The sequence below is a fragment of the Aquila chrysaetos genome, chromosome 7 (genome assembly GCF_900496995.4).
Source record: "Aquila chrysaetos chrysaetos chromosome 7, bAquChr1.4, whole genome shotgun sequence".
In the NCBI taxonomy this organism is placed as follows: domain Eukaryota; kingdom Metazoa; phylum Chordata; class Aves; order Accipitriformes; family Accipitridae; genus Aquila; species Aquila chrysaetos.
This window is the reverse complement of record NC_044010.1, coordinates 46,466,210-46,593,218: the sequence shown is the minus strand read 5'-3', so window position 1 is coordinate 46,593,218 and position 127,009 is coordinate 46,466,210. Positions and strand designations below refer to the sequence as shown.

General features: G+C 39.5%; 2 protein-coding genes and 1 long non-coding RNA gene across 12 annotated transcripts; 1 reads left to right on the top strand and 2 right to left on the bottom strand.

The window, feature by feature from the left end:
- Positions 1-5,606: 5,606 nt before the first annotated feature.
- EIF1AX (eukaryotic translation initiation factor 1A X-linked) lies at positions 5,607-14,654 on the bottom strand. Its single transcript, XM_030020773.2, has 7 exons — positions 14,518-14,654; positions 13,498-13,581; positions 11,599-11,702; positions 9,842-9,892; positions 8,815-8,896; positions 8,616-8,707; positions 5,607-6,979 (listed from the first exon to the last, which is right to left on the bottom strand). The coding sequence occupies exons 1-7, from the start codon at positions 14,531-14,533 to the stop codon at positions 6,974-6,976; spliced, it is 435 nt and encodes a 144-aa protein (XP_029876633.1). The 5' UTR covers positions 14,534-14,654; the 3' UTR covers positions 5,607-6,973.
- Positions 14,655-17,043: 2,389 nt separating this feature from the next.
- On the bottom strand, positions 17,044-95,147 carry RPS6KA3 (ribosomal protein S6 kinase A3). 8 transcript variants are annotated; one of them, XR_005932795.1, is made up of 24 exons: positions 94,869-95,146; positions 82,933-82,989; positions 59,239-59,355; positions 57,489-57,570; positions 53,904-53,984; positions 52,800-52,879; positions 50,238-50,344; positions 47,882-47,919; positions 47,338-47,480; positions 44,125-44,195; positions 39,517-39,605; positions 39,175-39,239; positions 38,971-39,073; positions 38,033-38,157; positions 35,894-36,019; positions 34,002-34,091; positions 29,540-29,698; positions 25,849-26,010; positions 25,575-25,651; positions 24,348-24,465; positions 22,020-22,160; positions 19,587-20,812; positions 18,489-18,551; positions 17,044-17,780 (listed from the first exon to the last, which is right to left on the bottom strand). XR_005932795.1 is itself a non-coding variant. In XM_041124770.1 (23 exons), exons 2-23 carry the CDS (start codon positions 93,747-93,749, stop codon positions 20,690-20,692), a joined length of 2,208 nt encoding a protein of 735 aa, XP_040980704.1. In that variant the 5' UTR covers positions 93,750-93,949; positions 94,869-95,147; the 3' UTR covers positions 17,044-20,689. The 8 variants fall into 8 exon arrangements, 4 of the variants coding, with proteins under 4 accessions (XP_040980704.1, XP_029875717.1, XP_029875716.1 ...); XR_005932794.1 differs by having other exon boundaries at positions 18,489-20,812; XR_005932793.1 differs by having other exon boundaries at positions 17,044-18,551.
- A 22-nt stretch (positions 95,148-95,169) lies between these two features.
- LOC115343645 lies at positions 95,170-99,872 on the top strand. Of its 3 annotated transcripts, none has more exons than XR_003924220.2 (2): positions 95,170-95,319; positions 95,836-99,872. It is a non-coding gene; the product is annotated as an uncharacterized LOC115343645 (long non-coding RNA). The 3 variants fall into 3 exon arrangements; XR_003924218.2 differs by having other exon boundaries at positions 95,170-95,341; XR_003924219.2 differs by having other exon boundaries at positions 95,170-95,341; positions 95,833-99,872.
- Positions 99,873-127,009: the final 27,137 nt, after the last annotated feature.

The window sequence follows — 127,009 nt, the reverse complement described above, 5'->3', positions numbered from 1 at the left end:
CGTAACGTGTGGATGGCAAAAAGTGAAGGTAAAGAAATGCACATGACCTCCTGACATTAACTGAGATATTATGAGTTCAAGGACTTTGTCCCAGAAGAATCAGGTTTTCAAAGGAAGATGAAGAGATATTTACTTATCCTTACTGTGCAATATGAATAAAGAATATAAACTAACATTTTCTACAGTCATATGTGCAAATGATGATTATGTGAGTACAGAAAAAAGAAAGAATGAAAAACCTATTCAGTCAAGAGTAAGTATTATTTTGAAAACCAGTAATAAGGAAATTAACTGTTTTTAAGGAGGGCTTGGGTATTAAAGGAGGAAACTACTAGGTGCCATACTCTCCTCCCTTCCTCCTTTTATTATTTTACTTGATTTAGAAGATGTCAATCTATGCAAGTAATCAGAAACAGTCATGCTGTCTTCTCAATGCAAAGTTATTGGCTACTTGGCACTCAAGCTCTTTCTTCTAAATGCTTCCCCTTGCCCTAAATCAGATACACATCTTCAGTGTTTTTTGATTCTCTAATATTTGCCTAAGTAACCATTGCTAGGTTAACCTAAGCTGCCTATAGTAACACGTATTCAGCTACTGGCTATATTCTTTTCTCTTTCCTAGTTACCATACATTATTTTCTGTATTATCCTACACTAAATACTACAGTTCACCTTGACTTTTGTAGTCCTAAACAGTAACTTTACAGCAGTTTAGTTTAAAACATTTCACAAAGCCCGAGATCACCCTTGCTACCTTTGTAGACAAAATGTACACCTAGCAGTGTGACAGCATCAATTCGGACTGGGGAGAGGAGGGAAAGAGGAGGCGGCTGTTGAGGATTACAGCGTAATTAAATACAGAGGAGCACTAGCTAATCCTGGCTTTTGCCACTCAGTTTTCAGCAACTGTTTCGTTAGTTGGCGGTTGTGTAACAACACACCAGTGACAGTGTTTGTTCCAATTATAGGTGGCATACTCACACTTTTAGTGAAACAATCCCTACGCTGTTGCACATTTCCAACACCTCTGTGAAACTGGCACCCTATTTTGGGAAGAGGTTTCTGCTCACTTGCCAATGCTCCAGTTAACAGTAGTGGTCCAGACACATTACTAGGTTGCAAGTGGTATAAGTTGCTATTAAGGGGATGGAGGTGACAACCACAGTGGGATACAGGGTGCCCATTACTTCTGACCCAGTCACTCCATACATATATACAGTATACAGTAATATATATATATACACACACAGAATACAGTAAGACTGGACAACCACACCAATGGGCCTTTGGGCGTCTTTTAAGATGTTTTCAGCTGACAGAACCATCTAACATCTTTATGAATACTAACATCAGTAGATGCACCCGTACTTTTTCTTTCCCAAAGCGGCTAGTGCTGTTTAGGTGCGAAGAACCAAGTGTTCCATTAAAAATTTCATAAGCCACAGGTTCACTGACAATAAGATCCTGCAGGTCCTTCTGATTAGGCTAACAGCTGCAAAAGTCTAAACACTATCTCTCCAGAGCTTGAGAAGCTATTTACCAAATCTAGGGGAAACCTATCCCTACACACACTCACCACTGATCTGCGAGTTCTTCCTTTTCATTTCTATTCAGGCTCCCATGCTGCAGTCAATTAGCAGCAGAGAACTGTGAGGTTATATCGCCGGTCTGAAGATCCGTCTCTACATGCTCCGTCACACCCTACGCAGTTACTTCGCACTGCCTCCTTCTGCCGTTTTCAGCAAAACTTGGGATCTAGCTGCTCAAGACACAAGGGTCCCTGTGACTGAGCTGTTGCAAGACTCCCTCTCATCAGCCACCTGCTCCATCAGTTGATAATTAACATCCCAGGTAGCTACTCCAGAGCAATTTGACAAGGCAAGTTGGGACAGTCGCTCTCCATAGGTTCAGGAGGTTTTCCACACCTTTCCAGGGTCTTGGGCTTCTCGGCGAGTCTCCAGGACTACAGCCGTAACCCCCGTACCTTCTGTACACCTCCCCAGTTTCAGCCATGAGCAGGGGAGATCCTTCCACTGGGTCAGGCGGCAAAAGACTAAAATTCTTCTCAGAAACCTCGTTACTGCATCTTTCGCCACCCCCCACCACTGTCGACTACAATTAGTTTTAAAGCCTCGTAAGTCAGAAGCCGTTTCCTCCAGCCCTGTGCAGCCCTCGGCTTTCCTCTCTAACCTCAGAGACTCCGCGCGGTAACGGCAGAGTCCCGCCACTGTCCGGAGGATTGTCACGAAGCCGAATCCTCCCCGACAGCCGGCACCACTGATGGTGGCACGTATCTAACCCACGCGGGTCTGGGCGTCCCACGGGGCACCTCGGCGTCCCTGAAACCCGGCGACAGAAACTCCTTCCACCGAGAAGTTGAGGCAACCTGCTTGCTCCCGTCTTTGGTTGTTTGTCTGCTCCCTCCAGAGGCCAAGCACGCAAAGGCGTTTTGCTGATGATCTTCCTCAATTGGGAATAAAATTCATTAATTTAACCATAAAGAAGAGTAGAGCTGATTAAGGAATCTAGGTGCTAGCGATGGCAGAAGAGGCTCCTACACCATCACAGCCCGGAGACACAAACAGGAGCCCCCCGCTTTTACAAGAGGGAAGAACGAGTGCCTACAGGATACCGTAAGAGCACTTCAAAAGAGAATTTACTGTTCGGGAAGTGATGCAGCAGTAGGCCCCTTACCTGTTACCAAATCTCTTTCAGCTTCCGATTAAGCTTCCCTTTCTCGAGCTGACAGCCTGGATGTAAATAAAACTGCTCTGCAAGTGTCCTCTCTGTCTACAAACACGTTGGAAAAAAACATGAAAAAAAGCTAACTCACAGGACAGACGACACAGTCTCATCTATGTATTTTTTTTTGAAGTCTTTTTGTCCCACTAAAGTCCGAAAACATCATTGGTGTAATGGAAACATCTGGATCCCAAGTGTGGATCAGGAGCAAACAAGCACTTGAAAGGAGAAACAAGTCTCTAGATGCTTCTGGTGGTACCTTGCTGCTAGTACCCACTTCCTAGATGGAATTACTACATGAAGGTACTCATGATTTTCAGCTTGCCCCTCTATTTGTTTGAGATTGTATTTTATAATCACCAAGTTGATCTTTGGCATTAAATTTGATGGGCAAGATATAGCACAAGCAACCTGAATTAATCAATAGGAACTCTGACTCATGCTTGCTATGATAAAAAAAAAAATAGATAAAGGAACAGCATCCTTCTTGCTCACCTCTTCTCCAAAGGGAAGGGCATACACAGCCCGAAAAAGAAGTTCTGAAGATTCATTGTTTTCTATCAAAATGGGAAAGCATTGCCAACAGCTGCCTTCACAGAAGGCAGCAACGGGCCTCAAGTTTAAAGGGACACATCAAGCTGCACTCAGACTACTCCAAGATTATTTCAGATCCCTCTTGCCACACATCTTCCAAAGGCTGCACTTCAACCTTCCAGTCCTCGCTTCTGTGAAGTGGTCAACCTACCTGTAGGACAGCGTGGCGTCCGCCGAAGAAAAGCTAGGCTCGAGTCCTCTCGGGAACCACACGACACAGGCAGTCAAGCCCCACGACGCTCATGTTCAAGACCGGCAAATAATTACGGCTTAGACCGGAGCTTGCTCAACAGCAGTCCCAGCCGACACCCCGACCCACCTGAAAAGAGGACGTCCCCCGCGACCAGAGGGTCTCGGGAGCAGCAGTCCCAGCCGTCGCTCGCAGCCCAGCCGTGCCGCGGGCCCCTCCGCGCGTCACGAAAACCTGCTGAGGAGTGCGGCCGGGGACCGCGCCGAGCATCCCGCCGCCCTCGGTCACCTGCTCGCTTCGTTCGTGACATCGCTCGGATTACGGAGCGACCCGTAATGCGCCAGCCTAACCCCCGCCAGGCTGATTACTGCACGCGTGTGCATATGTATGGTACCGTACATACGTATGGCACGTATCACATCGATGTACGGCACTACCACACAGCACCACATACGTGCATACGAGCACACACAGCGCACCATCGCATGACATAACCTATCAGTAGTAACAAGTAAACGGCACAGAGCTCGACAGTCCTGGGTCACCAGCTCCTCCTCCTCTCACACAAGGAGAAGAGACATTTTTGCCTTTTTTTTTTTTTTTTTTGCCACATACTTTTTTTCCAAGTGGTGTGCCTAGACTGTATCTGCTAAGGGTTAGGGTGGGAAAGCATTAGGGCTGTCCAACCACATGCACAGCTGCCCCTGTTATAAGGTGAAGATTTGGAACAATGAACAAAAATCACGTTTCAAAGTTTTAACCACAGAGAAGACCTCTAAGTGGGAAACATCTTAGAGAACACAAAGTTTCCACTTTAGCTGCAGGTGATTAATTTTTTGAATCCCTACTTTCAATTTTACGCTATGGGTAAAAAGCCAGCAGCAGTTCCCAAAGTTAAACAAGAATTATTAAAAATTTATCTAGAGAATACTCTTACAGATGGGGCGCCTTTCACAGCTTTACAGTCGGCAATCGTGCAGTCCTCTACCTGGCAGCTGCTGATCTGCCGCTGTTCTTTGCGGGGAGATACAGACAAGAGAGCTATTTCTGCAAGCCCTTTCCCCCCCAAAGAAAAGAGAAGCAAGAAGGGACGATATAAAGCTGCCTAGATTGGGCTATGAAAGGAGCTGTAGCAGCGGACAGAGACACAAGGGGATGAAGTGTATTCAAGGAAGGCAACGCAGCCTAGCACGTAAGTAGAAGCCAGATGGTGTCGAGCTGGAGGGTTAATAAGAAACTCGTATTTAAATAGGAAATTTCCTCAAAAACTCCACAGAGTTTGGGCTGAGCCAGACATGAGGCTGGGAGCAATAAAGATTGGAAGGAAGCTCAGGGCAAACCATAACCAATTCTGCCAGGAACGGAGTTTCGTCTTCATCCCACAGTTGAAGGCTCTGTTATACTGGAGAGCTCCGGTACAGCGAAGCAAGTTCCTTACAACAGCAGTGCGTTCATTTGTATTTCTCCTTACCCTTGACCGTGCACTTCACATTTTTCCCACATGCATGAGACTGGTTTTGGCAAGTATAATTTCCATAATACCTGCATCTCCAGCAAACATTCATTGTAATTTAATCATTAACCTTTCTGCTAGCACAGCTGAAAGAACAGACACCTCCTGCACTTGGACCTCAAGATCCGTTTTGAGAGCTTTCACCCTTTGCAGAGCTGCTCAAGGTCTGCTTAATATGCTGAGGAAACCAATGAGCTAGGGAACAGTTTATAAACCTTATCCTGAAACATTACAGCAATTATGGTGCTTCAAAATTGAACCTTATAGGCATACAGAAACAGTGAATTCATATACCTTAAGATCAGTGGAGTAAGAATGCTGTATTGGTAGTATCTTTTCCTGAGTTTTTACAACAAATATTTAAAACCCATGAAGCATTTGACACAATTACTTAGTATTAAGAAAACGTTATCCCTAGAATAAGATACCAGATCCATGTAAGGAAAATAGACACTATAATGACAGAAAAAAGTAAAAGGGAAGACATTTTCGCAAAAGCTCTGGAAGTTGAAATCTAGAACAGAACTCCTCCTTAAAAATCATGTAAAGCAATGAGGCCACTCCATATTTAAAGCCATTTTGTTTTTATCTATTGGGGTAGTCACTTTACATCATACCAAAAAGACTGTATAACCAATACAAGCGTCAAGAATCAGATTTTTATGGCACAAAAGGAAGTTTTCCATTAACCTGCTTTCAGAGTTGTTAAATACATAATTAAAGACAAAGAAACTAAGGCTACCACAAAATAATATTTGCATGGTGATGTTAGTCTTTATTCAGCTTCTTAACTGACTCCTCCAGTCTGAGGGTGGAAAAGAATCTTCCCATTAGTTTGTTTCAGTGATTTATTCTGGATGAAAAGATTCTTTCCCTACGTTTGACACAAATTTATTTTCTCATTTATATTGTTATTCAAAGTTCACATAAGCTTTAAAGTTGTACCTTACAATGTATGGAATTCAAGATTAAAATAAAACTCTACTCTTAACATAACCTTTGCTATAATGTAAAAATATTCTACATGTTTATCATATCAAGAATGTTAAGCATTCACTTTGGGGAAAACCTATTTTACGTATTTTTCAGTACAAACCCAACTGCTGCCGTTTTATATTCACGTATCCCTGTTAAGTTGGGTGCCACCCAGTGTTCCACTTCTGCAACTACAGCCTGACTACTGTACTTGCAACACACAAGCGCTATGCATACAAGACAGTTTTCAACAACTGCAAATTTGAGATGCTGCTTACTTTTTATCTTTACTTCTCCCCTACCCCTCCACTGTGGCAAATTTACATCTTTGCAATAATGAGTGTTTTTAATTATCAAAATCAGTATAAAAATAGCAGCATGCTACTAGACATGAAAAGCAGATTCATCATGCATTAGGAATTTCAATGCAGACTTCTGCCTTCCTTTTATATTATCAAAATCTTTTTAAAGTTAACATCAAGGCAAGGGGTATAATAAGGACAGACACTGCATAGTATGATTTGATACTAATCTGAACTGGGTATTTGTAGTTAATCAAAATCCATGATAATTACAGGGTAAACAATTTTTATTTCAAAATACAAGTTTAACTGGAATTGTAGTGATGAAAGCAGAAGAGGGAAAAATGCAGTCCTTTACAGCCCATGTCACTGTATCTCGCTTACATCCAGAGGTAAAAGCTCTAACTGGTGAAGAGACAAAATATTTGTGGCGTTTCATTGAACCTTTGTGATAATCCAGCATTATCCATTTCTAAAGAAATATAAATACTTTAAAACAAACATTGAAAATAAATCCTTTTGATGTAACAAACTACACTCTTTACCAGAATTTTCAGTCTTCTTAAAAGAAAGGGACTTCACCCAAAAAATAATCGAAATATCAATGTAGAACAATCCTTGGAGGAAAAAAGTCGGAATGTAAACCTCTGTTCCAAATTAGATCTGAAAAGCAAAAACACCACACTATGTATTTTTCATCAAGCAACTCTGTCTTGAAGCTATTTTTCAACAGGAGACTTCCTGAACTCAGTACAGATCCGTTAGTTTGCAAATTTTCTTATTTCAATATTCCTACAGCTACTTATCACTTTGACATCTTACAATAGCTTCATTATTAAAAGTATGCAGTACTAGAAACTGTTTCTAGCGCCAGTAACCTAAATCTTCAGTAAGCTCAACCACTGACAGGTCCAAAGTGCAATTTGCAAGAATCTGAAGAAAAATTCATCAAGATTTTGATATTTTTAAAATATTTGATCTAATGCATCGTATGTTGAGAACCTCAAAAAAGTCAAAATAAGGTAAGCATTTAAAGAGAACTAGTCATATTACCAACTCGGAGAGAGAGGACTAAGAAGATGAAGAATTAAAACATAATAATATACTTAGAACAGTCTATCCAATTAAGTTAACTCAGTAAGTTACTACTTATCCTCTCAGCCTGTTGACCCTGCACACATTGATCTCAACTGCAAAATAAAGCGCATCATCTTAAAAAACATGTCACAGCAGATTCTACTTCTGCAATTTACTATATAATTTGAATTACAACAGTTTTACTACAACAATTTAAGAGTGTGTACGATCAGTTACTATGGCTTTGTGGTAAGCAGTAACACAACGGATTGTGACAATCTGTAAATTCAGGATTACAGTTAACTTCAGTAACCACTATGATGTAGCTTTTTATGTAAACAAAAATGGAGACTTAAAGCCTTTGTTTTTTTAAAACCACAAAACCCTCTGTTATTTCTGTAGTTGTTATTAGATAGTGAGGTTGTTACAACTACAGAGGAATCAGAAAGGTGAAACCCACCCATGTTCATGCAATCTGCCAAAACACCTACACAACCTGTGACCTGTTCCAGCAGTTGGTCTCCAATATAGTTCGCATCAGCAGTTTACGGCTCGCCCTGCCTCCACCGAGCTGGCCACAGCTGCCCTACCTGGCACAGGAGCTCACCCACCCGTCTTTGTGCCTGCTCCCGAAAGGTCTTTCTGGCCTGTTGTGCAGGGGACGCAAGGAAATCCTGCTATCCTGCTACACCTTCCCGTGTCATCTACTTGGCTTTCCGTCACGAGCTTGTTGTAAGGAGCTTACGCTTCAGAGCGCCGTACTGAGGGCCACATTCAGTTCCTTCAATGTGAACAAACCCAGCTACATCCACCCTTGTAGCTGTCGATGTGAGTAACTGCAACTCCTCGCACACACATCAATACATACGCAATCGTTTGAAAGGACGCTGCTACGTAACTCTAGGTCTTTGGGGTCAAACGACTTTGATTTTCTTTTAGGCATCTTAAGGGTAAGGAGATGACTGCTCTCCATGTATGTTTTAATAGTATGACACTGAGCATGCTATTTGCTTAGAGGTCAACTAGAGGATGATTGTAGGACAGAAGAGAGAACAGAAAGCTGGCGTGTGTACGTCCACACTGCTCTGAAGCAGTCCCTGAGAATGCGAGCTATTCTGAACATCAATGTATTATTTTACTTGCTCTAAAACAAGGAAAACCAGCTTATTGCCAAAGATGACGGCTTCAAGCATACGATACAAAATGTAAGTTTACCACTTACGTCATCAATATCTTCATCATCATCTCCAATATCATCAAACTGGATTTCGTCATCGTCTCCAGGACCAAATGTGTCTGTTTCATTGATTTTAGCTAAAAAGGAATTTAGAGAAGTTAAGGAGTGCACCCACACCAAGCCAAGATAGATTGAATATTCTTGCCCAATATGAACTTCCAGTTTGAAGCGAAAATATTCTTACCATGTTCTGGAAGCTCCCCATACGCTTTCAGACTTCTGGCTTCATCTGCATTGTACTTTAGAATAACATCAGCCTTGTTATCCTAAATAAGAATTTATTAGAATTTATTAGTCATCTATGAAGAAAAAAAACCCCTCCCTATTAACCTTGGCAGACTAGTAACACCTGTATTATTTGTGGAAGAATAACACCTATATTATTTATAGAAGAGTATCTTGTTCCTCCTTCCCTCCTGTTCCTTTAAATGTGAAGTAAAAAATGCTCATTTGTAGAATATCTTCATTTCTTCTGGGTGATAACTTAATTTCCTCCTATTATAAGTAATTTGAAAAGTTCAGTTTCATGCCTTTGAAATTAATCTTTCTTCAGAGAATGCACATAGTGAGGTGTTTGGTGGTCAGTCAGAAGGTGCCAAAACTTCCTAGTTTTAAGGAGTTTAATATATACAGTAAATGACAGTATCTTAAGTGTTTTACAACTCTAATGTACATTTCAGAAGCAGAATCCATCTTCAAACAACTGATGACACAAGGCTAACATTCATGAAAAAGCATTTACCTAATGAAAATTTGACAACTGTTTTCCATTAACCTTTACATTAGGTAAAATTATGCTACTCCATTTTTAGAAATTTAAGTAGAAACTAATCACTGATCAATTGGCCTCTTAAGGTAAAAGCCTAAACATCAAGGCTCCAAAACTGATTACCAAATCTCCCTTATATCACAGGATCCAAGCATCAAACAGCTACACTTGGCAAAAAAAAGGTCAGGTGTGATGCCAATAAGCACCTTCACTCACAGAGTCTCAGGGTGCAATTTAGAAGAACAAGTTGAACCAGGATTTGTCATCTACTCATGACAATCTTTCTGTAATACAAGGAAACTAAAAGCCATGATTTAGCATAACTAAACACAAATTCAAAGAAAGTTAGATGGGAATTTCCTTATGATGCCTGGTGCAATTTAACACTAAAGAAAGCTGTTTGTAAGATATTCTTCACTGGCAAATTACACTTAATTTTTACCTGGTAGTCTCTTAAGCCAACCAATATAATATCAGATGTATTTATCCAAACCTGAAAGAGAAAACATATGTTATGTTGCAGGAATTCAACTTTTGCTGTATAACACAAGAGTCAAACAGCACATTTAGGTTTACTGAGAGACATGAAACATTTCACTACAGCCACCATTTTCACTTTCTAACCAGTAAACTGGAAACACCCAACTTCATACTTTAACAGCAAAACCAAGGTCATAAATACTCATATTATTTCACAAGTTACAGAGCTATTACTAAGGTAAATCAAACTTCTTTGCAGGTCTTCTAGCCAACAAGGTGGTTATTAAGTCACAACTTCTGAGAAAACAGAAATAATGCATCAAGCCACCAGCCTGTGAACTGAGCTCCACAAGGCCAAAAACCAAAAGAAAAACCTGATGAAGGGAGTGATGGACAAGCACAGTGAAGAGCACAAGAAAATGAATGGAGTTGTTTCTAGTTACTGGCTATGCTAATCTGTCAAGCCAAAGCCAGAAGCCTGCAAAGCAGGACTTGCTAATTTAAATGCACGAGATAATCCTACCCCACATCAGCTTGATTTTTTTGCAGATGAAATCTATTTCAGTTGAGATTTCCTTTCTTTTAGACACGAGCTATAGATAAGTGATGCTTTCTGTAGCAAGAAATTAATTCTGCAGCACCTAGCGTTTATCGATGTAGGTTCTCCATTACCTTCAACAGCTTATTGCGGTGTATTGCAGGCAGCTGGGCTCACACTGATACCAAGATACGTGCGTTCACTGGTCTCCAAAAAGAGACAGGCGGAACGATCCAGAGTGAACACAGTGAACATCTGTTTTTGTTGGGAGCAGACTACCTGAGAGGACCTCCTCCGTACTGTACACCAGCACAGGTTAGAAAGCTGTAACATCTGACAAGGGCAAGGGGGCACACCATCCAAAGACGGCAAAGTTAAGAATGCAAACACGTACAAGATGGCAAAGTTAAGAACGCAAACACGTACACCTGACTTCCCTGAAGGTACAAACTTGTGCAGATCAGCTTTGCACAAAAGTATCTTGGGCACCGATGAAGTGGACAATGAAATAATGGCATCTGAGGTGCCTGCGGGGACCTATAGAGAAACCCTCCCAAACCGCCCTTGTTGAACTATTCTCAGGTAAGTCACCCAGTGAGAAGATGATAATTATTCAGTTCCTCCCCAGATCAGGATAAGTGGGGTATCAAACCCTGACTCTTACTGGTTTCAGGAAATAGCATACAAAAAAAGGTAGCTTTGGACAACCCTTTTACACTTTTATTTTCCTATGCCAGCTGTCAATCTTGATGTTAAAAGAAGTTCTCCTGCTAAGCTAAGTACTGATCTAGTCCCAGATAGAACATGCTGATTTTCCAAATAGTCATCAAGTTCCCCATCTACAGTTAAGCAGCTTTTTAATATTTCATATATATATATATAAGTTTCTAGAATATGAAAAGTTAGTATTTCATAAGCAGCTAAAAAAAACCCCCCTCCCCTGAAATATACATGTCCAAAGGCAGCCCTTCAACTATGAGCTTCACGTAAAAGCCAAAGACCGCCTGTTTTTGTGCTGGCAATACGAACAGAAGAACAAATTAGTTTACTATCAAAAAAGAAGTTTAAGGTATTAAGTACAGTAGAAATATAAACTTTTGTAATGAGCTACATACGTAAATGTTTACAACTACATATCATACATAATGCCACTGTTCTCTATTGCAATGCTTCAGAATTACCTTTTTTCTTAGTTTCCCTCTAATATGACATAACCTCTTCACACCATCAAAACATAATGCCTCCAGTCTTCCATTGCCTAACATCTTGATCACCTGGGCATATTCTGAAAGAAAGGGTAACACATAGCAAAACTCCAAACAAATACAGCTTCATGAAGCAACCAGTAACTTTTGCCACTGTAACCAAAATTTGCTGTAACATTTTATCAAACAGGAACAGCTGAGAGAGCTTCCATCAGCCACAGGGGCTGCTGAAGGTATCACAGTTTTCGCATCATTGTTGATGTTAACATTTTCAAACCCTGCTTATTCTTGGCTGTAGCCACGCTTTGGTTCCCTCTGAAATGCTTACTACAGGTAATTTTTAGAGCTATCAAGTCACACTCAGAGTTTGAAAGTTTATGACAGCATCACAGCGCCTGCCCTAACTGACAAAATCTCACGCTATCACTGAAGGAAGAGGAGAAGGCGGCACATCCTGTACACCCCACTGATACTCTCAACCCCTTCTGCAGAGGCTCTGTGGAAAAAAAAAAAAAAAAAGCTGTTCTTGAAAGGACACGTTCTGGTGTTCTCAGAAACTGTCTGAAAGGCAAATACCAGGCTTCAGCTGAAAACTATGAAACTTCTCTCCAACACCCACCCTCAATCTCTCATCGTGTGTTTAATCCCCTTCCCTCACTGAGTTCCAGACATCACTACTGAAGTACTTCACACACACACACTATTAAAGTTTGCAGCATAACGTATTACCATTCAACTAAAAAAAATAAAGCTTGTTAAGAATTATAACATTATCTGACCCTCCCCCTACACTTGCCAGGAAAAAAAAAATTATTCTCAATTAGCCAGGTATTTCAATATTCTAGAAATCTTTCCTTGGCAGAAGTCAGTCCAACAAACCACATGAGACTATTAATAACTGAGAATAACGTTTCATTAAGTAGATTTTGCTTGGGGGTCAAAAAGAATTTTAGGTTTTATAGGTGCATCAAAATCAACTACTGTTTTTGCTTACAGCTGTCACGGAATACCAGAAAGAGGTTAAAAAAAATGAGTTCAGTGGTCACTTCTCTTCCAGCAACTTAAGTCAGTACTTCTCCTGTATTTCTAACAAACCAACTGATTAATTGGTCACTAGGCAAGTACTTGCACGTATGTGAGCAACCACAAGAGAGTGACACACAAGACAGGGTAAGGCAAAAGGGAGATAAGCTCACTTCTCCAAAAGGCAGGGGAGAGGGGAATCCTAGTCATCGCCCTCCAGTGCAGCCACTCTCGTGCCTTACTTTACCTGACAACGTCCAAGGAAGGACCGTATCTATTGCTCCTGTTCTAATAATTGTCAGACGCCCCAACCCAGGAGCCAGTTCAACCAAACCATCAGTGGATGGTGGAAGAACAGTGAGATGTACTGCTCTGCCAGGTCAGTGACTTCGGAGAGCTCGTCGAAGGATCCAAGAAATGTTACAGTTGGTATAGAACAGAAAGCGGGGCTGTGCATCCAAGAGACACCAAACAACTACAGGCAACGCTGAACTGTGCCAGCTACGCTAGCTGCTTACAGACCTGCACGCAGAGCTACTCAAGGGACTTCTAGGGAATGCTCAGATACATTCTGTATTACACACGGCATCACAATAAGGTCAAGGAGAGGCCAGCTTCATTCTGAAGTGGTGAAGCTATTTAAAATTTCCCTTCTCCTGCTGTCTTCCTCCTACACTCAATATGTCATTTAGAATTCAAATACGACCCTAGTAAGCATACCTCTTTATTCCACAATAACTTTGTATTTCTCAGACATCCAGATGTCTTTTTTGTGTATCAACTTCCAACACACGTCGCTTACAGTATCTGACTGAAAACAATGGTATTGCCATACTATAGTTAAAAACTTACCTTGCCCGTCTTCCTTGAACACCAGTTCTCTTTTTTCTGATTCATTCTCATTCTTACCTCGTCGCCTATTTTTACCTCCTTTGCCTAAATTAAAAGGGGGGGGGGGGGAGAGAGAGAGAAGAAGAGCGCATGTTACTATCGCTGAATACAGTGAACGAAATAATCAGACTTCTGGAGGTTTCAGTGCTTGTTTTCTATATGGCTGTTCTGAGTAGCCTATCCAGATCTAGAGTTTTTGCCGGCTTCTAACATTCTTAGCTCTAAATTTTTAACCAAGTAACGACGTAGTAATTAAAGGATTAGAGCCTCCGCTCTTCAAGACGTCCTGGTTGCTCTGGAGTGACAGCAGCCTCCAAGGAGGATTTGTGCAAGATCGCCATTTTCAGTTTTTGTGACCGCTGCCACCAAACACCTCATAAATAATGGTGGGATAGCCCGACGCGGGTAACCGTCGAGGAGCGGAAGAACAACTCGAGGGCTTCTGGAAGGTGCCGAAATCCCCGCGGTACTCAGAGAACAGCTTACGCCCCGAGCGAAGATGCCCTTTTTGAGAAGGCCCACACGTGGCAGCAGGATGAAGAGCTCTTCGTGAAAACCCACGAAGGCCGATCGTACCCCGCCGTCCCCCGTTAAAAGGCCGCCGTTCCCGTCCTCCCACTCCTCCCCTCAGCAGCGGGGCAGAGCAGCAGCACCCGCTCCCAGCCACCCACCCGGGCCCCAGAGGCCTCCCACACGCCGCTGCGCCGCGTACGACCGGGGCGAGGGGTGGAGGGCCGGGCCAGGCCGGGATCCGCGCCCGGGAAGGGCCGGGAGCGGGGAGGGGGAGCCGGCACGGCGGACCCACCGGCGGAACGGAACGAAGCGGGAAGGCTCCTCCGCCCCGCCCACGGGAACCAGGCCGCGCACGGCGGCGGGGCCTCCCGGGCCGGGCCGGGCCGCGCCCGGCCTACCTCACTCCCGCTCCGGCGAAAGGGCCGGGCCGGGCCCGGAGAAGGCCCGGGGGAGGGGAGGGCGCCTCACCTTTATTCTTGGGCATGGCGCCGGGGGCTCCGCCGCGGGGAGGGGGCTGCGGGGGGGGCTGCGGGCGGCTCCCGTCAGGCGGCGGCGGCGGCTCCTTCCTCGCACGGCGGGGGCCGGGGCTGCGGCTTCAGACTCGTGCGTTCCGGCCGCTGGCGCCCACAGCGCCCCCTAGCGCTCCGGCGGGCTTCGGAACGCCTTGCCGGCTTTTGCGCAGGCGCCTCGGCTCCCACCCCCCAAAACCCGCCCGCTGCCGGCGGCTCCGCCTCAGGTGGGCGGGGGGGGAAAAATTGAGCGGGCGCCGCGTCATTGGTCGGGACTCCGCGGTGGGCGGGTTAACGGCTGCCAATCGGAGGAGGGGCAGGGTGGGGCCTGCGGGAGGCGGTGGCTGCCGGCGGGCGCGTGCCGCCTTACGGGGCGCGTCGGGCTCACCCGGAGGCCAACGTCATCGCGGCCCTTTTTTGGGTCGTTTCTGGGTTTATTTACAACGGGGAGACGGCGGGAACCCCCCCACCCCGACCCTCCCCTTCCTCGTCCGCGGCAGACGCCGGGGACGAAGGAGGTTGCGAAAGGGCGGGCAGGGCTGAAGTGCGGAGACGCCGCCGGCAGCCATCTTAACGCCGACCCCCGCCAGAGCTTCTCATGGCGCACACGGGTCATCCCGCCTTCCCGAAGGGTCCGAGGTTTTTGGGGCAGGCGGGATGAGGCCTCGGGCGGTCCGCGGTGGGGCTTTTGCCCTCCCTTCGCTCTCTCCCGGGGCCTGGTTCTGTCTCCGGCCTGGGCTGCGGCAGCCTCCTCGCTGTGGGTGGTGTTGCAAATCTTCTGGTAAAGAAATCAAAATTTGATCACGTAGAAGAGTTAGGTTTGGTTAAGAAGTAAAATTGTGAAGCGTGATGTATAGGCTTGTTAAGTTTGAAATGTAGCTATAGAAACTTTAGGAACTGTGTTACGTGTGACTATAGGAACCTTAACAGTGTTGAAGTTTGAAATAGCTAACCCTAGAAACCTCACCAGGAAGTTACTGGTTTTTCCATGTTTTAGTTTCTTGAAACTAAGGAAGCCATCACAGACACCAGTTATGCTGCTTGGAAACCCCCTTACCCTTCCCATCTCGATTTGAGTATTGAAGATTCCAATCAGTAGAGCTAAGTGAAATTGACCAATGATTGTTTTTAAATAAGAACATTGATAAAGTTATATAATCAAAGGACCAATCATTATAAAGGTTAAATTTAAGAGAGAGCATAGTATGCATTTTTATGTAAAGAGCTTATGTAACAATGACCGACAGAAAAAGTCTATAAAAACTGATGGATTTTGATACTAAGTTGGACATGCCTTTGGAGGAGCGATCCCCCGTGTCCCCAGCACTGCAATAAACGAAGTGCCTGCTTCTTAACTTCTCATTGGTGTTAAGGAGTTTTATTCTGGATTTCGGTAACGGTGCACCCAGCAAGGCCTCGCTCGGGTTACGCTCCTCACCCGTCCTCCATCACAGCTACTGTCCTTTCCTTTCAGGGAGACTACACCAACCTGTAAAAACCTTCCATCTTCTCCAGGTTGCAAGGCTAAAAAGGATGGCTCTTGTAAGCCTCCGAGTTGTGTGAGCTGCTGAAACACGGGGGGGTGGTGCTTATGGAGTACTTGCATGTGTATTCTCATTTTTCAGATGTTTAAAGGTTCATCAGTTATCAAATATACCTCTGTTTTCAATGTCCAGAGAAATGCAGGCATTGCAACTATCATTTAGCAGCCCCCCTTTTGAGTTGTGCTTTACAGTCGACCGGAGTCTTTACAGGGTATTAAAATACAATATTCTTGCACTTTGGGCTTGCTGTGTCATATGTTGCGTCTAGAGCACCTACTGAATACACATGTTTTTCCTTCGGCTCCCTGTTTACCTTACTAATAGTGCTCTGACTAAATATGCTGTAATACAGTGCCATTTTAACCGACAAACACTTGCTTATTAAAAATTCTTTCTGGTTGGAAATGCACACTTGGTATGCTGCAAACGTAGTTCAGTGTTGGGGATGGACAAACAACAACTTTTATAACTGGGCAGAACAAATGATTAACCAAAAAAAGCACTTTTTTTTTTTTTTTTTTTTAAGATGTTTGAAAGTTTATTCATAGTAGAAATTTCAATTTCTTTTGAAGACTACAAAACCTGCCATTAGACAGGAGTACAAGCAATGATATCTTTCCAGAACTGTTCATAGTTACATCTGGAACAGTTCTAATTACACATTAATAGCATGATTGGAACATTTCCTAGATCAGACTCTGAATAAAACAATCATTTAAAGTATTCAGTACAATTTTTTTTTAACTAGCATTTCAGTTCTATGACAGCAGTGCCAAGCATCTAACAGATGCTCTTGTAATGGTCTAGAACAAGGTACAATACCACTGATTTCCTGGTACAGTACCTTAGACTCACTTACATGCCATGCTGAGAAAACTAGTATAAAGTATGATTGTACAGAATTGTAGAAAAATATTTTATCTGTGATTCTGTCATTTCTTAAAAACATTTTAAGTAGACTTCCCCCCCCCCCCCCCCAACTAGGTTGCAAAATAATTACATCCCTCATAAGTACACCTTCCCTTTGATTAGGTCGAGAGTATCAAGATAAAGCTAATCATTTACATCATTTTCATAAGTGAAAATTCATCTATTAACCATTGCTGCTTACTAAGGACCAGCATACTTTGAATCCTTTCCTTCCAATAATAGAAAAGCACAGCTTTAGTTGGTACACCACATTTACAAAAGCGAAACACACGCAAAAAAATCCCAGACACGTAAATCTGTTTTCTTATGCCCTTGTCTCTTTAGAAAAACAATTTAAATATTCTCTTGAAAAACCCCTTGTAAGTTTCATTCAACGTTACAGCAATTATGAACAAAGAGCTTTGCCCTTACTGGATACAGATGGCATTTAATGAGTATTGCAACTATGCTCTTCCCTCTGTTCTCTCATGCTCTCAAGCACAGTAAGTGATAATTTCACACTAAAAAAAACCCAACCAAACAACAAAACCCCATGGCCTACATATAGAAAATTCACCTGTATCTGCAGTTCTCCCTTTTTATCTTCTATGACTCTGTATCCTAGAGTCACCTGCTATGCTTTGCAGACCAAGCAGCAGCCTGGCAATGAATTTACACAGTGTGTCATATGTACTCACATTCTAATAGAAAGGTGCTGGGATTCAAAGAAGCATTGTGTGGATTTCCTTATAGCTTCTAACAACTGCAGCTACAAAAACATAAAAATAAATGTGAAAGTTGTGAACACGGATCCAAAAGAGGAGGTAAGGTACATAAACCCATGGAAGTCTAGCCTGTAAAATACACCTCCTGCACAGACGGGCCCTCTATACCTTGGTAGCCCTTTATGCCTTGGTTTAGAGAGTAACTTAAAAATACAGTGTATCTAGACTTCAACACATTCGAGTTAGCATGTGCTGAACTGCCCTGTTTCATTAGCATTTAAATGTTCATCCTGTGCTGCTACATACGTGACATAGTAGCAACGTCTGTAAAGTCTGGACTAAATGAGCAGCTTGAGAATGTAGATAAATAAAATGGAGGAGTTAACTTTGCTTCACTATTTGGCTAATGACCAGTGAGCTTGAGGGCCATCAAATACGGCTAAAATAAAACTACTGCAAGTGCTTTTGGTTTATTTTAACACGGATATTGCCAATAGTGAAGCAGCTTAACACGTCCTCCTTTTGGTCTGTTCTTTGGCAGGTACCTATACATACACACCGAGAACAGAGGGGAAATTCCTTCCTGAACTGAAATGCTGTTACTGACACACTAGCAAGTACTGCCGTCCCTTTATTTCAACAGTATCAGGTTTCAATCTTGTTTGTTGACTAAATACGACAATCTTCAGATTAACACATTTAAAAGCCACTCCAGAAGATATGGTTTCTACATTTTGATAAGCCTGACTTACAATCGCTCACAGAGCTGAAAATACGTTTTCTGAAAGGTAAGGTTTTACCAAGTTCCGCTGGAACTGCAGACACTGTCAAAGAAAAATTAAAATGGCCTTTTTCTGCCTCTGGTTAAAGATGTTTCTTGAAGGAAGGGTAGATGCATCTGTACAGCTAAAGGGAACTTCAATGCTAGAGCACCAAGTAAGGGAAAAACGCTAATTGCTTGGGAGAGCTGTGTGTTCAAATTTGAGATCTATGATAATTTAAGAATCCTTGTCCATAAAACCAGTTCCTTAACAATTATATCATGGATTAAAAATTTAACAGATTTTTTAAGGGCAATAAAAATGGGATCCTTTGCAAGTCTAAATAAGGAAGCTTCCCCAAGGAACCTGGAAAAACTTGTGGCAGAAGGAACACTCTCACATTCACTTAGAGCAAATCTGTGGTGTCATAAAGATGATTCTCCCTTTCAACAAACCTCTGATGGTTTCGGGGAAACTAGCAAATTAATCACCATAAAATAAATTTAATACCACTAAATCAAGAAAAAAACCTTCTTACGCAAAACACAAAATTGCACCTTTTAGTTTTTAAATTGTATTGTTCACATAGAGCTGTTCACCCAGATCCTTATTTATCAGAGCTGGAATTTCCAATAGACATTTTCGCATCTGGAATGAGCTGATGTAGCCTATCTGTTTGGTGGAGTGGGACACTCACTGAAATCAAACACACTCCACTGCACCTTCTCATGTGGGCAATTTGATCTTTCAAGATTAGCCATCAAGATGCGCCTTTAATTACTTAACGAACTGAGAGGCCGACAGTATTAGAAGTTTATATTAGTATTTAAAATGAGTCTTTTGCCCTCATTACAAGCTTGCTTCCATCTGGGGAAAAGTGAGAACACTCACTCTGAACAGCTTTGTCTTACCTCACTGGGACAATACTATTTTCATGGTAAATTATAATGACCCTTTTCTAACACCTGGCGGGTCTGGATGACTCTCCTCTTGTTTTGCTTTGGATGTCAATTAAAATTAACAGAAAATAACTGACAGAACATTAGATCCATCAGTTTTGCAACTGCAGTGAATGCAGTTTAAACCTACTTTTTGCAGGCTTCTGCTTATTAGCAGACAGTATGCTTTGCTTTATCTTCAATGTTGTCTTTCTTCTATAATGCCAACATTCACTGAACAAATCCTTTGCAGCTTAAACAAAAGTCACAGAATAGAGATAAAATATTAACAATGGATTATAAGAATAAACAATATAGAAATGTCCTCTATCAGAAAGTATTTAGCAATGATTCCTGAGTCCAGAGATTAGATGGGAGACAATAAAAGGGAGGGGAGGGGGAACAAAAGACAGAGAGATGGAGCAAATTATCTTTTCTCTGGGTTATGTTACCTATTGTATATATAGTATGGTGAGAGATCCACTGTTTAAATTTTGAATATCATAAACAGTATCCTGATTTTCATAACATGACATGCAGCGTCAAAAACATGGAAATGTAGAAAAGACATAGGCAAGGAGAAATACATATCCATAGTATTACATTCAATAGCTGTTTAACAGTCAGGCTTCTTTTAGAGCTGTCCAACAACACTGATTAATCCAGGCGAACTGTTTAATCAGACTTAATTGTCAAAATGATTAATAATATCTAAGTAAAACAAGGCATGTATACGTTAAAGAAAACAGCACGGAAATGTACTGCTTGTGAACTGTTTACAAAAACATACAAAATGTTGGATGGCACAAAGTATATAGTGCTAATATAAACAGATTGTTTAAGCTAAGTGCTTAACATAAACTGTCCATCTCTACCTGTAACAAAGAATATTTTAGGGGACAAAAAAAATATTCCTTATAAAAATAATGCTATGTGGTGCAGAGTGCTTTATTCAGTGTATTTTTGACGGAGGTGGCATTCGTAATTCTTCCGGTTTATTCAATCGTCAACATGATCGTTTTCATTGTGTTTCCACTTGTCACTCCATTTGAAGCTCCAGTAAGATCAGTAACTTGCCATCAACAGTTTAAAGCGAGAATAGATGAAAGCAGTAGCAGCAGCAGGAGCAGCAGCATTATAGGTACCAGCTGGGACAGAGTGTGCTTGCAGGTATCTGTCAAATATGTGCTACCTGTCGCCATGATTTGTGCTATCATCTTATGCCATGGTACCAAATATCTGGTTGAGGTCACTTCACAGGGCTGTTGAGGTAATTTTTTTTATACCTCTCCTCTGAGCAAGAGTAGAACGGCCAACTGGCTCCAAAACCGGTGACTGGTTACGATTCAAAGCAGAGTAAGTTGCTGCCATTGCACCCTGCGGGGCAGAGGGGAAAAAAACACCCAAACAAAAGTACATTGTGATCAACGCACATGCTAAAGATCACACAGTGCTAAGTGCCAGAGATTCTGACCGAGTTTTATCTTCCAGTCTACTTGTGTCTACAGACGAGAAACATACCACTGCATTACTCAAGTACCAAGTGTTAGGAGTGAGTGGTTTTTAGGGTAATAAATAGTTTTCAGATCAATCTAAAGCAATTCTACCTTGCTTAAAAAGCCGAACCCAGAAGGTATAAGACAGATTGCTAAATTAAATTCTCTCTCCATGCTTTTGTGAGATAGTTGGGGAATGAAATCCCATTGGTAGGCTGTCTCTGCTTATCACTTATGTAACTATTCCAGTTTTCAACAAAATACTTAAAAATTGCTCACTTTATTCAGCATGTGAAGATTTATTTAAAAAAAAAAGTCAGAAAGTTGTGAGCTGTGGGATCAGAACTTCCCCCTCTTTCCACTTGTGTTTTTGGATGCTAGAAATTTCTAATAGCTGGCTCAGAGTATTAATTATATTCTCCAGATCCCTTTTATGTTGCATGACAGAGATTCTTGGATGTAGGACTGAAGGCAGGGTGGAATACAGAGAAGTAGAATTCAATTATTTTTTATTTCTCTCTGCTTGTTCAAAGTGAAAAAGTTTACCAGGTTCAAAACCAGGCTGTATTTCAGACAGAGTGCAGAACAGTACGATACTGTATTAATTAACACTGCCTTTTTGAGTTCTTTTTAGCTTATACGGTGATCATGCAGTATACTGTTTTCTTTTAGTCACTGTCAATTAACCTCCTCTGAAACTGTGAAATAGCCAAACTATTTTTCAGCTCTGCTATAGTCACCTGACAACATTTTCCACTATCAGAAGAACGATTTCTTCTATGATGGTGTCTTAAGGCAGTTAAGCCTCCCAGTATAGGTAAGTCCAATAAATTTCACACCTAAGAAAATGTAAGTCTCTTTCAAATGTATTAGATTTATTCTCCATGAGTGGGTTCTTATGAAATCCTATTACATATTACAAGTTCATTTTATGGCTTAGTGCAACTCCCAGACATAACTTTTAAATAGTATTTAGAGGAAACCCATGCTACAGTAACTTTTTTTAAAAAAAAAAACAAAAACAAAACAACCCACTTTTGTTTACACTAATTTTGGCTAAACAGCAAACTGAATAAATATCTACTTACCTTCACTAAATGGGGAGCATCCTGCCTGTTCAGCTGGTATTGAGGCAATTGGTCACAGTGAACTATCCAGGGGTGACTAAGAACTTGGGCTGCAGTCAATCTTTGATGGGGGTCAACGTGAAGCATTTTTGAAACAAGGTCCTGTCAATAATATACAAAGAGTCAATGTAGATAACAGTAAAACTTCAGCTTTAAAACAGATTCTAGTTCAAAACTGAAGATTTTGGTGGTATAAAAATATGTTCAGTCAAAAAAATATGTTAAAAATAACATCAGTTTGAAACAGCTGAAAAACTGCCCAGCAATGCTAACACTGTACCTTTTAATTATGTGACTTAATGGATGTTTGGTAACGCAACAGGAAGGTAGCCAATTAAGTGAGGCAAAATCCACAAACATAAAAATATGCACGTTGGACTAAAGTGGAGCAGATGCCCCACTATACCAGTATTTTATTTTTAACAATGACAAATAGCAGATACATAGGAAATGAGTATTGAAAAAGGAACAATTAAGAAAATAGAGATGATCCTTCCCTTTGCATTACTTCCCAGTGTCTAACAATCAACAACTGTGCAAGTTGAAGGTTGAATTTTAGTATTCCTGCTGGCCATGTACGTACCCTTAGTGATTTTCCCCTCATCCCCTCCAAACTCATTTTGCTGCTTATACCTTTGTTTTTCCCTCCATTCTCATACACCTTTCACAGTTGTTTTACAATTTAGTTGTGAACAACATGAACAGATATTTAATTTTATTTGTTTTTTAACTTCTGCAGAATATATTAATTGAATGATTCCTGATTTCCCTAATAAAATCATCATATGAGAGAAAAGGAATTAGTCCTTCCTTCTTTGTATGATCAGTGAAATGATCTCATTTGTCTGTCATGTCAGTCAGCTCTGCTGAGATGAAACACCATATTCTCTTTACTCTCTTTACACGGAAGTGGCTCTTGACACCTGATCAGATTTTCACCTTCATTTTGGTACATCCTTTTCTACCACCTTTTCAACTTCTATTTTATCTTTTTCAAATTATGGTAGTGAGAATTGCATACCACACTCAAGATGTTGAACACAAATTTATACAGCAGCATAATATTTTATAGATTACTTTAGATGTCAGTCAGTAAGGGTAAAGCATGAATAACATTTCTACATTAAGCAATCACCTGTGGAGAAACACATTTAGTTGACTACAACTGGATTTAAGATAATCTAAGTCACATTAGCAATATGGGACATTTTCATATAAAAAATTCTTTGTTTTGTAATTCAAATTAAGAATTTGAACATAAAAATATTATTAAAAAGGAATCTAAGATTTTTTTCATAGCTGATAGGTTTTTGGTTCATTCTAGACTCCCAAATACAACCGAATAGAGTGACACTGAAGGAAAAAAGCTGATGCTACCAGATTAGTGGAAACATGTTATTCTAACAGGTTGATTTGTCAGTCAAATGAATGACATGATTTGTGGGAAAATGGTTGAGTTATGAGAACAGTACATTAGAAAGCACATCACAAATCAATTAGTAAGAAAGAGCACAACATATATAAACAATTTTGGGGGAAAAATTTAACACTTTACCATAGCTACACAGAAGGGGCATAAAGGATATTACACACGGAAGTTTAGAGTGTATTTGCTGTAAAAATTGTACTTCTCCAAAAAAAAATTTGTCTAAAATTCCTTTGTACAAACACAGTAAAAAGAAAGTATAATACTTCAGTGTCTTTTATTTTGTTTTTTAAGTAGATATGACATCCTTAAGGACCAAAAGTTCTTAAAGTACTTAAAATAATAAACTGCTCAAATCCGAATGAAAGACTATGAGAAATTGTCTTGGGTAACTCTGAAGAAATGACCCAAACAAAAATGTGAAAAACTCTTTCTTTTCCTAGCCTGAATCAGTGGAGCATACAGTAATTATTGCAATATTTTCATTATCCTGATTTAGACTATCTGTATGATTTTTGAATGTCATGCTTGTACATGAAGTTTTATTACAGCATTTCTCATCATGGATGATTGCTCGTGTGTGTGAATACTGATAAAATACGCTATGTTTCTAAGGACAGTTGTTAACTACGACAGTGTAAGGCATACCTGTTTTTCTTCCTACATGCAAGTGACTCTTGAAACACAACAGGATCATAAATAGGAAACAAACTTCTAGGCACATAAAGGATCAGATCAGTATTTTAAAATAACAGTGGGTGGAACTTACCCAATCATATATGATCTAACATATACATTACAAGCACCATGTTACAATTGCAATCCATTTCTCATTCCCCAAAGGACATAGCAAATATACTTGCCTTAGCTGTATCTGAAACGGTATTCCAATAACCACCGCTGAGAGAGAACTTTCCACTACCTATTCGGGCCAAAATCTCCTCTGGGGTATCATCAGGACCATTTGCAAAAGGAGTATAGCTAGTTAACCAAACAATTTCAATGTTAATAACTTCCATAACCTGGACCTCAATAGTTATTACAAATCTGATCATAACATTCAGTGAGTTCAACATAATTATAGGCAACAAGATAGTCAAATAGCTGTAAAAAGAAATTATTCTTAACACAGGAAAATGCACAGCACTGACTACAGATCTGTTCTTACTGTATGTATTCCCTCTATATTGGGTCTGAAAACCAGATTTTTCCTACAGCAGTCTAAGTACTGGTGGTTCCTGAATTACAGAAAATATTCCTTAAGCCTTCCTATTTTAGTGCAGTAATAAAACAAGCTGTTAGAAAATTAAATGTGAAGACTCTATGATGAGTCTGAAAAAGAATAAATGCTGTTTTGATACTAGAGGAAGGAAGGTGCAGCAATTTTCCTTGCTTCACTGTAAGCATTCTTGCTGCTACCAGAATATCCACAACCAAAAAAGAGTTATCTTTAAAAACAGGTACGTTTGTCACTTATTTATTTTAAAATGCCAAAATGTCTCTGATGATATTAACTCTTAACCAAAGTGGCAATCTGAATAATCCATCTTAAAAAGATAATCTATTTGGCAGGTGCAATAGCAACTATCTTTTGAACTTGTGGAACTATAGTTGAATTTATTAGTCATTGTCTTTTATAAAATTCATTTCTGTTGCATATAAAAATGCATTTCTATTGCACTTATTGTATCCTAACTGCATCACTTCAAACTATCCAGTGACTGAATTTTGCACACAATCATGCTCCAATGCATTGCAATTATATTTACAACATGGATTTCCTTCAATATATATGCTGCTTAATCAGCTAACTTTCACATGAAACAACCAATCCTCACTCCTAAATCACCAAAAAGCAGAAATTAAACACCTAAAATAAATAAGACATGAGAAGCCAAGAATTTTTCACATCAGTTCCTGCAAACTTGGATTCTACTAAAGGCAAAGCATATTCTACCCCCACTGAAGCCAAAGTTGAGATTAATCAGTGCCTTGATAGAAACATCTTCAACAGTGGGCCCACATTTATTATTCTTTTTGTTTATATTGGTTTGCCATTCTACAGCAAAGCAAACTAAAATTACCCTTACCCAGTAAGCATGGTATAAAGTAGAACACCAAGGCTCCATATGTCACATGCAGCATCATAACCTTGCCTCTTTAAAACCTGAGGGAGACAAATATATTTTCTGAAAAAAAAAATGCTTAGAAATGCTTTGATTATGCCATAAAAATACAGAGATTTCAAATTTTTACTGTTTATAAAGTGATTTCACTTGCTACACAAGAATGAAACAAATATCTAACTAGCAAAAAAAATCCCATAAAAACAAATCAAGGCATATAAGCTATCCTGGTATTTACCTCTGGTGCAACAAAATTTGCTGTGTAACATGGAGTCATCAGAAGACCATTTTCTGCTCGTAGTTGTTTTGCAAAACCAAAATCACAAATTCGAATTGATTCTGGATTACCAGATTCATCAACATAAAGAATATTGCTAGGCTTCAGGTCTCTATGAACAACCTAAAAAAATAAAACAAACCACTAAATACAATAGGCTAAACATATGAAAGGCTTTATGTTATAATTATCAACTCTGCTACTTAATTTCAAATCTCCCATCAGCAATCAGTTTCCAGATTTCCTGCTTCTAATAACAGCTGCAGCATTCTGATGCTCAGTGGTGTCTAGAGTACTACAATTCTAACTTGGAAATCCTAACTATAAAGCCCCCTCCAGACATCCCACTCCCCCCTAATTTATTTGTACAGACAGTTCCAGATGTCTTGTTCTAATGGGTGAATATAAGTATTTCCTATTTTAACATGCATACCTATAAGACTCTTTAAATCAGAACCTTTGGCTAGTAATATCTTTTGGACTCACAGATGTCCACAGCTGCTGACGTGCCACCGTGCTACGTAACCACATGCTAGTTACTGCTGGAGTAACCCTCTATATTCATTCTCTTCATTCAGATAATCTGAATTAATCTCAGTGCAAACATTTAAGGCCTGATTAAGGAGGAATTTTAATACAGTTCTGCCAAAAAATAACAAAACGTCAAAGAGGTATTCTCCTAATGGACTGGCATGTCAAAAACACCCCTGTACTGGTTCCCAAGTGGCTGTTTTGTAGGTGCTTGAGATGTAAAATGCTTGACAAAAACTGTAGAAGCTGCCAAAGTTCTGGCAGAATGAATCTGATCTTATTTGAAGCTATGTTATAACAAGCCTTAATAAAACCTGGAATGTGCAAGGACAGCCTTCAAAATCAGACAACCTGTCATATTTTCTTCACAAGACAAATTAGCCTAAAGCCTCTAGAGTCTTTGCTCCCTGTAAAGAAAAGGGTATATACTGCTGTAAGACAGTAGAGGATCTAAATTGCCTCTTTTAAATATTTAAATAGACCTGCTATAAAGGCCTTTATCTTCCTGATTGTGCTATGTATTTGATTAATATTAAACACAGATTTTCATGATTAAATTTGAATGGAAGAGACTGGTGAAATATTTCAAGAAGGTAATCACAATTGAATGAGAAGATACCCCAAAACTCCTGAAAGTAAATGATGTGCAGAATCAGAAGCTCTATGGACTGTTCCAGAAAGCTAGCAGTGTTTCAGGAGAGTAAGTAGCAGAAGACCAAGTAGGAAAAGACTGCAGAGGGTCTGCAGATTGTAAAGCCATTTAAACACAGTAATTCTATTTAGTAGAGGCTTTTCCAGCATGCAAATACTTTACAATTCTCAAATTTAACAAAACAAATACTTAAAATTATGGAAAGAAGCACCTTGTCAGCTGAAATATACAAATGATATGAAAGAATTTGAGCTGGCACAGTAGATGTTAAGGGGAACATCCTGGCTTGAGATGTCAGTGTATGAGAGAAGCAGCTCCTGATAGCCCTCAGTTTTTGTGGTTTAGATAGATTAGAATCCTTTTTCTCTGAGTAATGCATGAAACGTCCTTTACTGATCCAAAAGGCAGAAGAAAAAACCCACAGTTTTATTCTAGCTGGTGAGGTTTTTTGTGAAATAGATCCTAAAAGGGGTAGAAAGGAAGAGGTGGGCAACAGAAGCAGCACAGAGCTGGGGATTTGGCAGACTGTTTCCAGAACCAGTCTGCTTGAGTTGTACTTTTTTTTGGAAGAAGGGGAAGCAATTCTCAAGTAGGAGGAAGAGTAAGTGTAATAGTCTAGTTAAAATCCAAATGCTAATTCTTAAGCAATCAAAATGTTTATGTCAAAGAATAAATAAAATACCTCCTGTATTAAGCCGTTTTCTCAAAGGTGAATTTTAAAAATATGTCAGATTGTTTAGATTATATTGATATTTTGCACAGAAATAATGTTTTATTTTAGAGCAACAGAAGAGAGCAAAACAATATGCAGGACATTTCAGTTCTTTATTAGCATCATGTTTTTGATTAGCAATCTCAATCATCTACCAGCATGCAGAATTATTCTGCTCCAAGATGATGGGATACTTCTTGTTTATCCTTTTTATGATGTCTATTGTGCCAACCTTTAATTGTTGTATGCTGGCCCTAATACTTTTAGAATGGTTTGGGTGAGAGCTTGTAGTATTGCTTACCCTGAAGAGGAAGATTTCATTCCTTGCTTAGCTAATTTTTCAGTTCAAAAGTATCCTATGAATGCCCAGGAGGAAACTCCTTCTGGGAAGGGTTGTGGAGGCTGCACATGGATTCAGAGTCTGTCAAACAGATATTACTTAATACCATAGTCAAATGAGCTCCTTCAGTGTCCAAAGGAGCTACAAAAGAAAAATCCACTGAAGACAGGGAGGACTCTTCCAGACAAAAATTAGACTACTGAAGTGCTCACTATTTACATATATGGTCGTCTTTCATGCGGAAGTGTACTTAACATAAGGAGACCCCAAAATTTCCAAAATTAAAAGTTCCAAAGAGCATGTGATCTAATGCAAGTTAAAATGCCAATACTTACAGAGATCTACAGTAAAGAAACTAAAGGCCCCTAAAGTCCCTTACTTGATGCAAGGACACTGGGCCTTCTTTGGCCACGTGTAGTAAGAAGGAACCAAGTGATGATTTGTGTTATTCTATTATTTATACTTCCATACAGAAGGTATCGAGGTTTATTCATAATTCCCATGGATGCTGCTAGCCAAGGATTCTAGACCTGTGCACACAGGCTCAAATAAAAACCCACATGTGAGCAAGTGATTGAAGAAAGTGGTAAATCACAGAATAAGATACACCAGATAACTTCAATCCTAAGTTTTCTGGAATAATAGCTCCCAGAAATGACAGTGTGTGCTGAATTGTTATTTGTTTCTTAAAATAATTTGAGTACTATGTGTTCCAAAGCACCTTTTCCTGGGTAATAACATTAGGTGTTAGCAGCTTGACTTTTTCCCTGCACCCTTACTGTCTGCTTTTTCTCTATCCCCCTTTTCTTGTTTACTTAAAGTTGCAACAACTTGTCATTCTTGCCATGAGATTGTCACACTGGCCTTCTCTATCTTTGAACTACTTCCTCTGTCTCCAAATTAATTTCCTGAAGCATTAATTTTCTTTCTCCTAACAGTCCACTACAACTTCCTGACTCTATGGCACAGGAGTTACAAGTCATGAACTATGTTCTTCAAAACCAAGAAGTTGAAGAATTTACAAAGTGTGAGAGGCAGAAAACAAATTTTCAGGGTCTATCACAGGATGGGGTTGGAATTACAGCAGGTCCCATAGCTAAGCAACAGCACTGGTCCTAGCACTTCTTCCTGGCTTACTTCCTCTCATATCCTATTAGTCATTATCTGCATATTCCATGGAGCTGCTGACAGACTGCATGCAGGACAACAGAAACAGTTGTATGACCTCTGTTACCTGGACATCTACACAGCTGATGAGGAATGTTTTGATTTCAACACAAATTCCTCCTGCAATGTAATTATTTACCAAAAAATTATTTAATTACCGCACAGAAGAACATGTCAAAATATGAGTTTATACTTCTGAAAGAGAAGAATATTAACATCTGTAAGCATTTTGTCCAAGATGACAACTTACCCCTTGTGCATGGAGATATTCAACTGTTTTTGTTATTGTGAACAGAACAGCACTAGCTTCTCGTTCTGAGAAAAATTTTTGCCTAAGAATTTTATCCAGCAGTTCTCCTCCTTTCATAAGTTCTGTTACAACATATACATATTTTCCATCATCATACACCTGCAAAAAGTACATAAAGAGGTAAACTTCAAAATGTTTATTCTCTATCTTCCTGTGAAATGCACAGAGATAGTGCAGGTGTGTCCACAAGCTGTTCTGTTCAATTATTTTTCCCATATTTCTCACCCCACACACTATCCAAATATTGTTCATCTTCAGAAATGAACACAAAACCTTCTACAAAGAGGTAATGAAATAACATTAAAATACTGGCATGTAAATGTTTAAAGACAAAAAATGATGAATAACATGTAGCTTTCTCCACATAGTTTTATTGAAACAAATTAAACTAGAGATGGGAGAAGTTAAGAAGTAGTAATAAATAGAAACTAGTCTAATTAAGGCAAACCTAGACCTAATTCTAGAAGCAATTATTGCACCAAATTACAAATATGAACAGAGATCATTCCAACTGAACAGACAAAAAAGAAAAAAATAAATCTAAGTTCACCTCAAATAGCCTCCGTGAACACTGAAGTTAATGCATACAAAGCTGCTATGATAAAGGCCTACAACTTATACATTACTCTGCACATAAAGCCTATACCAAAGTCTGCAATTGTACAATATGTATATTTTAGCCTTTACTTCTAGTTATGGAAAATAGTTTAATTTTTGCACGGGTTTTATCTTCTAAGGGAAACAACAGTTGAAAATTATTTATATTATCACCAGGGGGCATTACAGACTAAACTATACGAAAACACATTTTAAGGTATACTTATGCACTTCATTTCAGTTGCACTTTCTTGGGGTTTTTAACTTAATCCAGAAAGTGGTTCCTGCTTTAGCAAAACCTTTTACAGACTCTGTTCCCTGTTATTATTTCAACCTATTTTTTATGGTGATGTTGGAATTGTTCTGTTCCATAATACATGTGAAATAAATACTAGTTTGTGTTTAAGTAGAAACAATTATCCAAGTTGTAGTAAAATAAATTTAGGAACAGATATCTGCTAAATTAAAAAAAGAGTTTTCATCCCAATTTCTTTGTCTTAAGCTATCTGGGAAATACAGGCTACTAAACTTTTAAGCTTAGAATTTTTTGTGCTCTTAACTATACTAAAAGGATTTATTTTCTCACCAAATAAAAAAAAAAAAAAAAAAGAGGAAGAGTGTTAAAGAAATAATTCTGCAAGCTTTACAAGCTTATGATCTTAAGGAGAAGACGACATGATGGGTTTCTATGTTCTCATTTAACAGCAAATTTTCCCCCATGAAATATAAATGGCCGATCATCTGAATGTGTTTGTATTAAGCCTTTAAATATTACACAGTATTAAGAAGCAGAATTATCTAATTCTAGATGCTAAACAGGCATTTTAGATATTTTTTAATAGGCATGCTCCTTCTAATCGTGGTAGGAAAATGAGGAAATAAGCTTATTTCATTTGACATGAGAGAGCACACACATGTCAGTACTGCAGGGGGCATTCAAGCAAAATTTGCATTTGGTTACTATTTTACCTGCTACCCCTTGCTGGTCCTGTCTGCCTGCCAAAAAAACCCAAACCCACCCCAAAGAAACCATTCCCCTTGCCCAGATTTCTTTAATGGTATTATCAATTTAGTTGTTTGCACTAAATAAATACTGTTGGAAGTTGTCTTCACAGTTAGGTGAACAGTATTATGCTGAGATCATAAATGTGATAGTAGTTCTTAAAATGAACTCCTACACATGCCAAAGATCAGTCAAAGATCATGTCTTCTCTAACAGGCAAACTGGAAGAAACTATAGTCAGAAACAGATGTAGGCCCATGAACAAAATATAATGTAATGGAGAAGGAGAACATGGGTTTTGCAAAGTGAAATAAGATTTCACATACATATTAGGAGTTTTTTTTAACTCATAAATAAGCACTTGGACAGGGAGACTGGATATATTGTATTCAGGTTTCTAAAATGCTTCTGAAAAGATTCTTCAGCCGATGCTTTAAATAACTCAAAACAGGACAAAAGTTCTGTTACAGAACAGTAACTAATAGGTAAAAAAGAATGAAATACATATAATGGCCCGGCACAGGAAGTTTCTAGGTAATGGTCTGTTGGAAGCTGTGTGCTTCCTCCGTTCTTACACTGTTTCCTAGGCATCCACTAGCAGCCACTGTCAGAGGCAGGATATTGGATAAGGACGACATCTGATTTAGCACAATATCGCTCCTTCTTTTGTTTATATACTGTGTAACTGAAAAAGACCACTGATAACAATCAGAAGGAAAAACCCCAGAGGACTGTGCATTACAGAAAGAATTTGGTCTTTTGAATATCCATTGTTTCAATCCAAACACCTTCAGAAGTAAATTACATAAAAAGGCTGGGCAAGAATGAAAATTTCCATCCTAAGCTAAATTCAAACATTACTGCATTTATTCTTGAAATACAAGAAAAGAAAGAAATTATTTCTTGCAGAATAGTAATTTCCAAAGACATGCACTTAAATGCCAAAACATTTTATTTTGGCATTTCAAAATAGAAACATTTAGATTTTGGTGTGGAACTGAAGAAAACTTGAGTCAAATCAACATTGAGTTTTATTCGTATAATAATACATGGTGCCCTTAGTGAGTTTGAGGCCTGAAGGCCAAGTACTCCTTATTCTTTCCTCTGAAAGCTGTAATAGCACACCACTATATTGTGGGATATGCAAGCAATCTGCCCCATGCATCTGTATTAGGACAATGAAAACTTAAAACAATGTTAAATTCTTACAGTAGCAGATATTATACAAGTTTCTATTACATATGAATCCTATACCTCTTTCTTTACACTGGACATACTTCCATAAACTCTGCTTGGGGAATTCATCTGAAGTAGAAATAAGTGAGAACTACAGCCTACTATCTTTCTTCCTCTGTGGACTTAAGGCTTTTTTTTTGTAGCCTCCTTTTGCTATTTGTGTATTAGTGTTGGTGTGAATGAAAGATGGCTCCTGCTGGAAGATGACTGATGATGAAGAATTAATTACAAAGTAAAATAATTCAGCATATGTGGCAACTTTTCAAAGCTGCCTGGGTTTCGCTGCTCTCGGTGTGAACTATTAATAATGCTAAAGTTCAGGTAAGTACTCACATTCCTTAAGTTTGTCTTACTCATTAAATAACATAACTTCCATAATTTCATTAAAATAGCACATAAACCTCGCATGCAGCGCTAAAAGCAATGTGAATACTGATACAGGTTGCATGTTAGCACAGTTGCTTTCAGGTAGCTTTACTGTCCAACCATGTGAAGCAGAACAAACAGAAAATGGGACTGTAATTGTGATATCTTGCTTGCAATAAGGTAAGCTCCATGGTGGGCTCCCTTGTGTATCTAACTTATTTTGTTCTCCCAAGAAAGGGCCGAACTACATCATACTGATGAAGTGAAGACAGATTATAGGAGAAGAACTTTAGGCAGAGTTCTCTAGTACTCATCTCCACCGTAGTTATGTGCTACTGTTTTAATGACTTCAAAATGTCTGAGAATCTCCCTTCATCTGAGCTCAACTTCCTGGAAATGGTTAGCTGTTTTGCTTGAGGTTTGGTTTTGGGGACCAGAATACCTTCCTGCAGGCTAAGAAAGTCGTTAGGCATGTGCCTTTTTAATTTTTAATCCTCTTTAATGCATAATCAAGGAAAGAAAGACAATTTTCTTCTTCTGTTAGATCATCAGAATCTACTGTTCACTATGAAAAACCTCTACCTCCCAACTTATGTTACTGTTTGCTTTTTGTGTTCAAAGTGTTTCCATGGTCAGAGCAAATAATATAAGAAAAAAATAGCTAGATAACCTTCCATACAAAGACCAGATAAAGATACTAGGTAACAAAAAGTGATGACCATGGCTCTGAAAATATTTTGTCCACTACTGAGTAATACTGATTACTATCCATGAAAATTACTTTGGGTATTGTGCTAACAGTGAGTCCTCACTTATATAATAATGTACTTTAAAATTACTTTTGACTAATGTAAACAAAAGTAGATTCAAAGTTAACTAAGCAATCAAAAAACTTGCTTGTTCCTTTAAAAATACAGCCAACATTAAATGAGTTATTCCTGTGCTAGGATTTATGAAGGACGAATTATTTGACTGCTTAGGATTATGTTGTATCAAAACATGAGCATCTTTAAAAGATGACAATGAGACATCTCAGTGAAAAATTGGATATTGTTGAATAAATTGCATCAGGACATTGTTTTATTTTTAAATACTGAAAAACATGAACATAAATCTAAATCATGTAGTTTGTCAACTCTCAAATTAGAAAGTGATATGCAATTATAGTACACTAAAGGATGTCTTTAACACACTACTTACATCTTTTAGAGTAATAATATTCGGATGCTGTCCATAGCGCAGTAGGATTTCAATCTCTTCTGTTGGATCTCTTTTACTCTTGTCAATAATCTGTAAGAGCAAATAGATACATAGGCATAATTCTTTTGGTGAATATTATACAGTGTAACACTTTGGTGTGCTTACTAGCATAAACAGATAACCAATATTTATTGTTGTTGGTAAAGGGCATGGATTATAACCAAAACAAAGTTTGTTAAATTGGAACAGCAAGGCAAAGCAAAAAACGTTGGAAAAACATGGAAAAAAATCTCTCAGTTGAAAACAGTTTTGGAGGATAAGTGATCTGATCCCTCAGGCTGTGATAAATAATGCAAGGCTGTTCAGTAGATAAGACTTAGTCACCCATCATTTAATAAAATAGGAAGTTCCTAATTTGACATGAGATACTGGTTTGGCAACGCTAATGAACTGATTTTCACAAAGCTGATCTCAAACACATACTTAGTGCAGCAAAAGACCAAGCAGGAGAGTAAGGGAATCAAAAATAAGAAAAAGGAAAAAATTCTCAGAGTTAATTCAGACAAGTATTCCAGTACGAAAGTTCATTCGAATCTCTGGAGGCTTGCTATCAGGCTCCGAAGTCCTCCCTGTGCAAACAAGCAAAATATTATTTTTCCCTGCTTAAAAAGTATTATTCTTATTCTCCTTTTTTTCTCTCCTTCTGAACTACAGAATTTCCTCTAAAGTCTTCTCCATCTCTGCCTTACCCCTTCTTCCTCTTGACATCCTTAAGCTCTTACTGCTACCAGCACCATCCTAACACATTGGACACTGATCACCTCATTCTTTTTTCATGATTCCTTGAGGAAAAAAGTCACAACAGAGGCAACAGAAAAGCGAAGCAATCTTCACAGTAAATGTTACAGCTTAGAGAATTAACAGCTATGCCACTACTTTCTTCCAGTTTCAAGAAATTACTTCAAATTGCAAGCACAGAAGTCAAATCTGTTCCTGGCCAGAACCAGAATAAAGACAAGTATGTAACTACCAAATTGAAATTGGAGGGTTTCCAATAGACAATCTGCGTACAAGGATACAGCAAAACATACTTAATTTGTGTTCACATTTTACATATTTAAGCAGTAAACTGTTCAACAATTCAAAAAGAGAACCACCTCATAGTACAGGATTTAAATCTTCCCCCCTGCTTTAAAGTCTGCAAATCCATACTCCTGCTTTCATAGTAACCATTCAGCCCCACAGTGTTATACAGAAAGACAAAAAAACCTTATCATTCCACTTCTGGGTACTCTACTGATTTCAACTAAGAATTTAATGCCTTCAAAGAAGTGCTAGAAAGCCTGACAGAATAACATAAAAACATTAGAAAACTTGTTAAAAAACCAGCAAGCAAAGACAAAGATTTTAAGTTTATTCTGGAAGGTATACCAGACTTAAGCACCGTTATGAACTCCTAGATATCTGACAATTTATGAATTTACTTTGGAAGCAAAAACCCCATATATAACTATGTTTAAATAAAAGTAATCAATCACATTTTTAAAAAATGATGAAAAGTCATGTAAGCTTTTCATAGTACAACTTCTTCTAGAAGCAGTCATGTTACTCCCATCAGTTTTATTGTAATTACATAGGTGTTTCAAAGACTGAAGATTGCTTTTCATCACCCAAACCAGCATACAGATAACAAACCCCATAGAATTCTATATAAATATCTGCCAGTAAACATTCTATTTGGTTGATTAGTATAATTCACATTTGCATCTATAATCTTTTGATATTAGAAAAATTATCTTCATTTGCTACGCTCTCTATGGCAAATAAATTAATGATGCACAATGTCTACGATGCTAAAACCTGAAAACAGTGTTTCATAACAAAGTAATTACCTTTACAGCATATTCCATGTTTGAAGCTTTATGAATACATCTCTTGCAGATAGAGTAAGACCCAACTCCGATATCTTCCTTTACTTCATATCCATCAGTAAACTGAATGCTGTTCCTGTGCAACTGCTACCAAAATAACATTATCAATTGATGAATATTCTAAATATATATCTGATCTTTATAATAAAAATAAGTTTTTTAATTCCTACTGATTTGCTTCAAATTTTAAACTGATGGCTGTAGTAGGTCAAAGTGGTCTAAATAGCCACTACCTTCTGTTTGATATTAGTATGAGATAAATTACATATTAGACACATTGTAAACGATGCACACTGTATTTTAGAAACTGACAACATGATTTTTCTGGTTAATGATTTACTAAAGACAGAATCTCCAAAACAAAGAAGATCAGAAGACTACATGATAAAATAATGGTAAAAAAGCATCACTGTTTCTATTATCTGAATAGATGAATGCCAGCCGGAAAATTCAGCCATACTGAATAGAATCAGATTAACTGGAAACTGCACGGAATGGCAGTCAAAAATCCTTTCACAGAAATAAAAAGCTGAAAGAAGGACAAGTGTTCACTCCTGTGAGGGAAGGAAATGGTGTTGTAGTATAAGGAGTCTGTGCAAAGGATGCAAAGCATTCGCAGGAAACCATCTGGGTATCCTGCAGCACAGAAAAGAGGAAATAGGAGTGAGGAAGCGGTTGAGGGGCACAGAGGAAAGGCAGCAGAGAAACAGACCTTTACAAGAGAAGGAAACTATATACAAAGAGAAAGAATTTCATCCACAAAACTATGTGGGGAAGAAGGAGTACAGAAAAGCTTGCAGAAACTTTTAGCAAGACGTCAGGACCAGAAGTCATTCTGACGCATATACCAAATGAGACAGCTTCTTTAGAATAAGAAAGGACCTAAAAACCCTTGAAATGTAGTGGTTTCTTACACAAGAAACAGGTAATGTGTACAAACAAGCATGTTATGACTACTCTAGACATAATGAGAGGATTAAAGAAATAAAAGAGCTATTCATGTTCTGAGTAAATTGTTTTTCAAAAAATTCTCAGACATTTGCAAAATATCCTTGCAATGAAAAATATAAATAAACCGAATCATACAGCATACCTTTTTATTCCTACCTATGCACCAATAAGTTTTCAACACAATTTAGATCACCAGATGGTTTTCACAATTCAGCCTTCCTTGGCAATTAGAATTGTTAAAAGCAGAAAGAGGAGGTAGAAAAACAATTTTTGCAGAGGTCTTAATTTTCTTCCCTGTACATGCATCTGCTTTTTTCCCTGCTGGTTGTAAACTCTCCAGTGCTGAAGCATGCTTTTAGAATGACCTCAGCCTCATAAGGCCGCAAGGCACGCCTCTCCCCCATTCTAGCATGAGGTCCACCTTTCTTGTCCCACACAAAACTGCACCTAACTAAAGGTTTGCTGTCCAAAAATAAGCAGTACTGGCAGTAATAGAATATATAAGAATAGCAACTGCATTAGGCTATTAGAAGTGACCACCCCACAATTATTAATATGGGAGACTGTATTGAAGTCATTCCAATACCGCTAGGAAGCCAATGCTTGTGTGCGTACTGTAACGCTGTATGTGTGATACGCTGAAATGAGTTACAAAATATCACAGATTAGCACATTAATTCAAAGTGGCTTGGGAGGGATGGAATACATGCTGGTTCATGGGTTCCAAAACACACAGAAGTCCAAAACATCCAGATACAATCCACAATTGTACTCCAGTGCCTCCTCCTACTGTACTGCAGGAATCAACTGATATTTTCATGCATAGGGGAAAAAGATCAAGGTGTCTGTAATTCCCCTCCACCTTATAATTATGCCTTGATATTCAAGAGTTAATACAGTACAGCTGGTAGAATGTTTTCATTTAAGGGCTGAAGCCTATTCACACCTCTGGCTGCTCAGTAATTCAACAGGTCCTGCACCTTCAGAGGTTTTGTTTGGATAAAGTAATCTGGTCTTTACTTTTCTTGTATAAAGCTGATAATGACTTTGTCATGGTACTTCATTCTGTGATGAAGGAAACAATCCCCCCACCAAGAGGTAGCAATACTGCTTTATTGACTTTTTTTTCTTTAAAGCAGATGTACTCACCTGGACAATTGAATGCACTCCAACTGTCTGCATTGCTTGGCTTTCATCATCTGATGCAATAGCTACAAAACTAAATCCCCGAAAAAGTTGATGTGCATTAGCACTAGGTGGGATACCGGGTGAATCTGAAAAACACATCATGTACTTACAAGCCAAGTTTTTAAAATTAGAGATGAGATTATGTCTACTCTGAAGAGCAAACTACAGCTTTATTCTATAAAGTACGCAGAAACTGGAATTTGCAGAAAGTGTTTCTGAGGACCAAAATACAAATAATTACTTAATTGTTTTGCATATACCATGTAGAAACACAAACGATAGTTAATGACTACAAAGATCATATTACTGTCAGACAATATTTTATTATACAAAAAAACAGTACTTTGCAGAAAATATTTACATATAACAGCATACCTATGCTATATTTATGGAGGAGAAGTATTCAAATTTTGGTAACACCCTAAATTTGTAAAGACAAATATTTCTATCATATTTTGAATAGATCAGTGTAAAACTATGCAGAGACAGATTGCACCGAAACAGCAACTTTGCCACCCGAAGTCTGAAATGACTAAGCTTCTACATATACATAGTATGTAGTCACCATCATGAATGAAATGAAGCCATAGAATATAGCCTTTAAAGAGACACAGATAATCTTTTTGAATTTAAAAAATGAGATCAGTTAGATAAGTAAAATTGAACTGATGTATATGTTTTGTTGCTGAGGATTATTTTTAACATAGGACAACTCAGTTGTCCTTCACGATATATTTACACTGAAGACCACAAAAACTTTTATGAACTATGGAATACTTGTCTGTGAGCATTCATTGAGCCCAGCAACACCTGGAAGAACAAGACACTTTACGTAAGCTGAAGAGGAACAATGTTTCTAATTTTTGAATATGTGAATTGTTTAATTATTATCTTTTTACCTTTTGGAGTTTTTGCTGTAAACTCAGGGTCAAAATAAAACGTATCTTCAGGTCTGCCAGTTGCAGGTTTAAAAGGGGGATGAATTTCTCTCCTGTACAATTTCTGAAGAGAAGGCATAGGCCAGAGTGAATTAAAAAGTTATACGACACCACCAAACACTTAACTAAGAAATTCACTGAATTAATTTTGAATAAGATACTCACATTCCAATCTATTTTTGAAAAGAATGCATGCCTCTTAATTTCTTCAACTCCATCTGGACCTGCTCCTTTTATAAGGAAGAAAAATGTCTGTGAATTATTTTCTTCTTGGTCAAAAGAATGACTAGCAAAATTATATTTCTTATTTCTTCTGCATTAATTTTAGACATATGAATACCAGAAATGATAATATTTTGTCAATCATTAGAGGAGCAAACAGGCAAACTATGTTCTTACTTCAAAGCCTATTTTACACAGAAACTGTAAATTTATTTACTCACTTTAATGATCATTGATTTTATCAATATTATGATCAAATTGAAAATATTCTGCTGAACACTTTACCTAATCTGTTTGCTGGGTTTCTTTTGAAGAGCATTCGCAGAAGACTTTGTGCTTCAGGACTCAAGAACTGGGGCATTCCAAGTTTGGCCCTATAGAACAAAAATAATTAATAGCACACAAACATATTTAGGTAAGAATTAACTCTGCATTCCCCCTGTCCTTTGTCATTCAACAAAGCCATGTCAAACAAAACAGCATCACTAAGAAATTGCCTTCAGACATCAGAAACAGAGAAAAAGTGCTGTCAGTCATGTAAACCTGTAAATTTTTTTTTTTTTTTTTTCTAAGTAGTATAATATTTTCAGTAATGACTCAGGAACTTAAGTAGAGGAAGAGGTGGTAAAAAACGTAGAAAAGAATATTATAGGATAATGGTTTACAAACTTGTAAATTTTTGTAATATGCTTTGATCCACTTTTAAGTCCAGTTATTACCAAATGACACCAAACAAGCAAATCCATTCTGATAGTAAGATAAAAGACATTTTAGAAGGGGTAAGAAAACTACCACAGTATGACAGACACCAACAACACCCAAGCAAAACAACAGGAAACCTAAGCTAGAAGATAGAAACTGAATTAAGGTAGGACAGATCTTACAAGATTAGCAGGTAAAAAAGAGAAAAAAAAAAAAAATCACTCCTTCCTTTCTTTTTGCTCTCCCCCAATCCATTTCAAGTATTACTTTCCAACTTGCCAGTCTTGAATTTTTACATTGTCGTGGTTTAACCCCAGCCAGCAACTAAGCACCACGCAGCCGCTCACTCTCTCCCCCCCCCACCCAGTGGGATAGGGGAGAAAATTGGGAAAAAGCAGCAAACCCCACAGGTTGAGATAAGAACAGTTGAATAGAACAGAAAAGAAGAAACGAATAATGATAATGATAACACTAATAAAATTACAACAGCAATAATGAAAGGATTGGAATGTACAAATGATGCGCAGTGCAATTGCTCACCACCCGCCGACCGGCACCCAGCTAGTCCCCGAGCGGCGATTCCCTGCCCCTACTTCCCAGTTCCTATACTGGATGGGACGTCCCACGGTATGGAAGGAATACCCCGTTGGCCAGTTTGGGTCAGGTGCCCTGGCTGTGTCCTGTGCCAACTTCTTGTGCCCCTTCAGCTTTCTCGCTGGCCGGGCATGAGAAGCTGAAAAATCCTTGACATTAGTCTAAACACTACTAGCAGCAGCTGAAAACATCAGTGTTATCAACATTCTTCTCCTACTGAACTCAAAACATAGCACTGTACCAGCTACCAGGAAGACAATTAACTCTATCCCAGCTGAAACTAGGACATACATTTAAGTTTTTGTAGTTCTGTCATTTAATTTTGTTTTGTAATCCTCACCATATTTTTGTCCTCTCCATTTAATGTTGAGCCTCCATCCGCTCACTGTTACTAGGTCCCACTTTTTCTTATGACCATGATAATGGTAAGGATAGACGTAACTCCCTCCTTTCCATCTCTCGTTCAACCTGTAGCTTGCTTTTTTCCGTAACAATCCATGACACAAGCTCTCTCTGTGTTTCAACCAGAAGACACGTTTTGCCTTGTGTTTCAGCTACTTGTAGATGTCCACCTCCGTGTCACTTCAGCAAATGCGTACACGTTGCCATTGATTTACTATTCATGACTTTAAAACTGGAATTTACTAAATTTTCTATTCTATTCCTTTCAGCATTAAAGAGGCTGGGGTGGGGGGAAGTCTGAAGAACTTTGCCTTCTTTGGGCTCTCCAGTAACATCCTAGAGGCAGATCAAGACCACCAATGGAGTGGAGGAATGGGCAGTGGGCCACGCAACGCTTCCCCGATCGCCACGCACCACTAGCAGCTCTGTTCTTACTCATACGCTTTATATGCAGTGATTTCATTGCACGCTCACTTGATGTCATTTCTGTTCACAGCAAAGTATCACAGAGCTACACAGTAAGAAGGAAGCAAGGAACACATTGTCTGCAGAAGCACAATGGTATCATTTACAATGTTATTGAAGGACAGAGCACAGACAACTAAATATGATAGGACTGTGCTGCAGTGGGTGGAAATCTTTGTCCTATTGTAATCCAAACCAGCTCCAACAGTAGGATACAGCCCTGGAGGTTCAGCATGAGAGGTCAACTGCTTAGAAAAATCTAAAACCATGCCAAAAACGTAACTGCAATTAATCTTATGGAGAAGTGACTGAATGAACAGAAACAAAATATGTAAAATCAATTCTAGAGGACTGGTATGTACTGCAGCCACAGTGGAGTGAATTGGAGGCCCTTGTGCAAACCACAGAGATTAAGACTGTCATTGCTCCGTTTCCATGACGGAGCATCTTTCACAAAATCCTTTACTGGCCACATGACACAGCAGAAGAAAAGGTGATCACCAGGTCCTCAGAGTTCCTAGGTTATACAACTACATGAGTGACAGCAATTTTTTTTCTGACATTCCTGATGGACGAAGACAAAATTTTATATGAAGGTATACCTCTTTAGTAAAGGAGAAAAGATGCTTTAAAAAGTTAACTTTATTGCTGCAAACTATGATTTCTTCAAATTGGAGAGTTTCTCAGTTTTAGGTAAAAAACACAAGAATAAACAAAAACTTGTCTTGGTAATGTTGTAAGAAATAAAGAGCCCAGAAAAACATATGTTATAAAAAGAATACATTTTCTGTGGATTTTCAGGAACAGAAGGTAAGAAAAGCAATATATCTTAAATGATACACTAAGAAAATATGAATTCGTATGCACACCTGTCCATTTTAAACAGTTTTATGAAAAATTTAAGGAGAACTATAGTACATTTACTAGTATACAGAAAATAAAAAGAAAACATACTGCCATTCTTATGGGGCCAGACAAAAAATGTGAACTTATCAGAAAAGACTTTAAAATATCTTACGTTTTTCAGCTGTTCATATCACCGACAGCAAAATAGATTTATATGTAGGTAATAATCATAAGTGTACAGAACGTTAAAACAGAGGTAAAATTGCTTTACTTCGTATCACATTTTTTGTGCAGCTCTCAAACTAGTAACAATTACAGAGACTAGGAGGTGAGAAAAGAAAGTTGGAAAGGGAATTAGAGATACATGCTCAAATGAAATCTGAAAGTAATTATGAATGTCAGTTAACTGGGGAGATGGAAGGAGGATATTCTACATGGCAGCTGAATACAGAAGATTTTTGTAGCAACAGTGGAAAGACTGTTGAGGAACAGAGTGGAGTCACATGCAGGCAGAGGAAAGAAGAGAAGGATGTGACTTGTGAGACATGGATAGAAAAAAAATGCATGGCTCCTGAAATAAGTGAGGGTGCAGTAGAACTATCTCAGACTAGCTTCTTGTAAATAGGAGGTGGTCAGAAGGAGTTTATGCTTGCTGTGAACAGATAGAACCTTTTAGTTAAAGACATTCAATAATCACAACATGAAGATTTGAATTGGCATGGTGTTGAGGCAGCAGAAGAAACTAGCATCACTAAATACATTTGCAAACATAAGATGAGGAAGAAAAACAAGGGCAAAGAATAACATAACATGTATGCATTATGAAAGCAAAAACAAGGAAAAGAATGAGTTTGTTTTCTAGCAGTTTTCACATTCTAATTAGAAAAAATATAAAAGAATTTCATATATTTACTTTTCAAAACAGGCTGTTGGTGCAAAAGAAATGCTGGCTTCAATATATGGGTAGACAAGTGGTAACGGGACTAAGAACAATGATGAACAATGAAGCAGAAAACAAATCAGAAAACTAAAATAGTCTTACAAGCTTCCATGGAGAAAAAAAAAAAAAAAGGCATTAGTAAAAAATGAATGGAAACAGAGAAGTGAAACTATGATATGGGGAAACAGAGATGTTAGCACAGCATTAGGCTACAGTCCCAAAAGCGGGACAATTATGTCATAGGTTGTATTAGTTCAGAGAATATGTAGGGGATCAGCAAGGAAAAAAAAAAGCAGGCCTTCATTAGCAAAAACAAGAACGTTAACTGCATGAAGGAAAGCAACTTCCACAATATAGCTAATGCAAAATCTATACTGGAGATAGCAAAGGGGAAAATTGGAGCTTGGGCAAGTCATAGGAGAGTACATAAGGGAGGATGCACTTTAGTGAATAGAGGAAGTATCAGGGAAGCAAGTTGTTGGCAGCACCAGTAATATAAAGAAGTAGGGCGAGGAGCTGGTAAGATAGAGAAGGGGATAAGGAGAGAAAATACTTTCCTAAGGAAAAAAACAACCAAAACCAAAAAAGCAAAAAAACACCCCCCCAAAACAACCTAAACCAAAAAACAAGAAGGAAAAAATGCACAGGTTATCAAAAAGGATAAGAAAGTTAAAAATATTATGGAAATAAGATGGGAAAGATCATATGGTTGGAGAAGTTATTATTACAGATTAGAGAGCTGCTATGAAATTCTTTGTACCTGGTATGGGGGAGGAATAGAAAGGCAAATTAGATAGGCGGCAAAGGGAATTAATAGTATGGAATAGGGAGTGAGGATTTACCAGTACCTTTGGAAATGAGGGAAGAGTAGAAATTAGATATTGCAGCCCGGAGGGCATCCCTGTAGAATACCTGATGAGATATATAAATAAGAGTGTACTCACTTGAGAATCATAGTCATGGTTTCTTTTCTGTCTTTCCCTTGGAAAGGTAGAGTACCAGTGAGCATTTCAAACTGTATAGAGTAAAACTTTCATCAATTACATTACCTGGACAAAAACTAATTTTTGACAAAACTACTTAGCATCTTAACCTTCCAAAGTTCATGCATGTTAACAATCAAGTCTTTGCAAAACAACTTCTATTGTACAATTTAAATTACTATGAAAATTAAGCAGCCTTTGCCATTTTTAAAGCTGCAAAATATTTTCCTATATCGATACCTTGCTTTACATGCTTTTATCTGAACAATTTAGAATATAACGTTCTGTGTTTCATTTCTGCCTAGAAAGTTTATTCTTGGAAGGCTTGATCCATACAACTGTATTTTAGTTTTCAAGGGAGTGGCGGGTAGGGAAAAGGATTCCCCTTTCAAAAGTTAGTGACGATTTCTCCTCATGCAGAAATATTTAAAAAGGTCAAAATTTTTAAACTTGGCATGTACATAGCCTTAATTGGAAAGGGGAAAAAGGTTAGTTGATTGACAAGGACATGCATGATGAAAAGTGGTTACTGTATGCATACAGCAGAAATAAAGCCTGAAGGAACACGTAAGAGCTACACAGTACGTGCATGCACATTCTACAGTGCCTGGTAGTAGGCAACAGACACTGTTAAAATACTGATTTGTTCTGAAAGTGACTGAGTAAAAATGGATAAATATAAAGGCACTTCCACTGGGCTGCAGTATACTGCAGGGATATCGGATCCAAGTGAGGTAGTGAAAGCAGTCTGGCAGCAGTCACAGCAGCCAACACCGAGGCAGAAATCCTGATTTTTGGTTTAAGAATTGCAAAACAACTTAGTTTAATGAAATTTCATGGCATACACTTAAAGCCATCAAAATTAAAATAATTATAAAGGAATCCTCTGAACAGCTTATGCAAACTTAAGTCATCCTGAACACAAGGTATCCTCTCTTTTCTGGTACGACCCAAACATTCAGCCTTCTAAGCATTAAAAATGTACACGGATAACTTGTGTGAATAATGTGTTATTGTAGTATTCTTAGATCTACAATAAGAGCATGAAGTTGCACTACCAGCATTTTTTAAAACCCCTTTCTATTAAAATAAAATTTTGAATTTCTTACTACCTTATAAAGTATTCAGAGAATAAAAGCTGCCAAGTCTTCACTACTGCTAGATACTTTTTACTCTAAATAGTATTTTTACATGTATACTTATATTTAAAATTTTAAATTGAATATAACTTTAACACTTCTTAAGACAATTGTCAGGAAGATTGAGAGGCGTAAGCCAAAACTATAAAAAAAATTCACCTTTTGTTTGTTTATAGTTTAGAATGATCTTCACAAATTGCACTTGCAAAAAAACTTTTTAAAGGTAAATTTGTAGTGCTGCATGTTTCGCTTACACTTGCTTGAAATAAAAAGTTTCTTTAGCAAGCTTCTATTTGTCAGAAGCATACACACTTGTATTAACAACTTAGCGTACGTGTTCTTTGTCCCCCTCTAAAAATACTATATTCTAACATCAATAGGCCAATAGTACTTTAAGAATAAGCCAACATTGGCCTTCCCTAGTTATCATCTTTTATTTCAGCAGGACAATACCTCAATAAATGCATAATGCTTCTGAAAACTTTAAATGAATGTTTTTAGATGTCTGACATCTCTTAAAACAGTCACTGTTTTAAAGGACAAATTGGAATGTGCTTCTCAAGGATGGTTTAAACATACCTAGTGTCTAGCAGCAGAAGAAAAGAGGCCAAATGATTTGTTGAGATATCCTTCTAGTCTCCATTTCTATGCTATAACTTCTGTTCAGTTGAGATACTGTGTACTCATACCACACCAACAACCACTTGAATTCTCAGTCAACACAGATTCTAATTAAGAATGATTTATGAGTGGATACATACAGATTGTCTATGAAAATTACCATGCAAACTAGAAATGCAAGCAACAAAAATATGTCTTAGAGAAAACTGCACTGTATTCCATATACTGATTTAAACAATTTGCTTTTTAAGGTCGTATTTCTCTATTTTAAGTAGAAGCCAAAGTGTTTAAAATGCAGTGCACTTAGACTGTGAAAGCTACACCAGTCATGTCTAATATCTTTCAGCGATTTTCAATTTTGACATATGCACTTTATAAGCACAAAATTAAGTTTTCCAGCTTTATAAAGTAAAGCTGAAGTTTAACTATGTTTGTGTTATCAGCAACAAATATTCTGCAACTACACTGTAATTATCTTTTAATTGACTGTGTTCTTATGGATAAAATGTACAGTTGTGAGGGGGTGCGTGTGTGCTTGTCTGTCTGGAGAGAGTTTAGTTATCAGGTGCTACTTTTACATAGTCAGTTTTCAGATCACAACAGCATTCTAGACAATTAAAAGGTGACAGGATGACTTATTTTCAGACATGAGTCCTTCTCATACTACAAAGCACACACGTTAGTTGTATTGTTACAGTCATATGTAGCAGAAGCAGTAAGAAACAAAAACATTTCCTTTAAAAATACAGTTATTTAATCTTTATGCCAAAAATGCACACAAAGATTATAAATATTAAAAGCCATTCAGTGCTCCTAAAATACCAAACATGATTTTTCTTTTCCAAAGCCATATTTGATACACATATTATTTCCCCTGACCCTGCGACTTCACAGAAGTTAATGCCTTATAGAAACACCGTAAGCAACTGAGCAACTATATCCCATACCAGCTCAGTGCCATTTAGATTATTCTGATGTGAGAGCAACAGCTGTCATTATTGTAAGTTGTAATTACACTGGAGACTAATTAGAAAGTTATCATTCATTTTTTTCCACTTGAGAATAAATTCAAATTCAAAATTTGGATCTAAATTTCTTCCCTGCCTTGGAAGAGACAGTATTTTTCCTGTATACTTTAGTATTCCTATTAGTCTCCGTAGCACTCAAACTACAATAGATGGACAATACTTCAATTCAACAATAACAAAAATATGGCGTATTGTTGGTGTTGATATGAGACCTAGTCCATGTTCTTGATCCAAACTCTGTGGTATTGTTATTAATTTCATATAATTTAGACTTTTTTGGTAGTTAGAATTCATTTAAAGCTCACCTTAGAGTTTAATGTTTGAGTTGTTTCACCAAACCTTGTGAAGCATAGTTTTGCTATTATTTACATTTACCAGAAACCTACCATTAAAACACCAAATGACCACCAGTCTGCACTCTGTGTATGGCCTCGTCTATTAACGACTTCTGGTGCCATATATTCCACTGTTCCACAGAAAGAGTAGGCTTTTTTCTCGTGATCAATTGACTCCTTACTTAAACCAAAATCTGGAAGGGAAAAAAAAAGTTCTAAATGTAATTTTTTTTTTTTTAATCACCCATGGTTAATACTTTCACCATAATGTGAAATATGATGCTTATGTCATTCATATATACACCCAAATACACATATGGGAATTATAGAATTCTCCTCCCCTCCATCCATTGTCACAGGTCTATAACTTCAGATACACTTGTAAAGCAGATATCTTATTTAAATATTTATAGATTTAATTTATTTCAAACTAATTACAGTATTTGCTCCGCAGCAAAATTACCTACCAGTTAAAATTACTTATTTTACCATATCACTTTACCAAGAAAAAAAAAAAAAAAAAAAAAAAAAGGAAAATGCAAAGATTTCATTATGAATAGAAAAGATCCAAGTGTTGCAATTTCCCTTTATTCACCTGTCAATTTGATATGTCCTTCCTCATCAAGCAGGATGCTAAAAAACAATAAAAAGAATAAAATGAATTAATTAAAATATCTTTTAACTGTTGTTTCAGACAATGTACTGACAACATTTAGGAATAAGCAGAACAGCATACACAAAGACAAGCAGAATTGAACATGCATGAAAATGAATCATTAGTAGGAGATATTTTGAAACTACACATTTTCTTTTCCTTCAATTCTTTCTTTTTAAAGATTATGAAACATAATCAACATATCTGAGTTTTATTTAACTATTTGGTTAAATTCAGCACAGTACGTAGTAACATTTTTCTTGAACTTTCAGTTTTGGCCATCTGCAGCATGTGTCATTATCACAATTGTTAAAAACAGAGATATAGTTCTACTTCTCTTAAACTGACGTGTTAATACAATGTATGTTTGCATATGCGTACAAAACGGGCGTTCATTTGTGAATTACCGTTTCAAAGGGTGTTGACCACTTCAAATAACACCAAGTAATAAATATTCACATGTTGTACCAAAGGGGAGGACCCACGGGCTACCTATACTTCGAGCAGGCCTTGTGTTTACTTCACTCACAAAAAAGGCCACGCTTCTCTGAGACGCCAGCTATCCTTAACCACCACTGAATGTAATCGCAATTAAAAGCACGCAAAGTATTCAAGACACCCCCGACACAGCGGACTTAGCTCCTCCGTCCTGGGGAGGAGGCAGGACCCAGCACACAGGACTTGTCCCTTTCCCCTACCCTTCCCTTTTCCTCCTGGAAGTTTCCATGGTGGGAAACAGCCCAACAGCACAGATACAGCCTGTGAGAGTTAGTACTATCTCATCCATAACTTGCAAGTAATTTCAACCTTTGATAGGTTTTTTTAAGCAGATACACCCAAGGCTTAAAACCAAGGCTTTTCAATAGGTGTAGACATATACAATTTAGAAAAAAAAAAAATACTATGGTTGAGGCAGTAGCTATTTAGTCTTCTGACAATTACTGTTTTGCTCTTTTTCTCTTGGAAGTAAGTGTTAGCAAAATAACTGAAGTTCTCTCGCTTTGCTTTTCAAAGATCTTCTTCCACTTGGTAAGCTTATTTTTCCTCACATCAGAATTACTTAACATAACACTCCCAAAGTTTAAACATCATTAATTCCCTGTTCATTTGTAAGTGCAACCCCATGCCAAAAGCCTCCAAATTTCTGATTTGAGTATGAATCTTTCCCTTCTTGTCAGTCAGGGCTGAACATTTTTAAAGTTGTGTCTTTTTTCCAGGAGATGCATAAAAGAACAAGCTATCCTAGTGGAAGTTCCATGGAAGAGCCAGGTTCTGTGATACTTGTTACTCGTTTTTGCTCTTTTCCACCAGTACTTTACATGAGACAGTTATCTCTCAGACTTTTCGGGTTCTCCATATAGCCATAACAGAGAAGTGGGATCACCAAGGACATCAGGACTTCAGAGTTATTACAGATTTCCTGGCAACGAGGCAGAGTATGTTAACTATCTGATTAAGCACAAGTGAGGAGACGCACGCATTATATCGTCACTTAGATTCCCCTCCAGGTAGAGAATAACACTACAGCATACATTTATATCTGAAAGGCTCAAATGTTCCAGATGATAGCACTGACATTTTCTTCTTTACATCTTCTAAAACTCAAACCCCCAAAATTACTGGAGGGAAGACATTAACAAGAGACAGAATTCAGTCATTTGAGTGAAACATGGATGACTAATATATTGAGACACAACACCATACCAGAACTGTAGCTTCAAGCTCATTTTAAGTTTTCAGTGTAATTATGTGATCGTCAATACACATAATAAAGCCTGTGACTTACTATTTTCATATTTTACTTTAAAATTGAAACTCCATCCTGCTCTTACTGCAGTGCATTTTAAAAATCAGTGTTGGAAAAAAAACGTTTGCTGTTAGGCTTTCAAATGCAAGGACACAACATTCAACTGTAACTTTGTATGGTGCATTTGTTCTAAGTTTATCTCTAGTTCAGAAATTCTACAATAATGACAAAAACAAAAGGCCAAGAAGACCTATTCTCCACTGTACACCCTAAACCACCTGGAAAATGAAAGGCAGGAATATTTCAGTATACTCAAAAGTAACATGGATTATAGTACTTGGCATATCACTCTGGAACTAGATGCTCATGTTCTAGTGGAAATGAAATCCAACCTTTTGAATAAAATAGCCCACAAGCTTCCCCCACCTCCCTCCCTGTTCAGATTATATAGTAAATTACTGAAGTTTAACAGCTGAAAAGAGAAGTGCATAGGTAGAAGTGCTATAGAAATAAAATTAATACACTGCATTTGCCACAGAGGAGTCTTACTTTTCTGGTTTTAGGTCCCGGTATATTATTCCAAGACTATGTAGATGGTCTAAAGCAAGAGCTAATTCAGCCAGGTAAAATTTAACATCATCTTCTGTGAACATCACCTGAAAAAGAAAAACAATGTATTTTACATGCAAAATCTGTAAAGCTTACACCAGCCCCAACTAAACAATGGTAACAGTGGTTTTGCAGAATGGTTATTCATAATACCTGAATTCATTTCTATACAAAACCCTAGAAATTCCAATTTCTTGGTTAGACAAAAACTAGGATTTTATAATCAATACTATTTCACAGTACATACTTGAGAAAGAGCTTCTGAAGCCAATATATTATTCTTTCTGCAAAACTGAGATTATTTGCTTCTGATTGTTCAAGAGAACAGACAGACACGTTGTAGTGGGACTGAAAAATTTTGGGAAGCATTTAAAGAATGTGACTACCTCTTTGTTAGATATGACCATTTCATTTCCAGAGAACAAATGGACTAAAGAAGTCCAAATGCCTGAATTTCATCTACAAAGGCAGAGAGACAAGAAGAGCATACGCATCTTGGTTTTGAGCAGGCTGCCTCTAAGTACTATGAGAAAGAAGTTACAGTGATGGTAAAAACCCCCAAGATGCAGCCTGAGAGGTAACTGCAGAATAGGTAGATCAAAGAGTTAACTAAGGAAACAGCCTATATAAGAGCACAGGTAAGATCTCAGGTAGTAATCCCACATTTTCTGTTAGGAAGATAAACTAACCCGTTTACAGTCAATGAAATGAACATGTTGTCCCAATTATATCAACAACTGTTGTGATCCACCGACAGAAAACATTACAATTAAGCCTTTCTGAGGATTTAGAAAAAAGTAAATATAAAAAAAATCCTACATTTGGTTCTACCTCAGCTACTGCTCAGCTTTACTTTTTTTTTTTTTTTTTTTTTTAGAATTTAAGACTAGTATCTTTAGATACAGCATATGGACCTGGAAAAAAGAACAGCAAATGGGGAGGACAGATGAACATTATTTTAAGCACGAGTTAAGAATGGAGAATATAATATATTTTCCCCTTAGTAGTTCAAAGAGAGAAAGTGGTATCAAAGCTCGCACAAAAGGTTTTTGCTGATGTTACTTCTACAAAAGAGCCAATATTTAGTACTGGCACATTCAGGAAGGGAAATCTCTATAAGAAACATTTAAAAGCTCAAATAATGAAAGATCCCACGAGGACGATAATACACCCACACTATGTTCTTTAAAAACATTGCACGGAATTCATCTCTCCTAACCTTAAACATCTGCAGTGTAGACATCTAGCTCTGAATTAATCACTTTTCCCTTTGTAGCCAATGGGGAAAAAGCAGGAACTTTTAGGCTGCAGTTCATCTGATCTATTTTAAAATCACATGAATCGATATAAGGATGACATTAATTGCAGCCAGCATGCCCATTTCACTCCATCAGTTATGAACAATTAGCTTATATTCAGGTACCTGTAATGAGTATTTCTTACCTAACCATATTAATCTTGTAAAATTTGAGTGGCTCAAGATGAAAAAGTCATCAGCAGTAAAGCGATATACATTCTTTCTTGGGAATCAGGAAAGAACTACGGATCTTAAGAAACAGGTATCTTAGTTTTAGAGTTCTAATAACTTTCTACTTATCTGTGGCAAAACAAACTAAAAGAAGCAACTCGAAACAGATGGCCTTCACTGAATTAAATGTAATAATTTACGTGGTCAGCACAGAAACAGTGATATATCTATACACAAAACGCATTGCATTTTACTCTCTTCTTAATAACCATATAGCTTTTTAGTGGTGACCCAACTGTCCCAGGTACTCTGTAGCAAGGGAAAACGGAAGGCAGCTACAATTACAAGTTCTGGCTACGAGATATACGTTGGATATATTTGTATCTCTATTTATATCTCTATCCTACCATATATTTGTTGGAAGTTTTTGAACATGAGTGATGGCCAAAAAAAAAAAAAATCCAATATATGAAATGTTAGCATTTATTTTAGGAGTTATAATCAAATTAATGTGAAGTAATCAAACTTTTCAAGGTCATTATTTCACATATCTACACAGAGATATCACCAGCACGACAGAAGCAAAGTGTTCACGTTTGGAAAATTACTAAGTGGAATACAATTCTGGCTTTTTAAATATTTATAAATAAAGTAATTTTGTTTTCATATGTAAATAATTAAAACAAAACAAAAAATCTGTCTGACACTGAATTCTGGATATTAAAACCAGGCATAAATCAGTTAATTTGAATACAACTACTTTATATAAATCCATGCTCTTTCTGAGACTCATCTTTAAACATGGTAGCAATAGGAAAAGAAAATTGTGCAAGGTGTAAAAAGCAGCACAGAAAGACTGCTTGTCCAAGCCTTTTTTCCAGAAACAATGTATATTACCAACAGCAGTTTAATGAATTGACTACTTTGTGCAAAAAACCTACCTGGTTAAAAAGAGATATTCAAAATTTTATTCAATGAAAATTGAATTTAAAAAGTAAACTCTCCTAATATAGGCAATTTATAAAAAAGTTTACCTCTTTGGATAAACGTGTAAACAAGTCTCCTCCCCTGAGAAAATCCAAAATAAGATATAGCTTCCCTTCTGTTTGAAAAGCTGAAAAGATCAATTAAAAAAATTAAACATAATCTAATTTTACCCACGATCAGAAGAATAACATACCCAATAATTCACCCTTGTTTTCATTATCAAAATGAATTCTTCTTTTTTCTCCTTTGTGGAAAAAATTATTTAAATGAATTAAGTAACTGTTCCTCTATCATGGACCAAGTAACTCCCATGCCATGTGAAAGCAAAGCAAGTCACCAATGGAATTTCTAAAAAAATAAACTGTACTTAGGTTAGTCATCATTTCATTCCAGATTTTGGAAGTAAAAAGCCTAGATTTAAAAGGGCAAATTAGTAACTAATGCACATATTCTAAAAACTCTGGAAACTCAACTTAAAATGGAGATCTAGTCTCATTTGCGAAAGTGTGACAAGGAAAATAGTGAAAACTACTTTATTTAAGTCACATCAGAGAGTGATAGAGATCTGAAGTTTGAACTACAGGAAAAACTGGATCCTAAAAGAAAACTATAAACTGAAAGAAAAAAGAACAACAGAAAACTGTGCTCTACCTTTTTTCAGTTTACTTTCTGCATGACATGTTAAGAGTACTGATTTCCTCCCCCCTCCACATGAGTATATTTTTATGGCTGCCCATACTATTAAAATTAAAAGGCATATTCCCACCAATTTTGATGTAACTGGAAGTAATGCCATTGCATATGTTTTCTATAGAGCAAATAAATCAAGAATAAGATATAATTTAAAAAAGTCAATGACATATACAAAAGGTAAGAGGTTTTGGAAAAGAATGGCTAGACATAAATAGATAACTGCTTTTTAGTAACACAAGGGGCTACAGACTCTCAGTCTTGTAAAGATTTAACACTTTGCATCGTTAGCCATGTCCTTACTTTGCATGAGAATTACTACACAGCAAGTCTTTGCACAATCAGAATTTAGACAGCACACTAATTTTCTATGATTATCTGAACCACTAAGCAAATACTAGGTACTATCTTGACAAGCACCCATTTTTGTGATAAAAAAAAAGAGTTTTTCTGCAACTCACCATAATGTAACTTGACAATAAAAGGATGGTTAACTTCTACTAGGATATCACGTTCCATTTTTGTCCGAACCCGATCTCGAACTACACAGAACATGAACAAGATTAAAAAAGAGAATTTACATTATGAACCAGTATTTCTCCTATGTTTCCTGATGTACTTCACATTGTATCCTGTAGTATTACAACTGTATGCAGGTCACCATACTTCACACAGAAGAGATTTGAGAGAGAATTTATTTCACAGTGCAGAGTTTTCTGATGAATCTCTTTATGCATTTCAATTTGCTTCAGTTTCTGCTATTGGCAAAATCTGACACTGGGTAAATAAATTTAACAAAAGCACATGAGAACACATAACAGCCCTTCAGACTGCCCTATTCTTAGTTAACCTTTTAAACAGTAGAGCGAAACTACCACAGCTATGTGTAGAACACATAGGCGTTTTCTCTACTGTTGAAAAGTAGGGAGAATTAGAGTTATAGCAAAACAAACTTATAAATAAAATTATACTATCATAAAGATGCTTATATTGGTTTAAATCATTCAAATAACATGCACTATTAAGATATTAAATACCTTCACAATTTGGAAGGGAGATTTTTTAAAATTTCCTTTCTTTATTATGAATTTACAATAAAAAGAACATCCATTCAATGCAGCGTGTACTTCAGACAATCTTTTTCATTTTAAAAAGGTTTACGGAGAGTAAATATGCGCACGGAGAAGCGTATGGTTACCGCTCAAGCTGCCTGTGCTGTCCCACCGTGGTGGCTCAGAATGGGACACATATCTGCTCCTATAGCGCTACAGGTTAAACGAAACGAGCACCACGTGCAGATGCCCCGCAGACGGGGCTGGCAATCCGTGGGTACAGGCAGGACGGTCAGCCGAGCACGGCACCTGCTTCAGCTGTCCCAGGGAACTCCCCTGCCACTCCAGTTAGGGCCTGGATCCCATCCCAAGCTCCACATCAGCCAGCACACGGACAAAATTCAGAACTCTTACAGATGAGGGCTAGTAAAGCTTGCTACGGTGGTTTAAGATGCTGCATTTCTCTTTCTTTCCCTTATTCTACATTTTGTTACTGCCCTTTTCCCAAACGTTGCAACTTCTTGAAGGAAGCACTCCAGAGCAATGAAGTTGAGTCCAAAGTTTAAGTTGCCAGCATTCCTTGTACAGTTAACAAGCCAGAGTTCTCAGGTATTAAAATATAACAAGGCAGGAAGAAGTAGTCAAGAAGCAAAAGGGTCTTTTAGAAGTTTAGCTATCTTTTCCCAGAAACAGGCACTTACAATAATACAGGTACTTGTGAAAAAGTTATATAGATACATTTTCATGAATGAATAAAGCTATCAAGCTTCCATCTCCCTGCAGAACAGATTCCTAAAAATGGAAGCACATGAAATTAGTGCTCAAACACAGAGCAAACACCACATTTGAATTTTGACCTTTACAGCTAAAGTCATGCAAATGTCACAAGACAGTTGTGCGATTTTACTGTTCCAAGGGTTCATCTGAATTACAAAATTGAAATTCAGAATATTCTTTTTTTAGGCAGATTCAGTTGAGAAAAAAATTCAAAAGACTTTTAAGTGCCTGTAGCTATGCAACAGTTACGTGGATAACAAGCCTTATTCCTGAAAAGCTAGAGAAAGTCCAGATTTACAAAATCTCAACCAAAAAAGGTACAAGGAACGGAGGTCATTTCAGACGTTAGTATTAGCCATTATTTGACTTAAAATCTAACTTTTGCTGACTATAGTTTCCATATGTGTGCTGCTGGAAGTACTGATTTTTCTTGATACATTTGATGTCAGACACTCTTGCAATGATTTGGCCCCGTTTCTCTCTCTCCCCTCATCACAAAGGGGCAGTGAAAGAAGATACCTTCTACCACAGTGTATTAATAAACTAGTCTCTGCACTAAACAAAGTTGTATGTGTATATTCTTGGATTTGCTCTAAACATTAGAAGGTTGGACTATGTAGTTACATCAACGTGTTCTGGTTAATATAGTTGCATTCCTATGAAAATATTCTCTCTAAATTTGATTTGTGAATCATGCACACTACCTCTGATTAAGAAGCACTCTTAAAGGGCATTTTTATCTTTAATTTTAGAACACAAAAATAACTTTATAAAATAGATTTGAAAGAGCTAAAGAACCTTAGACAAATGAAGCAATACAGTGTATTATTTAAAATTACAACATTAGACCTCAAAAATTTTGCAAATATGGAGAAAATAATTAATTTCAGTTAATTTCATATTAAGATTTCAACAGTAACCTTCATTTGCATGCAACTCTGCTCTTCCTAAAACATGAATTGCAATCAAAAGACACTCAAAAGCATCTGAAAATTCAGATACAAAGTGTTGAAAAGTGTGGCATACTCCTGCTAGTGTCACCTTTCTGCTCAAGCCTTTTGCATCCTTGAATTCTTAGTGCCTCAGAGAGTCTCCTTTTCCAACCAGAAGTCAAGCTTCCAATTTCAGTATTTATCAGTCTCTGCCATCTGTAGGCAAAACTAGGTCCACAGCTTGGACTGTAATTTTTACACGTAAGGTTAAACCACAATCAAAAGGTGATGGAGAGAAGCCCTCAAATGTCTTAAAAAAGCAACTGCTGAATGACCTTTGACTCCAGTCCTGAGCTATTAACAGGCTGGAGAATGAAAGGCTATTGAGGATATCAAAGTACCTTAAATGAGTGGAAATCAATTTCAGAAAAATAGGAAGTAAATAATGAGAATAACACGTGCCAGAAAACACAGAGGAATCAAAATATAGGAAACTGTTCAAAAACACACCCTCTGTAATAGTTTTAAGTGAAAGCGATATACAATGAGATTGGTGATGTAGATATTCAGCACTAGATCTTAAGCAGAAAATTTCAGGTTCAACATTTTAGCAGAAGTTCACAATTCAATGCGACGTTTTGTGCCCTCCATCATTCTATGAATATTTTCAGATGAAACTGTATGTCAAAATTTCAAATCTATATAATAATCAACAACATAGGTGAAGCTGTTGAAACTATCCCAAAATTATCATTGCAATTTCAGTGCAGTCATGTGTTAGAAAAACTAGAAATAGACAGAAGTGTTAAACAATGGCATAAAGCAACAAATACACATTCTGGTTAAGTTCTTAGAACTTTTAGAATAAAACAGCTGATATAATGCACTTGTAAATATCATGATGTAAATATAAACTGAGCAAAAGGCATTAACTGTATCCTTGGTGATACACAGCAAATGAAAAAAAGGAAGGATATTAAGTTTCAGATAACAGCTCAGGAGCAAGTCAAGTGGCAGGTGTAACTCAACTACTCTATTAAACAACCATCACCTAACGAACTTTGTGCGGAAAGGAACCTACTTTCCCCTGTAACTATTAATATAGTACTGCTGTTTACTTAACCCTTCTGGGTTTACAATACAAGGCAGTGTATTCTGCTATTTGCTGTTTGATAGAAAAAAGTTCTAAGACACCATCTGTAGAACAGCATGTGCATAAAGATTTAGTGTTGGTATTATGTCCCTGATTTCTCTCTTCCCGCCCCTACCTTTAAACAGTCCTTACCTTTCAAGGTGGCCTTTTTTAATACCTTCATTGCATAAAGCTGTCTAGCATCTGATCCTGAGATTTTTTTGACAAGGAAGACCTGCATTGAAAATTAAAAACAATTCTTAAAAGCAAATAAAGGCAATTCAGATCAATATACTTTGCTATGAAATTCAAGTAGTCAGTATTATTTCAATGAAACTCAACTTGACAGTTTTAGATTCTGCAAAGCCAAACAAAAATTTCCTTGCATTTTTTCCTACTATTCCTTCATTTCATAACCTAAAAGGTTCAGTCAAGACAAACAGTCTGCCAAATTAAATTTGGTTTAACTTAATTGATTTCAGTGAGTTAACATCCCTTTGCATTATCCAGAGTTTACCAGAACATCAGCACCTTGAAAAACATCAGACCCTGAAAAGCATGCAGAAATGTCTTTTTAAACCGAATGGGAAGTAGTGACATCTTCCCAAGTTATTAGAAAAAAGGGATTATGGGTTTTGTAATATTAATCCTTTTTGCATAAAGGCTAAACCAAATGAGGACAAGATTGGCATTTTTGCAATACTTTGAGTCAGCTAGACAGCTAATTATTTTTTCTTTTTCAAAACTTATAGCAGTTATAGCATTGAATTTAATAATATCAATAAAATAAAAGGAATTGTTGAAATTATACTTTATTAGCTTACATTTCCTTGCCCCTGAATGATTTACTTCTCCTGATCTGAAGATTTCCAAATAAAAACTTGGTTATGATTCTGTATGAAATCAAACAACATAGGAAACCATCTTTGGAATCAGGTTTCTCACTGAATTCTTACTAGTTTGAGTACAAAATTTTATAGTTTCTAAACAGCTAGATTTCCAAGCTTAACTGGAACTGCTACTCCAATAATGTGAATAACAGTAACTTCCTACCACCAAGACAGAATTGGACTGATTATTCTCATTTTCCCCCATATCCAAGACGGATTTGGCATTATATGCTAGAGCTTAACATCACATTCAGAATTGTAGTTAGGGCAGAAAATGAATGCAAAGGCTCTGTTGTCTTACATTACATATTCCATCCTGTCTCTACGATCTGTCTTGCCACATGAAGTTAATGTTTTGCTTCCAACTTGTATTTGGACAACTAAAAGTATCATGCACACCTAGTGAGATCTCAGTGTGGACAGAACTCACTAAATGCTAGAAACATTGACTCTTTAACAGGTCTTCAAATAAATATCAAGGTACGCTATGCCTTAACCAAATGATGACAGATAATACCTAGCTTGAACATGACTAGGGTATATCATGTTTACTTCAGTAGCCATTATTGCCTAAAATGTGTTCTTTACAATTACAATCTGCTACAAAAAGAAATTCTGCCTGTAGCTTCTGTACTGGTGATGACCTACCATTAGCAAGTTAGCAACTAGGAATACTTATCAAAAAAACCTTTCAACCCTCACCCCCTCAAACACAAAAGAAGAGTAATTATAGAAAAATGACATTCCATTTTAACAGTGAATACCCGATTATTTCATATCAAGTCAATTCTTCTATGGAACTTTGAGATCTGCATATCATACAAACTAGAAAAGAATTTACTGCTTTAAAAAGATCTGCTACAATTACAGCGGCTAGTTAGCACTAATTTAGAAAGCAGTTTTCACTTGCAACATTGCCTTAATGCAAGACTGTGGCTGTCCTAAACATTTCAGCCCTAATATTCAGTGCTATATTCCTGAATGATTGGCTCCCCAAGAGTTCAGTCACCAACCTTTCCAAAGGATCCTTGTCCTAGTACTTTCAGAAGTTCAAACTGTGAAGGGTCTGCTTTCTCATGTCCTTCCTTTACATGGTGAGTTATTGCAATTTCTTTGATATTTCCTTCTTCCTGACAGAGGAAAAGAGTGGAATAAATTTGCGTTAGTGGTGCATCTTCCTAAAATGTTTATAAATTCACAATATGTTGAAAAATCCCAGTGCTACTGAATCCAACCAACTACATGCTCCCAGATGTAGATAAAAAACACTGAGCAATGCTATTTGCATAATTAAGACACACACACAAAAATTGTATCTGTTACAAAAGGTAGTATTAGTTTAGTAATGATGTGGCTTAAACTTTTAGGGATGTATCAGAATCCAGACAGTAACAGAGCTGACAAAACAAGTCAGTGATTCTCAAGCTTTTGTGCTTAGGCCCATATTGTTTGGTTCATATTCTCCATTCCAGATTCACAACCCATTAGTGGAAACCAATCTTCTTAAGAATTTAGTCCTCTTAAAGCACACCTAGAGTGCATCAAATGGACCAGATCTCTTAGGAAAGCCCTCCTCTTTAACACTTGAATGAGGACCACTATGCTGCAGTGATGCTAATGCTCACCTTTATAAGACAGTGTAAAACTCATGACATTTCCCCACAAAGCAGCACAGCCTCCACCCCCACTTCAGCAGCAATAAACTCTCCACCTGCCACTGAGAAAATTCTGGTAAGGAAGAGAATCTCATTGCCTCTCTTCTTGAGGAGAGTCTATTCCATAAAAGCTGCCAGTCTTCAGCATTTCCCCTTCTGTGAGAAATCAGTCACCAGAAAGCTCTAAAGGGCAGTGGATCTTCTAGTCTTTTTGTGCTCTGCACTTAATTCAGTATTTTCTGCACCGAATTTGAAAATTCCCTGGAAAAGCAACATCCTGCCACTTCAGAACTTATCAGCAACTGTTCAAAAGTAGGTAAAAAACTGCATTCTTATCAATGTCATCTGAAGAACTATCTAGGCATTACACACAATCCAACCTAAGCAGCACTGACTGTAAGTTAACTTACATAACACAAATCTACTAACTACAATTTCAACTTTTTGTGCGTTCTCCTTCTATTCCTTCTATGGGCTATAGTGAATAAAATAAATCTGAGAATACTTTTCCTCTACGTAATGAGGAAGTCTCAGATCTATTTCACAGAATCACAGAGTGGGTGATGTTGGAAGGCACCTCTGGAGGTCATCTTGTCCAACCCCCCTGCTCAAGCAAAGCCACCTACAGCTGGTTGCCCAGAACCATGTCCAGGCAGCTTCTGGATATCTCCAAGGATGGCGACTCCATAACTTCCCATGGTAGCCTGTGCCAGGACTCAGTCACCCTCACAGTGAAAGAGTGTTTGCTGACGTTCAGAGGGAACCTCCTGTGTTTCAGTTTGTGCCCATTGCTTCTGGTCCTGCCATGGGGCATCACTGAAGAGAGCCTGGCTCCGTCCTCTTTGCACCCTCCCTGCAGGTTGGTCAAACATGATTTCACCTTTGTGAATCCTTGCTGACTAACCCCAGTTACCTTTTTGTCCTTTGCGTACATGGAAATGGTTTCCAGGATTGGTTGTTCCATCACCTTCCCAGGGATCAAGGTGTGGCTGACCATCCTCTAGTTCCCTGGGTCCTCCTTCTTGCCCTTTTTGAAGGTAGGCGTGACATTTGCTTTCCTTCAGTCTTCAAGCACCTTGATCGTTGGATCAAGAGTGGCCTCGCAACGGCATCTGCCAGGTCCCTCAGCACTCATGTGCATCCTATCAGGGCCCACGGACTTGTGTACGCCTAGTTTGCTCAAGTATTCTCTAACCCGACCCTTTTCCACCAAGGGTATGCCTTCCTTGCTCCAGACCCTCCCTTTATCTATATGCACCAAAATGTGCGCTACTTAGTTCTAGTGATGGGGGAGCAGAGGCAGTGTTCTAAAGCTGTGCTTCCAAAGCACTGATTTATATATTTTTCAAGCATTCTGCAAAATTTATGTGCATGAATTATTGCTGAAAGTATCCTTTTGTATCTGGTCATCTCAGGACCGTGTATAAGTGCACAGTAACTGACCATACACGTCAGCATGCTCCAACACATGCTTCTCCCAGATCAACATCTCTCTTTCAAAAGATTCTTTTTTTAAAAGATTCCAACCAAAGTTGGAAACAAACTGCATGTAACAAATCCTGAGCATGTATGTGTGAGAGTGTGCACATATATAAAAAATTTCCAACGTACACTTTGGAATAATGCATAGAACTTCCTGGCTACTTTTAAAATCAGAAAGTGAAAAAAGATATTTTATTGTACAGAACTTGGATTTGTCATGGATGTTCTAAAACTAAGATGACCAACAAGGATAGGTGTCAGTTTCCAGTGTAAGACAGCCAAAATTTTGCATGCATGTATGCTGTGTACTACTCCTAATAAACCTAAACTCCTTCTTCCTTTCAGGAGAAAATGCTACCATCATTGACTCAAGGCTGAATCTTTACGGAGTTTGAAAGAAATATTGATTCCTTCTACTTGTCAAAGGAATTATTTGCTGGTGGACATCTGTATTTTCATCTTTTAAATTAGTATATGATCTGTTGGATTACATACTACTTAAACCATCCACTGCAATCTTAGAGAATCCCAGGAGAGCAATAGCACAGTAGAACAGATCACCAAGTACACATTACTTTGGATACTTTGATCCATTTCTGCTTAGCTGTTTTATCTATTAGCTCCCCAGCAATCTTGGGAAAGTAAAAAATCTGTGAAACAGAACTTCCTCAAATCTTTCTGTTATCTACTCAGATTCAGGGACAAAAAGCGATCAGGTGGACACATTGCTTTAAAAGCAGCACAAAAAGTAATAAAAACAAGAAATGAAACAGAAAAGATATTAACTTGTTCTCTATACACAAACAAAAATTATTTTTGAATGCAATGCAGTTATTATGCTACCAACTTTCCAGTGGTTATTTTGGGCACCCTCTAAAAAAAAACCCAAACCACCACTTCACATTCCTGATACTAAGTGGATATTCCCAGTCTTCACAGTTTCTCAGGGTTCAGATACTCTTCAGTCCTTGTACAGCAGACCTAGTACAACTCTGTATTCCAACAAAATGGAACTCAGATGTTATTGTACTTTAGTAGCTTGTTCGTAACACATGCTTGGGAGCAAGGTTTATGATGAATAGTTACCCACAAATTTGCAGTTTCCTTTTCTGACATAATTGCTGAATGTTTGTTATTTTAACCTAAACAGTATTTTGCAAATGCAGTTAAAAATACAAAAGCGAAGCCTTTTATAGAAATGCAAATTATATACAGAAGTAATGAACCCTCACTGTACCCACTATCTACCTGAATTAAAATACAAGCCTTTCACACTGTAAAAAGAGATCTCTCTCAGCCAACTGCACTAATTACATTAGCTGATAGATGTCATCTTACAGTAAAAGCTGGAAGAGAAGCCAGCCGTTCAGTCTGGTACTGAATTTGTCTTAAGCTCCGCCTCTGATGATTCCTCAATATTTGGAAAAAACATTTGTCCCATGTGATGAATTCAAATTAAATGAGATGATGTATAGGGTGCTGAAAGACTCAGGTCCTCCTCCCCTTCCTTCCACTCCCTGACAACTTTCACACCACTATCGACACTCACTCACCAGCGATCTGGCCGATGCAATGGTGCAATCTTTTTCCCAGTTATAACTACACCCTACTGCCTGTATTTTATTTCTATTATTTATAAGCTTGGAAAGCTCCCTTTTCTCAAGCCTTATACTGCAGCAATGGCTAAATAAGAGTCCCAAGACATAAATTTCTTTTTCTAGCCACACGGCTCTCTAAGGCCTTCTTCACGCTAGAAAGTAAAACTGTCACAGAAAGTCACGTTTGAAAAAAAAAAAAAAAAAAAAAAAAAAAAAAATACTGTGTTAGTCAACTTAAAGTGGTTGCTACTGGCTTCCGTTATCCTGAAGCTAAATATAGACGACAAGGAAACAAACAGAAGGTAACATTACTCTGAGTTTCCTTAACATTTCCTTAACAGTATAATAGTGTGAAATCAACACTGGCCTAGAAGGGAAGTGAGTGACAAACAAGTTTGGGTATGAATTTAAACACCACTATTTCAGAATAACTTCCTGTACTGATATAGTTTGCAAGTCAGAACTATTCTGGTCAGTAAGTATCTCAGTGTAAGTAAGCTCTTAGTAACGTACCTCACAATACTTGTCTATGCACAGGAATGCATACATACATAGGAAAGAACACTAAATGGACTATATTCCACAGACAAAACAAGTCTAAAAGAGAAAAGCTAAAAGCACCATGGATGACTAATTTTTCTCTTTAGGAATCAGCTACAAATTAGAATAGGAAACATGCTTGTCAGGAGAAAAAAAAAAAAAAAAAAAGATACACACCTTCTAGGGAAGCAGTGAAAAACCTATTTAACCATTATGAGGCTATAAAAATAATAGCCTAATCATGTTGCTGGAAAAATTCCATATTTTAGGTACTTAACGATCACTAAATACTCACTTTTGTCCTAGTAATTGACTTTATGTGAATTTCTTTTATGTTCGCTTTTTAATTCAAGGCTAAATTAACTCTGCTGTAACATAAAATACTTGTATACTTGTATCCATTTGAGATCTTATTACAGGAACAACTATTAGATAATGTATTAAAAGGAAACTGGACTTCATACCCTAAGGGAAGTAGAAGCAGAAGAGTCTTACTAGGTAAGTATTTCTCAGCAGTAACAAAAAAGCCCAGAAAAGCAAGAGAAAAATGTGAGTTTATCTATACATAGAATCTTCTGTAATTTATCCTTCAGATTTCTGAATTTCCAGTAGGAGATCTGAAAATGGTTCCGAGTTTAAAGAAGTGGCCCGTGCAGAGCTAGATGGCATAACACACTCCTTGCCTTACACAGATGAGTTTACCTGCACATCTTTTCCTGAGCGATATGTTCCAGGGACAACTGAAAAGCTGGTGTAGAGCTAGTAAACTGGGCTCTGAACTGCTAGGAGAGCTGCCAGTATCATCCACAATACCATTCCTATTGTTCTCACAGGTTTGTAATTTCCACTTCTTTTATTACTCCTAATAATTCAAATCTTTTTACAGATTGATTTTATTTTCTAATCATGAATACAGCAGCAAAAAGAATACATACCCTTCTACCTTTAACTTCCAACTCCTGAAGATAAAGTGACAGTGGTATGAAGGGAAAAACAAGTAAAAGGGGTCCGTGAGAGAATTCTGGAGTCTGAGCTTAAACCACCTGTGGACACTTTAAGAGAGGGTTGCCATACATGCACTTACAACAACTAAGTATTGCGAGTGCCATATGAGATATATTCTTATGACACAACCTAAATCTGATAAATTTAAAAAATACAATAAACACTCATTAGAATTTAAATAGCACCTCAAAAAATAGAAGCATTCTAAGTCTACAAATTTTATATAAAAAGGACAGAGAAACAACCAACTAAAGATTAAAATAATTAAAAAACCAATTTCAAACGTACGCTCTGACACCGACAAAATAATCCACACGGAAAAAGCTCTGAATCATCTAAATAGACGGCACAGGATCAGATTTATGCTCTTACTCGTAACAGGAAGAGGAAGGCTATCCAGTAAGGAACATTAGCACATCCAAACACCATAGGGGTCCTGTTGCACCTAACATTCTCAGTTTCAGGTTCCTGAATAAATGCATAAGCCCAGTGTGAACATGCACAATGACAAGTGCTTGACAAAAAAATTCTGAAACACTGGGACACAAACAGGGAATTCAACAAGAAAGTTACCCTACTCTCAAAGACGTGCAAGAATTAGGTGTGAATTAACTTAAACAGAACATCAAAGAATAAGCTGGTATGTCACGAATGGAATGCTTACTTAGGAAAGATGTCCCCAGCAGACAGATTCCTCCTTTTCTGGGTACTCAAAATTATGTGAATTTGAAGAGAAATATTTTAAACACTTAACTCTTTATGACAGCATATTTTAGATAACAGGTATTAAAAGAGAAATTAGTTCGTCAGCTTCACAATGAGTGACAAAGATCTGAGCACACACTCTTCAATATACTGAAAGTGTAAGTTAAAATTATGAATAGATTACACTAAAGGGAAAAAGCAGCAGCTATCTTAAAAAATGTAGTTTTACAGCAATAATAATAATAAAGGAATGGTATATTTAAATTGTTCCTGCACATAGGTGACATTTAATGAGTGTAAAGTCATGAAGTGACATAAAACTGGAAAGGTAAGGAAAAAAAAAAAAAACCAGGGAAACATTTACAGCTTAAGACATCCAAAGCATTCAGGTCAAATGGAATGTGGCTCGAAGTAAACTAGCCCCATCCTGAACAGAAAGACTGACTGCATCGTCTCTGTTGTCAGCTTCAATGAAATTAAACTGAAATCAGATGAAATACAGAATGTTAACCAAAAGCAAGATATCCAAAAGTAAGATCTCTAACAAAGATATGTGTGCACAACAAGATTGGAGGCAAGGAGGTTTCATTGGATTATAACAGTGTGGTACTTCAAAAATATATTCGTGGTCAACTATGCACAGTATAACTGGCAGTTTAATTTTTATAACATCAAGAGCAAAGATAAGTATGTGCAGTATATGCTACGAGTACCTATAGATTAAGGCTTTTTGAAAGAACATTCCATTTATTTTTAACATGCTAAAACACTTCAAAAGGCTTGACATTACATTTTTGATGGGTCTGATGCCTGTTATAGTAGAAAATGGGTGTTCTTATTTGATGACAAAAAAGAGAATAAAAGCAGTTAAAGGCTAAACAAAATAAATGGCTCCTTCACCATACCCAAATTTCACCTGGCAGCTTCTAACTAACTCTGAAAGATTTCTGAGAAAATTCTCTTTATAAAAAAGTTCAAATATGGATTTAGAAAACCCCAGAGGTTCTTATTGTGTGAGATATGTGATGAATAACTGTATCCTATCTCGAGTCCTTTGCATCAGGAAGGGGATATTAAAGATAACACACAACATCCGTATTCCATTAATAAAAGAGACAGAAGTGACTGCAAAACAAGGTTGCATGTTCACTTTCCCATGAAATGAATACGACCTAGATGTAGGTGAAAATCTCCTCAGTGCAGTGAATTTCAGCTGGCAGATGACTAAGCTCTGATCAAAGAACTTTCCCTCTGCACACTTGCTGGCTATATGAAATGTATCAAGAAATATAACACCAAACCTGTAACATCTGAATAAAAGCTTTCATGGTGAGAGAAAGTAAAAGGCCACATACCAAACCCTTCTGCATCTCACAGAGATGGAAGTTATGAAATAACTGACATAAAAAAGGAACAAGGATAAAATATTAACCCTCACACTCATTTTAAATAAAACCTCTGAATTTTACGACATGATTGCTGGACAAAAAAAAAATACCATAGTATGTTTGCTTTTGGAATTGAGAAGCAACTTGCCTCTCAGTAGGGCTTTTAAATAAACTGTACTTTTCTAATAGGAGGCACAGATGGCCAGGACAGACATGGCTATACATACTCGAGTTCATCAAAACCCAGCAGGAGGGAAATCTGGGATACACAACAAATCCTTAGACAGGTCCTGTATTCAGAAAAAAAATTCTTCCTGGACAGCAAACATTGCTGACATGCTGACCAAAAACTGTAAAAGGGGGGTTAAGACTTTGACTTAAGGTAAACATTAGGTAAACAGATTAACAAATTTTAATCTCAATGAATAATTAAAATCTGTTCTAATACCTAAGCCAGGTTAAGTAACTACTGGAGAAATTAACTCAAATGCTGATACTCCTGGTTCCAACATTACCCAGGTTTCACCTTTATCTGTTAATTCTGTACTGCTCTTAACAGAGTTAAGAAGGTACAATCAGAAGCATCTTCTATAGTTACTTACAGACTTAGTTAGGACTTAATTTGCCCCTTAAGATAAGTAAGGGTTGGTTCAGATTTTTCACTGTAAAGCCACCTTCCAGCTCCTGGTCTTGTAAGGTCTTCTCTGAATCATTTTTTATTTTTAATACTTGATTTTTAATGTTATTTTGGAAGCCCTTGCATCCCTGCTAGACACAGCAACAATGGACTGATTTTATGCTGCCTATAGAGCAATAGCCCCTTCCTGCCTCGACCTGCAGAGACGGCAATTGCTAAGGCACCGACCGTGAGGCTGTGTTCAGCTGAGTGTTCAGTGGTATTGCTAGTCCTTTCAGAGTCGCTGCCTGCCAAAGTCAAGTCACTCCCCCAACTTGTGCAAGATTCTTTGTGCCTAATACACAATTTCGCATTTAACTGTGCCAATATTAGTATTTTTAACACTCCTTCTGAACGGACACTATTAATATATTAAGAAATGTTGGTGGGATCCCAGCAGAAATTCTTCCAGGAACTGTTTTGTGAATACTTTCCATTTAAAATAACATTTTAAAATGGATTAGAATCTGTTTCATATATTTGTTTTGTATAGTGATAATTTACACGTGAGAAACAGCCAGAATCACCATTAGGAAAGTTCACAATTCTGGAATTTCAACTTCCATACAGTCAGGAACCAGAATGAGAGAAAAAATATAAATCTTTCTGCTAGTTTTAATCACAACAACCAAGTCAGCTCTATATTGTCAGTATTGGTGAATACCCCCCTCGAACATTAGCCATCTTTCAAGATAAGACAATAGCCCTAAAATAAATTTTAGCATTAAGTTTCTGAAATAAAGATACAAATATTTCAACAGTATTAAAGTGCAATCCTTTTCCTATAAGACAGGTAATAGTAATTTCTATCAGTGCAAAGGACATTTCATACTGTACTTCCCCTTAACACTGTTCAGCTGCACTTAATGAATTTTAAGTTATCCAACAAACTCACTGCTGTATCAGTTTATTCTATTGACCATACAATTTTCAAAAAAGCAAATCCAATGAATAAAGAGCTAATTGCCATCTTCTTTTCCACTTGAAAGTTGAGCAGCAGCAAAAATACTGTTTTTATCAGTTCTCATTTGTTAGTATTAGGTATGCAGCTACATAGATTTTTCCATTTTTGTTACGGAAGTAGCAGCTTTGTTTTCACCCCCCTCAATATCTTTTTCAGGAATGTTTTGCTTCCTCTAGACACATGCATGTTCTTAAGGCACATGCACATTCAGTACAAGTGAAGATAAGGCTGAAAACAGAAAAATGGATTCCCCAGCAAGTTACTTAACACTGCTCCAACCACGGTTGCAGGTTTCCTTTTACTACTTTGTTAACTTTCATTGTATTTATCAGAGCTCAGCTGGTCATTGCTGTATTTGGCAAAACATTTTTCTGTCACAGGCAGAATAATGTTGATTCCTATAATCAGATGAAACCACTTCTGAGGTATTGACTATGATATTAAACCTTGGTGCTGAAGTTACATAAAGCAGTTATGTCCTGTAAGGACAGTAAGCTTATTGGATATCAAGTGATTTTAAAAGGATGACTCAATGTTGGCACAGTTCCCCAGCTCATATACATAATTTCCTTTTCCTCCCCTCCCTTGAGTCAGGAAGTCTCCTAGATGCATTTTTACTTTCCCAACTTGTTATGAGTGTAGGATGAATTTTCAGTATTACCTGAACAAATAAAACCCATAAGAGCTATGCTTTTTGAAGTAAAAAAGAGCCAACAAACTGAAAACCAATTACTTTTACGTTTTGTATGACGGCTTATGGAAATCTTTATTAAGATAAAAATGGGAGTTAAAAATGTGAGGAGTGCACCAGTCTAGGTGTTTTTAAATATCTCAGACACATTCTATATACATTCATACATTCTATACTCATTATACGCCTACCTTTAAATTCAAAGCTGCCTTTAAAAAAAAAGGTAAATTCAATGTCCAACAAACATTTCACAATCTCCCATTACTTCAGTAAGCAATGTTAGTGATCTAAACCATGGAACAAAAAACATTCCTTATATTTGTGACTAACATTCAATTTGAGTCACTTAATAGAACTAATGATTACTTAAATGCTCATACACAAACAATTGTTCTAAAAAGCTGATTAAAAATGCTGCTTTTGAAGTAGCAATTATTCTAATACAACAAAAAACAAAGCACTGCCATGCATAAAATTAAGTCAAGCTGACTTAAGAATATTCTGCGTATGTTGTCTGGTTTACGCTAGTACCAAAGGAAAGCAAGAATAGAGCAGAAGTATGTTCTAGTTAACATGGACATTTAAAGTCAGAAATGTAGCTTTCCACAATTTATGTCTTTGCTTCTTTTTAAAAGATGGAAAAACTTACACTTTCAGCTGACATCAAATTACTTGTTGCAGATGGCATCTATTGTTTTACCTGACAGAAAATAAGATTTCCTAAAAGCAAACTCTATTTGCAAATGTTTAGTTTCAGGGTTTTTTAATTTAGTCTTAAATTGTTAAGTCTTCAAGAGAAAAACAATGCATAGACATAATAAAGAAAAATCACTGTATTTGTTCCTTACTGTCTATACTTTCTACTCTTTTCCATTCCTGGCTTTCTTCTACAACAGTTCTGAGATCTAGAAGGATGTCTACGTCCACACCTGTTCCAGGTAGCCAACTCACATAAAGAAGACTGCAGACCTAGTTACTGAGACTAAACTCCTCCCATTCTTTTGGTGTTATAGATGAAGCAAGACAGGAGTTTGAAGAATGAGTCATGTCCCAGAGCAAGAAGTCAAAGGATAGATGAGGCCCCTTGCATCAACTTGGCTGGTCAGGCTGGGAGGGTAATTATGAAGATGCTTTCCCTCCTCATTACAAAAATACAAAGGTCAGGACAGAAGTAGGACTCTACTCCTTCCTTCCCAAAGAAACTGTGAGCACTTGGTTGTTTAGCAGGTAAAGCTGAGGAATTCCTGTAAGCATTTTAAAAGCTCAATGTTGGTCACCAAGAGCAGTTTTGTAATGCAGTTCTCTTTTGATCAAACAACACAAAATTATCTCATGAACTAGACTGTGCATGTCAGCATTGGAAAAAAATACTCATTGGGTGGAACTTTCATTTCCCAGTAATTTTGATATGAGTTTTGTTCCTACTTTGTAAGCACTAACATTTCAGAGCACTGCAATTAAAAAAATAATTCAAAGTTAAAAAAAAATAATCAACTATTAAAAAAAAAATCCACGAGCACATTCAGCACTAATCTATGAAAGCTATGATTCCTATTTTATTGAGATAATATCTTAAGTATACTCTAAAATTTATATGGGCTGAAACCCCTTAGTTTGGCCTGCACTGCCTAGCATTTTAAAATCAACAATGTTAAAGACAATATAATCAAGCTGCCATAAGTAGATAAAATGCCATTTTTTTAATCAGAGACTTCTAAGAAATACCTTTCATGTTGCCTGTGGAAAAGAACTGTAATTCAGGACTATGAGTTGATAGATGTTTATTTTACAAGGCTTACATTAAAAAACGCTGTATATAATCCAGCCTAAGTTCTACTGTTTTACGTGAATGTCTTGTTTTAGTGTTTCAGTTATGGGAAACAAATTCAATTTCATTTTCTAACACATATTGCAAAGTTTAAACAAGTACATAGACTAGTAGGTGTTAAATTACTATCCCTTTTATTTACAAATTACTAGACCTGCTTTACTTAAGATGTTAAGACAGTACACAAGAACGTTATTGTTTTGTGTTTTTTTTTCACTGAAAACTATTTGCAGACTTAACAGCAAGAGAAACATGAAAAGTGATTTGAGTTTCAACAACAAAGTGCTCTGTCATATTGCATGTTTACATATATTGTTAAATAGTTTGGAAACAGTGCTTGGGATAATACAGTTCTCCACTAGAAATTTTTCTCAACTTAAAAAAACCCTTTTATGTTTAAATATATGCTCAACAACAAGACAAATTACACCAATTAAATGTCTGCTATTACTAAATTATCATTTAAAAGTTGAAATAACTGTAACATTAACTGTAACACAAGCAGGAGCATCACTACTCTTAATATTGTTTTCAGAAGTAAATTTAAGATATTAATAAGCCTGAGTTATTTTAACTGTCACTCCACACATAACCATATTTTACAGTTTAAAGTACTATATGAAAATGTAACTCTTAAAATAACCACTATTAATTTTAAACATACAAACATTTTTAATAAAACTAGACTCTCAGTGAGAAAACTTAACATACAGCTAAGCTTATACATTTCTGGAGGAAAAAAAAAAAAAAAGTAAGTTTTACAGTATTTACATACAGGTAAATTTCCCAATAAAGCTAAATTATCAACAGGTACCTTAGAAACTTCTACAAAATATGAGCCTACCACAAACTCTTTTTTTTTTTTTATTTTAAAAGAAAATACAAAAGGCTTTGTATACAAACAGCACTCTTCCCAAAGCAGTGAAAGACTAAAATTGCTTTGAAATTAGAAGTTTAATTAAAATAAAATTTCCCCTTTTCCCCCTGGTTCTCTTAAATAAGAAACTAAGCTCACCCGAATAGAACGAACACGTAGAGCCAGAAACTTAAACATGACTAAGAAACCATGATGTTTAGATTTTCTGACTGAGCGATCATAAGTCTAGCAGGGAAGACCAACCCTGGCGTTTTTGCTGTGACCAGCTGTTCCGGCAATTAGAAAATTTCCTGTCAGGCAAGTCAGACACAGTTGGGGGGTGGGGAGAGAGAAAGGAGGGGGGGGGAATGCCTCCAAAGGAAAAAAAAAAAAAAAAAAAAAAAAAAAAAGACATTGATTCCGCCCCCCCCCCCCCCCCCCCGGTGGTAAAGAAAAACTGGGCAGCAGTGGTACTCATGCCGCTGATGCTGTAGAGATCAGCACAGGAAACTTAAGCAGATTGCCTGATAGCAACATGCTGTTGCAGATGTTATTTATTCCTGGTTCCCAGAAAAGAACAAAAAAGATCAACATCTATTTCACAAATCATGCTACTATGCAACACTTCACTAGTTAAGCAGAATAGCAACTATTTTAAGTCCTACATGTGATAATTGTATTTTCATGAATTTTTACTTAATTTTACAAAATATTTTACCATATCATGTATCACTACTTTTTAGACTTCAATGTAGAGAATGCAGTATGCGTATGCTTAATGACTATTTTTATTTACTAGAGTTGTTAGAGGACCAAACTGACATTGCGCATAGCCCTTTGAAATCCTGCACATAGAAAATGCTACACAGATGTTATAGAGGTTAGGCCAAGACAGACTGCAGAAATTATTTCAATTGGATCGCCCAGCTTGAATGTCTGACATATGCACCAATATTATACTACTCTGTAGAGAGTGAAAAATTTCTTAAAGTAATAAAAATACCTAAGCTTTCTTTCAATGTTTAAAAAAACCCTTCAAATGTTTCTAAGAATTAGAACTCTGTCTAATTACTTTGAACAGCTAGAGATGAAGTTTTTAATTTGATGTCTCTCTAGATTTAGTGTGGAAGTTATTTTCTGAATATTGACAGTATCTTCAGCTTTTTTGATATTTATTAAAATCACTGAATGACACAGTGCATGCTCCATTAAAATACAGAGCAAGACTGTTTTTCTTCAAGCAATAAATAAATAAAGGCATATACAAGTTCTCAGCTATAAACAGATCCAGGTGATTCCATTTAGTGTCTCTGTACCAAAGGAAACCTATAGCAAAATACCGTACTTCTTCCTGCACAAGACATTAAAACAAACAAACCCTCCAAACTACCCCCTTTGATTGGGTTCTAACAAATATCTGGATTACTGCAATTTTTTTAGATTTTTATTCCTCTTCAGAAGGCAAAGCCAGTAATTTATTTATTTTAAGTGACAGAATATGTTGCTTCTATCTCTATTACCACATCCTGGCTGTCTACAGTATCGGTTTCTAACTTTGCTTTTAAAACCTGGACTATATGGCTCCCCAGCATGAGCAAAGACCCTCTTGCCCAAATGCAGAGATGAAATAAAGACCCTGGCTTTATCAGGACCCCTCAAGCAAAAATGTGCCTTTTTTGTGTTCTCTTGTACTCCTCTGGGTCTTTATTTATGTCACATCCGCAGGGACGGTTCTTTCAAATGCTATGTACTGAATATACACAATTATTATTATAGATTACACAGGGATTCAGTAACTACTACTACACCTTGAGTCCTTAATTACAATGTACTTTTTACAGTCTTACAGTGTTATAGCCTTCTTGGAAGAAACAGCCTCTACTACAACAGCAGTAACACAGCATGAAAAGAGATTTGGTATTTGTTTCAGGATAAGCAAAGCTTCTTGAACGCAAGGAGGTTACTGCAACACAAGGATTTCAAGTATTTCATAAAATTACTTCAAGTACAAAAATTACTTGAAGCTTTCCTCTCTTGAATTGTTTTAAACCTCCAGCTACTTCCCCCTCAAAACTGAAATATCTCGAGAATTGCAGTTTAACAGCAATATAGTTGTTTACACTTTGAAGACTTAAAACAAATTTAAATAAATGGGAGACCATTCAAACTCTCTGCCTTACCTTGTCAAGAACACGTATGAATGCATAAAAGCAGAGTGAGTAGGAGTCTCCAGATCACTAAATTAAATTCTATGGTAGCAAGGAGAGCTAAAAGCAGAAATGGAGAGTAAGTGGTAAGACCTACACTAACTACAATGTTCTTTAAAGATGAAAAGATACTGTGGGTAAATAAGCATTTTCTTCTCTTTTTGCTGTAAGGGTATGAGTGTATTCTGCTGCAGATAAGCTGTATCTGCTAAGGGTGACAGGAATAAGGCATTTCAACTGCAACATTTGTACAATTACTGACTACTGCTCTCCCAAACCTTTTATGTGACCTCCCAGTGAAGTACAAAGCACAATGTTCAGGGGTCAGCGGGGTTACTTCACAACAATAGTTCTCCTATAACTGGCATGGGTCTGCAGCAGGTGGAAGAAATTTCTTGTATTCTGGGAGAATAAAGCCTGCATGGTTCCCAAAGAGCACTACCAGCCAACCAGAAACATTAAGATATATGCTACATAATTCATTTTGAGAATCTCTAAGAAAAGAGCTTGCCCTTTTAAATATTCCTTCCTATGAGAAGGAGACAGGTTAGAGGGCAGCAATCCCCAACAGGGAAGTCTGTGATAACAAGGACAAATTGCTCCAGCAAATTGCTCCCCTTACCTCGAAGTCCTTGATAAAGATTTGTATTATACATGTTTATCATGAAACACAACTGCCTCCAAAACAAAAGAGATTTGCTATGCCCGTCAGTGACTGTTCTGTCAATTGCAGAACTCCACTTGCACAATGCATTTCCTCCTCCAGTACAGAAATATAAAGTGAGTTCATCTCCCATCTTCCCCTCCTCTTCTTTTAAATTGGATGCTCTGAATTTACAAAAATGAAGAGAAAATGTCATCAGACTTGCTATCCAGACATTCAAGAGAATGGGGCTCACAGCCTCCACAGATAGCAGGAGAACGGAAAGATGCTGGAGGAACCCTCAAAGCAGTATAGAACATGAGGGAATCCATAGGTTTGATTGATTAAAATGTACACACCACAGTGGGATGCTCACTTTTACACATAACCAGAAAAAGTTGAAGCATTTCATCTAAGTGGACTCCATTAGGTGGACTGACAATCTTTCTATACTGTCAGTCCGAGAAGTGTAATAATGCAAATTAAGTCTTTATGCTGCTAGACAAGCAAGGCTCTGTAGTACAGATTGCCTTCAATTATCTGGAAAAAACAAAGATGGAGTACACAAAAGGAATGAAAAGCCCTCATTTGATGAAGGTCAACAGTTTAGGAATAGAGAGCTACTTTTTGGAGTTTTCAGAAGCTGAATAATATACTTCTTTTCATAATAAATATGTTTGTATAGCCAAAGAAGCAATATTCTATTAATCAGGGGGTGTGGCAGTTTCCATCTGCTAGTTTACAGGCTTTTCAGGGCTACCATCTGTTTTCTCTTCATGTAACAAGTAAGCAGCTTGACTTCTAATGTTGCTTACACTCTCAAATTACTCAATTTTCTGACCAAGATCCAGAAAGCATGCCGCACCTAAGACACTAAGTGCGAAATAAGCCACTCAGAAAATCCATTAGAAGACATCAGTGAAAGAGTTTTGCTGTAACCTTTCCTCAACACCTGATGACATCTTGGGGGAAAAAAATAATCCATGGCTTGCCTTCTTTATATGGATTTGATATCCAACAGTTAACATCTCAGACTAAAAGCTTTGCACTGTTTAGAAGGATGCTGTAATTTCTTATGCAAGGACCACCAAGTCCATTCTTACACAGGTAAGATGCATGCACTTCACTTTAAGTTTCTAGCAAAATTCATCCAAGTTGCAGCACAGCACAGCGCTTTGGAAGATAATGAACTTCCAATTTCACTACATTAGAAAGAAAAAAAAAGGAATTCTGCCTTTTACAAAGGAAAATCTGGGCATTAAGAAGGTAATAACTGGATTCAAATTTTACAGACATAAATGGTTTGCTTGGGAAACTTATTGTTCAAGAATCAAGTTATTTGATTGTACAATAGAACTAAATACATGTGTATGTATGTTTAAGTATATTTAGTAGAATACTTTAGAAGGAATGTAAGAATTATGGACCACCTTAAACTCTGAGTTCAGTATTTGTAACCCAGGTTGTTTCCTTCACTCCATTACAGAGTGGACACTGTCTCATCATATCGCCAGGTTATCGGCTGGCTTTAACAGAAACTACGACTTACTTCATAACAAGGAACATGGTGTTATACCAAATTATGTAATATTATGGTTTCAAACAATTGCATTGCTATGGCTGTAAAGAAAGCCTCCTCAGTTTGATTTCCGTATAAACAGGCAATAATTACACATTCAAGAATGTGTAAGCAATGTGAAAGAATAACTTGACTGTATACCTCATCTTTCAAAACTGCAAAAACATTAAATTGTCACTGTTTTACTACTGATAAGCTATACAAGTGGCTGTTCCAGCTAAAATTAAGTATCAGTCTGTAAAAAATGAGAAATCCCAAACTCAGTGGTCTATGAATACTTGTGAACCCAAACATTTCTGTAATATTTAAGAAATTCTAGCTATGTCTTACAACCTGTACCACAGAGCCAAGAATTTATGTCAAAAAACTGACAAAAATACACACACAGAAAATGGAAATGTAAAGGTTACACCAGCAAAAGGAAAACAAACCTATCAAAACAATCACAGAAATATGTTCATTGTCATGTTAACACATGCCTATTCTTTTAATTGGAAACTGTTACTGAGCACCCAAACAGCAATATCCAAAATAAATTTGGAGCAGTCCTGAAACAGTGCTTCAACCTGACAAAATGCAAAGTTTTTGAAACTAAGAGTTCTCACTAGTACAATGCTATAATATTAAAAATCGAGGTGAAACTAAAAATCAGCAAAAGCCTCTCCCAAATGTTTTAAAATCTAAACATTTATCAGTTTAATTACGCTTTTTTTTTTTTTTCTGAATTACTTCATTTTAACATTCTTATCTTTCGTTATTTTCATGGATGGTGACACAAAAAACGAGATTACCCCAGATTACTCCGGTTTTAGTATTATTGCCTGAGTGACAGGGGGCTGTTTTGCCCATGACTAACTGGTAAGTGATCTCCCTGTCCTTACCTCAACACCTCCCTGCCCGCCCTCCCCAGGCTGACCAGTGTTTTAGAGAGTCATGTTGCAAATGAGTCAAATTTTTATATAGAGTCAAACTGCACAGTATACGTTCATGTACAATATAGAATCTCAACATTATTACTACATATAATTGGCTGATCAAGTTCAGTATTTTGCTGAAGAGACTATATTGTCCACATGCTTCAAATTATTTTTCTAACGTATCTTAAAGCCTTTTCTAAGATCACACTTTGCTTACAAACTCTTCTATTAAAACACTGATTGAGAAGACAAAGGTCATAATTTTCATCTCTTCTGACTGCAAACAGATGTTTTATTTAAATTCTACTAAAGAAAAATAAATGAAAAACTCATTTTTAACTACTGACTTTTCTTTGCAAGCATTTCTTACACTACCTTTCGACTACCCACTGACTACAGTCTTACTTAGCTTTGTTACATATTTTTAGTAAGAGGATGACAGCTACTGGCATTTAGTTCTTCATCATCCAGATCAGCATATTTTAATATACTGCTTTACACTTTAATTCTTCTTATTTAGAAGTGGGGTTTTGTTTAAAGTTTTACCAAAGCATACAAGAGGTGTAATAATATTACCCAACCACCTCCATTGGAGAGAGAGTTTACTTTTTCATCCCACTTGTTTGAGCCTGAATAGGTTCCACTCCTGCCTGTACTGAAAAAAGTAATCTTCAGTCCTTGCAGATTACCAAAAAGAAAAATACATGAGTTTTCCTGCAATTTACAAAGTATTACGAGAACAACTTTTCACAAATTTTTGGAACCTAATATTTTTGTATGTTTAATAATTATGCTTAAACTAGTAGAGTGTGATGGTAATACAGTTGTATTAAGTGTTTTAACAGCTAAATTGAATCCACGTAACAGAACATAACAAAGAACACGGCACACATGATATGCTCTTCACATATATACAAAATGGGAAGCTACTTGCTGGACTAGCTGTAGTTTCTGGTTAGATTTAACTAGTAAAGCATGCATCATGATTGTAAGAGCTCAAAAATTAATTTGCTCAGTTCATTTACTCAATCTCTATTGACACAGAGCTACAGAAGGCAACAGTAGACAGCACAAGAGCGAGAAAGGCAGCAAATAAAAGGCTTTAAAAATAACTTCACCTCTTTCAGTAATGTTCACTTAAGCTTTTGCATTAGGTCAAGCTTCAGCCAGTTGTTTACTTGTTCTTACATTTATTTCCTGCTGGACCCAGATCATCTGAGATATATCAGCTAAAAAATTTGACAGCAAACTATAAAGTCAGATATAACCAGTATAGTCATTGTAATAAAACTAGAACACTGAATGGTTCCTCTTTTAAGAGAAGCGAGACTTTTAACCATACAGCATCTTGGACTCCTCAGAAACAGATATGTACCATTATAGCTCCTGCTTTTCTTAAAACAAACTACCAAATTTGAATCAAAGCTCTGCAACTCAGACTCTCCTGCCAATTAACTTTACTTTTGACCAAAAGAAAAGGGACATAAAAAAAAAAAAAAAAAAATTTATCTTTTGATATGCAGAATACTAGAGAGACTTCCTATGTAGATAGAACTGTTAGGCTTAAATATTTATTTTAAATTTCTTATCTGATTTGCATTATCAGCACACTAGCCAAACACTTAACACAGCAAAAGGATGCAGTATTTCAAGTTTTCACCTGTCTCTATCTCCACAGAACTATAGCAACTCACTATCTTGAACCTGCATCCCTTACACACCTACCAAAATATTTTGTCTTCTTACCTCATGTGCTAGTACACGCTAGGCCTGTTTACTCTAGTGTCCTCAGTTACAGCTGAGAAATTTCATAAATTGCCAGTGACCACATAAGTGCTCCAAGTCCATTTCAGTGCAAAGTCAAACAGAAGAACTTAAATGAGTTTCAGTGGTATCTTGCACCAAAACAGATATGAAGCACTGAAAGAATATCACATCCCAGCTGATGCAGTATTTTATTAGCTGACAGACAGCAAAGGCTAGCTTCCAGCTATAACTGACTGAGCAGCCGTAGTAATTTTTTGTTAAAAAAAAACCAACCCTAGATTATTTTACATCATTATTAGCAACATTTTACTCACCACAACCTAGAAATAAATGCAAAATAGGTTCCTAAAATACTGGTCTGAGGCATTAAAAAGCTAAAACAATCTTAACCAAGTAGCTCAAGCATGACAGAAAGAGTATTAGGGAAATGTTTTAATTTTTTGATGGTCATACTGTGTTAAAATGGGTTGCTCCCCAAAAAAGCAGCAGTTTGGGAATGTCTGAAGAAAGTACAGGAAACTACTTGTAAGTAATCCTGCAGTTATCAAATATTGAAAGAGAAATTTGATAGTTGTGGTGGGTTAACCTTGGCTGGCTGGCAGACACCCATCCAGCCACCCTCTCAACTCCCCCTCCTCAACAGGGCAGGGGGAAAAAAATAAAGGTGAAGAAAAGCTCATGGGTCGAGATAAGAACAGGGAGATCGCTCACCAATTACCATCATGGGCAAAACAGTCTCAACTTGGGGAAAATTTATTTAATTTATTGCCACTTAAAAATAGAGTAGGATCGTGAGAAACAAAGACAAAACTAAAACCACCTTTCCTCCCACCGTCCCCTTCTTCTCAGGCTTAACTTCACTCCTTTGTTCCCTGCTCTTCCACCTCCTCCCCCACAAGCAGCGCCAGTGGGATGGGGAACAGGAATTGCAGTCAGCTTGTAACACTGTCTGCTGCTGCTTCTTCACAGTTTTGCCCTGCTCCAGCGTGGCTCCTTCTCATGAGCTACAGTTCTTCAAACTGCTCCAGCGTGCGTCCCTTCCATGAAGTCCAGTTCTTCAGAAACAGACTGCTCCAGTGTGGGTCCCCCACGGGGTCACAAGTCCTGCCAGCAAACCTGCTCCAGCATGGGCTCCTCTCTACACGGGGCCACGGGTCCTGCCAGGAGCCTGCTCCAGCGCGGGCTTCCCATGGAATCACGGCCATCTTCGGGCATCCCCCTGCTCCGGCGTGGGGTCCTCTCTCCCCAGGCTGCAGGTGGATATCTGTTCCACCGTGGACCTCCCTGGGCTGCAGGGGGACAGCCTGCCTCACCATGGTCTTCATCACCACGGGCTGCAGGGGAATCTCTGCTCCGGCGCCTGGAGCATCTCCTCCCCTCCTTCTGCACTGACCTGGGGGTCTGCAGGGCTGTTTCTCTCACATGTTCTCACTCCTTACTCTCACAGCTGCTGCACAGGGTTTTTTACACTTTTGCAAGCATGTTAACACAGAGGCATGCCACCAGTGTCGTTGACAGTCTCCATTTTGGAGCCAGCTGAAACTGGCTCTGTCTGACATGGTGGGTCACCCCCCCCGCTACTGAAACCTTGTCATGTAAACCCAATACAATAGATAAAGAATACAATTTTAGCAGATAAACACAAAACAAAAAAGCTCATAGGAAGAGGGTGAAGTTACAGACTCAAAACAAGGAAATTATCATCAAGGAAGGACACTAGTCAGAATAAATTAACAAACCAAACCCAAACTGAACACTTTCCCAAAAAGAGATGTTCTAGTTCAAACAAGAATTCAACTAAGCACTGTAGTCTATGTTATGCAGAATATTAGAACAAATTATCTCCTTCTGGTGTTGCCTTCTAACCACATAAACATTGCTCCTTTCTTACTCTTTAACACTGCATTACTTTAGTCATCTGTCAGCCCTTGCCTTATTTCTTCACCCTGTTGTTAGAGACAGCAGAGCCTTGTGTTTTCTGAGGAAGAACCAAAAGCAGCTATATAGTGCAGACTTTTAATCTCCTAATTTTCATGTCAGCTTAAGAGCTACATCTGTTACTGGTATGTTTGAAGACAAGCATAGAAAAGGCAACTCCACTCATTATCTAAACTGCCTCTGTCCACAACTTCAGCAGAGAGAGAAACCGCTATGGCATTGCAATTATATCCATGCTGCAAACATGTTTCCATGCTGGAAACAGCTTTGACCATCTAATCACAAGCTGAAGTCTGCACAATATGCAATACCAGCACAGGAACTCTAAACTCCAACAAAATGTGGAGTTGAAAAATTGTGTTTTATTGGTAAGGCCATTTATCACCAGGCTTAAGTCAGCTAGTACTCTCTGACACAAAAGTACAACTACTAAAGTTGCCTTCATGTCTGAGAAAAAGTCACAGGCATCACAATAAGAAACCTGAACTCACTGGTACCTTCACATTATGAAAAATTGTAAACTGCAAGTTTGACATGAAGGTAAGGAACTTTAATTATCAATGAACCTTCCTGACTCTGATCTTCTCTTTAGCAGCAATCTCTATTCTCAAGAAGCCTGGGTTAAGTATTCCTTTGATTAATGCCTCTCAATTACAAGAGCAATGGAAACTAGCTTCACAGTCCTTCCTCACCCTTGATCTTCCCCTGAAAGACTACTGAAAGCTGAAAGCAGAAAGGAATACGAGATATGAGCTTTTAGAATATACAGGTAACTTTTTTAAATTTCAGTTATGGGGAAGGAAGAAAAAAGGGATAGGTATCCGTTTTTTTGCATTCACTGGCTAGTTCAAGCTCAGAGTGACCACTCTACTCCTATGTGTGATTCACAGTGCATTGGTTCATGGCTCCCTAATGCTTACTGTCCAGATCTGATTTACAGCCAACACTCAAGATCTACATTAATAGTTCAGCCTCTGCCTTTGGCTGTTGCATCACTATGAAAATTTCACTAAGCACGTTTCAACATTTAGCATCTTATCTGAGGCAGGGAAGGGGTCTTAAGTCACCATCTAAATCGATACCTACAGCTATCATCTTTGAGTATCTCCATGCAAACATTTCTGAAGCCCTTAACTTTGTCAGCTCTGAACCAATGAACAGAAGTTCTCTTTCACTCCAACTTAGCCAAATTAGCATCACAAGAAGAAAGGTGGAATCCACATCAACAGAGGAAAGACTTAAGAAACGCCTGGGCCTCAATGGACTAGCTTTGCTATTCTTGAATGCACTCCAATGTGACACATTTAAACTTTTCAACAGGAAGCCCAGGAAGAGGACCTAGAACTTTGTATCTTGGTTTCTTGGTTCTATGGAGAAAGGGAGTAGAAAGAATGTTCCAGGCTAATGAAGATTTATTATGCAAATAATCTAGTTTTACACAGGTCAATAAGGAAAATAAGAAATGACTAATGCTAACAACAAAAAGGGCACAGACAGATACTGCCAAGAAATCTCATGACAGTATGGAAAAACAAAGGTGCTGGCTGCTGTTACACGTTGCTTATCAAAATAGAAGGGGAAAAGCTATAGTGTATGCTGCCATGCTGAAAGAATCATATTTCATACAGTAAGCGCACATGCGTCTGCAACTGAACCTGTCTGGAATTTAACCATGAGATAATCCTTTGTTGTGACACGACCACAACTGAAACTTAATTATTAATAAAACATACTTTGTAGATGTAAAATATTTTCACCTATTCACTGATGAGACTAACAGAAGCCGATGGAAGTGCTTTGCTTGCTGGCACTAGGAAAAGTGGATAGTAAAAAAGAACTACATGTTTTCAAGGTTTGCTAAGATAAGAAAAGAGGAGCTCAACCTCCCTTCCTATTCAGGAATGCTCTAACTAGCCACATCTTACTATCAAACCTTCTCACTCCCCAAGCCAATTATAACTTCTACCACATTCAGCTTTGTGCTTTCCACAGGAAAGCCCACCTCATACTAGAAATACTAGGGAGAGCCTATATCGTACAAAAATACTATGGAAAGCATAAATGTTCATCAGAACAAACAGTAGGATACAGAACCAGACAAGTCAGTGAGAAAGAATTTATCTCAAAAATATTAGGATCCTAGATTGCACCTCATGTCTAGTAAACCTAAACAACAAAACATTAGTGGCAAACTGCCTGTAAATTAAGTGATATCAGTGTGCTACAATATTGTCCCATCTATCTTTATTACAACCATCTTTTACTCACAGTTTGTGGGTTGATATCATCTTCTCCCATAGGTTCATCCACAATTTGCTGTCCATTCTGTAAGAAACAGACACAGCAAGTTACTAGAAATGCTGAATACAAGTACAGAGGTAAATACATTGCCAATGTGCTTTTACAGCATGCTACCGTACAGGATCAAGTGTTCTCTTCTCCATATTCTATAAAAAAAAAAAGTAATTGAAAGTAAACACAGAAGACTGCTTATTGCTGGCATCCAATGCCACTCTTGCTTTGACCCTCATGTATTATCAAACTGGATGAAGTCACTGTAAGAAATATATAAAACAATCTAGCATTTGAACCCTTACTACTACACAGCTAGATGTTATTTTCCCACTGCTACAACTTCAGCAAAAGAGTTAAAGCTGATGAAGACTGAACAGCAAAAAGCCACAACCAAGAACAGATAAACAGGTTATTCCTAAGAGCAAGACCTTATGTAGCAAGTCAGTCCTTACTCTACCATGACTACTTCAAGAACATTTATAACTACAGTATAACCTTGTAAAAACTATGAACACAATGCTAATTTTATTAGCCAGCCATTTACTACCTTCTGTACTTTTCTAAGGACCATTCTAACAAGCCATGCAGAAACAGGCTTTTGAATTTGAAATTTACCCATAAAGATTTAAAAAAAGCTTAAATACCTTGTTGGTCAACAAATGCTTTCTTTTCCTTGTCAGTGTTCCTATAATTGGAGAATTTCTAAGAGACACTTTACCCAGAAAGACTTAGAATGACCTTGCTTACACAACAAGCATGAATATTAGCAAGTTGTAGGAAAAATACGTATTTTCTAATTTACGATATGGGCTATCACCTGGGGGATTAATACTTAGTTTGCTCCTAAAGTTTAAAAGCAATTCAATACGATTTTAGAAACAAATGAGAAACATTTAAAAATGGTTACATTTTTGATTACCACTGGAGGCAGAATTTAAGTTCATTTGTGCATTGCTTCCCTAGAGAACACAAAGCCTAATTAATCTATTTTTTCAGAACTTAATTTACTTAAAATAAAGTTACATGCATGTATGGATAGATATTTTCTAGATGTTAGGAAGTTAATAAAAGCTGCTCAGAGATTCAGAGATTTGAGCTTCATTCTACACCTTCCTTCCCACAGTTCAGTTTTTCAGCAGACTTCTTGTGTGGAACCTTCCTAGCATTTTTCTGTAACAACTTCTGATTAATATAGTCTTCCAGCTTACACATGGCTGGAGGAGAATCTTTTATATGAAGTGACAGATTAAATCCTAACCACTTCTGAATTCTAATTTTCAAACATGGCAAATACACTGAATGTTCAACCTCTGTTTTTAAAAAGGCTCTGATCTTTAACCTTGTTGACTTTTTTCAACATTTTATCAGTCCACCAGGAAAAACACAGCAAACTTTTGCAACACAAACGAACTGTTTTGTACAATCTGGTTTTCCTGTTTAATTCTGCATTGCTTTCACTTATTTTTCAGTTGAATTCAAGCAATGCATTCCAAACACACTTATTGGAACTAGGAACAAACTCAAGAAATCAGCATGTGCGCCATGCTGTCATGTCTGAGCCAGATCACTGGATTAGCAAGATGTTTTTAAATAGGTCTACCCAAGCAATCATTATGCTAAAGGAATCACTGGATGGTAGAACCAGTTTTTCTCAGAACAGTCTGAGCCATGTAAGGTAAAGAAGAATATGTATATATGATTTATGGTTTGCTGGTATATGATACTATTAAATGGAAAGCAGCTGTGTATTCAGAAAGTCTACAAAGCATACTGCCTTTCTTATGAGTTAAAATGTAAAGCCAAAAGGTTCCTATCGGAAGTGGCAATATTTAAACCACTGTGGAGTGAGGAGGTCAGCAGCATGCTTAAGAGGTGAGCGAATGAAACAGGTTCCGTTTTGCTGGGCGTAGACTCCCTCTAGTATTTAACCAGAACCAAGGACATGTCTCAGTGACATAACAGATTGGGACTAGATATAATAGTCTGATGAATACAGAATAAGAGAAGGCTGGATATATATTTCACATGTACAGATTGGTTTAATTCAAAGACAGAGACTCTAGACCTTGATTAGTCTTCATAACTGCACTCCTCCCATAGTGGGACACTAAGGAAGCAGAATGGATCAAAGATCTGGTTATTACCAGTACTCTGGCTCCAAAAGTGGAATATATTTCAGATGACAGCACAAGAGAACTATAAGAAAAATAACAGAAAAGGTCCACAGAAAGTTTCTACTTACACCTAAGCACATCAGCAATCAATTTACACCATGAAAGGAGGGTATACAACCCTCATAAAGGTAACCTACAAAATGCTCATCCAATCCACTCAAATTCCGCATCCTATTCTGTTTTCCAGCAGAAAGAGTCATGTTTAGTTAGCTACAAATTTGACTCCCAAAAGCTTTTAAGCCTGTTGCCACATTTCACTAAATTAGTAGAAATCAGCTTAAACACAGCTGGGTTCCAGCAGTTTTCCTGAAGTCACATGGACAGGAACACAAAAGGGATCCTACAGGTTTCCTAAATAAGCATAAAGCAGATAAACATCAGGGAATCTGCATCAGGCAGCTGGTACGTAACTGTCCCCCATATGAACCAACAGAACCTCTGAGACAAAAGTCAAACTACAAAACAGGAAATCAACCATCAATATTTCTAGCAATCAAAAATTACCCACTGAACTCTTAGGATATAATAAAGTACTTAATTTTCCTGGCAAAAAAAGACAGTTTAAAGAAGGCTTTTTGGAAAAAAAAAAAAAAAAATTAAAAAAATCGGATTATTTCACTTCTTGACTAGTAACACACACCCATAAATAACTGCACTGGAAGGAACCAAGAGGTAGCAAGTAGTGGCGTATGTTAGGGTATTGGCACTGAGAAAATATAATCATACTACATCCTTTGTAAGAAAGGAGTACCTCGAGAAATGTAGCCCACATCCCACCCACAATCAATTAACCACTTTTTGTGAAGCAGGGAATATCCTGCACTTTACACGCTACAACTGTATATTGATCTACAATCTTAATGTGAACTGTAAATTTATTTATTTTTTTTAAATTTTGGTTCTAACATTTACTGCAAGAGATCCAATTCATCTCAAAAGCCTGGCAAAATTGTACTATCGTGGGCACCTGCACAATAAACCTAATGCTATTCCCATCTATCCTTCTGATTAGCACTGGACCCACATGGATAAGGTGTATGTAAAACACGCCACCTGGCATCCATAACAGCAATTCGAACTTATCAATTTGGTGCAGAATATCTTATTTTAATAATAATGTCAGGTACCCATCATTCCCATCACACAGGGTTTTTTTTACAGGTATCTAAACCACGTTAATTGAAGTATTAAGTGGACAAATCATTATGTTTCCTCCAGTACTCATTTTTTCCTATTTTTCCCATTAGTTTCATCAGTAATATTACAGATAGTATACACTTGAAGTTTTTAGATTTAGTTTAGCATCTCTATTCTCACATTCTGTTTGCAAATCAAAGTTCTGCTAATTTGGACTTACCTTGCTGAACTTTATGTTCTTTCCTACAGTTTAATAGAATTTTTTTCTGAAGGACATAAGTTTGTCCCCAGAGCTTCTTTGATATTAGACACTACCAAATATCTTCTTCCACCCCCAAAACATCTCTGCTTTGTGTTTAGACTATTGCTAGACTATTTTGGGATGTTTAAGTAGCCTCTCTGCCAAATATTTTAACTTTTTTACCCAACTATGTTTGTCAGTTATTTTAAAAGCCTTTATGAAATTGATAACAGTTATAGGTTTTGGTATAAATCTTCTGCCATTAACCTCAATATTTCCTATTAATATTGGGCTTGAGCATTTGAGTTAGTACCCAGCCTTTATACTATTAACAGAGTTCAGTATATTATATAACTATTGACTTTTCCATGTAATTGGTGTCTTTTAGCAGAACCATACACTCCAATTAAGATACAATTTAAAAAGTGTTATATTCTTAGACTTAACAATTGGACAAATCAAGAATTATGTGTTGTATATCAGTGCAGGATGATGTTTTGAGTACACAAGCAGACAAGATAAGACATCTGAATCATACCATTTAAAAATCATTATCTAGAAGTTTTAACATGCCAATGAGTAATACAGGTGACGATTTAACTATGATTTGGAATTATAATTTAAATAAATTACCTGGATAAGTCTGAAGTTTCTCCCAGGTAATTCCTAGCTTTCAGCTGCCATATATAGATCTGAGCACTTACACTCTGGTGTTTTCAAGGGACTCTCAACTGACAGATAAAGCTGAAGAACCGTGCAGTCCTCGAATTGAGTACAGCTGTAACAATGCGTCTGGCTTATTTCAAAGCAGTACGGAATACAGTATTCCCACCGAAACATTCACAACAAATTTGCTGTTAGCAACACAAGGCGCTGCACGGAACTACACTCAGTAAAAGCCTTTCAAACTGTACACGCTCAAAACTTGCTATTCTAAGCAGCAATGAGCTACCCTGAGAAAAAATTTGTAGGTCCGCAGAAAAACAGTTGAAAATAGACTGAGAGGACCTTGAGAGGTCATGCGATCTATCTCAGTGCACGAAGGCATGATCAGCTATTCCTACAATGTCCCTCACAAGATGTTTATGTCTAACCCCTTCTTAAATCTTCAGTAATGGAGTTTTCACAATCTATTCCAGTGCTTAACTAAAATATAAGGTTTTAACAGGATCTGAATTAATGACTTGTTGCCCTAACTCCTGAGCTGTGAAGCCACACAGATTCGAAGCACTTACCTAAATCCTGACCTGATTAAAACTTATTATATGTAAGTAGCAGAAGTGAGCTATCATCTTAGACTTCTTTTGCTGTTCTCTCATAGCATATAATCAATGTTTTGCATATACTATGTCAAAAATAGTACACGTAAGTATTAAAAACTCCTTAAATTTTTTGAAAAATACTATTTTTATGAAATATAAAATTACTGCAAGCATTTCTTTTATAAAAAACTTTGTTACTTCATGAAAGTTCCATTAATTCCACATAATTTATTCTAAACTTTATTAACTAAGGTGACTGACTTCTTCCTTTGCCGAGTATTAAAAGAAACAGCAGGACATTGAAACTTGCCTCCCTGTAGACAATCAACCTCAGATACAAGCCATTAACATGCAGATCATTTAGGTACAAAGCCAAACTTCCTTAAGTTAGGATACTCGGGTAACTTTAACTATGTGATTTCGAAAACCCTCTCTACTTTACACTACCGCCTTCTTATCTAATATGACTCAGGAGTATAGTTTAACAATACAGAAAAGCAGTCCCCTTTCCTCCACTGCGATGCTTTCCTCAGCACTGGCATTTGTCCAGCCCTGTGCCAAGTCAGGTCAGAAAATGAAACTAAAAAAAAAGTTTGCAGCTCTGAATTAACTCAGCTTGAAGTCAGACAAGTGCCATGGCATTATCCGAGATGCCAGACATATAGTATCATAAAATCTTCGTCCAGGCCAACCACCTTCTGTAGCTAAAACAAGCTCCAATTGTGTATGTTCATTTGTTCGGGGGGGGGGGGGGGGGGGGGGGGGGGGGAAGACAGGGAAGTGAAATTTTCATTCAGTTCCCTACCTGTATGGGTGGTAAATTATTACACTTAATACATCAATTCAGCAGCATTAGGAAAAGAACAAAACAAAACACATACCACCTATTCTCTGTTCACCCGCTCCAAAGAGGAAGAAGAAATATAGAAGTAGAAGTCACTTACTTCAGTACATCCAGCCACTGCTGCACAAACGAAAATAAAAGAAACTCGTTCTCTGCTCGCTCGCATCATCCTAAGAGCGACTCTAGCACCTGACAGCATACAAATCTTATTACCAAGACTGTTTTTGCACGAGAAGGCGGGTACGCTTCACCACCCCTGCCTGCTGCTGTCCCAGGCCCACCGAAACGCCCTGTGCCCGCCTGGGCTCCTTCCAAAGGGGACCGGGGCACACGCACGGGAGTAACGTGCCAGGTCCTTCCCCCGTGAGTCAGGGGGCAGCCAACGGGCACAGCAGGGCTGACTGCTGCAATTCCTTCGAAAGCACACACGGGTTTCTTAGAATCTCTTTGCACGATAAACGACAATGGTTGAAATCAACTAAAGCATTACTCTTTTATGCTCATTTTGTCATTTACCTATTTTAATAAATTCTACTAAGAGAGACTAAGCTATGGAGCATCTTCACTATTTCCTAAAATTCAGGATTTCCAAGGTGAGTATACAACAAATGTCAACTGCTGGAAGACAGGAGGAAAAAGACTCCCCGTTAAGTAAAAAATTTGTTTAACATGCAAGCCAAAGTTCTAACAGTAACTAATTTTGGCAATCATGTTATGTAAGGAATAATACAAATAATATTCAACATGGTCTGATTACATCCTGAAACCACCACCTTTTGAGACTGCAGGACAAAGACGTTTAAAATCACAATAAAATACCATTTCTTCACATCTTCTGTATATACTTAAGCATGTTCTGATAAATTAATGCTTGAAATCAAATGTTAAATGGAAATTTAACTAATTAATTTAATTAAACAGAACCTTAGAAATTGTGTCACTAAACAGATCCAGACAATAACAACATATTTAGAAGACACATGCTACCTTCTACACAATTGAATTGCTTCACTCACTAAATAAATAAATAAATTTTTAAAAATAAAAAAGGCAGCACATTTCCTCCAAAAAGAGTTAAGTGGAGCATTAAGCATACCACAGGGGGTTCCTTGCATCAAAGGGAACATATGGTAACTGTTACTGATAAGAACTAGCTAGCAGCAACTTTGTGGTTGAGCCAGGGGAGTAGGTCCCTGGAAATCAGAGTTCATCTCCTAGCTCTAGAAGAGACACCGGGAATGATGCTAGGTGGGGTCACTAAGCTGTCAAGCCTCATTTTCCCATCTGTTACACAGGATTTTATCCCCCCTCTATTTCCAATGGATGAGGCATTTAATCTTCTTTCACAAAATAAAGAGAGAGTAAGTAGCACAGTATCATGTACGCAAGCGTATAGCACAATATTCGCAGTCATCAGCCACTTTAGTTCATCTAAACTTAAAAACTCCCTGAAGAGTAGAATTCTAACTAATCCAGTTTTACTGATCAAATTATTCCCCTCTTGAAAGTCACCAAGATTGAAAAAACAATTACAAGGTTTTACTCTTGCCTGAAAAACTGCTTAAAAGTTTCATTATTGGAATATGGCTATAAATTATATTTGAAAAACAAACAACACAACAGAACACACACCCCCAAACCAAACCAAAACCCACAAAAACCCACAACCCAAACCCAGTATCTCGAAAGAGTTCTTCAAGTTGATAGATCTGTCAACTGCCAAGATCAATCAACTCATAAAGCTAGTATTTTTGATGTGAAGAAATAATTAAACACCCACCTTATTCTACGTATCATTGTGAACCTAAGTCGAGCATTTCAAACGACAAACAACGACAGTCAGCGTGACAGATCACAATCAATTCAAAGACAACAGACATGCCTTTAAACACGTCAGTCTGCTTACATCTACTTTGTGTTAGGTGTCCCAGCTGTGGAGAGAAATACTACGTACGCTATAATGAACAAAACAATTACAAGAACTGCCAATGTCATAAAAAACCCTAACAGAACGATTCAAGAAGTCAAACTCAACACCTTCCGTGAGGAAACCAAGAGCCGCGGAGCACACACAATACTGCACGAAGGTACTGAATTCAGCAGAGTAAATCACCTGCCCCCTCCTAGCCCAGCCAGCTGACAGCAGGACATCAGTACTACGCCGCGTAGTAGGAATGTGTTAACTAAAGAACAGTAGAGGTAAAATTGTACCATTAAGGAACTGAAAAAGCTGAAGAAGCCCCACGCACACCCCTAAACATCTTTCGTGCAGATGATGTGTTCCTGAAGACGGTATTTACAGATATATAACATCTGTTAACCTGTCCTTCTATCACAGTAGTTTGTGGAATACAGAGTATACTACTTATTTAGGCGAGAACTAAATTGCCAATTGCCACTTTTAGCCCAACGTAAGAAAATGTCACTCCAGACATCTGTGAAAAACCCAGACTTCAGAATGCACTGTACTGACAGCAGGTCTGTATGAGAAGTGATAGTAGAGTGCTGCAGAGAATTCTGCCTATAATGGAGAGACAACGGATAGCCTTCAAAATCCACATAGACCAGTCCATTTAGGTGATTCCATTTTTGGCTTTGAATTGTTTCCTGTGTTGGCTATAGAAGAAATGACTGCAAATATAGCCTTTGTTCCTGTGGAACGTAAGTACAACACTGATCACGCAGACTAGTACAGAATGTAAAGAGACAGTCACAACAAGCCTCATGGCTTCAGGTGGCAAGACAGCTGATAAATTTCAGATTCCATGCCAGAAGTATACATTGATATTGAGAATGTTGCATTGACATCAGAACGGAATTACGAAGCAAAAATTACATTCTACGAGATTCTTTAAAGCATCAGCATGACTGTTAAATGCTAGTACCCCTTGTCTGGTGCAAGGTTCAAATAATTCTGGATACAGAAGATAAAACAAGGAATTCTGTGAGAGGAGATTGATACCATTGATTTAGACACCTAAATAGATGATCACAAATCCCCTGTCAAGAGCAGCGGAAAAAACTGAACTTTCTCCACAGCTGATTTAGAGCACCTAAATTAAAACTCCTAAAGATAGATGGCACAAATGCTTCCCAGAAAGTCTAGCAAATGGCATCTGCTTATGGTACTGGTGTCCAAAATTTGGCTGCCATAACTGTATTCATTCTCCTCCAGTCGACATTAATATGCATAGCTGGCTGTACAGATCAAAGGATCAGGCTAGTCATTCAGGCATTCAAATACAAACTCAAATCATCAATACTTAATTTGCTTGAAAGCAGATGACTTGAAATAACAGGCACACTCTCAACATGAAAAACAAACCTATGCTTGTTATAAATCTTGAGTGGACCCTGGGTCAATAAAAGACAGCATCATTCCACAGGCTTTAAAGGTGGTATCATTTAAAACATGAAACTTTAAAAACAAAACAAAAATACATTATACTATGTAGACAAATTATTTTAAAAACAGCCTAACAACTTTACACGTTGAAAAAGCTGTCAGAGATGCAATGTGGATCACTGACCTATTTGTACCTGTAGAAACAGATGTCCTGCAACTGATCTCTGAAAACTAGAAACCCATATTTTATCTAACAAAATTGTTTGCATTATTTCTCAAGAAGGACGTGTTCTACAAATCTGCTGTCCTGTACACCTAAGTTCCAGCAGCTGTTGATGGTTAACTATACTGTCTTCCAAAGTAATACTAGTTAAGGGCATTCTACTCCTCCCACCAAATTTGCTCACACACACCTCCTCGGCGGTACCACTATAAAACCAAATACAGGACTGCACTGGGAAATGTATAAAAATTAATCCGATATAAAACCTCATAGAGCTGTCAAGACAAAGAAAGTGTCTGAGCTGAGTTTTAAAGCTTGATAATGTGTAATTCCATGTAGATAACACAGTGTTACAAGAACTGCATCAGCAAATCCAAGAGGTTAGCGGAAACTCTTGGCCTCACTCAGTATTACAGCTAAAGACATTACTACTATCAAACTATGACTGAAATCACAGTGAGTTTCCAGGTGGATGTAAAAAATATTCTTGCCCAAGGATACTCTTGCAGGATAGGGTCTGTAATTAGGATATTGCTAGGCTACAGATAAACACAACTCATGCAAATTGAAAATGTAAGTTATGTATTTAGGTCATTTGTTTATGTACTTGACCTAAACTTACCTATTTTCACTGAAACATCTTTTCTTAAAAACTCATTTCAGGTAACCAACCTTTCTAAGTCTACTTTTTTCCAGTTGAGGTTCAGCTGAGAAGCTTTTACAGGTGCAGTCTGGTCTTTTCAAGAACCAAGTGTTTACTCCAGACTAGGGCCTTAGAGTGCAAACCTGTCAGTTCAGTGGCTGTTTCACATTTTGTTAGTGGTCCTACAAAATTTTTTGGTGATAAACTGCTGTAGACTCATCTCAATGTAAAGCGTTTAGCCTTTTTTTTTTTTTTTTTAGGAAGAGGCAAAATACACTTGTTTCAGGAAGTTTATGAGAGCAGTTTAAAAATAAATCATGTCTGAAATACACTAAAGCAAATAACAAAGTATAATTAATCCTGCACATACACACATTTCAAATAACAATCTATTTTGCTACCTTTCCAGCATATAAACCATTACTGAAGTTACTACAGTGCAGACTACATGCAGCGAACACGGAAGACGAAAGCAACAGTTAAGATCTTGTCTCTAAATCATTAGTCTAAGTGGTCTTGCAGAAACGTCTCCCCTACCACCTTCTCCCCCGCCCTCAAGCATCACACTACTATTGCAGTTACTCCCCATTAAAAGAAAATAAATCATCTAAGATCACCACTTCAGAAGCCAGCAAATAACTGGCAAGAATTTAAAAGTAACTACAGTAACTGGCAAGGATTTAAAAGACAGATCTGCCTGTCAGATCAGAACTGCAGAGTGTTCTGACCCCCAGAGATGCAGTCACATTAAGCAGCAGGAAGACAAGACAAACATCAAAAGGACGAACACTTCTGATACTGCAGAAACTTTGCATTGGTCTCTCTCTCTCTCTCTTTGCTCCGCTCACTAAGGAGTAAGTCCTAACCTTGCGACTAATTGCTGTGACCTGGCCTGAGTCCACGCTGTTCAAGATCAGCATCACTCGAAGCAGCCTGGCTGCGTATCAGCTGGAGCAGATTCAGGTAGAAGCTGCACTGTCAGAGGAAGCTCGCTCTTTTCAGACGGGAGTCTGGTCCCAAACTAGCACATGCATTGTGGGCTACTAGGGAATCACGGAGCAAGCACAGCCGACTGTGTAGGTGTAGTGTTTACACAGATCCAAACCAACACAGTAGTACGCTGTAGGAAAAAAAAAATGAAAATAGCTGAGGGCATCTATGGCCTCGGATGCAAGCGAGTCTCATTTCCAGCCGCCGTCCTCACCCCAGCCGAGGAAAGCCGACGCGCGTCCCGCCTGACAAGGGCAGGGGCACAACACCAACTCCCCGCTACCAGCGGCAGGAAACCGCACCGCGCTGCATCTCAGGGATGTTCCCATCAACGCCGCCAAGCACAAAGCTTCACCCCTGCGGTTTCCCAAACGCTTGCGAAACTGCAGCGACAACCCCATCCTGCTTAGATAAGGGGGGGGGGGGGGGGGGCAGGGGCACCCGGGCGGGGACGGCGGCACCGGGCAAGGTGAGGGCAGGCCCCGGCCCTCCCCGGGGCCGCGCTTTGCGGAGGCGGCGGGGCCGCCCCGGGACGGGAAACTCGCCGTGACAGTAACCAGACACCGCGCTGGAACAAAAGCGCCCGAGTCGGCCGCCGCCGCCGCAGCAGGTTACTCCCTCCCGGGGAAAGGGGGCGGAAGGGGAGGGAGCGAGCCGGGAGCAGCCCGGTCCCGTGAAACGAGCCCCGGAGCGGCGGAGCGGGGCGAGGCGGGGGGAGAGTCCCGGCCGGTCCCGGCCCTGAGGCAGTGCCCCGGGGAGGAAGCGGCGCGCAGGGGCCGGCCGGGCGGCCGGCGCCGACGTTCACCGTCTCCCCCCCCCCCCCCGCCGCCCCGCCGCCGCCTCAGCGGCCCGGCGCCCCGTACCCCCCCCCCCCCCGACCCCGCGCCGGGCCGCTGCCCCTCGGCCACCCACCCGCGGTCGCGGCGCTGCCCGCCCCGAGCGCCCGCGAAGGGAAACTCTGCCCGTCCCCTCCCGCGGCGGCGGCGGCAGCGGGAGCCCAGGTCCCGTCCTCTCCTCACAACTTTCCCCACAACCCGCCCGCCCCGTACCTCGGTGCTGCTCTCGGCTGTGCTCTCCACAGCCATCTTCTGCCAAGGGTCCGCCAGCTGCGCCAGGGGCATCTTCCCCGCCGGGCTCCCGCAGCCTCCGCGCTCCGCTTATCCCACACCGAGGCGGGGGCGGCGAGGCAGGCAGGCAGGGCGCGGGACACCCCGGCTGGCTCTAGCGGCGGCGGTTCACTGCGGCGACTGCTGCCCGCTGCCGCCCTCCGTCCGTCCGTCCGTCCGTCCGTCGGTCTGTCCGTCCCTCCTCCCGCCCCCTCCCCGCTGCCAGGCGGAGCCGCGCGTCCGCCCTCCCCCCGGCCCGGCCCGGCCCGCCGCTCCGGGCCCGGCTTCCGCTCACAACATGGCCGCCCCGGTCCTACCTGCCCGACTCAACGGCGCCTGCGCGTCGCCACCGCCGGGCGGGGATACCGCCGCCCCGGCCCTTCACCGGCCGCAGGTACCGGGCCGGGGGCGCCGAGGTACGCCCGGGCCGGCGGAGCGGGGGTCTGGAGCGCGACGTCTGCCGGACACCCGGGCGGCAGCCGGTCGGTCGCCGGCGCGGCCCTTGCCGCCGCCCCTGGCCGTCGGGCAGCGGCGGGGAGGGGGGGGGGGAACGGCTCGGTGCCGGCGGGCCGGAGCGGGGCCGGGGCTGCCGGTGTAGGTTTCGCCCAGCGTTGTGTAGGGCAGCGGCGGGCGAGGCGCCCGTGTGGGGCTTTCCCCCTCGGGGCGGCCGGTTGGGTCAGGCCGGCCCCGGCGGGAAGGGCGGGGGAAGCCCGGCCGGGGCGGGCGGCGCGGAGGCCGGTGAGCTGAGGGGAACGGGAGTGCGTGTGGGCGAGCAGAAGAGCGGACGGGGGAGTTGGGAGGCGAGCGAGGAGCGGGAGGAAGGCGTGGTGTCGGGCAGGGTATCGTTAGGCGGAGAGGGAGAGGAATTAAGGTGCAGGAATTTGTTTTTATGGCAATACCGTTTCAGCAGCGGGTTGCCTCGAAGCGGGAAAGTCATACTTCGGCAGGCCAGGAGACGTGAAGATAAAGCTGTCAAAAAAAAATCCCCACAGGTTCTGAAAACAGCCCTTACTTTACTTTTTATCCTCAGCTGTAAGCTAGTACACAAACAGCCGACTTAAACACATAGCGAGATCCACGAATGTATGCGGTCTTACATGGTTCTCTTAAAACGTTAAGCGCTGTAATAAACACCCATCCTTTGGCAACGTCAGATGGCTTGGCTGATGCAGAAGAATCCTTGAAACATTAGACCAGCGGCTGAAGACGGGTACGGGTGTCAAAGCCAAATTTTTCAGAACTGTGCTTGAGAAGGCCCCCGCTGCGTTTTCAACAGCCCCCACTGTCCCAAAGCGTTTCTAGATTTGACAGGTCACGTGCTTTTTTCTGTCCTTCATAAAAGTTAACGTTCTTTAAATATTTGGAGTTTTTTGGGGGGTGGGAGGAATGGCAAGAGTGCTAGTAATTAAAAATGTGTGTGTGCGTGCATGCACACAGCACTGTGATGAACACAGGCTACTTCTGTTTCTGCTTGGTGGCGGTTTTGATCCCACTTTGTATTCACGTAAGCATAAATACCTATCTACAGAGGAGTGGATAGGCAGTTGCTCATAATGAATCAGACTTCAGCTGGTACTACAGAGACTTCCATATCTGGAGTAAAAGGCCATAGCTGAATGATCCCTTGAAGCCGTCACCACTGCCAGGAGAAGCAGCTGTGCCCTCCCCTTGCTCACTGCTCTTCAATCTGGCCCTTGCATCAGCCTCTCTTTTGAAGTGGTGCAATTGCTTGTGCTGCCACGTGGTGAGTTAGACTGGGGAATAGATCTACGTCAAAACTAACCCTACCCTTTTTACCTTCTGTTGTCCGCAAAAAAAACCCCCCACCGACTAACGCTATCAAAGTTTGAGTTAAAGGTTGAAGAGAGGTCGGGACTGATTCCTTCAAAAATGGACAATTTGCAAAACTCTGGCCAGTTATTGGTATGAAATTTAGAGCAAGGTAACAGAAAACAGATAATTCAGTAGCACTTGGCAGCATTTATGCTTAATAGCATGATGTTAATAGCAAGGAATAATTTTTTTGTAGTCTGATCAGCACCAGGTCACTTCAGCCTCAAACTGGCTGCTGGAATGTTGAATAGAAAACTCATATATATTCACAGCAGTCGTACATTATGTGTTTGACACACAAATCGGGACTTTTTAAAAAATCCTTGAGTTCATGTAAAAATCCATGATGAAAAAAATGTTTCCTTCCATCCCTCTGGAAACGTCATTTTCTACTCCCTCACAGGGATAATTCGCTTTACATTATCAAAGCTCATGCATTTGTACCTGCCTACATCAACTACACACAGTGAGATACGTACATCTGAGACGTGCCATTAGGGAGAAGAACCTAAGCAGCTGAAAGGTGGCGATGGTAACAGTGAGAAAACCCTAACCCTAAGCTTGCATTTAACATAGTTCAAGCCATCCCTCTTTATATTAGACTTCCTTCCTCTAAATAAAAAATTCCATGATCTCCTCTTTTCCTTTCATAGTTGTCTAGTCCTTTCCTGCCATAGGTGCCTATTCCAAATTACTTGTTTGAATTAAAACTCTCTTTAGAAGGAGAGTGGGTGTCACATTTCAGTTAGTGTCTCTAAATTTTGTGTGTTGGTCATCTTTTGTCCTTCCCTGTATGTGTCCTACGAATCCAGAAAAAACAAGGGCAAAGATCTTATGCGCTAGCTTATAAGAGGACTGCAAACAATAGAAATCTGACCTTTTCTCAGGCACTGAAGTACGGAGGGTAGGCAGAAGTATGCCATTTCATTGTTCAGGGGTTTGAGTATTATCACACCACACATTTAAATTTTGTAAAGGAAAAAACTGCATCAAGATTTTAATAGAAGCTACTATGCAAGGACAGAGTTCAGGGCAAGAAAATAATCTGGAAATTGTCTCCATGGGGAAGAGAAACATATCAGTTAATCTCTGGGAGATGCGGGGGATTCTGACTTTCAGATCCTGCTAAGCTCAGACTTGGATCATCCTCCCGGTGAGAGGTAAGACGCTGAAGATATTTTGCCTCAAGACAGCAGCTCCTGTTTTTCATTTCTTTTGTCTCAGGCCAAAGCAAGATCATGCTTTCACCCGTGGCAGCAGGCCTTTCCTTTTACCCTCTTTCCCTCTAGGCACAGCCATCGCTACTTGACTGTAGTCACCACGAATAACTGTCTGTCACCAGACTTGGTTGTGGGGGTTTATTTCACCTTTGCATAAGTGGTTGCAATCGTATTGCATCCACAGAGATGTTTTACATGCATTGCACTGGAAAATTTGTGATCACATTCGTTAGGAAAAGGGTAGCGTGTGGCACTGAAATGATAGTGCTGCATAAAATCCTGTTAACCTGTCATCACATGAATTTGGTGGGCTTCACGAGCTGCACCATTTTTTGATCTCGCTTCTAACAAATCTCACTAAAATGTCACCCTATTGAAAGGGAGACATCAGCTTAGTAGGACTTACCTGTCTTTCTCCACAGAAAGCGTCTTGATGTGTGAGTAGCAGAAATTGGGGAAGCTTGCTTACGGTCGGTGGTATCTAATGCTTTGCCTAGCTTTGGAGTAGTACCTACTTACTCTTTGCAATTAAGGCAGAATTCACGGCAGAGTTAGTAAATCACCATAGTCATACTCCAAAAATAATAAGTGTAAAACAGGATTAGTTTGCTATTATTACTATCAGAATAATATTTGGGAGCTTGAACTTGCATTTTTAAAATATAAATAGAAGGGGGGGAAAAACAAAGCAAACTATTTATGGCAACAAAAACCACAATCCAACATGCCTCTAGAAGGTGTAGTAGTGTGTTAGGTGTGAATTATAATGCAGTATCTTCTGGATTAAAGTGAATAGCATATGAAAAAGTAAATGCATTCCAAAAGTGTGAAATTCAGTTTCAAGTATTACAATCACAATACTGAGGTGTATGATTTGAATTTAATACACAAGAAAATATACAGAAGGTACTGTCCAAATTTACATGGGAAAAACCTCCAAGGAGTTAAAAAAAAAAAAAATCGATACATTTTATTTGTACAGCTAGTAGATGCAGAGAGTCTCTTACTCTCAAGACACCTGGATTCAGTTCCTAGCAGATCACAAAGGACAATTGTGTAATTTAGCAAGTCACCTAATATAGATGAGATTCAACTAAGGAGCCTTAGTCTTTCTTAATGATGTTTTCAAAAGTGTGAAGAGGCCTTGATTGGAGAAGTGTAAATACATCCTGCCAAAATAGACTAAGGAAGCCTTAGTGCTAATTAGAACTGGTTGCTCCATGCTTTAGTTGCAAATATAAAGAACATCTCCTTAACCTCATTGGGATATTGAAAGGATGGTTTCACCGATGTTTGGAAAGCTGACAAAGACCAGGGGGAGAGAGACAAAGTGCTGCAAGAAGTTTCCAGCTGGTGTGAGTTGTCATAGCAGAGACACCAGAAGGATCGGCTATAGGAACCAGGTTTAAAGAAAGTTTTAATCAATAATTAAAAAGGGAAGAACTGAAATGAATGTCTCTTGTGTATTAAGACTTAACCTGACCTTTCAAAACAACATCTGCTGAAGGGTGCTTTCACCATTACAGGCCCCTGGATGATGGAATCGTACAGGAATGCAAACATTTCCTACAATTTCCTCTGGCAGGCTCTTCTTTGAAGTTCTGATCCTGCAAGTGTAGTAGAAGACACGATAATGACAATGAGAATACTTCTAAATGCTCCGTATATTAGAGATATGGTGTCTGACTCACCGCTTAAAACTCTAGGTTTTCTGGACATGTGTATATTTGCATAAAATTGCACTGAAAGAGTAAAGCCTAATGGATCAGGCTCAATGGTATTACTGCTCTGAGTTTTATCTGTGGTCACTATACTAGCAGGAAATATTGTGCCTGTGGTTTCTACATCCTGAGTGGAAATCTGGAATTCAATAAAATATGGTCTCATTACAGCATACCTGTCTCCAACATATGTTCTCATTTTAGTGTTTCTGTACATACAGATAGCTCAGATTTATCTTCTGAGTGACAAAGCTTATCCTGTTCACCGCAGAGTATGAGAAACCTTTTGCTGAGCTTTGAAATCTTGAAACTTTTGAAATCTTAAAACTGAATACAAGTTATCACCCCATTATGGTGGAACATTGAGAAGCAGATCAGAATTTCAGATTGTGGTATTTTGAGACAAAAAGGAAACAGCAGAGTATGAACAAGGATCAGTCCCCAAGGGTCGGTGTTCTCCTGGGTTAAATATGACACAAGCTAGCTGTTCACAAAAAAGAAAGAAAAAAAAAAAGATACAAAGGTGATAGAGGTAGAATATGGTATTATATTATACAAGATAGTGTAGCAATAACAAACATGTCAACTTCACAAGTCACTGCTATAAAACACAACCAGGCCTAGAGGAGGCCACAACATTATATATACCTTACATGTCTCGTCCCCTAGACCTAGGAGTTTAAGGGTCACATACCTTTCTATTATTGTCATCAAATTAGGTCTGATTTAAAGAGTCTACTGACAAGCAAAGCCCAGTTTATCTAGCTTTTTGGGAGCTAACCTTACTACCTCAATTTCCTGATTTTATGCTCTCCCAATTAAATAGTTTTAATGTCATCCCTTGGTCTCTTCAAAAGCTACCCACCAAATCATCTACTCTAACAATCTTACTCTTCACTTCCTTTTATAGATCATCCACTGTCTCTTAGCCAAGAATCCCTTTTAAATCTAGAAAGCTTTACTTTCCCTTTCCTGACCCTTAATTACACTCAACAGGATTCTCCTGACTGAGCTAACAGCTGTCCTTTATCCTGCTTGACAACACCCGATCCTCATTCCCACCAGTCTGCTGAACTGTTCTGAAATACCTGCTGTTGAAGTGATCAGACCTAAAAACGTAGTTTGCTACCTCTGCTGGTTTGAAAGATCCGTGTGTTCTCTCAAGACAGTTCACTCGCTCTTCCACCGGCATCTCGCATTTGTGCCTTGTCTTTTGCCCTGCAGAAAACCAAGCGGTGCCATTCGGAGGGGGGCCCAGGTTTGTGACAGTGCCCGTAAATGTTCTCCGGTGATCAGTAAAACTTGTTCCATCATGAAATGTAAATCACGAGGGATCGTGACTGTGCATGTTGTACAACAGGCTGTACGTATGTAGTATTTTCCCCATCTCCCTGTATGATGTCTGCTGTTCCAGTGCAGCTGGGGAATTCCTGCCGTGAGCCCTGGCCCCCTCATAATTCAGGTATGTGACAGATTCACACTCCCATGTATTGTTCGTATGTGACTGCTGTGAAAAAGGAAGTTCACTGGTGGTTGACTTACCCTGAAGTGTTTCTTCACCGCTCAGTATGAGCTGGGGGTTGGCAAACTCCAAAGCGTACTAGCACGCTTCCTTGTGTCCCATGGGTGAGTCGCTGGTGAAAAGGTGCCTACTCTGAAGATGGATATTTTAGATCCCCCGCAATCATTCCAGGACCGTGCGGTGACACAGTTCCACAGTGAGTGCTCATTTCCATCACCCAAAGTCCGTGGTTATGGGAGGGAGGCATGAACGTGGGGGAAGCCAGCTCATTATCTGGAAGGAGTGGAGAGAAACGTGTTAGCTGAAACAACCCTGTCCCCCTTACGGGTACTGCACTCTGCCCCTGCTGTGTTGACCCACTTTGTCCTGTTTGATGGAGCAAAGACATCCTCAGGGCCTTGCTCCAGAGTCACAACCTTGCCAAAAGGAGTAGCAAGAGGAGGGGGCAGCAACATTTATCCAGTATTGCAGCTGAAGGCTATGTTAAGACATGGTCCCTCATTTGGAGCTTCGGTGTTGCAAAAAGGTACGTATGGGACAGGTGAGTCGGGAACGGTACAGGCGGTGCTGTCTGAGCTGTAAAAGGTTCTGGGCTATGCTGTGCCTAAGCTAAGAAGTGTTAGGGACTTGACCTACTGCTAGATCGGGCAAGATACTGTGGGTGGAGGAGGAGAGGTTGTGGAAGATTTTTGGCTTGTTGGTCATTCTCCAGTAAGTGAGAAGGAAGGTAGCGTAAGGTGTGGGAGGAGACGGAAAGGGGAGGCTTAGAATAGGAGATGGCTCTTTAAACAGGGAAGAGGAAAGAGAGCAAAACAGTTCTAAAGAGCATATAAGGAGCAGTTGTGTCTTAGAAATGAATAGCCAGTTAATTCTATATAAGAATTTTTGTGTCAATATTTAGTGAATCACAGGAAATCGGAAAGGCTGATGTGTTAACAGTGGTAAGTCATAGAGATGCTCTAAGCAATTGTAGAAATCTGCCAATATTTTCTTTTTTAGAGTCACTTGATACAAGACTAATGAAACAAACAATCATTCCCTGTCTCATTAAATCCATTACGACGAGATAAAATTTCCAATGGCTTCAGCTAAATGTTTGCAGTAAGAAGCAAATTTTCAGCTCATGAGTGGGCCTGCAAGTTAATAGAGTCTTTGGTATTACATCACCACAGACAGTAGAAAGGATTAAATGAGTTGTCAGGATCATATTCCTCCTCTACTGATTCACTTTCAGCAAAACCGAAACTTTGTCTGACTTCAAAGAAGCTATTTTAAAAATCACAATTTTCAGGAAGGAATGACGTTATTTTGCCTGCTTCACCAGAATGAATGCTCCTCTGCTGTGCACAAATGAGCTGCTTGCCCTAGTTGAACAAAAGCTACGACGAGGGCTTTGATCAGTGTTGACAGTGTTCCTGCAGTATTTCAGTGTCTCATTCCTTTGTGCTTTCTAGAACCACTACAAATGACATTGGTTAAGAGAGAGTGTAAATTGCAATAAGATGGCCATCACCAGGGAGTGCTGAATTGGTCTGTTGCAAGGATTCTTTAATTATTAATTTCATTGCTACAGATCTTTTTTTCGTTTAATGCTTTCTCAGGACAAAGAGATCCTTTATGAGCTCCTTACAGCACCACTCATCTATATGACAAAATTTGTCCACTTTAGTCCACGGAAACTCCTTTTACATCAGTGACACATCAATGCTCTTGTTTAAAGGGTTACATTCCGCACTGGGTTGGAGACAAGCAGGAAATCTGTCACTAATTTCCTTCCAGCCAGCTCCCACTGCCTTTTCTCAGTCCGCTTAATCCTCTGTATGTTTCTTCTTTTTCATTTTATCTTCTGAAGACAGACCTGCTTCTCTTACCTTTGTTCTTGTGTTTCTTTCCAAGTATTCTTCATCCTTCTCTCTCAGCTCCAAGCTGGCACTTGGCAGAAGAGGCAGGTCGCCGGCTCTCCCCGCAATACATTGAGTGGCTCTGAGGTGCTCACTCGCCTCGCGTACATCTATTTCCTCACTTAGCACATCTCCTCCTTCCTGCCCAGTCATCTTTATTTTTACCTATCTCCGCACTGCATGCGGTGCATCCAAAACTTTGCTTCCCCTTCTCACACCTAAACCCTTCCTCTTAATAACTTCCCACTTGCCGTACAAGAAACCTCTCTAATCCTCCTTGTCAAGTCATCAGCTTCTCATTAAATGGTGTACCTTCAGGAGCTGCGTATTTGCAATGCAGCGTTTCCTGCCTGTTGCCACCGCCAGGACTGGCAGTGCCGCTGCTGCAGCGTTCTCATCACCGCGCGTCTCGTCCCTCACCGGCACAGCCAGACTGCTCCCGTCTCTCTTGGCAGTTCTGTACCTTCCCTTCTTTCTGCCTCTTGCTCAGCTTCGTGGCTCAGCAGAACTCTGTCCCGGCTTACTTCGCTTTTCTCATTTTAGCCCTTACCTTGTTCATGGTTCTGTATCCTTCTGCATCGTCTTTCCTACTGTGTCTCAGCCTCATGCATTTTTTATGTCACTTTGTGCCTCAGGCTTCTCACGTAGAAAGCCCTGCTCTTCCCCAAATGCCCTCGAGTTTTCTCGTGTCCACCTTAACAGTGTCTCTCAGCTGCTGTCCCAGAGAGTGTATTTTTCCCAGGTTAGAAAACTCTTCAAAACACAGCTTTTGTACTGTCAAAAAGCAGAAGCTTTTCCACCTCCGCTTTAAAAGTAAGGAGGAGTGCACTTGAGAGAGAGGTATTTTTGCAGATGTAGAGCCCCGTTCTATACTGTCCTCTGGGGCTCACAGGTTGGGCATCTAAAGGCTGACAGACTCCATATAAAGTCACTTTTGAATGTTTGGGCAAACGGTTTAAACTCTTCCCTGTCTTATCTAGGTGCAATTCTGAAGTATTTGAAAGACTTGTTCCCACTTAATACAAGGCTAAAATTGCTGTAAACCTTATGTATTGGTGCTCCCTAAAGAAAGAAAAAAAGTTTTATTCAGTTACAAGCCTTTGAAAAATGCATATATACTTTTAAGCCCAGAATGACAATTGCAAAAAATACCTAACTTGAGGGAGCGGGTGCAAAGCAAATATATGAGGAGTAGGCATGAGAAAAAGTTAAGCTTCCCTTTCTCTCTTTTATGCTTCTCCTTTACCAGTGCTGTGGAGACTGAAAATAACTCCAGTCTCAGTGATGTCACCACCATTAGAGGCAGGCTGTCAGCTTAATTTGTTTTCTGGCTTCAGCAGGGGAAATAGAATCTGACTGCTGACTCACTTGTTAGGTCCGAAGTAAAGTAGTTATGTTTATTTCTCCTATTTGGCCACGACTTTGGGGCTTTAAGTATTCCCCCCGCCTTTGTAGCAGGTACAAGTACTCCTATTCGTGAAGCAAAAAGGAAACGAAGAGTCTGAAATGACTCTGCACTTTGTTATCCTAGGGAAGATGTTGTGTAAAGCAGGAATACGTAAGATTTTTGCAGAGCTGCCCTGCTGAATAGTTTCCTTCTTTCATAGGAGGCCGCAGCGGTGGTCTCGTCGTTGGCTGTCTGGGGTGGCCGAGCAGTTACCTTAACCTCAGCCTCAGCAGCTGACGCAGTACCGGTGGTGTCAGCAAGCCATGGTTTGGCCGCAGATCCATTGTTCAGACGCTGTTATTTTTCTTTCTTGGCCTGCCCCCGAATGTCTGTGCAAGCTGAAGTGAAGGAGTCGTGTGGGAAGTCAGTGTGCAAATGGTCCCTCTTTTGTCCCTTTCATTATCCGTTGTTTTCCATGTACCTCTGAGGTCGGGCAGATTTTCTCTTGCCCACAAAGAGTATTTTTGATGTCTACATGACATATTTTATGCATATTTTGAGGGAAAAAAAAAAAAGGTCACAGTTTAGTTTGGACTGGCAAAGTAGCAGCAAATGGAGACTTTTCCTGACAACATACTTTTTTTGGCTCTCCTTCTTTATTTAAGTACCCAGGGGCCAGGTCCTCTGCTGGCAGAAGATGAGAGGGGCTCCAGCTTTTTTAACCACTTTGCATTTTCTGGGGATTTAAAGCTTTGACTGCCACTGACTCGTCTAAGCAAATTGGAGTTGTGTCCATAATGCAAAGATAAGGCATACTTGAATGCAATGAATGGCTCTAAATATTTAGAGCAAGGAAGAACACACACAAGAAACAATAATAAGTAAAAAGATACAGATTGTTTCAATCGTGTGGTTTTCCTCAGGATGTTTAAGTAGCGTTGCCTTAGTTTCAATTTATTTTTTTGTAATCCTTAGAAGTTATTTAATATCAGATCTAATCTTATTTTCTGCCTTTAGCTTGTTTGTTTTCAGTTCCTCCTTCTAGAGGTTTGGTTGGGAGCTACCCCTTGCTGATTTTTTACCCTTTTGTTAGGATGCAGGAGGAAAACATGCTGCCATATTTCTAAAGTCTCATGGACTCAATGAATCGTTTTTTTATTTGTCACACTTTTAATGATGTGCATGCATTTTAATGATAGAACTGCATATTTCTGTAGGAAAAAGCAAGGAATTCTAGAAATTTATGTGACAACAACATTAACAATACTCTTTTATAACTCTTCCCCCCTGGGATTAATTTCAATTGTAGAATGTATCTTCTTATAAACAAACTGTGAAAACTGATGGCAACATTTCATTTAAATACCAGGTACATGGGAAGGTAATGTACTAGTACATTAAAACAATGAATACAATTCTTTTCCCATCGCAACCATAGGCATAATTCAAATAAATACCTACAGGAACAAAACTCAATCTAACTTCTTAACTTTCATTTTATAATGGCAAAGTTCATCCATAGAGGATTGCTGCATAGCATCCTTCAACTTAAGAGCTGTCAAAACAGCTCTCTGGTGTAACACCATGCATTTAAAAGACATTGTCTCTGTACTCAGCATCAGATGCTGGCTCTGTGGGCATTTTTAGGGTAGTATGGAGATGACTCTGTCATTCTAATGGTGCAGACCATGGCAGTCTAATTTAATCCTGCTTTAGGAATCCCCCTAGGTTCAGGATAGGATGAATGCAGGGTGAAGAAAGTTTGCAATGGCTAGCTTAGATGTTTATATCTCTGGCTTAAATGGACTACACCAATACACACATTTTCTGTGAAAACATCCGAGTATTTCTTTTCCAGCCTGTAATGATTAATGAAGATCAATGAATACTTCCTTTTACTCATGGACTGGTAAAGGACTTTAACTTAGAGAACCAAAATTTCCATGCTTCAAGGGCTCTGTGTCATAAACAAGACTGGGAGAGACTTCATCTTCCATCCCACAATGGCATCGAAAAGGTTCATGCTTAGCCTTGCTTTTTAACTCTGCATACAGTTTGGTGAACTCTTCTCATAAACTGCTCTGCATCCTATAAAACGGCTTATACTTATGACTTTTGAAAGGCAAAGACCATTGAAAGCTCATGTCAGAAGTTTTGTCTGATGAAGAACCAAATAAACTTTAAGTAGAAACCTCGGGATTTGGCCCAGAGAAAGCTCAAGTAAATCATTCTTCACTGTTACTACTGGCAGATACTGAGCTTGGTAAACAAGCTGAAGGAGATTTCAGCTAAGAAAACAGTATCTGGAAAATTAAAAATGATAGAAATAATAAGTAAACAGCATTACAAGAATAAGGAACTCAGCCTTCTTGATGGATAGATTGTTTTTAAATTGTTCAAAACCATAAGCGTTAGTACTTTGTCAACCATAATATTGTTCTATTTTGTATTTGGTGATGTTAAAAAAATTGTAATAACTGAATTGAGTCTTGTGCCTTCATAGGGGTGTGTCGTGGTTTAACCCCAGCCAGCAACTAAGCACGCGGCAGCCGCAGTCTCACTCCCCCTGACCCAGTGGGATGGGGGAGAGAATCGGGAGAAAAAGTAAAACTCGTGGGTTGAGATAAGAACAGTTTAACAGAACAGAAAGGAAGAAAATAATAATGATAATAATAACAATCATTAAATGACAACAACAGCAACAACAATAATAATAAAAGAATTGAATATACAAAACAAGTAATGCACAATACAATTGCTCACCACTAGCCAACCGATGCCCAGTTAGTTCCCAAGCAGCGATCTGCCCCCAGGCCAACTCCTCCCAGTTTATATACTGGACGTGACATCACATGGTATGGAATACCCCTTTGGCCAGTTTGGGTGAGCTGTCCTGGCTGTGTCCCCTCCCAGTTTGTTGTGCCCCTCCAGCCTTCTCGCTGGCTGGTCATGAGAAGCTGAAAAATCCTTGACTTAGTCTAAACACGACTTGGCAACAACTGAAAACGTCAGTGTATTATCAACATTCCTCTCATCCTAAATCCAAAACATAACACTATACCAGCTACTAGAAAGAAAATTTACTCCATCCCAGCCAAAACCAGGACAGGGTGTGTTCAAACTAACAATTTCTACATCTAAAGGCTGGGGGAGCATAAAGGACACTTAAGCCATTTCCACGTTTGATACTGTGTGCATTAGCTAAACATGCACACAAAATATAACAAAAGTGAAGAAACTACGGAAAGAAAATTCTTCTTGCCTTAGGCACTATGTAATTTTGCTTTACAAAACAGAGGAGGGCCCGAGTTTTCTAATGGGAATGTCTCAGATCAAGCCCTCATATAAGCTATGTGTTTGTTTCATCCATTGGTTCCTGGCACATCTACTTATTTGACCTGCTGCTTCTCTCTCGGGGGCTAACAATTTGTAGGAGCAATATTCAAAACAGTACCTGGGCAGCAGCTGACCTGCATGCTTTATAGTTGTCAGCAAAGCAGAAGAAATATAATTTCCATAGAGTGTAAGAGCTCTCGATCCCCAGGTGTAAGAAATCAGGAAAGGAAGGCAAGAGACTGGCATGGATGAGTCAAGACCTGCTGGTCAAACTAAAGGGCAAGAAGGAAATGCACGGGCAGTGGAAGCAGGGACAGGTATCCTGGGAAGAGTTATAGGGATGCTGCCTGGTTGTGTACGGATGGGGTTGGGAAGGCCAAGATGCAGGGCAAGGGACACAAAGAATAATAAGAAGGGCTTCTATAGGTGTGTCAGCCAGAAAAGGAAGGTCAAAGAAAGCGTAACCCCCTCTGATGAACACAACAGGCAAACTGGTAACAACGGACAAGGAAAAGGCTGAGGTACTCAACAACTTTTTTTGCCTCAGTCTTTACTGGCAACCTCTTTTCCCACACGTCTCGAGTGGATGGACTGCAAGACGGGGACTGGGGGAGCAAAGCCCTCCCACTGTAAGAGAAGATCTTTGAGACCACCTGAGGAACATGAACATATATAAGTCTGTGGGACCTGACGAGATGCATCCCAGAGTCCTGAGGGAATTGGCTGACGTAGTTACCAAGCCACTCTCCATGATATTTGAAAAGTTGTGGCAGTCAGGGGAAGTCCCCGGTGACTGGAAAAGGGGAAACATTGCACCCATTTTTAAAAAGGGTACAAAGGAGGACCCTGGGAACTACTGACCTCTCAGCCTCTCCTCTGTGCCTGGGAAGATCATGGAACAGATCCTCCTAGAAGCTATGCTAAGGCACACGGAGAACAGGGAGGTGATTTGAGACAGCCAGCATGCCTTCACCAAGGGTGAGTCTTGCCTGACCAACCTAGTTGCCTTCTATGATGGAGTGACTACATCAGCGGACAAGGGAAGAGCTACAGATGTCATCTATGTGGACTTCTGTAAGGCCTTTGACACGGTCACCCACAACATCTTCCTCTTTAAATTGGAGAGATACAGATTTGATGGATGGACTATTTGCTGGCTAAGGAATTGGCTGGATGGTCGCATCCAGAGAGTAGTGGTCAACGGCTCAATGTCTGGATGGAGATCAGTGATGAGTGGTGTCCCTCAGAGGTCCATATTGGGACCAGTACTGTTTAATATCTTCATCAATGACAGGGACAGTGGGATCGAGTGCACCCTCAGCAGGTTTGCAGATGACTCCAAGCTGAGCGGTGTGGTTGACACACCTGAGGGACAGGATGCCGTCCAGAGGGACCTGGGCAAGTTCCAGAAGTAGGCCCATGTGAACTTCATGAGGTTCAACAAGGCCAAGTGCAAGGTCCTGCACCTGCGTCGGGGCAACCCCCCAGTATCGATGCAGGCTGGGGGATGAAGGGATTGAGAGCAGCCCTGCCGAGAAGGACTTGTGCGTACTGGTGGATGAAAAGCTGGACATGACCCGGCAACGTGCACTCGCAGCCCAGAAAGCCAACTGCGTCCTGGGCTGCATCCCAAGCAGCATGGCCAGCAGGTCGAGGGAGGGGATTCTGCCCCTCTGCTCCGATCGGGTGAGAGCCCACCTGCAGTCCTGCGTCCAGCTCTGGGGTCCTCAGCACAGGAGAGACAGGGACCTGTTGGAGCGGGTCCAGAGCAGGGACATGAAAATGACCAGAGGGATGGAACACCTCTGCTGTAGGAAAGGCTGAGAGAGTTGGGGTTGTTCAGCCTGGAGAAGAGAAGGCTCTGGGGACACCTTATTGTGGCCTTTCAATATATAAAGAAGGCTTATAAGAAAGATGGGACAGACTTTTTAGCAGGGCCTGATGCAATAGGACAAGGGGTAACGGTTTTAAACTAAAAGAGGGCAGATTCAGACTAGATCTACGGAAGAAATTTTTTACGCTGAGGGTGGTGAAACCCTGGCCCAGGTTCCCCAGAGAGGAGGTCGATGCCCCATCCCTGGAAACATTCCAGGTCAGGCTGGACGGGGCTCTGAGCAACCTGATCGAGTTGAAGATGTCCCTGCTCATGGCAGGAGGGTTGGACTAGATGACCTTTGAAGGTCCCTTCCAACCCAAACTATTCTATGATTCTACGATAAAAGGTAGTTCAGCTTGACTTTTTAGCTGGAGGAAGAAGCTAATACTGGTGTTAATTACATGCCTTTAAAAATGCAAGTCTTCATTACAGCTATTGTTTCCAATTCAAAATCAGTTAGATTTACTGTCTAGCACAATTCCTAGCTGCAACTCTTAAGCATCAGGAACTGCCTCCATACAAAAGACTGCAATCAAGGACTTGCCAAAATTAAATAGATGCCTGCATTGGCATGCTTATTATAGCACTTATGATGTAATAAGTGCCAGGTGGATGCATGGACTATGGCAGAATAAAAAATACGGAGCTATCCCAGCTTTATGAGTTTGTATTGTTTTGTAAAAGATATCTAATGTCCTTTCTTTCAGAAGCATTCAGACAACATACTTCCAAAAAACTTTCTCTAGGATAGAGAGGCAGGGTTAATTAAGGTTGAAAAGTATTGGTTTTTCTAGCACGACTTTAGCACATTTTGATGGTAATGCAGCTAAACATCACTGTCTGAAAATTGTAAAGTAGATTGTGGCAATTATCACTGACAATTTTGTTATATTGAGATATGTGTTGTTAACTTTTAATGGTCTTTGAAGCCTGCAAACAATAGAAAGATGGATATACATGTAGTTTATGTGTGGTTGTATATTGGGTCACTGCCTGAAGATAAACTTGAGAATGTGAGGAAAAAGTTAGTCATCTGGAATCAAGCTTAGCGTTGTATCTAGAAGAGGCTTTCTGCACTCAGACAGTACTTTCTCAAGCGGGAGAACAAATGGTCGCGTTTCTCGTGGGCAAGCCTCTACCAAGCTCCTCAAGCCCCTGGGGAGCCACTGGCAGGGCCCGTGCCTCAGGCTGCTGCTCACACACACAGACCTTCCTCGGCACCCTAAATTCCCTGTCACTGAGGGAATGCAGATGTGACAAACAAAGAACGTAGCTGGCAGAAGTCTATTCTCTCGCACGAGATCAGTGTTGTACAAAACAATTACCCAGTCATTTTAAGGACCTGGTGGGAATCCTTCGGCTCCATGCCACACAGCTCTGTCCCTAATTTCGAACACTTCTTGCCCAGAAAGGAAGAGGGCCCTTCCTTTCTGCTCTCAGCCATGCGTTGGATGGCATGGCAGGAGATACCCATCTGTCCTCCAGCCCAGCACATCTTAGAGACAGCCTTGGGAGGTGTCTGCACAGACCTCACCGCAGCCTCAAAGCTGAGGGGTGCGAGAGGAGCCTGAGAAAATCTGGTGAGAGCTGACCCTCACAAGAAGCAGCAGACGGGTGGCTGCACCTAGATACGATGCATCTTTCAGCGTATTGCACGGGAAGCCTCTATCTGCTGGCTGACACCGGTGGGCGGTCAGGAGCATGCTGGTGAACCTTCACTCCTTGGGCTGAAATGTTAAAAAACCAAACCACCCCCAAACCCAACTAAAAAAGCGACTCCCAGAGCTTCCTAGTGCCAAAATACCCGCAGCGATAAGAGCAGGAGGGTTGTGGTCAGGGCAGAGGCTGCGAGTGGGCCTGAGAGCAAAACTCGGAGGAGGGCCAGCTGGGCAAACTACAACAACTAGGAAGTTGCTCAGATAAGCAGGTTCAGAGAAAGTCATAGTATCTGCCTTCCTGGTCCTGGAATGGATGGACAGACCGGGACCTACCTTGTTCACCTGACTTGTCAAAGCAGACATGACTGCTGGGCTCCTAAGCCTTTTAACCATGATTTTCTTTTAGATAACGAGAGCAGCTCTTCCACAGAGAATGTGGGCTTGTCCCACATCTGCCCTGGCTTTGCCCATTTTAAACAATGAGAAAGAGCACAGAGGTGTAGTCCAAGGCTGTTTCCCCACCATTGCTCTAGCCCTACTTGGCCTTCCCATGCCTACACTCAGGAACCATCTGAGAAATGCTCCTGGAAGAAAAGGCTTGTGCTCAGATCATACAGAAATGCCAATAAACCTTTTCCTCTTTAAAGTCTTGGAGAGAGAAAACCGTGGCAGTGAGTATTTGTTTCTTTAATATCTCGGAGAAAGTGTTTTCCTCAGCAGCTCCCCTTACCCCTCCTGCAGCCATGGCCCAAGCTGTCCCATAATCTCTGCTCTCAGGGATTCCCCTGAGCAGTTCACCAAACTTTAAAGCTGTCTCAGGTCTAGGTCTGTCCATCCATTTGTTCCAGGACCAGGAAAGTGAAGAGTAGTCTAGTCCTTATCTTCTCCCTAATACCCCTTACAAGCCCCATTACTATCTTCCAGTTCATCCTTTTCTATCCGAGCTTAACATCTGGAGCAACTTAGTCTAAATGGTTTCTGTGAGAACACGTCTTGTATACCTCTCCGGTGTTGGGTAATTCAAGGCTGAGGGGGTCGGTGTTTACGTAGAGTGGGTGAGCTTGACTGACAGGGTGGGAGCTTTGGTTTTCATCTCTTTGGGTTGGCCAGGCATGAGGTAAGCTCAGAGAGAACTGGGGAGACAGTGGGCAGAAATGGGAATTACAGGGCTGGCATAAGACAGACAGATAGCGCCAAGGTCCTAGGCAAGGGCTGGATATTTACATGGGAACATGGCCCACGCGTGTCCCAGAGTCTGCATGACCTTTGGTTTTAGACACCAAGTTAGTGCTAGAAATTTATTGGAGATAGATGGGATGGATCACAGAGTGGGATTCATCTGCCTAAATCGCCTTGGACAGCTACTTTAAAGTTGATGAGCCTGGCCACTCACGTTTAGATGACTAAAACTGTATGAATGAAACCATTCCCTGCAGAAACATCCTGGGGAAAGCATTGTGGGAGCGTCAGGTGGGAGTGATGGAGGGGATAAAGTGCTTTGGGGTATATTAACTGAACAGCATCTGAGTATGAGCCACTAATGAGAAGCTTCCTTGAAGCGCAGTGCTTAGATGAGTAAATTGAGGCAATTTTAGGAAAAATGAGACATATTCATGCAGGTGTGTGTGACTGCCAAAACCTTATCTGGAGTATTGTACGCACTTCTGAGCATCAGTGACTGAGTGAGAGGGAATTCAGGCTGGAACAGGTGCAGAGAAGTGATGACGGTAATGAAAAGTGTTTTAGAGAAGAGAGCTTGCTCAGCTTAGAAAAGCAAAGGCTGAAAGAGGTCATGGTTACTCTCCATGAATGCAAAACAGGTAAAACACCTGGAGGGGAGGGAACCACTTATGCTAAAGAACAATACTGGCACAGGAATGAATGAGTATAAATTGGCCATGAATAAATGTAGATTGAAGGGTAGGATGGTTTATAACCATCAGAGCAATAAAGTTTTGGTTGTTTTAAAACAATGGGAGTAAGAGAGGACAGAATCTACGTAGTTATAAAGCAGAACCTGGCCAGTTTATAAAAAGGAAGATGCAGGTTGTTTGCCTGTAAGAGCAGGTAGGTAGAACTTGATACACCGGGAAATTCCATCCAGTCCATTGCTCCTGGGTCAGTCTCTAACCTTTCTACTTGGGCAGACATCGTCAGTGTCAATAACAGATGAAACTAAAGCTAAACTAAAGTTGACATATCAGTGGCTTGCTGTGAGAGGGTGGGTAATTATTTAGAAGATAATATACCCCTATAGATACCAGAATCAAGTTCCTGCTGGCAGCATTCAGGTATTTAGGCAACGTACAAACCTGGTTAGATAAAGACAGCTAGGGTAAGGTAGGGAATAAAAGATAATGCCTTGTAAACAGAGATTGCGTTACAGAGGTGGCATGACAAACACCATTCACCTAGAGCCTTGAAAGCAAAGGAGTAAGACATTAGGAAAAAGTCTTTTCGTTTCTACATGGTCCTTAAAACTCAAAATACTCAAGGACTGCAGACTTTCACTCTACTGCAGCCAAGACAGCAAAGTACCACACAACTTCTGAGCTCTGAAAGAAAACCTTACTGGTGGCTGATCCCCATGACTGGGATAGGATATATTGGACTAGATGGGCCAAAGTTACCAATTTCTAAATTTCTATGATAGTTATTTCTGAGAACTAATGGCATTTCTATATCATCTTCACTCCAGTGCATTATTCATCCCCAGGAACAGGGATCTCATTTTAGGATCTCTGATGCTAAAATTAGCATTTGTGGTAGTGAAAATCTGCAGAGTGTGATCCTCAAGGATCAAAAAGAATGGTATAGAAAGGGAAGAATATAGATGTTAACATTAAAACCAACACTCTCCACCTTTATTTTTTGACCCCACAGACTAAAACTACTTAAAACACACGTGTACCACGCTCAGCAGCTCTGCAGGCTTAGTACAGGGATGTCTTCTTTTTCCTGTGGAAAAAGGGGTCTTAAAGTCTTTCAGATAAGAACAGTCTCAAAGGTAAGCACTTTTTCATCAAGTTCCACATTTTTGAATCTGAATTTCAGCACTGAAGATTCCAGATGCTATAAAAACATTAATGTAGCGCAACATAGTATTAAGGCCATGTCTCACTGATGCAGACTGTACTGGTTTAGCTACCCAGCCTGACAAACTGCTGCCAGTGCCAAGCCAATATATCTTTTTTTCCCCATAATTATACCATTTTTATCCCAGAGTGAGATTTCTCAGACATGCTATTGTTGTCAGGGACATAAGGCTCCGTTACCACTATGCTGAAAACTCTTCCCTGCCCCCACAATGCATTCAAATGGATCTTAGCTTTTACTAAACAGTGGTTTTGTAATCACAGATTGAACAAAGTGTAGCTGAGCTTAATAGAAGTGTCATAGTACAGACATGGTCATTTGCTTATTTAACTCTAAAAAAAAATCTCTGAACAATACTATTTTTTTTTTTTTTAACGGCCAGCATTCCCTCCCAAGACCCAGATGCTGTATCAAAATTAAAAAAAGAAGTCTTTGACTGCAGTAGGGTAAGACATATGGGTGTAATGCCAGAAAATAATTAAAAATTAAAGCAAACTGGAAAGCTGTATTGCATGTAAACCATCTTCCAATTACATCAGCATGTGATGAGCAGTAATTTGGGTTGAAGTTCCTGTTATTTTCAGATAGGAGTTCAAAGCTCCAGATTTTTTAAGAAGTATCATTTTCATTGTATTAAGTCTCACTGTAACTGATAGAAAGGCTCTCACTGATCTGAAAATAGAAGACTAACTAGCCTCTTCAGCGGCAAACTATTATTCAGTTTGATAGCAGCCGTGGCTGGCAATGCCTGGTGGTGCGGACAGGCGATGCTTACCCACGGCAAAAAGGTGCTCGCTCCCAGGGAACCAGCAGAAGCTCCCGACCGGCAGCAGGCTTCTGCTTGCAGGCTCTCCTCCTGGGGGGGGACGTTCAACCCCCCAGATGCCTGCTGGCACGGCAATACGGCATTTGGCAGGAAAGCCAGGAAGCTCCTGGTCTGCAGAGGTGATGGGTCCGCGTGGAGATGCCAGGTGAGCTGAAGAGGGTCCGGGGCTGACTCGACCTGCTGGCGACAAGCGGCGAAGAGCTGGCGGCAGCTCTGGTCACAGAGATCGCCAGGTCCTGGAGGCTCGGGCCCAGGGGAAAGGCTGGAAGGCGAGAAGAGCACCCCGGGCTCCGGGGGAGCAAACGGAGGCTTGTCCGGGGATTGCCTGGCTTCATCCCCTGGGGAGCTGCCGAGAAGGGGAAGGGTGCCCAGGAGAGCCGGCTGGTTTCTAAAGGTCAGGAATGAACCATCTTGTGGGAAGACTGGGAATTTCAGAAGAAGGTCTGCAGGGCCAGGCAGGGAGCTTTTCATTGAACCAGCACACAAGAAGGGAGTGGAGGAGAGGTAGGAGCAAGCACTGGCAGTATGAAGCAGTGTTAGGTACTTGGTGTCAAAATCCGGAGGGCCAAAGCCCAGCTGGAGCTGAGACTGCTGAGGGGCACTGATGGGAACCAGGCAGGCTCTGTGGAAATGCTGATTTCAACGTAAGTTCGGGAAAAGTACGGGCCCATCGACAGGTGGAGAAGAAACCCTAGTTACAACGGAACAAAAAAGGCTTAAGTATTCAATGACTTTTTTTGCCTCAGACTTCACAATCAAAGGCTGCTCTGGTACTGGCATGATTTGGGATGGAGAGGGGCAGCCCTCCTCAGTGGAAAGGGGTCAAACAAGTTAGAGACTTGGAAGAAGTTGGATGTACTCAAAACCATGGCCTTGGGTAGGATTTACCTGAAGATGCTGGAGGAGCTGGCCAATGTGATTGTAGGATCAGTATACGGGGAAAACATTTTTAAATTAAACTTTTTTAAATAGCAAGGGAGCTGTGAAGAAGAAAATGGAACATGCATGTGAACAATTTTAGCTGTAGCTAAGCTACGTTAGCTGCACTTGCTATTATAATGAAAGAAATTCCCACAACTGAGTGGGCCATGGGATTTGATTTTCATATTTCTTGTCCTACTTTTATAAGACATCACATACAGCAGCCTTCATTTTTAAGACCTGGGATTTGGTGTATCCTATTTCTGAAACAACTATGAAAGTTTTACTGAATTTATCACTGAGGGAAGAGGGAAAAATCCAACACCAGGTGAAAAGGTACTTTTAGAAGCTGGACTTGATATGAGCTTTCACAGCTGCCCTGGGTGAGATAAGCTGGTATGCTGGTGAAATATTCATTGGACATCTGGGGAGGAAATGCTGCGAGGAAGCGAGCCCTTACCACCAGTGGGCCAAGTCCCAAAGTTTCTGCTTAGTTCTGCCTCAGCCAAATTTGGCTCATTCAATTCAGTTGGCTCTTCAGAACTTAGATCTGCACAAGGACTGCGAGTCATGATCAAACTGTCCCCCCCCCCCAAAATAATTTACAGACCATTCAATTTGTGAGCTGTCACTTGTGACTCTTAATTTCCTCAGTCTGGCATCCGATCTGCCCAAGAGTCCTGTCACACTCAGCCTGGCTCATCTTCCTCTGCGTTCTTTAGTACCCAGCTACCAACCTCGCTACCCACGCTTCCCAAGCACCGCCTTGGCAAGAGGGAGCGCAGACTGGCGAAACGGGGGGGTAACCTCCCATCTCACACTGTCACCTTTCTCCTAGACGGGCAACAGATTTGGCTGTCTCTTCTCTGCTATTTTCCCAGAATGTGTAGAAATACAATCTCTTGGAGATCAGTAGCTCTCTCAAGTTAAGGCAGATTTAGCCAGAGGGTTCAAAAGTGAAGGTGTGCATACAGACGATGTGGTCAGATAAACCCCACCTCATTCAGAAACCAAGCTGAACGCATAGTGAATCTAAGAAGGAAGAGAAAAAAGGAAGCTACGGCTGGGAGTAAGAGATACAACTGAGTCTCATTTTCCCTTTCGTTTGCGTCATTGGGAATTCTGCTAATTGGTTTGAATAGGAACTGAACTGGACCCTAATTCAGCTATGTATATTTCAAAGAAACACATTTAATTTAGGAGGTGAATAGTGAAGTTATCATTTAAAAAGAGGGAAAATGGGACATTATAAAAGAAGCAATGATGCTTGTTCCTTTTTTAAAATGTTTGATATTAATATTTGGACATCTATTGACACACTAGTAACTGTTTTGAGGAACAATTAGAGGAAAAATGACCGACTTTGGGGCTAGGTGAAGGTATAAAATAAATGTCTTGATACACTGGAAGAAATAGAGAAATAAGAGAAATATTATATTACCGGTTAAGAAACAGTGAAAGGGACTCATTTCAGACTGAATGCATAACCTCAACATTACTATTTTCTGTCTTGCTGTGCTTAGGGAATTTACTTGTTCTTTAAATGTATGTGCTTTTAATCAACATACAGGTGATAACAGTGTCAATGTATATGCTGAGATCAACTCACTTTCACCTGGGTTACCAGCTGTACATTCTGAATGCCTAATGAAATGTAATTATTACAGAGTTTTGGACTCCTAATTTTTTAAGCCTAAAACTATATTAGGGTCTTTTCTAGCAACATCATCCATGTTAACTGTCCTAGTTTCAGCTGGGATAGAGTTAACTGTCTTCCTGGTAGCTGGTACGGTGCTATGTTTTGAGTTCAGTAGGAGAAGAATGTTGATAACACTGATGTTTTCAGCTGCTGCTAGTAGTGTTTAGACTAATGTCAAAGATTTTTCAGCTTCTCATGCCCAGCCAACGAGAAAGCTGGAGGGGCACAAGAAGTTGGCACAGGACACAGCCAGGGCACCTGACCCAAACTGGCCAACAGGGTATTCCATACCATGTGACGTCCCATCCAGTATAGGAACTGGGAAGTGGGGACGGAGAATCGCCGCTTGGGGACTAGCTGGGTGCCGGTCGGTGGGTGGTGAGCAATTGCACTGCGCATCATTTGTACATTCCAATCCTTTCATTATTGCTGTTGTCATTTTATTAGTGTTATCATTATCATTATTCGTTTCTTCTTTTCTGTTCTATTAAACTGTTCTTATCTCAACCCGTGGATTTGCTTCTTTTCCCGATTTTCTCCCCCATCCCACTGGGTGGGGGGGGAAGTGAGTGAGCGGCTACGTGGTGCTTAGTTGCTGGCTGGGGTTAAACCACGACATTAACAAACTTTCAACCTGCTTCCCTCAGACTCAGCACAGGATAAGCCCTTGCTTTGTTAGTCTGACCACACAGTTTCATAATCATTGAGCATTGGTGTTATTAGTCCCTATGGACTTCATTTGGCAGGGTATGAAGTAAGCAAGGGTTAAATCTTTCATTTGAGCAAGAGCTTAAGTGTATGTTTAAAGTTATATGAAATCTGCTGGACAAACATGTCCCTTCTCCGAGTCGTGCCGAGGAATGCTGTGATTCACCGCGTGTATTCAGGCACAAGGGAGAAAAGGCAAAGAGAGAAGGGGAGAAGCTTTTCTGAGGCAAACTCATCTTCCTAGGAGCCTGCAAATGGCTCTGGGCACCTGCGACATGCAACCTCCAGATGTTTGGAGGTAAAAACCAGGCAGGAACCAACTCTGCAACTTAATTCCTTGAGGAGCTAAAGAACACACAGGCTTGTTAAATAAGAATCCATGGAAATTTTCTACTTCAGGGTTATTGTGCTTAAACTCTCAGGATATAATTAAAAAAAAAAAAAAAAATCAGACTAGGCATCCTCTGACAGAAGGATGCCTACTGCCTGACAACCTTCTTTGCTCCTCCTTCTTTCTTCCTCCTGCCTTCTTCCCAAAATGGGTCTTCTGTGTTATTCTCTCCAGGTGTCTTTGTCAGGGGCTCAGCATCTTTTCACAACATAATTTATTGCTTAGTTATCACTGACCTCAGGTATTCAGAGCTGAAAACTGTTGTGCCCTGGACGATAGCCAAGGGTATCCAAGAGTGATGCACGAAAGTGGCCGGTCAGGCTTCGTTGCTCCCGCACACCCTGTGCTCGATGCGAGAACTGACTTTGTCTCCTCCCATGGGTTCTGTGTCAACTGGGAGGCCAAACACAGCAGAAAAGGCAAAAGAGACCCGCACTTGAAATGGTGTTTTCAGCCCAACCTCTCTATGCAGATGCCTGATGAGATTTAAAAGCCAGAGAGACATTTCACCGAGGTCTGCAGTAGTCGGGGCTGTTGGTCGGGCTGCCATCCACTGCACAACTTTCGGTCCTAGGCAGTAAACTGCCAAATTGGCTGGAGCATAATATGGTTTATAGGGAAAATTCACTATATAGGTTGAATAACTATATACAGTGGAACTTCATGAGCTTATAAAAGCTGCTCCTGGTTATGTAGAAAGAGAATGGCTAGGATCTGAAACTGAACTGCTAAAATCCCACTTTCCCCATCTGATTTGTAAATTCCAGTTTTGGGCTGTACTTAGAGCTGTAATCAGTGTTTTGAAAGGAGTTAATCTCAGAGTATGAGGAGTGAATACCATTATTCTCCTTTTAGATTACTTGCACAGAGTTTCTCTTCCTGATTAGTAAGAAGAATTCTCTACCCAAAAGGCCCATCTACTTGCAGCCTCTGCATTCATAGTCAAAGATTACTTTCATTTAAGACATTACTTGGATAATTTTCAAAATCTGCTCAACATTTTCCTTTCTCATCTCCCATTTCTTCATTTGCCCATATTCTCCTCTGGGTTGCACTTCACAGAGTGCTATCCAAAAAGGAGAGAGTTTGCCTCTCTTCCTGCAGTAGTTCTGAAGATTTAGCGTGGAGATCAAGAGATCCAAAATTACCCCTCTTGTGAGCTTCCACCTCCATTTCCCTTCTCTAAAGAAAGGGACACCCTTTAATAAAGAGGCTGTCATCTCCTCCATAGTCTAGAACTCAGCAATTCAAAAGCAAATAAATAAATCTGCACTCTTCTGCTGCTCAGGAGTTGTGCATTGGCTTAAACATCAAAGGTAACAGTCAAAATTACGCACAGGCGAAGAGCACATCCACATGTCCAAATACAGCTTGAGACACCTCTGCTTCAGAAAAGGGGAAGCCTTCCTTGCCTTGCTTCTTTCCAGGACATTGAGTTGCTTGCTTTTAATAAGCTACCTGTTTATTGCAAGGCAGTGCAGGCACCCGTGGCTCAAGCTTCAGCAGTTTGCTGCTGCTCTTTTTCTACTTCCCAGTTTCAGAAGAGATCACCGCATCGGGTTTGAACTTCCCTTCCCGCAGATGGTTGTCGCAGTTTCCCAATAAGCTACTCCAGCCCTGTCAGGCCTGATAACACTTTCTCTTCCTAAAGGCACTTGCACAGAAAAGCCTCTGGCCTTTGTGGTTCCTTTCTGGGGCCGTCGCAGCCTCTCTTGCGAGTGCAAGGGAATAAAGCTCATCCTTAGAAATGTATCTCAACCCAAACAGAGTTTCCCGATCCCGGTAAGCCACTCCTGGAATGAAATATTCCCATCTCTGACCTGTACTTAGCAATTGCTGTGAGCTTTAATCTTCATTTGTTCTTCATCGCTTTTACATTTTGAATTTGTTGGGAATTACAGAGGTTTGATGTAGAACATACTTACCTACAGGAGTCTTTTTATAGATTTCAAAGAGCTCTTTATTATTTGACAGTTCTCATTCAGTAGGAGGCAAACATTTCTGGCTCACAAATTGGTAAGATTATTTTGTTTTTCTTTCATAAGTAACACTTAACTAGTGTTTCTAATAATATTACAGCAAAACAGATCCTAAATATGACAAAGTGTTGAAAACACACAGGGGAAGTTGTATAACTAAATAAAATCTTCACTTCTTGTGCCCAACACTTTAATATAATCCATCCATTCAAAGCCTAGAGGTTTCTTGGTCTTTCAGCTGCACTTATCTGATAAATGAGCTTTTAAAAATAGAGACGGGACTACATTCAAAAGGAGTATTCAAACCTCTAAGTATTGGGAGGGCATGGATAAACTGGAGCTTATATTAAAAGCAGCTGCTGTGCTAACAGTCTACAAAACCAAAAATAGGCCTGAAGTTGAATCATTTATTGAAATATCATAGTATTTGGTTATGGTGTAATCTGGTTCTCCATGTGTTATCCTACCAAACAAAACCCAATTCCAGCTCAGGATCAGTATCATTATCTTCTGGCAGGCATATGCTCTTACTTGTGCACGCTGACAAGCTACACACACGTGTGCTAGGAACCGGCTGTGGCTTTGACAGCTGGTCCTGACTAATTGCCTCCAGCAAGACAAACATGGTCCTGCAGTTTGATCAACTACTTTTTAGGACAAGGCACAAATGGAAGAGAGCTATGTACTGTGGGAATCCAGATTAACAGCAAAAAGATTAACACTGTAAGAATATTGCTGTATCAAGGCAAAAATACTCTCGTATATTTTATGCTTATAAGGTATGTTCTATACAAGCAATTTAGAACAATCTGTGATTTTACCTTTGCTACCTTCCACAAATAATATCTCCTTTCCTGCAGTGCCATTTTATTCAGTAATTGTCCCAAGCCATTATACTTCCTACACAACAATTCACAGTCAGGAATATAAGTGTGAAAGGAAACAGACTGCTTCAGTTTGTGGAAGGTGATGTACCCCACTCCCCCAAGCATAAAATTTTGATCTGATTTGTTTGCAACTGCCCATACCATCTACTCTTACTATTTAGCTTTGCACATGAACTTGAGTCTTGAAGAAAAATTTGCCTAATTCTTTATACTGCTGTTGCACAGGCACAGACTTGACAGATACACCTCTCTTCTCAAGCCAAACCCAAATGTCAAGAGGAATAACACAAAGAATGCTGAAATTTGTTGTGAATTAGATCTGGGTTTATGTTTTGTGGCATGCACTAAACTCTAATATTTCATTAAGGCAAAGGAGAAAATTCAGTTTTCACTGTGGATTTATTTCAGTTGCATGCAAATTCCTGGATGATGAGGCTGCTATGACTTTTCAGCATCTATGAGGAATAGAATTATCTTATCACAGAAGACAACTTCGAGCATAGGAAGGTCAGAGAAGCCAGCAAATTTAACTTCAACATCATCTGAGTTTGAGAGAATTAATGTTCCCACTTGCCAGATACCTCATGATAGATCTACCTTTAGCTGCCTGTTGTGAAAGCCCAGAACACTTTCTCCCCAAAGTATGTGCCAAAACTTCCCCAAGGGCAGAGGTGATAATAAACAGGGTGAACCGTCCCCACTCTGGCATAGCACTCAAAGGGTAACGCCAGGCTTACAAAAGCACAAATGCAAAGTACGTGAGCACGTTCGCTGTACAATTACTCTGTTTGTGCAGTCAGTTGCAGTAATTGGATAATTGGGTCCACAACTGCCTAACTACATCAGTAACTACTCATTACTAAATTATATGTGAGCAATGTATAAAAAGCCCCAGTGTCTAAAAGCCTTTGTTACAGAAACTTTTATTTCATGAAGGCTCATCCTACTTAAAAAAAGCATGCCTATGCACCATGATCTTTTGCTTGTTCATTCCTTTTGAACCAGGAGAGCATAGACAGAAAAAGAAACACAACTGAACAGGAAAAGAGGCTGTCATGAACACAGGCCCTTGCTTTTCTCTTCTGCTGATCCACAGAGCTTTTCAAGGAATGCCATAGAAAGTTAAATAAGGAGGTTTTAAATGTCCAGCCTTTGAGAGGAGCACCCTGACATGGTCCTCCAGTGACATGTTGTTATGTTTTTTTCCTCTCCTGGCCTTTTCACAATTCTCATTTCAGTTACTTTCATAAGGATAAAGAATGACTTCAGAATATCCCGCACCTGAAGCGGTTTTGGAGGAGTGAGCCTTGGCAATGGCAAACCCATGAAAAGACAGATTGCCCTGAGTGGCCACCGCATGGAGAGTTAACTGAGACCACATTTTTCACCTGACAGCTCTAGAGATGCAAATGTGAAATAGATGAACTACTAGTTGTAGTGTACAGCCACTTGTCTCTCACCTACAGCCAATAACCTGGATGCCAGAGGAATGGAAATGCAGCAAATGATGATTCCTGTTGTTGAAATGAGTTGCAGGGATTTTAGAAGGTTACAGACCAGTGTTGGACATTAATAAAATGACAGAATTATTGGATATGTAGGCAAATATGATACATCAGGCAAGATTCTTCATGGTTTTGTAAGGGGAATTCATTATTGATAAATCTATCAGAGTTCTCTGAAGGAACGAACAAGCGTGTTGATATGGGAGTTACAGGTGATATGGTCTCCCTGGATTCCTGAAAGGCACTTGACAAGGTCACTCACCAAAGGGTCTTAAAGAATTTAAGACTGGGATGAGATGGACGTGCTGACATGGATATGGAACCGATTAAAAGAATAAGTAGTTACTTTTCTCACCAGAGGGAGCTTACTACTGTGGTCCCACAGGGACTTATCTGAGGAGCCCTGCTGTTCATCACATTCAGAAATGAATGGAAAAGTGGTGAAAAACGAAGTGACAAAGTTCAGTGACTGTTCTGAACTCTTCCTGGCGGAAAAAGCAAAAGCTAGCAAAGCGTGAAGAGTTACTATAACATCTCGTGATACTGAGTAACATGGTGGGGTGGAGGAAGAGAATGTATGAAAATATAAAAAGAGTTCACAAGAGAAATCCTAATTTAATATATGCAGTTACAGACTCTGAAAAAGCTATTATCAACTAGTACAAAGATTCTGAAGTTATAATAGCAAGTTCTGTAGGAATGTCAGCACAGTGCTGAATGGCAGTCAATATGAAACAAATTACCAGGGAAGGAAGGGAGAACAATCCATAGAACAATATTAGGCTACAATATCTTGAACGCTGTGGAAATTTTTAGCCCTCATATCACTATATATATAAAAAACATAGGACTAAAAAGGAGCATAGTAGAGTGACAAGGACAATCATATGTATGAAATAGGCTCAATACAAAAAAATCAAATATACAAGGACTCTAGCTATGAAAAAAATTGACTCAGAGGAGATATGAAAAAGCTATAAAATCACGTATGGGATGGAGATCAATAAGGAAGGATCATTTTGTTCTTCTAAAATAACAGGGAGCATCCAAGGAAATCACCAGGTAGCAGCTCAGCTGTAGAACCCCGGCCTGGGGATATTCTAGGTACTAAAAATTTACATTGATTCAAAAAGTGATTAGACAAATTAATGAAAATAAAATAAAAAAACCAAAACAAACCAAAACACCAAAGCCTATTTAATGCTGAGATTAAACATGCACCTCTGGCTCAGGAAATGATTGTCTAGTGCATTGCCTGGGATGGGAGAGTATTCTGGGAGAGTATCTTCATAAGCTTGTCCTGCTTTTATAACCTTTCTTATATCTGCTGTTGTTCACCGTCAGATACTTGACTAGATGGCTTTGGTCCAGTTCTGAATGACTATTTGTTTGATCACTAGAGGGATCCTATGAAGTAGGAGACGTCATTGGGAGACTTTGGCTATGATAACAAGCGATGTTGCTGCTTCCATTGTCCCTTTATGATGACTCTAACTTTTTAAGAGAAGTGTTTCACAATGACAATACTTCCCTTTATTTTGGCACATAGTTGCTATGGAAATAAACAGTAAGTTGGCACAGATCTACATTCTTTTTGTTTTCATGGGTAACGTCTTTGAGAAACTCCAGATCAGTGAGTGACAGGGACATTTCATGAATGAATTTCATTTTGTAACCTGCACACACAATTCTTGAGCTGACAGGAGAATAATTTTAGTGTAATAATACATATCGAAACCAGTCACTGTGTAAGGGAGGTTTTCAGTTTACCTGTTGCAGTATCATGCTGAAAAACAAGCAAGCGTCCCAGCAGGAAAAGAGAGGGGAAAAAAAATAAAAAAGGTTTGCAGCTTATTTTTAAAAGTAATTCTCAACTTTTGCAATCGATGATTCATAAAAGGGCCAGTGCCAGTAGGCAGCAAATCTCACAATCTTCAAACAGTTTTGATTATAGAGTTGATCTCAAGTGCCTGCTTTTTCTTTTTTTTTAATGCGTGCAAGCAGTTTTTTGTCTGTCTTGTTCTGGCTTCTAGATTTTATCTCTGTTTATTTTGCTTTTTCACCATAATGCCAGCATTTTCTTGATCTGGGCTTTAACAGTCCTTTCCTTCTTTGCATGTGCTTGAAGTACTTTGGAGAGCCTCCCTGATTTTTTTATATCTGGAACATTACCTTTGTGCTTTTTCCTTCCGAGTGCCCTCAAAAAGTCACATTCACACACTCGCATTGGATGCAGCGGCTCAGAGAAACAGCAGTTTCCCTTCAGATTGCCACCTCAGTCACTCAGCCAGCTTCTGAATATGATCAAAATGAAGATGGCACAACCCAGGATCTTTCTGAAGTGCTGAAAACTTTACCGACTGTGAAACTTATTAAATAAGTTTTGGAACTGGAAACAGTCTTATGTGATAATGCTGCATAGTTTACTAGTAGATGAAGTTGCAGACAAATAAATTGTGTTTGTTCCTTTTTCTTGGGGGGAGTTATCTTTTTTGTGGCTACGCTGCTGAAATTACTGCAGTTCTGCCTAACAGCTCTGTCTTATGACTATGTCACGCAAGTGCCCCAACCGCTCTGCCTACCAGCCAGGTGGGAAGACCATATCTTGCCTTACCTGCAAAGCTGGGGTCTGCAGGAGCCAAATATTCTTCCTCTTACACGTTCGCCTCCTGAATACGCATCGAATCATTGCAGCTGCCCTTGTCAGAGCTCCTAGGATAGAGATGACAGCTTTTTGAAAGTATTAACCCCCAGGGACATGCTATAGTCACATACATAGAAAAAGGAAATAAGAATGATAAAAATAAATGCCAAGTAAAGCAAGGGTTTAGTTTTGGATTGGGTTTACAAAATATACGGTCACCGATAGATTTTATGAACCGCCCATACATAGCTGCCGATGTTAAACAGAGCTAATAGAGGTATTAGAGGACCAGTGAAGAAGTGGCAACCATAAAGCAAGGTGCCTGGGAGCTAGCGTCCTAGCCTATGGCCTACCAGGACCGATGGTCCCCGCACCTCTCGCACCCCAAGGCTCATGTACATTGCCATCGCTGTTAGTATTAAAGGCATAACAGGGATAACTCTGCATAAGTCGTGCCTATGGTCTGTGGAGGGGCAGAGCCAGCAGTGGGGTGCGGGTCAGTTTGGTGCCCTGGCATGTGCGCACTGGCTGCACCTGCCCTGAAACTGGTCTTGGTCTCCAGCCATCATGGAGATGGCCTAAAATGCAAAAAGAAGTGATAACACAAGCTATACCTTCTGGTCAAGCGTGACCGAAGGGACCCAACACTGGCACTTGGGTTAGTATGGGGCACAGAGCGCTCGTGCTGTGTGGGACAGAATCATAGAACTATTTAGGTTGGAAAAGACCTTAAGAAGATCACCGAGTCCAACCATTAGCCTCGCACTGCCAAATACAGTTGAGCAGCACAGCCCTCTTCGTTCCTCTGGCTGCAGGACGCTCTCCCCGTCCTTCGTGCCTTCCCAGCAGCCCTGAACAGTTTCACTTCAGGAAGCCAAGGTTTCACAGATAAAGTTTTGACAGTAATCTGACAATAAAATGTCTCACAAACTTAAACTCTTCTTTATCCTCGCAGTATGCTCACGTTTTAAATG

Bases quoted from the DNA above. Each gene is read 5' to 3' on its own strand.
- RPS6KA3 (XM_030019856.2), bottom strand. From the start codon at position 94,940: ATGCCCCTGGCGCAGCTGGCGGACCCTTGGCAGAAGATGGCTGTGGAG. The intron at 22,161-24,347 runs GCAAGTATATTT...TATTATTGACAG, and splicing joins CCGTTTCAGATACAGCTAAG to GACCTTGTTTCAAAAATGCT. The intron at 20,813-22,019 runs GTAAGTAGATAT...TCTGCCCCGCAG, and splicing joins ATGCTCCCCATTTAGTGAAG to GGTGCAATGGCAGCAACTTA.
- EIF1AX (XM_030020773.2), bottom strand. The intron at 11,703-13,497 runs GTAAGTTTTTAA...CCTTTCTTTCAG, and splicing joins GTTCAAGGAAGACGGGCAAG to AATATGCCCAGGTGATCAAG. The intron at 8,897-9,841 runs GTAAAAATTAAG...ATTCTTATTTAG, and splicing joins TTGGCTTAAGAGACTACCAG to GATAACAAGGCTGATGTTAT.